Here is a 144,179-nt window from a genome sequence, read left to right as displayed (position 1 = left end):
GTACAATTAAAGTGTTAACGGTGTCGCTCAGCGTGTGAAGATGAAGGAGTATACTTGACTGTTGTCCTGCCAGAGCGGCCAGGGACCCATGAATAGGCTGGACCTGTTCCCTGAGATCATGCACCGCAGCCGCAGCCCTCTCTAGTTGGTGACTGTGATCCTTGGTCAACTCGATCTGATTAGCTAGTGCTGTTCTGACTCTCTCTGTGTCGGCTGGGGTCGTCATTTTGGTTGGATCGTAATGTTATGGTTTGACACCGACCCCAAATGCTAACGACACAAAGAGAGTTGTTTCAGAGTTGCCAAAAACTAGGGCTTGCTTTATTTCACAAAATAGCAGCAATAACTTGGTTGAGAACAAACAAAGACTGGGATACAAGCATAGACGAATGTTGCTGCTCTGCAGCTTCTCCCGGGATGGTTCGTCCGAGGATTAGACTGTGACGTCAGAGCCGCTCTGCAGATTCCTCTCGGCAGCTCCCCGAGGTGGTGACAGAGAGGGAGAGAGAGAGCGGGTTAGCTCAGAGTACAGTTGGGAACAGAGCAGGTGACAGGAGAAGTGACTTGTCCCAAAACAGATAATCCAGTGACAGAATCTTCGGTGTAAATACACACTGTGAGCAACGTCCCAACAACAATCCACGTGATAGAATCTTCGGTGCTAATACACACAGTGAGCGAAGTCCCAATAATAATCCAAGTGATAATATCTTCGGTGTGAATACACACAGTGAGCGAAGTCCCAATAATAATCCAAGTGATAATATCTTCGGTGTGAACACACACAGTGAGCGATGTTCAAGCAAATATTATCCAAAATGAACAATCCAAAATACAGGCACAGGGTGAGTGACAGTCTGACAAAAAGCAGGATCTCTTCAGTGTTTAACACACACGAAAAACGATAGGGTCAAAGACAGTCTTGCCAAACTCACCCAGGCGCTGTGCGTAAAGAGAGCAGGATCAAACAGGGCGAGCGCGTCGCCACGGGGAACGGGTTGTCCAAGCGGAATACTTCTTGAATATCCTGGGAGGCAAAGCACAGGGAAAAACAGCAGGCAAGGAAGGAACAGCAAATGCTGATAATATATCAAAACGATCCAACAACACTTGATGGGGAATCGGGGTATATATAATCAGAGGAATGCTTAATGACAAGCTGTGACAGCTGCGGGATGAGATTGACAAGCGTGTGGTTGGGGAAGCACCAATCAAACGGCGTCTACGGGAAGAAGCGTGTGAATAGGAGAATGCAATTGATTAACAGAAAACTAAAGGAACAGAGCGAGTAGGCTTAAAGGAACAGAGCGAGTAGGTGAGCAGCGGACAAAACCTCACAAAAGAACTAAGGGCTAAGGGACTAAAAAGAAAGTTCTACTTTACTTGCGCCATATATATATGCGCTGTGAACAAATAGTACCATTCGTATTTCGCCAGACGTATTCCTACGCGGAACCGGGCTAGTAACGACATGTTCGTCGGCACGATTGAACTTGAACCAAGGGGCTTGGCTGCTGGCGCCAAGTTCTTGTCCAATGAGAGAATGAAACTATTATGGGCTGTTAGTAGACTAAAGGGATATTCAGTGTATATGTACAAGGAATATACAAGGGATATCAAACGATATACAAATACTATTAAATATATATCCATAAATAAATATATATATTCGGTTTAATCTGATCCTTCACAACACAAACCGTTTGTAAATTCGTCAATATTTCAGCGAGTTATGATAGTGGTGCGGCATAGTTAACCTATTGTTCAATTTGTGATAAAAGCACCAAATTTGTATTTTATTTTTTTATTATTTTTTAAACAAACACATAAACAAACATGACAACACACGATAAGATATACAAGCATTAATTGTCAGGGCACATCCAATGAGATCACATTTTAGTTAATTGTCTTATATAAGATATACCCCTAATACCTGTTATCTAAAAAACCTACACACATATGCTCCAGCTCGAACCCCCCCCTCCCGGACCCCACCTTGAGAAGTACCTCCACTATCCCTCGCACCTAACCAGACACTACCATTATAAGCTAGCTTTTATTCTCTCCACCACTTCTAACCACATTGACATTTTGGATTCATTGAGACCCAGAATTCTTGCTGTAGATATTTCTTGATAAATCACATCGAGATATGTAAGAAACCAAACTTTACGGCACATTTTTTCCGGTTGAAACCAGCGTGATGCGATCAGCTTTTTAGCTGCTGTGATACCCGATAAAACCAATCTCTTTAGCTGTGGATTCACTGCAAACTCAAAAACATCATTCAATAGTAATACCGCGGGGTGTACAGGTATATTCCAAGATACGAGTTTTGATAATTGTTGGGTCACATCTTTCCAGAATGCCTTAACTGGTGGGCAGTCCCAATACATGTGCATAAATGTCCCTTCGTCCCCATTTGTACATTGGGAGCATTTGGAGTCTTGTTTAAGCCCCATTCGGCACAGTCTTATAGGAGTCAAGTATGTCCTGTGAATATAGTTAAGATTGATTTGTTGATGATCCGGGTTCCTTGATGTAAGTCGGACATTTGCCCAGGCTCCTTGCCAATCAAAGTCATTTTCCAGGTCTGGTATATCCCTCCTCCAGACAGAGTCTAGTTGGAGGGTTTCATACGAGGACGTTAGTAATTGATGATAAAATTCTGAAACAAAACCTCTCGATGTCTCTCTTTCGTAGAAGAATTTGTGGTATCTGTGGTGTTCAATTGGTCTGTCTAATGGAACACCGTGAGACTTCAAACATAGCTGTAACTGTTTGTAAAAAAGCCATGTGGACTTGGTGAGATTACATTTTTTGCGTATTTCTTTATCACTACAAAAACCCTGTTTGTTAAAAACATCCCCTAATGAGTGTATGCCTTGCTCTTCCCATATAGGGAATCTTATAGGTCGTTTTTCAATTAAGAGTGCATTGTTATTGAATAAGGGAGTATGATTGTGCCATTTATGTGGGTTAGGATTTTTTTTTTGTGATTCACGCCATATCCGGATCGCATGAGTAATTATGGGGCCAAATTTTCGTTCACAGTGCTTGATTGGTAGTTTAGTGTATGCTATGTCCTTCAGTCTATGTGGGGCTACTATGTTTTCTTCTAATTTTCTCCAGGATACTAATGCTTGGGGGTCAAACCATGTTGTCAATGGTCTTAATGTGTACGCCTTAAAATATTGGAAAAAATCTGGAAATGCCATGCCACCATCTGCTTTATTTCTCTGTGCGGTGGATCTTTTTATACGTGGTGGTTTGTTATTCCAAATAAATTTGTATGTGGAGGAGTGTAATCTTTTCTAGTAACCCTCTGGAGGGGGTAACGGTAGCATTGAACTGAAGAAGTTGATTCTAGGTAGTACATCCATCTTAACTATTGATATCCGTGCTTGTACTGTGTTTTTAAGTTTTGCCCATCTATCAAGGTCGTCTTTGATTTTGTTTTGGATTTTTGTGTAATTGTGCTTCACCGTTTGTCTTATGGTGGGGAATATTTCCACTCCCAAGCATCTGAAATGTTTTACCATCGGTATCTCTCCTGGGAGGGTTATATCTTTTTTTGAAGGGGTGTTAAGTGGAAGGAAAGCCGACTTCGGCCAATTTATCTTAAATCCCGATAAATCACCAAAGTCCTCAATCAACTTGAGCAGATGAGGCAATGTGGTGTTGGGGTTTTGCATGAACAATATTACGTCGTCCGCATATAAACAAATTTTTTGTTGTGTGCCCTTGATTACGATTGGTTCTATGGATTGGGATTGTCTTATATATTGTGCTAAAGGCTCTAATGATAGATTGAATAGTCCGGGACTAAGAGGACAACCCTGTCTGGCAGAGCGTGATACCGGAAAGATTTTGGAGATGATTGTGCCTGTTGTAATCATGGCCGATGGGTCTTTGTATAATACTTTAATCATATCAATGAATCCTTTTCCTAACCCCATCCTTTCTAATACTGCCCATAGATACGACCATTCCAGCCTGTCAAAGGCTTTCATAGCATCCAGGGATAGCATCGCCTTAGGTATGGTGTCATCCTTGTCGGCATCTAGTACGTGCAGTATTCGTCTTATGTTATCAGTGATCAGGCGGCCTCTTATGAAGCCAGTTTGGTCCGGGTGAACTAAAGACGTCATATGCTTTTGTAATCTGATGGCTAATACCTTAGGCTTAGAGTACAGTTTGATATCGGTTCCGAGGAGGCTTAAAGGTCTATAACTACCGCACTCGTTGGGGTCTTTGTCTTTTTTAAGGAGGACTGTTATGAGTGCAATATTGTCATTCTTATGGAAGTTCCCCTCCTTGACTGAGTATAAGATCATATTTAGTAATAAGGGACCAATTATGTCCCAACAAGAAAGGTACATTTCTGATGAGAAACCGTCTCTTCCAGGAGCCTTACCACTTTTCATTGCGGTTATGGCCTTCTTGAGTTCCTCTAGTGTGATCGGTGTTTCTTTTTTTTTTTTTTTTGGTCTTTTTCCCCCTCCATTTTCCTCAGATTTTCTCCCATCCCAATGTTAGTCGTATGCCAATTCCCAGTCCCTTCCTGGTCGCTGCGCTTTACCCCCCACAGTCAGATCATTTGGGAGAGTGGAGGCTACCACGTGCTTCCTCCGACACACGTCCAGCCAATCACCGCTTCTTTTCACCTGGCAGCGCGGATTCTCATTGAGAGGGCGTAGCGTGTGGGAGGACCACACTATCCCCCTCACGTCCAATCCGCGCTTAGCAGGCGCCCCGACCGAACTGTAGGAGTCGCTGTTTACAACGACCCGGACCCACCCCGCCAGCTTCTCCCACCCTCTGATACAGCCAATTGTATCAGTGCAGACGGCCAGCCAAGCTGGTGACAACCCCGGAGCTGTGAGCTGGATTCGAACAGGCGAACCAAGCTCACAGCTCCGGGGCTGGTGACGAACGCAATCTCCGCTCGACCACCTAACCGCCGCGTGATCGGTGTTTCTAACTGTTTAGCGTCATCCTCTGAAAGTTTAGGGAGAATAATTTGATTAAGATATGTGTCCATTTTGTTTTGATCAAAGGTTGTTTCTGATTTATATAAGTCGGAGTAGAATTCTTTGAATGTATCGTTTATTTTTACAGGATCTGTTACAAGTACTTGTTGTGCTCTAATGGTAGTTATATCTGCAAATTTTGCATTAATTCTTAATCGCATGGCTAATAGGTGACTAGGTTTGGAACCATGGGAGTACTGCTGTTGTCTTGTGCTGCGTATTTGTATTTCCGATTGTTGTCTGTATATGGCATTGATCTCTATTTTTAGTACGTTAACTTGATTCTCTAGTCGAGTTGAGTTGTTGTATTTTAGAGAATTAAATAACGTTGAGTAAAGCGTTTCCAGCTCAGCCAGTTTTGTGCATTGATTCTTGCGCATTTTGGAGGAAAAGCTATCCGTGAAATCTTTGATCATTCCCTTTACCGACATCCATAATATTCTGGGGTCTTGCACCGAGTTTGCATTCTCCCGTTGGAATACTATAAGAGCTTCTTTGAGTTGTGTAATGAATTCCTTGTTATTAAGCAGCAACGTGTTAAATCGCCATCTTGGGGCTCGGGAGGATAGTATACCAAATGTACCTTTAAGGAGTAAATAACAGTGATCTGATAGTGCGTTGGGTATCATTTCCACTTCATAATTATCAAATAGTCTCTGTGATGCAAAAACATAATCTATTCTGGATAATGTATTATGTCTTGCAGATCGACAAGAGTACTTTCGGGTCGTGGGATTAAGTAACCGCCATAAGTCATTTACACCTGTAATCTTCGGCCAATCCTTTAATGCCTTCGATGAATTCTTTTGTTCGCTGGAAAAGGCGAGGTAAGATTTGTCCATCCTTGGGTTCCAGATGGCATTAAAATCCGGACCTATTATAAATGAGTAATCGGGAATGTCTAACATTGCATTGGTTAGTGTAGTGAAGAAATCTTCTTCGTACAAATTTGGGGCGTATACCGCTACCAACGCTATTTTCCTGTTCTTATGTTCAATCTTAGCTATAGTTATCCGACCTTCTACATCAGACCATACTCCCTTTAGTACAATATTCAACTTACGTTTAACGACTATGGCTACACCCCGAGTTCTCGTACCAATAGAAGAGTGACTAATATTATGGTATGTGTTGTCCGCTAATTTATCTATGAATTATCTAGAATGTGCGTTTCGCTTAGCAGAGCAATGTCCACATGTTCTTTTTTCATCAGTGTGAGCACGCTTTTGCGTTTGAGTTGGTTATTTATTCCCCCGGTGTTCCATATCATTATATTCAAACTAGCCATAATCTATACATGTTGTAGTGTAATTTTTGGTAATGCTTCTAGAGTGCGAGGCAATAATAGATATACATCCCACTAGTGAGGTCCCGTTGAGAGCCGAGCTTAAAAACATACATATATATACAAATTTGGTACATATTTAGCTTAATATATTTAGAAAAGATATGGATATTGGGGCATTGCAGATTGGCATTTTGGTGACCATGGTAACCATTTCCAAAAATGGCTGCCAGAGATTACTGGCATAGAACACTTTGGCCACCAAAGCTATTGTTTTCCATGTTGTTAACACCACAAATAGTATTTACATCCAACTTAAAGTGAAGAACATGTTTTATTAATATATTTTTTTATAATTGTTATATAAAAAAATTAAATTTAAAAAATCAACAAATATACAACAATTTACAAAACATAATTAAACATTTTCCTTTTTATCCCCCTCACCCACACACAAAATGGTGATGGTGCTATTGCCCGATTAAACTATCGAAGAATGGTTCAACAGGGTTCAACTGGCACATTCTCCATCACAGAAGCAGAGACCTGTACACTGAAGTGCAGCCTTCTTGCACCTGCAGAGCTTTTTGCAACCACTCTTGCAGCCACAAGAGATCAGCTCGTGGCAGGATTGTGATGCTTGTGGCATTGTCGTCCAATGGGGCTCATACATGCGGACAAACTGGAGACACAAATGGCACAAAGCGACACAAGAGGCTTATGGCGGGGACTGAAGACAATAACTACAAAGTCAGCGCCCCCTCAATGGGGAGCGACGACGCCTCCCTCGCGGACAAGCTCAACTCTTTCTACGCTCGGTTTGGTGTAGACAGTGGCGCTGCTAGCTCTCCGGCTAGTGACGTCACTGGCGCGCCGGCTGTTGTGGAGGGGGGGGGGCAACTGCGGGGGGGCGGGGACGCTCTCTCGTTGTCGGAACACAGTGTGAGAAGAGCATTTATGCAGGTGAACACCAGGAAGGCTGCTGGCCCAGATGGTATAACAGGACGCATACTTAAATCCTGTGCCAACCAGCTAGCCCCGGTGTTCACCGCCATATTTAATCAATCCCTGGCGGAGTCAGTGGTCCCTGCCTGCTTCAAGATGTCTTCCATCATCCCTGTACCGAAGAAACCCTCCCCAACATGTCCAAATGACTACAGACCGGTGGCACTCAAGGACCACATTTGTGCCTCCCTCCCCAGTGATATGGACCCTATGCAATTTGCATACAGGATAAACAGGTCCACTGACGACGCGGTCTCCCAGGTACTGCACAGCACCCTCTCTCACCTTGACCGTCAGAAGGGGGGCTATGTGAGACTGTTGTTCATTGACTACAGCTCAGCGTTCAACACCATAGTCCCCACCAGACTGGTGGACAAGCTGATCGAGCTAGGTCTGAGCTCCGCCCTGAGCGCCTGGGTACTGGACTTTCTGAGGGAAAGACCCCAGGCGGTCAGGGTGGGGGGTCAGACCTCCAACACCATCACCCTGAGCATCGGGTCCCCCCAGGGCTGTGTTCTGAGCCCCCTGCTGTACTCACTCTACACACACGATTGTGTGGCCAAGTTCAGCTCCAACTCCATAGTGAAGTTCGCAGACGACACGGTGGTGGTGGGGCTGATCTCGGACAACGACGAGAAGGCCTACCGGGAGGAGGTTGAGGTACTGGAACGCTGGTGCCAGGACAACAGCCTGCTCCTGAACATTGGTAAAACCAAGGAGCTGATCGTGGATTATAGGAGAGGACAGCAGGAGACACACACACCACTGAGGATTAACGGGGCTACCGTGGACAGGGTGAGCAGCTTTAAGTACCTGGGGGTCCACATCTCAGAGGATCTGACATGGTCAACACACATAGACACAGTAGTAAAGAAGGCGAAGCAGCGCCTCTACCACCTGAGACAGTTAAGGAAGTTCAGAGTATCGGGGAAGATACTCCAGTCCTTCTACTCAGGAGCTGTAGAGAGCATCTTGACCGGAAACATCACTGCCTGGTATGGAAACAGCACGGCACAGGACAAGAAGGCCCTACAGAGAGTGGTGCGCTCAGCCGAGCGTACCACGGGTATTGCACTACCTCCCCTGCAGGTTCTATACAACAAGAGGTGCAAATCCAGAGCCTGCAGAATAATGAAAGACCCCCACCACCCCAATAACAGCCTGTTCCAGCTGCTGAGGTCAGGCAGACGCCTGCGAACCCCAGCTACTAGGACAGAGAGGCTTAGGCTCAGCTTCTTCCCCCAGGCCATCAGAGCCTTGAACAATGAACATTGAGTGCCACAGAACACTGAACTATCCACACACAAGCACACATGAGCACACACACGACATGCACGCTGTGCACGCTCACACACTAGCAGCCACTTTAACACTTTAACATGAGCGGGCACACACTCATGCCGCACACACCCACACTTATTGCCAAAAGGAAAGGCCACTTTAAATGAGTATAGCAACAGTAACAGTGTATTGCACTACCAAAGCTACCTAGCATGTCCTATATGCTCTGTAAATAACTATGTACAGATACCGAGATGTCACACCATGTTACCTGTTACCTGTTATTGCACAATATTATATTATATTATGTACTATTATATGTTGTACCACTGTATTGCACATCGTTGCGGGCAAGACCACCCGCATTTCACTGTATACTTGTATGCCGTGACAAATAAAACTCTTGACTTGACTTGACATTCCTTCTGTCTTCACCCACCCCCAGTCAATTGGTGATGGCAGCACAGGGTCTGGAAGCAGTGTCTTCCCCCAGATGTGACCACCCTGGTAGACTGCTCTCTTGACGTGCTCCACCAGAGCAGCTCGGGTAGGCGGGATTTTCTGTGCCAAGCTTTTACATGGAAAAAGTTTCCTTCTTGCCTGGTTCACCTTGGTGCAGGTGCTGGTTCTGTCAAATAGAAGTATGAAAAACCTCTCAATAATGTTCATTGCATCATCTGGGATCTCCTTTGGTCCATTTGCCAGCATCAGTAGTGCATCTGTCAGGTCCGGCAGTGACTTCCATGTTGACCATGCTGCTTTCTTTCCGTGTCCAGCAAAACTGGATACAGTGTCACAGCCTGTCAAAGCATGGAACATTGGAAGGGCACATGACATCTCTGGTCCGAGGCACGCAGCTATTTGGTTGGCTGCCAAGTAGTGAAAGGTCTTGCCAGTTCCGAATGCTAGCCACAGTTCACCTCCAGCTGGTAGTTGTGTTATGGCAAACACAGCCAAGACCACAACATCAGTGTCAACAGTGCGAATAAGCAATTGGTGGTGGCCATGCAGTGCAGCGTGTGATACATGCAGTAGCATACGACTATCTGCTTCTTCATGGCTGCATGGGGCCAGGGTGTGGAGATCCTGCAGTGGTTGTGTGCTGAGCACCCCCATCCCATCAGTGAGGACAACCTCCTTGTCTTCCTCACTGAATACCTGAAGGAGGACCTTGGATAGGAAGCTGAATAGTTCTGTCTTGTTACTGTCAACCTGCAGAAAGTTCTGCCAGTTTCCTGGTATGGCAGCCTTCCCTACCACACGTCTCCTTACACCCTTTCCACGCTTGGCTCTTGCTGTGCCTTTCAGGGAGTCATCCTTGTAAGTATCCCAGACAAGGTCAACACGTGACACAGCTGAGAATAGATATATGGGATGAAAACCTGCTGTGCATATTCATCAAATGTCTTGGCACCTGCTGGCTTCATCATCTAAATCATGGCAGCTCCATCAAGAACTACACAGGTAGCATCAGGGGCTTTAGTCTGAGCTGGAGACGGGTCCTCCAGGCATTTCAGAAGGTCACTCTTTGTCCCAAGTCATAATCTTCCTCCATCAGAGAGTGCTGGTGGCCATGATGGTTCTCATGCTGGAAGAAGTCTTCCAGGTTTCCATCTCTTGTTTGACAGCTAATGTAGAGTCGTGAAAACAACTCAACATCACTTTTCATTGATGTCAGCTGCTGCTTCTCCTTACTTGTCGTCTTTCGCGTTGAGCCAACAAACCGTTTCAACTGGTTGCGGTGGATTGTGTCATCAATGGGTTTTGTTCTCTCCACAAGACATTCCTTTGTGAATGCTTGGAACTGTTGTTGGCCAATCTTCTGTGCGTTCTTAACAGTCCCCACTGCAGATGGATCTGCAATCTCTTTGCTGTAAAGGACAAGCAGGACTTCACTCTCCTCTTCGAATGGGTTGCCCAGTTCTTCCATTACATTGATGAGCGAGCAGACATCTTTTCTAAATGCTTTCTGCACACTTGCTGTCTGATCATGGTGGAGCACCCCATCTTGTCTTCCCATGAGCTGGTGAGCATCTTCAAAGTCCTCAATCAGCGCTGCAACCTCAGGGCCAGCTACCATCCACCGTCAGAGGGCACTAGGGTTGTCTGTAAGACCTACCACCCCTTCATCACTCTTGATGCAAGCATTATTTTGCTCATGTGCTTGATCAATGGGGATTGGTCTTCTGAATGGTGAAATTACCAATATTAAATTCTCTACCAACATCTAGGTGTCTTTTTGGTAGTTCAGTCATGTCACGAAGATGAACTGGGATCCAGCGGGCATAGTTCATATGGTCCAGAGCAAAGAACCAGGGGATGAGTTCTGTCAGAGCATCGAGGTACATGCTGAAGGACTGCCGCAGGGATCTCACATAGACCAATACACAAGGCTCCAATGCCATGACTATTACCCAGTACTGGAATTGAGGGCAGCTCTCCCTCCTTGAGCACCATTCATCAAACCCCAAAGGCACATCTTCTGTATCTGTATTACGGTTATTGTAGGCCCGATACTGCAGGACATATAGTGCAGCCACAGTGACTTGGTGGGCACGTCTGGTGCGAGCAACATGTGCTGCACGCAAGGAGTCAGCGGTGCCTGCTTTTGTGATCTCTGCTTGTACCAGTGCTTCAACCCAGCCACTGCCTTTCAACCAATCACCCAGGGTCTTCAGAGCTGCCATCTCTATATGCAGGCCGCCAAACATCACAACAAATTAGTCTTCCCCATACATCTCTGGCCACTTCCACTGGATCTGCTTGGCAATAGCATACAGGGGTTGATCAAATGTTACTACTGGTGTCTGCCCAGAATTCAGATGTTGAACTGCATTTCTGACTACGTCCATGGAGTGTTTGATCATTGCCACTGTGTGGGCACTCTCGTGGAACACTTGCAAGACTCTTCTGCACATTTTCTAGCCAGCAGTACTCTTCCTTGATGTTATGGTCTGAGTTTTCCCTGCTCAGAGATGCCACAGTGCTAGGTGGTACAGGTGCCTTTGTGGTCCTACGGACAACCGGTGGGACTTCTGTGTAGTAGCTTGGCAAATGGCCTACTGTCTTTTGGCTTCCACACCCTCCAACAATCACGATGCTGCAGTCAACTCCTTGACCTTCAAATGTAGGGTGTTGAAGGAGTGAAATACCTGTGCCATGAAAGGACTCCTTTGAGGTAGTTGAGCTAGGGTTATGGTCAATATTATCAACTGCAGCTATTTGTATAGACGTAAAAATGTAGAATACAGCGCTACTCACAATAATCAGCAATACAGTGAAACACGAAAATCTATATTCTAAATATAATATTCTTATCTTGTATTCATTCACAACTTGTCAGAAACAGAAGAAAGTAACCTACCTGTAGCTCCTCCGTAAACAGACTAGGAAAAAGGTGGGCGACGAAAGTCTTTCTCTGGTCTGCATCCCCTTAACAATTGTGTGTATTGAGCTGTACTGTATTGTACCCATTCTGCAATCTGTTAATAAAGTTTTCAATCAATCAATCAATCAATCGACATAGCATGTGTCCAGCTGGAAATAGCAGCAACAAGGCAAGGGTGACCCTAAACAATGGTATAGGGGCACAGCGCCACCGTGCCAATGCACCAGCGCCACCATGTGGTAAAAAATATAATAATAATATATAAAAATATTATTGTAAATTTAAAATTTGTTTTGCAATGTAAGCTTGGGGCCAGCCTATACCTCATACACTGTACTTAAATAAATAACATTTGCACTTTAGTATGCTATAATATTGAATTTATGTCTTTAAGTTGCAGCCTGCTACCAGAAATGTTTTACTGATTCACGCCACTATATATTAATATAATGAAATTAATTTAAAAAAAAATTGTAAATGTGAGTATTTTATTTGGTTCTTAGGGTTAGTGGGATTTAGATTATATCCGTTATTGCATGCAAATCCAATGGGATAAGAAAGTTTGACTAAGCGCTGGTGGCCATTTTGAAAAATGCCTGCCACAGCCACCAGGGTACTAGTTTGTAACGCCCCAATATCCAGTTTTGTTCCCAGTATATCTATCAACACATCTGCCAAATTTGGTGCTTTTATCACAAAATTAACAATTGGTTTGATATGTTGAGCTATGCCGCCCCACTATGAGTATTTTTGTTTGTGCAGCTCACTCACTCTCACTCAAGGCTGACTCGAGCAAGATGGCGGCGGTTCAGTGACGCTGATGACTCCACCTTAATTAAGCTATCTAGTGTTCTATATATATCTATGAACCAATCAAAATGCTGACTTCAGCGACGCTGCAAAAGTGGGGGGAGATATATCAATAGGCGATATCTGGGCGGCTACGTGGCGTAGTGGGCAAGGCGCTCGCCACAAAATCTGGAGACGCTGGGCTCGCCTGTTCGAGCCCAGCGCTCCACATTTGCTTTCAGTTTAGCTGGTCGTCCGTACTAATACACATTGGCCGTATTAGGGGGTGGGAAACTGATGGGTGGGGATCGGGCGTTGTGGACAGCGACTCCCACAGGTCGGTTGGTGCGCCTGCGCAGTAGAATCAGGAAGTGTCTGGGGCAGCGTGAGCCTCCCACGTGTTACTCCTCGCCACTGAGAGATCGAGCTGCGCAGGTGAAAAGATGCGACTGCTGTTACCTCAAGTACCGGAGGGGACTTGTGCTATGTATGACTTAGTCCACATTGCAGCCGGCTTGTGGGAGGCAAGAAACAGCGTTCGTGACAGGGGAGGGTTGAATTGGATGATACGAAATTGGGATGGGAGAAAATATAGAAAATGGGAGAAAAAGTGGATTAAAAAAAAAATCAATAGGGGATATCTGCAGAGCCGCAAGCCCAACGTCAAACATGATTGAAATTGATTGATTGAAAAGTTTATTAACAGATTGCAGAATGGGTACAGTACAGTACAGCTCAATACATACAATTGTTAAGAGGATGCAGACCTGAGAAAGACTTTCGTCTTGTTTCCATCAGGGTCCCCCATTTTCAATTCATCATATGACACACACGACATACAGATAGACAGTACTGCTACATCTATACATTTATGACATACCAGATTTGCAAATACAGTACTGTTTGTGATACTAAAAAAATCCAGAAAAAGAGTGTATATACATTTGACATAGAAACTGTGCATTGGAGGAGGTTGGGTAGGTGGGGTGGGGCTGTACATTGGAGGTGGGGGGGGGGGGGGGGGGTTGGGTAGTGTCCTGTAAGGGTTTGGCCCGTGTTGCTACACGGACACATTGGTATGTTGCACGTTAGTTCCTGACTGACCTAGAATTAAAGAGTCAACGTGATCACATCTCTCCGTCTATTATTATTATCTGTGAACTAAAGGTATATAAGGTTTACACAACATGGTGTCAGAAGTGGGATCACTTAGTAAGAAGACGAACTATACAAAATACAAATAAAAAAGAGAGACAACGACGAAATGGGAGATGAAGCAGCCCCGTTGCCGTCGCTGCCACAGTTGGCTCCGCCAGGCAGGTTCGACTTCAATAACATTAACGAATGGCCGAGATGCAGTGTTCGAATTATGAGGGGACCAATGGGGGCTCAGCCCCCATAGCTATAGTCTGAGCCCCCATAGCTCAAACACCCTACAACCACCACTATTGTCCACAAGCTCCCCCGGCAAAACACCCGCAAGGACAAAGGCACACAAAGAGGAGAGAACCACCCCAAATCGGGCACTCATGCCGGCCAACAAGCGACCTGCGTCTATGCCTTCTACATCGGGCATTCATGCTGGCTACCAGGCTAAGCTGCGTTAGCTTCTAACGGTGTACACAATATGTACAACGACACAATGATAAGCTGCGTTAGCTTCTAACGGTGTTGTAGCTAAGGGGCTACACAACCCTGACTGTATTGAGATATGTTAGATTAAACCACTACTAAAGAATATGTTAATGGCCAGACAGTATAAGGGTGACCAAACGTCCTCTTTTGGCCGGACATGTCCTCTTTTCACGCCCTGTCCGGGCCGTCCGGGGGGGGTTTATAAATGCATGAAAATGTCCGGCTTTCACGGACCGTTTGCATATACTTAAATTGACTGGCGCATTGCACAGAATACTACGGTAATCTGTTGCGTGTGTGACGTAATCCCTGAGAAGCTTTGTGGGCGGCTCTACAACTACACTCACACACAAACAGAGGAAGAAGGGACAGAGTGGAGCGCAGCTCACATTCACAATGCCAAAGAATGTACTTTTACAGATGAACTGCAGAAGAAATTCCAAATGTACCTACCCGTCGGAACAAATGGGAGGCGAAGTTCACTAGTGCGCGCACTAAATCCGAAGCCAATGTGTTATAGCGCCCCACTCGACTCGATTGATGTCGCACATGAAGCTGTGGTGTTTCTACAGACAGGAGTAACCACGGAGCAGTGACAATATTCCGAATCATAATAGTACTTTGACTGGAAGATGGGTGGCATGCAAACAAAATGAATCGAGGTTAAATACACCAAATGAGACAGCAGAAACCATTGCATAATATCTCATTGAAACATGGCAAAAAAAACGATTTGTCTGAAAAAGATATTTTCTATTTCATATATTTTGTTATTTATTTTTGTCCAGTAAGACTTGAAAAGAGAGCTATTATTTTGTTACAGGTTGATTTTTAAGTAATTATTGTGCCATTGAGATGTCAGATAATTCTAGGCATAATCATCAAGCATGCTGATTGTTAACTTTGGTTTGGTGTGTCTTTGGTTATAGAGAGATAGTGTTGTGTTATATACAGTAAAATAATATAAATATTAATTGTATATCCATAGAGAGGAGGCATACTTTAAATATATTAAAACAATAATGCATCTTTGAGTAAACGTTGAGTATCGGCATGCGTTGCTCATGGGACGAGGTGCAACCAGTCTGTGAGCAGAAGCACGCACATGCACGGATGTGCACACGCGTGCACACAGGAATGCGCTGCACCCGACTGATGCGCAAACTCGCTAAGTACTACTTTGCATAACAATATGGCCGGTCGTCAGGTGTGTTCAAATACGTTCTCAGATACATTCACACAAAACTTGTGAATGAAATGTGTTACATTCCATTCGTAGAGGCAATTAGGCACTGTCTTGAGTCTGTGCTATGCGAGGGAACATCTATGCGCATGCGCGGGAGCGCGCGCGCTGCGTCATTAAAACATAGTGCAACCAGTCCCATGAGCAACGCATGCCTGAGTATCATTAAGTATCTCGAGGCTGGGGGGGCATGTCCTCTTTTTTGGAAATCAAAATATGGTCACCCTAGAAGTTGATGAAATATGACACGTATCATGTAATTTTATAAGCGGAGACATTCTCCCATCACTACACTATATAAAGCTGGTTTTACGTCTCTCTCTCAGACAAGAGGACCACTCACAGATCAGTGACCTGCAGGCTGACCCCTGGTACATGGTACCGTTCCTCTCACACAAGCACACACACACGAACCCACACACACACATCCACACCCTCAAAGCACATACACACACCTACACACACACACATACCCTGGTACTGACCGGCATTTAGATAAGGCCGGATCACATAAATTACCGGGATGTCACAAGCCGGTGAAATACACTGGGTCATTCAGTGGTCACGAAGACCAGTCTCCATTAAATCACAGATCTTTATCTTAGACCCACACACGCACCTACTTACACGTTAACGTGCGATACATGCACTCATGCACGCCGGACATACAGGCTGCCCAATACACAAGACACACAACGTGCACTGAGGAGAAGACACCACATACACACTGAACTATGGGATCGCTAATAAAGATCACCCCCAGAGCCAAGGGGGGACTTCACTTCACTTCACTTCACTTGACTGCACTTCGACTTTTTCTGCTTTGACTTGGACTGGACACAGACTGGAACGGAGGAGACATGCTGGACTGAGACAATGACTTGACTTTTATAATTTCCTTTAATATACTCAACCGGCCGGTTGTAACAATCTAGATTTCAAATTGTACCTTGCTATATTCACCTTGTATAAATACTTTGCTTATTCACTTTTATATTACATTGCTTGTTAAACTTTTTATAATAAATACCTTCAAAAGTGTTTCATCTCTTATATCTTTAAGTATCTTTTACAACTTTCATGTTTGAGTCTAAAACGTGACAATTTGGCGTTCCTGGTGGGCATTCAATCAGACTTACCGACCTAGCTATTTACGGACGATATTGACTGGAAGACATCCACTCAGACAGAGGATCCACTTTCAAAGGTAAGCAGATAAGCCTGTTACGCAAAAGTCGAAATCTGCATAGTTAAAACAGCCGTTATGAGTGGATGCATTCTCAATTATTGTCTTGTAAATAGGTGGCTAAAAATAAAAGTAAAACCCATTGAATTGTGTTGTTGAAATGGATATTTGCAAGGTGCAATTTATAACTAGAACTTTTTTATTTAATTTTTTTTTCCCCACTCACCACTCTCTTTTTTTTTTTTTCCTTCTCTACACTAGGCTAGAACCAACCCATTTATTTAAGTTAAGGGTAATCAGTTATTGAGTATAGACATAAAGTGGATTGCAGGTCTGAAATGCGGGAGAATTACGCCCATATTACGATTAAAGGAGCGATCGGCCTTTTCTTAGTCCTGGGATAGTGTCTCATTTGCATCAGTCGACTGCAATCCAAGTCTTCAAGAGATGTGCTCGATGAAAAGCAGTGTGTTTTATATTCTGTCCTTTTTTCCCCCCTCTGCTGTTGTTGTTGTTGTTTGTGTTGAATGGTAAGTCCTTCTCTGAAAGGCAATAAGTACTGTCATAGGTTAGAATGACCCATTTTATTTAAGTTAGGGTTGTTTGTTTAAGTTAGAGCCACAGTGTACAGGGGCTTGAGTATGGCCGGAGTGGTTGAGTAGACAAACCATGGGATTGTGTAGGGCTGAAGTGCGTTGGAATTACGAATGGGTTACGGTTAAGGTTGATCGGCCTTAATTAGTCCTGTTTAGTCTCCTGATTGCGTCAGCCAGCTGCAATCCTGGCCACGAAATAAGCTTAAGTCAATTGAAAAAGTTATGAGCTACGGTGAACCCATGAATGTGGTTAGCGTTTGATTTATGTTATACCGATGTTTCATTTCTGTATTTTAATGTTGAATATTGTATTGTACAGGCTTCTTAAATTTTGAGTGTTGAGTAGTAGGGAATGGTATATTATATTGAAATTAGTGTACTGGTGGTAGGGGGGCCATGTCCTGCTCTGCGAGGAGGGGTACTGGTTCAGCGGACTTTTGAACCTTCGAAGCGGCCGCGCGAGGGAGCAGGTCTGTGGAACCAGAAACGATTGAACCCTCTTCGCATTGCAGTTTCAGACTATGCATTGACGATTAGATGGATGTATCTAGTTCATTAACGATAGGCGGGTGTTATGTTATATTATATTGTTATGTTATGCTATATGAGCAGTTGTAGGAGCGGGTATTATATTATTGTATTGTGCTATGATAGGAGTATAATTTTGGTTGGATACAGAGGCGTGCACCACGCGCATATTCACAGGAATATTATACACTCGATATCTGCGTTATTACCACACTTATAGATGCTGTTGAACCAGCAAGCTTTATCTTTTCTAATACGAGTTGACCGTATTGCGGGGTACAGCCGCGCTGATCATCATTCTATGATACATTCTGACATTCTAATTGAATATATGATAGCGGGTTGTATATGCAAAATGGACAATGGAACACTGGAACTGGAAATCTTTAAAGGCACATATGGACTATGCATTTACAGCTATTCGCTTTCAATGCAAACCCGCGAGTGTCTGAGGGCGTTTTCTGCTCCCATCCGCTGCGTCCTAAATCAGGGTTTTCACGTATTGCATATGCATGAATAAACGTATTATTGATAAACGCAAAGCACAAAGACCATAGAGTATGATATGCCTGGTGGGACGATACAGATATAATTTTCATCGTTCATTCGTTTGGCTCTGGCAAACGTAACCTTCCATGGAATAAAATATATACCAAAGACATGAAAATTGCTTTAATTCCGGGCTTATATATAGTTACACGCACGGTGTGCGGACTGCGTGACATACATAGGGGGGAGAAGGACTTTCGTCTTGTTTGCATCAGGGTCCCCCGTTTTCAATTAGTCATAATCAACCAGTTGTTGTTGTTATTATTATTATTTCTTTGGTCCGAGGCGCGGGGACTGTTAGTGCCGCTTGCGGTACGTAACGTTGCGGGAGACGCACATAGTTCACACAGGACTGCGTTGATGGAGAGACGCACGTATTGGTGTATAGGGCAGGCACGCAACAGGGAGCCGCTGCGGGCTGTTCATTCGTTGTTTTCTTTTGCGCTCGGTTCAGCCGACATCCTCGTCTTCTTACCCGTCCAGGGGAAGAACGATATGCGCCGGGCGCGTTGTCAGGATGGGGGGTGTGTGACATTGACAAGCGGTCACTGCACTAATCATTGAACGTTATGTTACTGGGATTGGGATAAGGATGCTGCGATTATTATAAATTAAGAGGACCAGAGGTGTTTTGTGTTTTTTTTCATTTGATAAATAGGTGAAGTTTTGGTTTGTGCTTGCAGCGCCGCCACGCTCCGATGCGAGACAAAGCATGCGTTTCGCTATCTATATAACGGCGGATTAGTGAGCGACCATGAATCATAAATTTTAGTAATTTGACCCATTATTTGATTTTATTAGTCTTCCTGGGGTCCACCAGGAACAGTAATTATTATTGCAATTCTTTGTTTTTTGGAGGCAGTACCAGACGCATATTGCATGATGATGATATCGGGTTGAATGAAATTACGTGCGTGAACGGTGGCGGAGTAACAAAAGTGGACAGGTGAATGAATGAGTGAATGGGAACTTTATTTGACGGATTACAGAAGGGGTACAACACGGTACGGCTCAATACGTACAGTTGTTGGGGGGATGCAGACCTGTGAAAGGCGTTTGTCTTGTTTCCATCAGGGTCTCCCACATATTTTGTATGCTTTGTAATAACAGTATGGCCTGTGTTCTTTGTGTGGTTCTGCTAAAAAAGACACAATGTAAACCTTTCTTTGTTTACTTTCAATGAAACCATAAAGCAGCCCCCAGAAGACCGATACGATTTGATAAGGGACTTAAAAATGTCCAGCGCCTGTAATATTCGTTTTACATCATAACCATAAGATCTGTTTTGTGTCGTCACCCGAGTGAGGAGACGGGGTCTGGGCTAGAACGCTAATACATTCCACGTTTGGTCCTATGAAAGTAGATAGAAGGCGTGACTGGATATCTGAGCGATTGGTATGGATGTTTACAATCATAGTGAATATCGTCCTTGCATTGCTCCCAAATCATGGACAATCTAGTCAATATAATCATGGACATAGTATATAGGCCTATAGCCTCTGCGGTCACATTGATTGGTTAGCGCGTTTTATTGTTGGAAGTACATCTAACGCAATGAACCCATATTCCCCACGGGGACAGTACAGGTGTTATTATTCTTGACGAAAATTGTAATTTAGATTTGGCTATTGTCCCTGTGATGGGAACTCAACGTGTATATACACTCGTAAAATCGAATGGTTGTTAGTCAACATCCAGCGGACGTTGCTGTTTTGGTGGAACTTGTTTTTAGTGGGTCTTGAGTGTCTCGGTATATATTTTCTTTGCAACTTTGATTCACTGATAAAACGATTTAATCACGTCATCGCAACAGGACGCGAGCATGCGTGTATGGGGTTCAAGCATGTTGATATTTGTTCCACTTGCACGTATTCTAAGTGGCTCTGTCGTCAGATGTCTGGATTCTAAATGCGACTGTTGCCTTATGATGCCTCGTGAGGTGGAAGGACAGGAAGGGTTTGCCGTATAGGATAGGTATGTGAAAGTTGTATTTTAGTCATAAGTCTTCTGAGGACGGAAGTAATTACGGCAGTATGGTTTCTTTGTTGACAGATGTGAAGCTCGTCTGATTGCTGTCACTGTGGCGAGCTGTAGAAGGTCCTATAGTCATATGCGCGCGCGTGTGTGTTTACCGTTTGAATAATTAGGCATAATTCTAATGAGAAATTAATCCTTGTATACTACTTATTCATTACTTAATTTATATTAATGAATGTATTGTATGTTCGGTCTGTCTCTGATGCTGAAGGCAGGTCTGTCTTCTAAGAGCGGTTTTGATCTCCATATAAGACTGGATATGTTTATAGCAAAAAAAAAAAAAAAAAAAAACACACAGATCGGAGTTGCAAACAACTTTTAAAGAAGCATAGAGGATAATGGGAACACATATTAGGCCTGTATACATTATGCACCCATACATATTATATACGTTAGGGAGTATTTTTAAAGTGAATCTACTATACAGCGGAGGTTTTGAGGCAGTTTTTTCCAAGGGGTTAATGCTCTACAACTAAAAGATCCCCTTAAGAGCGTTGGTTTTAGGACCTGGCAATTCGATCTGCCCACTACTGGGACCTTGAGTGTAATACTCATGCACAGTTTTGCACAATCGGTTCATGTATAGGGAACAGGGGTTTTACTGCTCAGGACCAATTTAAGCAGCAAGGCCAAGAGAGGCGGGCATGCATATACGGCTCACATTGGACCTTGGTCAGCGGCCCATAGTACCAACCGTGCTGCCCAGTTCGGGGCAGCCTGGAGTTTACAGAGGTCACCGCTTCTATCTGACATGAGTACCTCTCCTGGGAATACCGATTGCTCTTCCCATTTTTAAGAAAAATAAAGACGATAATTAAAATACTGAGATTAAGACAGAGTGCTGTCCAGCTTCACTCCAAAGAGATTAGTACTTTCGACTTGTTGAACTGCAGAATTACACGAGTTTAAATTAATCTTTGGATTAGGGAGGGGGTGGGCACCCCGAACCTCTAGTCCAAAACAGGCGGCAGTGGGCTCGCAAGAGTCTGGGCGCACGTTAAACACATTCTATAGTGCTGGGGAGAAACTGAAGGCCCTCGTGCGTAACGAGGTATGAAATAACATACCACTGTGGCACCGCCTAGTCGGCCCAGGAAACGTCGCACGTAAGTTGGTGTGGGCACTGGGTGGTACGTGGGCGACAGTCCACACCTAGGAGCAGGGCGGTGCACCGTAGGGGGCACAGCTCCTGCCATGAACAGGCAAGGCTGGCGAAAACGGTCAATATTTCCATGCCCAGAGCAAGCGGGGTGGGGACAAGACCGTCGGTTTCTAAACTGAGTGGCTGATAGGTACTACGGACAGTCAGCTGCTTGGGGTCCTGACTTGATGACGGACTATGAGGTCGCTATCGACTGGGTCGCCAGCCGGTCAGGAGAGCGTTATGACCCCTGCTTATAGTCACAGATAGCGGGACAGGGACCGTGAGTGACTGGACAGTATGGGCATAAATGCACTTGGCTCAATGTACAGTCAGGCCACGGTAACCTTACTAGCCGATACAGGGTTAGTAGGCGAGCTGTGCTTCTGTGATCAGTGTTTTTGAAAAGAAAATGCTGGGAAGCAGAGGGATGAGGGGTGTCAATTCAGAGGAATCTGAATTGTCTCTCCTAAGATTGGAAAGGGACCCAGCCTTAAACTGCACCTGAAGGTAAAATAAGGGGACTTCTTCTGTTCATGTGAGGAGACCTTAGCCTGGAAGTGGAGGCCTGTATCCTTGGTTGGGTGAGAGGGGGTCCAGTGTAGGTGGCAATGCGGCCCTGAAAAAGCCGGTTTCCCCACACGTGGTATCTCCTGATCCTGGAGGGGAGAGGTGCATCTAAGTAGGGCAAGGAGTGCATCCGAACGGGAGGAGGGTACTCTTAACTGGAAGGAGGTTAAAAGGGTCAAAGCGACTTGCAGAGTCCTGGTTTCACCCCCCCCCCCCCCTTCTCTCTCTCTCTCTCTCTCTCTCTCTCTCTCTCTCTCTCTCTCTCTCTCTCTCTCTCTCTCTCTCTCTCTCTCTCTCTCTCTTTCTCTTCCTCTCTCTCTCCCTTCTCAAACTCAGCACAGAGGACACAGCTGTCCCGGGTGGGAAGAGGAAGCTGAGACATTTTTAGCTAGCTGCTCCTGTTTTCTGGGAGAAGTTAAGAGTGGCTATGGAGATTCCCCTGGGCGTTCCGATGGCTCCTGGTAGCAGTGCCGAAGGGACTAATCGACGCCTGCACCCGTTGGCCGTACACCCCACGGCCCCACTGGGGGCTATAGGCCTTACGTCTAGGTCAGGCATTATAGCTCAGCTACAGTCAATGGGCGCGGAGAGATTTGTGTCAATATCAATCCGTGACCTAGCTTTCTTTAAAGAAGGAATGTTGCGAAATAGGGCAGGAGAAGGAAGGGTGATTTCGTTTCCCCCCCTCAATCCCCGTTAATCTATCTTGTGTTCCCTCTCTCTTAGGCCTAACTTAAGGGGGAGTGGGTGTAGACTGGATTTGGCTGAGATTGAGGGTAGAAAGGGAGGGAGCCGCCACTATTTCGTATTTGCCTAAATACGATACTAAGTGCATGTCTGTCTGTGGGTGCATGGTTCTGCGTTTATGATTCCAACTAAAACATTAACTAATTTTGTTTGTCATGGTTTATTGGGGGGTGCATGGGGTACATGTGTGTCCTGGAGTATGGGTGTGATGCGTATGCTTGGTTCGATTACTGCATGTTTCTATGATTATGGTGGGAGACTGGATGGTGTTGCGTGTTTCTTTTTCTCCCCTTTTCCTGCTCTCCTTTAGGGAGGCCGTGACCCATCAATCATGCTGGTGTATACCCCTGGTCTGTAAAATGCTGTATAACTCAGTAGAATACTGTATACTCATTAGAATATATATACTCGGTAGAATACTGTATACTCATTAGAATGTATATACTCATTGGAATACTGTATGCTCGGTAGACTACTGTATGCTCAATAGGTTAGACCAGCGTTGTGGACGCTGTTATTGTCTTGTCTTTTATAAATGTTTTTTTTGTCCCACGATTTGTGTCAGGATAGATCAATCAATCAATCTACAAGCCCTGACGCACACGCTGATGATCTCGCTAGCACACGCCCTTACGCTGGCGCGCACGATCACGACACACACACACACATACATACACACACGCACACACACGTTGTCTGTACGCACACACAACCTAATACGAACACAGGCACACACACACACACGCACTCTATACACACACGTACACTGGCACATGAACACACAGACTCTGATACACACCGTTTCGCTCTCTCTCCCTATTTGGTCCTTATTTTACGTTGTTTTAATTTTTTGGGTGTGGATTTTGTATTTTTTCTTTTTACTCTTTTTGGGTTTTGAGTCTGGTTCATTTTAAGTTTGCCGTTTTATTGTAATCTCTGTCTGGATGTCGTTTTAATGTGTTGGATTGATTGGTAATGTTGGCGGGGAGGGCCGCTGTTCTATTCTTCTCTCTCTCTCTCTGTGACTCTGGGACGGGCAGCGGACTTGATCCCACACGGACCCAATACTCAGCCATGGATATCCTCAGTCAAGGGGGGACGGGCCATGGTGGGACGGGCCATGGTGGGACGGGCCATGGTGACTGTGGTGACAGCTGGACCACACTGACAGCATGGAGGAGAGGAGGTGGAGTATGAGACATTGGGACTCTAAGTGGTGACGTTACATCCCCCGACGGCTCTGTGGTCGAGGTCCTGCTGGGCCTGGCGACCTGGGGTCATGGGCTAGCACGGAGCAGTGGTACAGAGGACCCCCCGCTGTGAAGCCATGGAGCGGTTTGGGCGAATACGGGTCTGTCTTTGTCGGATATGTTTGTGTCGCTGACCATAGTGCTCTTATCATCCTGAAGGGTGGTTGCTGCTGCACTTACCGAGGACAGGGACTCGGCCGTTGGGATGGACGCTCACTGAGGTTGACAGGGGACGTGTGCCGCTGCTACATCTCTCTGTATCCTCCTGGACAGGCGTCTGTATCCTCCTAGAAAGTCATCTCTCAGTATTCTACCAAGAGCCATGGCAGTCCCCACCGCGGTGCTATCTCTCCTCCCCTCTTCTACTCCTCCTCCCCCGTTTGTCCCCCACTGACTGTGCAGGATGTGGGGCTGTCCGTGACTGTGCAGGAAGTGGAGCTGTCCAATGCCACGTATTACCAGGTCGTGATATCCAGATATGGGAGGAAGCTGTGACTGGTCTCTCCTCACCGGATGACACCGGGGGGAGAAGCCTCATATTATAGGACTCTGTCTCCTACTCTCTCATCTCTCTGTCCCTCTCTTGACCGCACCAAATTCTCTCTCTCTCCTCTGGGCCCCCACATGTATGTGGTCACACTCCACAAGTCCAACGAGGTGTCACACTCCGCAAGCCCAACAAGGTTACGTATAGGTCTGATGTATTAGTGTTGGTCATCCCATACGCGCCGGAGAAGGAGCCTCATGTCATAGGCCTCTAGCCTTTTCTATCTCCTATTCTACTCTCTCTCTCATCTCTCTATACCGCACCAATTCATCTCTCTCCTCTGGGCCCCCCATTGTATGTGGTCACACTCCACAAGGTTGCGTACAAGTCTGATATGTAGAGCTGTGATCCGTCGCGGACGTCGGGCGGCGGTGAAGTTTCGTTTTTCTTTTGTATTTTTCTGTTTTTGAGGGGGCCTTTTGGCGCCCTACGCCCTGGTTTGGGTTAATACACTGTTATGTTTTGTTATACACTGTTATGTTTTGTTATACACTGTTATGTTTTATTATGCACTGTTTTGATATCCACTATTATGTTTTATTATACTCTGTTGTGTTTTGTTATACACTGTTGTGTTATTATTATGCACTGTTATGTTTTATTGTGCACTGTTATTGTACGCTGTTATGTTATGTTTGACAAACTCACAGTGAGTCGGATGTGCTGTGAGCTGCGCCAAGGGCCGTTACCATAATAGCGGGACTATGGGACGATGTGTGCCTTTTATCCTCCAGTTATGTCATGGTATTTAAGCATGTTATTATTCATGTGTTCTTTATTGGCCGTACATTCTGGGCCGTTTGTCTCGGGAGGTTTTTTGGCCACATGCAGGACTCTGTTTGATGAAAACAGTAGAGAGGTTGATGATTGTGCCATTTCTCTATTGACTCTTGTGGGTCGGCCGGTTGGGTGTATTTTTTATTATGTGGTTGTTTGTTGGTAATTTTGCTTGAGGTCCCCCTTCTATTTCATTTTCTCCCTACCTGTGGGTAGGGAGAGGGGGGACTGATGAAATATGACACGTATCATGTAATTTTATAAGCGGAGACATTCTCCCATCACTACACTATATAAAGCTGGTTTTACGTCTCTCTCTCAGACAAGAGGACCACTCACAGATCAGTGACCTGCAGGCTGACCCCTGGTACATGGTACCGTTCCTCTCACACAAGCACACACACACGAACCCACACACACACATCCACACCCTCAAAGCACATACACACACCTACACACACACACATACCCTGGTACTGACCGGCATTTAGATAAGGCCGGATCACATAAATTACCGGGATGTCACAAGCCGGTGAAATACACTGGGTCATTCAGTGGTCACGAAGACCAGTCTCCATTAAATCACAGATCTTTATCTTAGACCCACACACGCACCTACTTACACGTTAACGTGCGATACATGCACTCATGCACGCCGGACATACAGGCTGCCCAATACACAAGACACACAACGTGCACTGAGGAGAAGACACCACATACACACTGAACTATGGGATCGCTAATAAAGATCACCCCCAGAGCCAAGGGGGGACTTCACTTCACTTCACTTCACTTGACTGCACTTCGACTTTTTCTGCTTTGACTTGGACTGGACACAGACTGGAACGGAGGAGACATGCTGGACTGAGACAATGACTTGACTTTTATAATTTCCTTTAATATACTCAACCGGCCGGTTGTAACAATCTAGATTTCAAATTGTACCTTGCTATATTCACCTTGTATAAATACTTTGCTTATTCACTTTTATATTACATTGCTTGTTAAACTTTTTATAATAAATACCTTCAAAAGTGTTTCATCTCTTATATCTTTAAGTATCTTTTACAACTTTCATGTTTGAGTCTAAAACGTGACAAAGTACACAAAATGGCGGACACTCTATTAACGGCGCGGGGACAGGGATACAAGTAGAACAAGCATTTTAATAGTCATAGCAACATATAGTATATATCACGGTTCTCTTTTAATAATAGAATGTCAGTGCAACAAAGTCATCGGTAACGATAGTTCCTATACTACGGATACTCGACCGGTGGAGCTCTGAATGGAGTGAGACGAAGCGAGGCGGCACAGGGAAAGGCAAGATGGTGGCTGGAGACGGTGGTTCTCTCTAGAGCTCCGGCTCCAGAGAAACTGTAGACTGGTGGGATAATCCTGTCGTCGCTGGGAGAAGGGGTCTCGTACGGAACCGGTCCTTGTATTCCTAGCGCCCGATGGCAGGGTTAATAGCTATTAATACAAAAGCCTGTTGGCATAGATGATAGCTAGTTATCTCCGTCTGTACTGGAAGCTAACCCGCAGGCGGTCTCCAATGAGTAGTTATGTCCAGAACGTCGCTGGGTTTAACTATAAGTCTCTCCACGTTACTTCGCTTACACAAGTCACTATACTGTGCCAATAATGGCTCGACAATATTATAGTGGTATCTAATTAGCCATACGGCTCTCTATAACGATACACTGCTCTCGGTCTGTGTACAACTGCACCAGACGTCTTCTCTCTCGCTCTGTTAGTTTTTCTGTTAATGCTGCTGCTGCACGTCTTCTCCCCAACACACTCTATCTTAGTTCCCTGTGGACTCCGCCTGTTCACCTGTACAGATCAATGCGCTCTCTCGATTGTCCGGGCATGTCTGAACATGTTCTGAAACATGTCTAGAGGGGGCGCGTGCCTGGCGCCTACGGCGTTAAGAATGGGACATATACAATAAGGCGAATGATAAGTACTGTTAGGCAAACAGATGACGTAAAGATATATATCTTATATATATAAACAATATATAAGTTATACAAAATAATAAACGCAGACTTTCAGTGTTAATCTGGACCTTCAGAACAGGTGTACACAATATGTACAACGACACAATGATTTACATTATTGCATATGGTAACATGGTTGTGGCTTTTACAAATAGTGGTTAGCTTTAGAGATGGATGGCTATGATCACGGAGCAATAGTGCTGTTAGGTGAAACAGATAGAGCTTCATTCATCACTCGGCTAGTAGTAGCAAGGCTCTCTGGCTGCCGCTAGCTGGTGTGTGACTCTCCGGCGTAAGCGGGGTAAGGGGGGCGTGCTAGCGTAGGGTCACGTGGGCTTAGTGGCCAATCAGGCCAACCCCGGAAATCAAATCCGTTGCGGAAGTGGTACACGCGGTTGGGTAGGGGGGACACACTGTACATTGGAATACTGACATACATTTGACATAGAAACTGTACATTGGAGGAGGTTGGGTAGGTGGGGTGGGGTTGGGTGGGGCTGTACATTGGAGGTGGTGGGGGGGGGGGGGGGGGGGTAGGGGGGGGGCACTGTACATTGGAATACTGACAAAGCCATGCTTGGTCTTTATTGTACAACTGGGTTAGGACATTTGTAGGGGCCAGTTTCGAATTGCAGTCTCCCGTAGGTGTTCTTTGAGAGTGTTTTTGAAAGTGGGTAGTGATTCACATTCCTTTACAGCTTTGGGTAGGGCGTTCCACATTGATGTGGCATAATTGCGAAACGTGTTTAGTCCCTTGTTTGAGCCGAATCTGGGTTTTACATGATTTGTTGAGCTTCCTCTGGTGTTGTGATCGTGGTATTCACTGACCTTTGGGAAGTATTTTGACATGTACATGGGTACCTTGGTCGTGTAGTGTATCTTGTAGACCAGGCCCATTGCAAGTTGCTGTACTCTGTCGTCTACTCTAAGCCATCCTAGGTTGTCAAAGTGGGCAGGGGTGAGGTGGGTTCTGGGGTTCAGGTCAAGTAGTAGTCTGACCAGTTTGTTTTGTGATGTTTGTAATTTTGCTTTAAGCGCCTTTGAGGTGCTTTGGTACCATGAGGTGCACGCATAGTCGTAGTACCCTTGAATGAGTGCTCCTGCCAGAGTCTTCAGGGTATTCTTGTTTACCAGAGAGGAGATCCGGTACAAGAATCTAGTTCGTTGGTTGACTTTTTTTATTACATTGGATGCCATTTTGTCACAGGAAAGATTTGCCTCTAGGATGGAACCCAGGTAGGTAATTTCGTCTTTCCTTGTGACAATATTGTCACCCACTGTAACTGAGAAGCTGTCGGTCTTGCTGAGTTTGTTATTTGAACCGAAGAGAATGGACTCTGTTTTGCCCATGTGTAATGATAGTTTGTTATCAGCGAGCCATATGCAGATTTTGCCTAGTTCCGTGCTGAGGGTTTTTTCAACCTGCAACTTGTTCTTGTCAGAGACCAGCAGGGCTGAGTCGTCCGCAAACAGGAACAAGTTGCAGTCACAGGCTGACGACATGTCATTTGCATAAATTAGGAAGAGTAGCGGTCCTAGTATGCTTCCTTGTGGAACACCACAGCTCACTGTGAGGGGGGGGATAGAGTACCGTTTACCTCTACCATCTGTTCTCTCCCCTCCAGGTAGGATTGCATCCAGCTCACTGATAAGCTATCAAAACCAATTGCTTTTAGCTTGTCCATCAGAATGGAGTGATTGACAGTGTCGAAGGCCTTTTGTAGGTCCAGCATGACCATGCCTCAGTATTTGCCCGCGTCCACCTCTTGTTTGATGTGGTCGTTCAAATAGAGGAGGCATGTGTCAGTGGAGTGGGACGTTCTGAAGCCAGATTGGAATTCGTAGATTAGATTTTTTTCCGCCAGGTACTTTTCGACCTGTTCGTAGACTATTTTCTCCATGACTTTCGAGATGGAGGTAAGAATAGAAACAGGGCGGTAGTTGCCTGGGTCTAATTTGCTGCCCTTTTTGTGCAGAGGGGTCACTCTCGCAATTTTGAAGTCCTTGGGGACGTGTCCCTGTTTTATAGAGAGGTTTATTATGTGTGTGATGACTGGGGTGATGGCGGCTGCTGCGTCTCTGAGGAATTTGGAGGGGATGTTGTCATGGCCAGTGGCCTTGTTAGGTTGGAGGGCGCTAAATTTTTTGAGTACCTCATCGGTTGTTACCATCTCAAGTTTGAAGTCATCTTTGTGGACCCCTAGGTTTTTGTAGTATTCTACTATGTGTTCTACCCCATAATGCCCTGAGTGGGAGGGTAGTTTGTTTACCAGTGTTGTGGCTATGTTTGTGAAGAAGATGTTTAAGTAATTGGCTACATCCAGCTTGTCTGTGATGAGCGTGTTGTCCGTCTTTATGTTTATGTTTGAGAATCTGGTTTTAAGTTTTTTACTGCAGCCTAGTTGATTATTGAGTAATTTCCAAAGTTCGCAGGGTTTGTTTTTGTTTTCCTCAGTTTTGTCGTTGATGAAATTTCTTTTTGCGGTTCTGATCATGGTGTTTACGTCATTTCTTAGTCTGTTTCTTTGAATTTTTAGTTCAACCACGTGGGCTTGGAGTTCACTGTTTGAGCTTTTGGAAAGCTTTGTCTGACTTTTATGAAGTTCAGAGCATTTTTTGTCTCTGGTTTTCATAGCGTCCAGTATTTCAGTGTGCATCCATGGCTCAGCGCGATTTTTAACCCTGGTGGTTCTTATGGGTGCCATGTTGTTGAGTATTACTGTGAATTTGGTTTTGAATCCAAGCCATGTTTCTTCAACCTGTGTACCACTGAGCTCATCTGACCAGTCCAAGCTCCCCAGTTCTTGGTTAAAGGCCTCGCTAGAGTAAGTTTTGAGGTCTCTAGATGTGACTGTTTTGTGACAGCCGGCCTTCTGTTTTAGCTTTTTGCGGGTACAGAAAATCATATAATGATCACTTAACCCGCATGCTATCACCCCTTTATTGGAGATCATGGACTTGTCAGAGGTCAAAATGAGGTCAATGGTGGTTTGTGTCGAATCACATACCCTTGTGGGTTGGGTGATCAGCTGGCTGAAACCGTGCAGATCAGAAAATCTACTGAAGGCCTTGAAGACGGGTGCTGCTTTACGCAGCATATCCGTGTTCCAGTCCCCAATAAGAATTTTTTTCTACCCCCTCCACCCCAGCTAAACACCCATCAAGTGTGTCATAAAAGCCACTCTGTTCTGGCGGTCTATAGATTGTGCCTACTAGTACTGGTTTCGCCCTGTCTAATAAGATTTCAATCCAAACAGTTTCAATTTCATCATGGTTAAGGTCAGTACGGTTGATGAGGCCCCGAGCATGGTGTTTTGGGAAGGCAGATTGGCGTAAAATGTAATGATTTGTGTGAAGCTGGGCTGCAGGACTTTAATGTGGTGGGTGCGGTGGATGAGTGTGCGGACAGGCTGTGCAGTGTATTGTTGGGGGCTGCTGTGCAGGCCACTCCCGTAAAGTCAGGCAGGGGTGGTAGGAAATCGGTTCCGTGGTGGTCGGAGGACTGTTCCAGTGCTGTTAGGGAGAGAAATCGGGCCTTTAAGGTGGTGAGGAATACTCAGACCCTGCAGGTGGTCATAGAGTATCAGAGGAAGAGGGCAGTGGTGGTGAGGAGGGTTATAAAGCAGGCCAAGCGGGCGGCGTGGCGTCGATTTTGCTCCACGTTCGGTATGAGACTCAGTTGAACGATGTGTGGAAAATTCTGAAGAAGATGAGAGGGGGGGGGGGGGGGGGGGTTCACTGCGTCAGATCCCTGTTTTGATTGATGGTGATGTTGTGGCCAAATCAGATAATGAGAGGGGAAGTGCTCGCTCGCTGGCTGATGTTCATAATGGGGTGAGTTTAAGTGCTGAGTGTTTGCAGCGTCGGAGGGAGATTTTAAGTGCAAACAAGGGGTTGTGGGATAGGAAAGAGATGTGTGGGAGTATAATACTGGATATGTACTCCGCAGGGTAGTGTCGTAAGTCCTCTCTTGTTTAATATAATGATTAATGATGTATTTGCGACTGTGGATAGGGATGTGGAAGTGGCGCTTTACGCTGATGGGGCAATCTGGAGGCGGGGGCGGAACCTGTCGCATGTCATTAGGAAGGTCCAGGGGCCTATCTTGGTGGTGGAGGAGTGGTCGAAGGAGTGGGGTCTCCGTTTTTCCGTGGCGAAGACCAAATGTGTGCATTTTTCAAAGAGGCGTGTATGGCTGGTGATAGGGGGCTGTTTTTGTATGGTCAGCCAGTTGATAGGGTAGGGGTTTTTAAGTATCTGGGGCTGTGATTTGACTCGAGGCTAACGTGGAGTGTGCATGTCGGCCAGGTTGTGGATAAATGTAAGCGGGTGCTTAACACTTTGATTGCAGACGACGCAAATTGTCGTTTTAGTTTTTCATTAGCGATCTGAATTCATATTTCATCAACCGAGTCTCCCGTTGGTACAGCACACACTCATGTCGCACACACGCACACTTATGGCCAAAGGAAATGACACTTTAAATTAGAATAACAGGAACAGTGTATTGCACTACCAAAGCTAACTAGCATGTCCCACATGCTCTGTAAATAACTATGTACAGATACCGAGATGTCACTCCATGTTACCTGCTACCTGTTACTGCACAATGTTGTTTTCTTCTTTTGATTCTATTATATGTACCACTGTATTGCACATCGTTGCGGGCAAGACCACCCGCATTTCATTGTATACCTGTATGCCGTGACAATTAAAACTCTTGACTTGACAGCCCCTCTAGGAGCTCCGATGAGAAAATACCGCCCCCTATCGTCTATCCCTGTGTAACTGCAGGCCATTCGATTATACTGGTGGATGTGTGTGGGGGGAGCAGTGTTAATTTTGTTGACTAAATTGATGACAAAAGATGTTCGTCAACGAAGGTTTTTTTCATGACAACAACGAGACGTGACGTCACGTTATTGAATACCATGTGACGCTAACGAGACTAAATAGTTTATTAAATATCGTTGACCACAACTGACAACACAAAAATTTAATTTACAAAAACCAGGACGAAATTTCTCTTCATGTATGTTGATATTGTTGACTAAAACAAGACGAGACAAACTAATTATAACTTTTCTTAATGCCCTCGTCCCGACAGAACAGTGTGACGGCTGACGGGAGCTCTGTGTTATTAGCATTAGCTGAAGCTATTTGAAAAGCTAGTTTTAGCTGAACGTTACCTTGGCTAAAGTTGGGACTATTCATAATCCAGCTGCAGACCTGCAAGCAAAGTACAGCAAGTTGGCAAAGGAGTATTCCAAAGGTAAATCACTTTGTCCCCAGTAACGTTACATTGTTTGTATTTCCATCTAGATCGCGTTAGCTAGTGGCTAAGCTAGCTCACGCTAATGTGGCTAACTGCACACAATTAATGACATAATGCAGACAGCCATACCGGTGACAATGTTTAGCTTTTAGTGCCAAATGATAAGAGTCTGAGGCGGAGTCTCAAAAGAGAATGTTGAATATTTATTTGCATTAAAAATCACAACAGTGCCTCTGCTAGGAGCTAACTGAACGGGAGCCGACTGGATAGGAAGTGCGCAACAACGTTTAACGTCCGTGTGGAACCAATGTGCCAACAACCTTTCCGTGGGTGAAGCATAGTTGAGCATAGTTGTCATTTAATGATACTAATACTAATCTATACAATCACCTGTTGTTGAATAAATACCATTACTTTCTAGTTATTACTAAAAAAAACAGTATATATAAAACAGTAGCTGTAAAAAAGAAAAGAAAAAAAGTTTTATAATTTATATAATATAATATATATATTTTTTATGTATGCACTGGTATCCGATCAGTATAACCAGACCTAGACCACCTCTAACTCTAACCCCTAACCAGACCTAGACCACCTCTAACTTTAACCCCTAAGTTAGGGTTGTGACTTAGAGGTGGTCTAGGTCCGGATAGGGGTTAAGAGTTGGTCTAGCCCTTTACATCCATCTATCTAAATAATAATAATAAATTATAATGAATGCTTAACTACCCCTAAGTTACTCTAACCAGACCTAGACCACCTCTAACTCTAACCACTAACCAGACCTCTTCCATGTGGCACTTTAACACTGACCTCAGAATGTGATTTTATATAATGTTTTTATGCAAGCAGATTGCAATCAGTGTGTACTACTACTAGTACTACTGTGTGTTCTGTTTACTTAGTTTACAGTATCCTGTTATAGAATAAACCGCTGCCAGACACAGCAGAGAGAGAGAGGACAGACATGACAGAGAGGACAGACACAGCAGAGAGAGGACAGACATGGCAGAGAGAAAGGAAAGACACCGCAAACAGAAGACAGACAGAGTTCAGCGTCGTCTCTCTGGTCAGAAACAACGTCACCACATCCGTAATGCTCTCTTAGATGCATACATAGGACTATGTCTATACCAACATATACTGTAGGTGCAACAATACATTGGACCATGTCTACACCAACATATACTGTAGGAGCAACAATACATTGGACCATGTCTACACCAACATATACTGTAGGAGCAACAATACATTGGGACCATGTCTACACCAACATATACTGTAGGTGCAACAATACATTGGACCATGTCTACACCAACATATACTGTAGGAGCAACAATACATTGGACCATGTCTACACCAACATATACTGTAGGAGCAACAATACATTGGACCATGTCTACACCAACATATACTTCCTGTGTATCACTTGTGCCGCCGACTCAGATTCCCCTAGGTTAAAAAATAAATACGCAATTTAAATCAGAAAATGTTCCATGTTGACTATTTCTGACTTCTGACAAGTTTCTTTCCATTAACTAAAAATAGACAAAAATGTCATCCGTTTTCGTCGACTAAATCTAGACTAAAACAAAAAAGACAAAATTGAGACAAAAACTGACTAAGACTAAAATGCTCAGACATTTAGTTGACTAAAACTGACTAAACGAAAAATAAATGAAGATGACTAAATATGATGAAAACGAAAAAGGAGCACTTGACACATGACTAAGACTAAAACTAAAATGAAAATAGCTGCCAAAATTAACACTGGGGGGGGAGCCTACTGGTTCCACTATGCTGGCGAGCCGTCTGATCTAGAGGGAAGTGATCGCGAGATGGAAATATGGAATATATATTTACAGCAGCCAATAATCAATCAATAAACGTGATCGATATTTGGAATGGCGATCAGGAATTGGAATAATCTTTTTGGAGAACATCTGATCTAAGGTAAGGAGTCTATGTTACCAGTCTTGGGGTAATCGGAGCTGTCTTCACTGAGATAACAGCGTGTCCCGTAAGTGTATATGTGTGTGTGTGTGATGTTGAGGAAACGAGGTAATCGATTTCTCAGCTCGCTTCTATAGCGTGCATAAGTACACATATGCTAGCGATAATCTAGCGTTTATTTGAAAACTATTCATAAATAGGCTGACAAATGTGGTTGGGCCGACCATAGTGGTGCCTCAGGTCCCACCGTGGCTGTTTCTGACACCTGAGGTGGATTCATGGCTGATGGAGAATAGGAATGGAGCAGGGATTGGTAATGTTGCTGTGTGGGTGGATGATTATGTTGGTCGGCAGTTCTGGGAGTTTCTCCCTGTGTTCATGGATGGTGCCAAGGATCCGGTGACATGTCGTGTGGGGCGGGCGTGTATGTGCCAGTGTTTGGGGTCAGGTTGTCCAAGAGGTTGACTGATAACCTGTCTGTTTATACTGCAGAGATGGTGGCCATAATCCTGGCCTTGCAGTGGGGTGAAGACGAAGGTTAGGCCGGACAGGGTGGTCGTGTGCTCGGACTCTGTGTCTGCCCTGGAGGGTTTGTCCGCCCCTGTGTCGTGTAGGGAGGACCTGGTTACAGAAGGTTTATAGGCTCGATAGGATGGGTGTTAGGGTCAGGTTTTGTTGGGTACCGGGCTACCGGCAAATGTGGGGGTGAGGGGAAATGAAGTGGCTGATGGATTGTCGAAACGGGCGCTTGGGATGGTGGGGGTGGAGCTAGTTGTGCCGTTTGGTAAAGGGGAGGCGAAAGCCGCAACTGCGGTGGAGTAGCAAAGGCAGTGGGATAGGGAGGTGAGTGTGCGGCATGTTGTGTGGGCCAGATTGCGGTTGGGGCACTCGGGGCGGCTCAATTCCTCGTTATTTAGGGTGGGGAGGCATGAGACCGGGGGTTGTCCTTTTTGTGGGGAGCTGGAAACAGTTGAACATGTGCTGCTTCATTGTGCTCGGTATGAGAGGGAGAGGGGGGTCTTGTGGGGTCGGGTGAGGGAGAGGGGGGGGTGCAGATTTTTATTTTTTTTATCCACTTTTTCTCCCATTTTCTATATTTTCTCCCATCCCAATTTCGTATCATCCAATTCAACCCTCCCCTGTCACGGACGCTGTTTCTTGCCTCCCACAAGCCGGCTGCAATGTGGACTAAGTCATACATAGCACAAGTCCCCTCCGGTACTTGAGGTAACAGCAGTCGCATCTTTTCACCTGCGCAGCTCGATCTCTCAGTGGCGAGGAGTAACGCGTGGGAGGCTCACGCTGCCCCCGACGCTTCCTGATTCTACTGTGCAGGCGCACCAACCGACCTGTAGGAGTCGCTGTCCACAACGCCCGATCCCCACCCATCAGTTTCCCACCCCCTAATACGGCCAATGTGTATTAGTATGAACGACCAGCTAAACTGAAAGCAATGTGGAGCTCGCCTGTTCGAGCCCAGCGTCTCCGCATTCGTGGCGAGCGCCTTGCCCACTACGCCACGTAGCCGCCCTAGGGGGGGTGCAGATTTTACGTTGGGTGGATTGTTGAGGGATGAGGTGGGCAGTAAAGGGGTGCAGGATTTTCGTTTTGGGGTTTGTGTTTTCAATTGGTTTGGGGGATAGGATTTGAATTTTATTTAATTTCTTTTGTTTGTGTTTAGGTTTTATTTGTATTTTTATTAGGTTTGTATAGGGTGGTGATGTTAGGGTTGGGTATTTTGTTTGGTTTGTTCTGGGTTTGTTGGTTTTTCTTTATCGTTTTTTTTCTTTGCCTTGAACTTATTTGCTCCAGTTGCTTGGTTGTACAGTAGGTGGCGGTATGCATCTTTCTGTAGTTGCGACCCGCCATTAACTCCGAAGAAGAAGAACACAGGAAGTTGGTAACAGGAAGTCAACCTTTGACCTATTTAGTCAGGAACTAAACCATAGATAACTAAACGCACATGGCACAGAGAACCGAGCCAGCTGTGTTCATTATGACTGTTTCAACAATCTGTCCACATCGTGTGCCATTCAAAGCATCTTTGGTATGTAAACTCATCATATCTCTATATTCAATTGCAGTTAATTATTTGTTGTAAAAGTTTTGTTTTCTGAAGTGTGATGTAAAAACTAAAGGCTACCAAGCTAGTCTCTTGATTTCATTGATGGTTATTAGAAAATGTAATGCATTGCGTCTATTCTGCATCGAACATTGTACATAATATACTGAACACTGACTTTTTTTTTTTTACTTCTACTTTACATGCTATATGTTATTTTATTTCATACTTATCTTGTCTTGCACAGTCTCTGGAGCGTAACAGTAAGAAGCATTTTGTATAAAAGTATTCTGTACTTAACTATTAAAGAAACTTGAAACTTGAACATATATAAAAACAGGTAATTTAATTAATGATAGTGTTTCAGTGCATGTACTAGGCGTTTGATTAGGCGTATTTGTGAATGAAAGGTGTTAAACTTGGCGCATGGACAGAATAGAGGAAAAGCCCAGGTATAAATGGGTTTCCAATCCGTTTTTAGTTAGTGTGATATACATTTTAGCTATAGGTTAGTCTTCTAATGTTTTATATGTGTTTTGTGTCATTGTCGTGTTTTTGTTGTGGCCTTATGGCCTAACAGCCCTGGGACCAAGGGTCTTATTCTCATGTCCTCGTGTTTTTAATCCATCAACAAAATCAATGAATCGAATCAAATAAAACACGTACTGCAAAGTTAATATTCAGTACATGTATCGAGGTGTAATGAACCTTTGTTGGGGGGCTTGAGTTAACGTAAAGATTCTGTAGCACATGATGCTGGACACGTGTTATAATCTTTATATATTTTATATGCAGGAGTCGGACACGTGTTATAATCTTTATATATTTTATATGCAGGACACGTGTCTATAATCTTTATATATTATATATTTTATATGCAGGACACGTGTCTATAATCTATATATTTTATATGCAGGACACGTATAATCTTTATATATATTTTATATGCAGGACACGTGTCTATAATCTTTATATATTTTATATGCAGGACACTTAAGATCCATTAAGATGTACAGTATGAAATCTGCAGTGGACTTGCTGCATTTATTCGGTCTAGTTTACTTAATTCATGGACTGGTCAGTTTTTGCTCCATGTATCCTGCTTGGAGCTCAATGCTACAGTGATGATATCTCCAACTCTTACTGAATCAGCCTTTGAAGAAGATCCCACTTTACCAGATTCTGAGTAGCATGAAGGAGTTTAACATTATTCTGTGTCAGGCAGGACACCAAACACGACCAGGCCTTGTGGCGGTTGCCCACGTTCTTTGAAATATGCTGTACTTTGGCACTGAATCTGAAGAAATTCAGACGTGGCCCCATTTAACAAGTTAAACCTGTATCCACAGACGTGCCGCCAAGCCTTTTCTGCAAGACTCCAACCAATCTGCTTTGACGGTGAGTAACCCCCTCTGTTTTATAAGGGCACTTCACCACAGAGCTGGTTATTTTTGTGCACATAATCTCACGCATCCAAAACTCTTTGCACACATTAATTTAGTTTGGCTGTGAAGGGTAAATTGAGTTTTGAATGTGGCCACCAGTGATGTCATCGGGGACATTGAATCCTTTTGTTTTAATTACAGCTCCATGAAATTATGGCAATAATTATAAGAAACTGCTACCGTTCATTGAGCTGTCATTAACCAACAATTAATTGTCCCCGATGGCATCACTGGTGGCCATATTCAACTAATTTACTCAATAACTGTCCAACTAAATAATGGTGTGCAGAACTTAAACATTTGAATGTGAAGGGCGGCTACGTGGCGTAGTGGGCAAGGCGCCCGCCACGAATGCGGAGACGCTGGGCTCTCCTGTTCGAGCCCAGCGCTCCACATTGCTTTCAGTTTAGCTGGTCGTTCATACTAATACACATTGGCCGTATTAGGGGGTGGGAAACTGATGGGTGGGGATCGGGCGTTGTGGACAGCGACTCCCACAGGTCGGTTGGTGCGCCTGCGCAGTAGAATCAGGAAGTGTCGGGGGCAGCGTGAGCCTCCCACGCGTTACTCCTCGCCACAGAGATCGAGCTGCGCAGGTGAAAAGATGCGACTGCTGTTACCTCAAGTACCGGAGGGGACTCGTGCTATGTATGACTTAGTCCACATTGCAGCCGGCTTGTGGGAGGCAAGAAACAGCGTCCGTGACAGGGGAGGGTTGAATTGGATGATACGAAATTGGGATGGGAGAAAATGGGAGAAAAAGTGGATCAAAAAAAACATTTGAATGTGAAGTATTTGCAAAAGTCTGCATTGGTGAAGTGCCCCAAATGACTAGGGTTCAGGATGATAATCATCAAAGTAAGACGAGCATGTGCCTGATTTCAGTGATGCTAACCTTGAATCTGACATGGATCCTTTTTAAGTTAAATTAACATGCAGCCTGCATTTTTATTTAATTTTATGCTAACGTGGAATTCTCTTTGTAGGTGGGGTTGTACTCATCGAGGTGCAACTATGACGAGGTTCCAACAGTAACTGGCAGTTTGTCTGGAAGATTCATGATGTAAGTACAGACTTTGATCCAAGAGTTGTTAAAATATTTAGTTTTAAAAATGATGATTTAACTCTTGACAAGCATATGCCTGAATTTATTGATGTCAACCTTGAGTCTGATAACTAACGGCAAACCAACCAAATCAAGTGACTCTACTAAAACATGATATTGACCTGACTCGTTTTCCTTGTAGATGGATGACCCATGGTGATGACTGAAGTATACTGATGGCTGTAACGTAGGTACGCTTTGTCTACCAGCGGTTTGCTTTTAATCCCAGTTCTCAGAAGTGTATTGCAGATCCTGTGGAACGCCTGTAGCAAGGTGTTTCCAAGTGCATTGTTTGACGGGATGAAATGGGGAAACCGAAAATGTCCAGTTGGACTGTCCTCAACCACATCGAGACGGCTGACATTTTGGACTTTGTTAAAAAAAAAACAGACTCCTTCTTGTAGCTAAGGGGCTACACAACCCTGACTGTATTTAAATAATGAGCTTGACAAATACTAAATGATTAATTAACCAATATTAAATGTACTCAAAATGGCGGACACTCATTAACTGGGAGGGGGGACGGTGGTACCAAATTGAATTATTACATTTAATGTGTAACATAAAAACATGCATGTAACATATCACATTAATATCCTGGGGCTAATCAAATTTACATGCAACCAGTATCCTTTTTCTTTTTTTAATACTCTTTCTCCGCCTGATTTTCTATTTTTCTCCCCATCCCAATTTAGTCGTTATGCCAATTCTAGCCCCTCCCCTCCCTGGTTGTTGTGCGCATGTTCCTCCTCCTGGTCGGTACAAGGGAACCCTGAAGTCTACCACACGCTTCCTGTGGAGACAGCCAGTGGCTCTCTTTTCACCTGGCAGCGAGGACTCTCATTGGTGAAGTGTAACGCGTGGGAGTCACACTGCCATCACCATTTCCTGCCTTTCGCTGAGCAGGCGCCCAGACCTGACCTGTAGGCTTCGCTGTCCACAACGCCAGATTACCACCCTCGACTTCCCTCCCGCTAACTCAGCCAAAAGAGTTAGTATGATGATCGGCCCAAGCCGTGGGCAATGCTGACTCCGGGAGTCGAGACCGCAGCCTCTTGCATTGGTGACGAGCGCAATCTCCGCTATGCCATCCGACCGCATGCAACCAGTATCCTAATTATTATTATACAATTTATATCACAATGTCCGAATGAATTATGAGTCCTAAGCTAATGGTACCAGGTGGTTGGAGCTCTGAATGGGGGGTGGAGTGGATGATAATGGTACCAGGTGGTTGGAGCTCTGAATGGGGGGTGGAGTGGATGATAATGGTACCAGGTGGTTGGAGCTCTGAATGGGGGGGTGGAGTGGATGATAATGGTACCAGGTGGTTGGAGCTCTGAATGGGGGGTGGAGTGGATGATAATGGTACCAGGTGGTTGGAGCTCTGAATGGGGGGGTGGAGTGGATGATGAATTCTGAGTCCTAAGCTAATGGTACCAGGTGGTTGGAGCTCTGAATGGGGGGGTGGAGTGGATGATAATGGTACCAGGTGGTTGGAGCTCTGAATGGGGGGTGGAGTGGACGAGTCCTAAGCTAATGGTACCAGGTGGTTGGAGCTCTGAATGGGGGGGTGGAGTGGATGATAATGGTACCAGGTGGTTGGAGCTCTGAATGGGGGGGTGGAGTGGATGATAATGGTACCAGGTGGTTGGAGCTCTGAATGAGGGGTGGAGTCCTAAGCTAATGGTACCAGGTGGTTGGAGCTCTGAATGGGGGGGTGGAGTGGATGATAATGGTACCAGGTGGTTGGAGCTCTGAATGGGGGGTGGAGTGGATGATAATGGTACCAGGTGGTTGGAGCTCTGAATGGGGGGGTGGAGTGGATGATAATGGTACCAGGTGGTTGGAGCTCTGAATGGGGGGGTGGAGTGGATGATGAATTGTCCGGAGGAGAAAGATGAGGGCGGAGACGATGATCTCTGGAGTAAACTCCAGAGGTTGATGTAGACGTAACCGTGGAAGACCGTCGGGGAGTCACTGGATAGAGGGCGTCTCGTATGGACCGGGTTCCCACAGTCCAAAACGCCAGAGCTTCGGGTAACTGTTCGATAGCTAGTTAACCCTTTTTGCTAGGGCTAACCAGCACAACGCTGAATTCGGCCGCAACCGAACTCAGCCTAACATCTCTGGTGTCTCCGTTATTTTCTGCACGTTGGCAGATCGATGTTTAGACCACATCTGTTGCCGCAGTCAAACCTGATATGATGATTTGCTAGTCCGTGTTTCACCTGATCCTCATGATTACACTTAACTACGCTGATGGGTTTGACTGGATTCACACATTAAGCCAAAGTTGTGAAGTTATTATAACCGACTAAAATCAAGTCTTCTCTTTTTTTAGGGATGGGCAGTCTTGATTTGATCAAGTGTAATATGGTAAGAATTTATTGACTTATTTATGGTTTAACTTCAGGCTATATTTGACCCCCTCTGTTGCTTGGTGTGTCACATTGCTGGTTTTCGCCAGTCCTGGCTGCGTGTAGCTTAATCCCAGCGGAAGAGTGCAAGAGCGCTTCCGCATTTTGCCCTGATTGGCCGCGGTAACGCCCTCCAAATGCGCATTTTCTTTCCCCCCGCTCAGACGCCGAAATGGAATGCATGTAGTACATTGTAACAACGCAGCATTTCCGCGTACATTGCAACGTAACAACGCAGCTGTCAACTGTACTTTACATATTATGGAATACATGTATATTATCGCGACGCGAGCAACGCCATAATGTTATTTCCCTGTACATTGTTACGATAACACAACGCAGCTGTCAACTTTACTTTGTAACATTGTTTTTTCGGTCATTCATAAAATTGATTGAATGAAATTGATTGAATGAAAATAACAGATTGCAGAATGGGTACAATACAGTACGGCTCAATACACACAATTGTTAAGGGGATGCAGACCAGAGAGACTTTCGTCTTGTTTACATCAGGGTCCCCCATTTTCAATTCATCAGGACATATATGACATACAGATAAACTGACAGCCCTAATTACAACCTTTATTTAATGGTTAATATTTTGATAAAAGGTAATTTACTATATTTGTATGGCATTTACACTTAAAGTAGAAAAACAAAAATAATAGTGAATTTCCTGTGAAAACATTTTACGTTACACACACAAATGCTACATTATGACAATTTTTACAAAGTATATTTAGATTCAAAGACTATTTTAATAGCTTTCTTTGAATACACGGTTTCTCTCCTGTGACGTACAAATGTTCAACAAAACCGCCAACATTGACTCAGCTAGACCTTTGTTATATCTGCAGCGCTAACAGAAATAAAAACAACCCAGGCCTATCTTAAAGTGTAGCTTGGCTTAGAGGATAATGTCTTGTATGAACTACCAGTAATATAAATCATATTAACAACAAAAATGTGTTACGTTTATGTCAATTGATTTTCAAAAAGGAAAATGTACTCTGTCGTCTACTCTACGCTATCCTAGGTTGTCAAAGTGGGCAGGGGTGAGGTGGGTTCTAGACCCATGTTACTGACCAGACACTCTATATCAGTGATGTCTGTTTACTGCAGAGTGGCAGCGCTAACAGAAATAAAAACAACCCAGGCCTATCTTAAAGTGCAGCTTGGCTTAGAGGATAATGTCTTGTATGAACTACTCAATCAATCATGTACTTCGGCGCGGCTGAATAACAGTAGCAGTGATCGCCTGCTGCGTCCATCGCGTGTATGTGTGCTAATATGGCGCGTTAGCGTTAATATGTGATTAATATGAACCAAAGCGTCGAACCAAGCGGGGATCTCATGCGCATGCGCGCGAGCACCTGGGCGAAGGAAAAGGAAATGCGCATTACCGTACTGGCGTATGGCGAAGATTGCGGAAGCGCTCTTGCACTCTTCCGCTGGGATTAAGCTACACGCGTCCTGGCTGCATAATGTAGCATTGATGATGATGACTTTATTTCAGACTCGAGGTCCATATTCATGCATTATTAGCGTTCCGTCAATTTGATTTGGAGTCTGACGGAATTGGCTACCTGGTATAATATGATTTGTAGATGCGTAGGGCATTTTGACCATTCTAACCAATCAAACGTGAGCTTGACGCGCACACACGCTGCTCACAGTGCCCTCCCCCTCACAGACCTGTCTTGTCACAGACCCGTATCATTTGCACCGAAGATAGCAAGCGTGCAGGTCCTCTTTTAACACCACTGAAGCATTAAACAATGGCCCAGTAAACTATTCACTTTAGTTTACTACACGAGGCGTTTTCTAACGTTATCTAGCTGATGGCTCATAACATAATTGAAATTCGTTTTTGAAGCTGTGGCTAACGTTAGCTAGCTACCGATCTTCGGGTGGCTAACGTTACTGTAACTGTAGCTTGCTAATACGGGCTGTCCTGGCTGGCTGACTTTTATTTCGCAATGGAGTGGAGCTAACTAACTGTACAAATCGATGTGATTGGCTGAGATTGTATTTTGTACGGTTGGCTGCCTGGCTGTTGTGGATTTGGTTAGCCAGCTAGCAGCTAACATCAACTTAACGTCAACACTCTGTTGACACTCTGAGCGAGTTTGCCGACAGCAATGTAACAAACAATATGGTCCGTGCGGAACCATTATCCCCAACACAGTTATTAGCTAACGTCAGCATAATAACGTTAATGGAAGGAGTAAGCTGGCCACTAAAAAGAAAACGGTGTTCTCAGACGAAAAGGATGAGCGGCACCACCCAACAAAAGAAAGTGTCGAGAGGAATGGAAGTTTGAAGATAGCAGTATTTCAAGAGACTGGCTAGGCTACAGTATGATGCGGGGGCTGTTAACGTGTTCCGCAACTATGTCAAAAAGAAAAACGGAAACAACACATTTGTCATTGTCGTGTTACTTCACAGTACAAATATGTGAGTCCTCTGTGTGGTTGTGAGTATCCTTTATTAAGCTGCGGTTTCATTTTCGTATCATTGTCATACGCGTTTCGCCGCGACGTCCTGCGCCTCGAGTCACACTTTCGTTTTTTGTTTGTTTTTGTCACCTGAGCACACTGATGTAGTACACTGCCAAAGCAGTAGGTGGCAGTAGGTGGCGAACATGAAGGCAATTTCAACCAATCAGAACTTGAATGTGCCAATACACAGCTCCAGCAAAGAAAATATCAATTCAACACAATATCAACACAATTTAGCGTTTCAGCCGTACCCACAAAAAACGCCAAAAAACGCATTTCTGTGTAATAGGGACATGAAACTTATTCAAAAACTTATAAAAAAACGCCACAAATACACTAGTCTAACCATGGCCTTAGCTTAACTCCGTAGCAACATCACACAGGTGTATCTGTAGACTATCTCCTCCCCACTGTATATTCTCTCCCCACCGTATGTATCTTTTTTCTCCCACCCACCCTAATGTACAGTCTCCTCCCCATCATAATGTATATAATCTCTGTTAGGATCTATGGGTAACAGTACTCTATATTTGCATATCGTATATGTCACAAATGTAATATTACTATACCTGCAATCCTATATATCCTATATAACCTATATATCTGTTAAATATTGATTGATTGTTATAACAGATTGCAGAATGGGTACAGTACAGCTCAATACACACTTGTTAAGGGGTTGCAGACCAGAGAGACTTTCCTCTTGTTTACATCAGGGTCCCCCATTTTCAATTAATCATAACATATATGACATACAGATAGATAATACTGCTACATCTATACATTTATGACATACCAGATTTACAAATACAGTATTGTTTGTGAAATACAATAGAGTCTAAAAAAGAGAGTATATACATTTGATGAAGAAACTGTACATTGGAGGAGGTTGGGTGGAGGGGGGGTGGACTGTACATTGGAGGTGGTTGGGGGGGGTGGGGGGGTAACTGTACATTGGATTATCGACGAAACCGAAACAAGTAGGCTCCCTTAAAACGCCAACGCTATTAAAAAGAAATACAGTGGAGGTTAAAATAAGAATATGACTTGGCCTGAAAAATCAGTCGGGAGATTTTTTTTTGCTTTAATCGCTGAGTATGTTACTCCAGGCACTTCTTTTTTGGCGATACAACACCGTTTCCAACTGGTAATTCACCAACGTTACCATTACAGCGTTGTAGCAAAAACAACTCTCCTTATACTTTTATTTTCCAACTAACTATCTTTTTCTCCGTTCAATACGTGGTGAGTGGCTCGCGCTGTATACAAAACTAACGGTAACTTTTTCTCTGATCCAATGGGTGCGCGTTCTATGCAGCACGCGATACAAGGAGCATATATGGGCGAACAATAAAACACTATCGGGTCAACAGTAAATATATATCTTACAAATACAATCTTACAAATAAAACAATATTTTTTCTCTTGAAGCCAATCGTGTTACGCCTAGTTCTATTACTGGCTAAGCTTGACGACTCTTTCGAAGTTGGTTAAGGTTAGAGTTTGGAATCAGGGCTGGTGGTCTATCGCCCTGCTCTAAACTAAACTCTAACCGTAACCAACTTCGAAGAGTCGCCAAGCTTAACCAGTGATGGAACTAGGCATAACGCGATTGGCTTTGAGAGAAACGTCGCGGAACCCGAACGCGGAAGTGAAAGTCTGTTAGGGAAAATATACACGCGTACAGGTGCACCAACCGATCTGTAGGAGTCGCTGTCCACATTGTCCGATCCCCACCCACCGGCTTTCCCACCCCCTAATACTGCCAATTGTATTAGTATGAACTACCAGCCAAGCCGGAAGCAACGCAGAGAGCTGGGCTCGAACCCAGCATCTCCTGCGTTAGTGGCGAGCGCCTTGCCCACTGCGCCACTTAGCCGCCCTAGCCTGTAACATCTTTTCACCTGCCAGCGCGGACTCTCAGTGGTGAGGTGTAATTGTAACGCATGAGAGGCTCACACTACCCCCGCTACTTCCTGTCTCTGCTGTGCAGGCGTCCCCCAACCGACCTGTAGGAGTCACTGTCCACAACGTCCAGATCAGGGTTTCCGTTAGAAAAAATTGTTGCCGGTCTCCGTGACCTGCAAGATTTCAACTACCGGACAAATGAGATTAATTCCGGTCATAGTTTATTGAGCTTTAAAACAATTGAGATAGGCAGGCTATATAAAGAATGTCATCCTCAAGGCATGTAGATTTATAATATTATTACTTAAAACTAGGCTACTTTTGCGTATACAGTCATTAATATATTCCAAATAAAATAAGTCCCTCGATACTCCGTCTCCGTGCTGCTGCTGACTTGAAATAAAATAGACCGCGTATGTGGCAGTCGGTCCGACACTAAAGTCTGTTATAATCACATTTTTATGAGCTAACGAATTCCGTTATATTGGACATTTGTATTAATTATATCAAGCGAAGAACTGAGAAAGCAGAGACACGGCAACATTATCGTGGTTTGCGTGACTACTCTCTCCACCTCAATGTCACGCGGTCGAAAAGGGCGCTTGTCTATTGGACAGTGGAAATGTGTGTGTGGCTGCGATCCTGTGTGCGCGCGTGTGTGTGTGTCTGTGTGTGTACTGCGGAGCCCAGATCAGCGGAGCCGAGTTTTGACATGGCATTGATCCATTGTTCTATTGAAGCACATTATTACCACCATCCTCTCGCTAAACAACTTGTAGACCACGGTGTTTTTATGAGTGCCCACAAGTAGCCGTTTTAATAATATAATAAGCCGCGCGCCTCGGTAATAATAATAAGCCGCGTTTTTTCTTCCTTCTTCCCAAGATGCACAGACATAGATAGATAGAGAGAGAGATAGATAGATAGATAGATAGATAGAGAGATTAGATGCAGTGTGCTTGTTTTGCAGTCAGTGCTGCGAGCAGTGGTAATAATAATCACTTCCTATATTTGGTTCGCGTTTGGTCCGATGAAGCGAACCGAGACCTACGTTTTTAAAGCTCTCGCTGACAACGTCGTTGTCATTATTAGAAGCAACGAGGAAACAAATGTAATGATCGTTTCGTTCATCGCATAGGCTATTTAATTTTAGCCTATTTTAATACAATTCAAATAATCAAATTGTGCTTAGACTCAGGGAATTATTTTCACCGGACATTAAGACCGGAGAAATTAAATATGTCGGACTTCAAGAGATTTTGCCGGACAAATACCGGTAATTACCGGCTAACGGAAACGCTGGTCCAGATTACCACCCATCGACTTCCACCCTCTAACTCTGCCAATTGAGTTAGTATGACGGCTGGCCCAGGCCCGAGTCTCTTGCATTGGTGACGAGCGCAATCTCCGCTGCGCCACCCAGCTGCCCTCCTTCAGAACACTTCTGAAATGAAGTGTGTGGAGTTTCAGAAATAAATGTTAAATTCCATGTGGACATATGGTTCACCGCAGTCACTCGTTCCATCCACTACAGTGCAGTTACAATGATGATGAACTTAGCTCACTTTGAACCAATGTGAAACGACAACAAACACCTGAGTAACTGCATCCAATCTGCTTAAGCATTAAGATACCTAGTGCCAGATGTGTATAATAGGTGTGTATATCTTTTCTTCATTTGCGAAGTCTGAAGAGGCGGTGGTTGATTTCTTTTTTGTTTGTTTCCAGGCCTTGCTGTTTCTCCAGGCGATTCCATTGTAAGTTTAGTCTTTGATGAATTACAAACTGATTCTTATTTGAAAAGTAATTTGTCTTTTTTGCAAACTTAAGAACTAGTGCTGTATTGGTAAAGTAACTAATTGCGTGTGCATTCAACATGGTTGAAGTAAGCCTAGTTACACATTGCTTACATAATCCACCAGACTAGTATTTCATAACCATCCAATTGAATATATAAACTGTTTTCAGGACTCTGTAATTTCAGATTACTGTTAAAATTATAGACTCACTGCAGTGGCTCGGAATGATGAGAATTTTCACAGACCTGTTCTGAATGACAGTGAATGGACTTTATTTTTCTGATGCGAGACACTTGCAAAAAAGACTTTGTCGAACCAACGTTTGTAGTGAAATGCTTCTCCTGTCCTTGCTATCGCCATGCTGGCAGAACACTGTGTTGCAACATTTAAATGCCTCTTATGTCTCCTAAAACATTGATTTATTAATGTAGTGGTTGACTCTTGTATCTTTCAGGCCTTGCTATTTGTCACTTCCAGGCAATTACGTGGTAAGTTTCTTTTGTGTATTGTAGAATATAATTTATTAAAGTGCGTGATATTCTTATTTGGAATCTAATTTGTCAGAAATTTCATGTTGAGAATCTTTCATATCTGATATTTTGGAAAGTTATTCAATCTTGTGTTTGAAACGCATGCTGAATCTGAACTAGTGTCCCTCTTCGACAGCTGCGGTGGTGATGCTCTATTGTACCAACCTGGTGGTTCGATGGCCGTAGTGGAACATGCAGGTGAGGACTTCTATTTGGTTTCACCATACTGGTCCACATGCATGGTTTTTGAAAGGGGCATGTCATCCATGATGTAGCTGAACTGGTCTTGTTCTGGCAACTATCTACCTGAGCTGAATTCAAAATTCAAGCTCATTAACTTGAGACTAGATTTAGCTATGATTTCCCCCTTAAATCCTCTGGTGTAATGATGAGATACTTTTGGAATCTCGTTCGTCTGAACTGCTGTTGAGAAATGGAATTTCTGACATCGGAGGTCTCGTATAACTCTTGGAGCTAAAGTCTTTGGTGAGACCTGACCACGTTGTCTGTGTTTAGGTTACCTGCCTGGTGCTTTGGGGTTGAGACCATCGGGCGGTGATTCATGGCTCAAAGGAAGGTGAGTTTGTCTGGGCAATCATTTTGACCTCTCGCCACTTTATTTGCCCCCAGAAGAAATCTTGTGCACATGAGTGAAGCGGAATAAAGTGTGAAGAATTGTTCTTAACCTGTTACGCCCTATTTTCTGAAAATCCGCCTAAAAATACATAAGTAAATGAAGATTGTTCCACTTCTACAAGGTTAATTTGCATGTGCTTGGTATCTAGGGATCTATGGGTCTTGGGTAATGTATTCCCAGTGTCAGGAATATTGTCTGTTACTAGGCTTGAGTAAATTGTGATGAAACAAAGGAGAATATAAATTATGATTTATTTGCATCTTTGACAGTGAATAACACCATGCTAAAAGTGACCAGACATGAAAAACTGCCACTGAGCTCGTTCAGCACCTTCTTGAGATCATGTGTACACATCTAAGCAAATTAATAAAAGGAAGATAATTAAACAGGTTTTGTAGATGCAGTACCGAATTCAGCCATCCGGATACATTTAATAGAATATCGGGCCTATAAATGACCTTATTATAGCCACGTGACTTTTATAGCCAAGTTACAAATCTATGGATCTACTCTTTCCAATTGCAGAGTTCAATTTGGATTTAGTATCACCAGGCGTGCAGCAAGAACCGTGAATGAAATCTACTGTAAATAGTAACTTTTATTTTGAAGACCGGTCCGCCATTTTGAATCTGATTGCAACGCGGATTGTTGCTAAACGTTCACAGAAAGGTAGATAAACTAACTGCGTTCTAATTTATGCCAATAACGTTCACTTTTGTGGTAGATAATCCTGAAAAATAAGAGAAATAAAAAAGCTTTTGCTTGACGGAAGCTGGCATTAGCTGGGTAATGTAGTTTTTGGAAATTGCAATGCTCATTGAGAGCTCTGGATGTCCTCATATGACTACAAACAAAATGGCGTGGCGGTGCTTTTATCATCTATATTTGCTTATTTATGAATATATTTCCTGAACGGATATTTCACTAAACACTAACATATTGGTAAACAAACATATTGCTGAATATACACAGACTGCTGTTTTGACAGGATTAGGGTCTTTACTCTTGGCTACATTTGAAGAAGAAAAAACGCAACATTAATCCATACAGTCTGTAGACATGGATTTATGACGTTTGCACATATTTGAGAATAAATTGCCATGTCACACCTGATTCCTCAATGATGACACCTGCACGTGTCTTACGCCCAGCGCTAACACCAGAACCTGGAAAGGTGAACCCACTGGAGTTGCCAGGGCAATAAGGGGAAAGCCTGTTGGGGTTACCAACAGTCTGAGTGGGAATTTACTAGGCTGTGACACAAAATGGCTGCCCTAGTAGTGGGAATTGCTTGAATGACTACTATAATGACTCTGGATTTTCTTTTCAGACTGTTCCAATCCTTGACGCTTAAAAACCAAGAGTGACCATTTGAGGTTAGTATTGTCAACTTTTGACCACAATTTAAAGGAACACACCAACATTATGCAAATCGTATATAGTAATCTACACCTTAGCCTAGCTTAGCACAATGAATGGATGTGAACCGTACCGGTTAGCCTAGGCATTGTCCAACTAACACCTCTCCTGAAGTTTAAGCTTATTAAATTATCGTACGCACGGTTTACGCACATATCTGTGCATACGCACCATTGATAAATGAGGGCCCTGGCCTTGGCCTCAGGTGTGAGGTGACTAAGGGCCCTTTCTCACTCACTCTATTCGTTTCTATTTCGTTCCGTTCTTCCCGTACCGAGATCTGATCCGAACTTCCCCCCCCCCCCCTCTCCCCCCTCTAGTTTGTGTACACACTTCATTCTGGGTGCGCTCTGGGTTTTGTTTACGGTTTGCGTTTTGAGCTTGTAAGCTTGCCGTAGTCGATGATGTCACGCTCGAAATGTAAACACAGGAAGTGTTCACACGGAGACTGGAGAATGGATGTTGATATAAAGATACAAATAACTAATAAATATGAAGTTATATTTGAACCTCTGTTGTCAAGCCTTGTCAATAAAACCCACCCCCATTTTCTCACGAATGGAACTCTGTTGTAGAGTCCGCTTTTGATCGTTTTGCAGCGTTAACAATAACGCTAAGCTAACGGCTAACGCAACATACTAGTAACTCATCGATTATATTGAATGTCATTGATCTACTGGTCGACCGAAAATGTAAACGGGAATGTCTTAACACGACTGCGGACTCTGGATGTTGATATAAAATGAACAAATTGCCAATAAATATGAAGTTATATTTTATCACGAATGGATGGTGTTGTAGAGTCCGCTTTTGAGCGATCTACTGGTCGACCACGGCCGACTTGTTGGGCACCACTGGTCTAATAGAAATAAATGCATTCGAACAATGTTATAGACATAGCAATGGCAAACAAAATTTATGACGTTATGTCAGCACCAGGCGCCACGCCCGTGAAAAGGTACAAGCTCGCAAAGCCACACCCCCCGTTCTCCCGGGACCGACCCCGAGACCACCTCTGCCAGCTGGTCCCGTTCAGCGGGGGGTGAAACGATTCAGCGCTGTTTCGCACCCCAAAAGTGGTGAGTGAGAACACTGCCCCCCGTGCTCCGGGACGGTGATTCGGTACAAAAGGCTGAGTGTGAAAGCCCCCTTATTGGAATCCTGATGGACGCGTGTAAACTGGTGTTGGAGCAATGACTGAGATACCCCTCTGATCCTCCTCAGAACCACAATTCTGCAACAAACCATTGTAAATCAACGGATTGTCCTGCAGTGCTTCTCATGAGAATCTAATGCACTATAACTAGAATCTGCTGTTGTATGCACGGTGATGCTTTCTAGTCTAAATAATTTAAAATGTCTTCTGTTGGGGCGCCCCAGTGGCGAACCACATAGCGCGCTCAGCCGCGACACGGCCGACCCGGGTTCGATTCCCGAACCAGTCGTTATTTGCCGAATGTCTTCCCCCCCACTCTGTCTCCCATTCCTCCTCTATCTCTTATCTACTGGACTGCCCAGTAGAAATGAAGCGATAAAACGCCAAAAAAAAAATCTTTAAAAAAAAAAATCTTCTCTTGACAGGTGCAGATGGGACGGTCTGTCTTGAGAGTTCCTGTGGTCCCGTTTTAACTGACTGGTATGTGATGTGTTCTCATTCAGAAATATGTCTGTAGTGAACTGTTAAATGCAAACTCGTTAAGCATTTTGTAGCATTTGACACTTGCATTTCTATCCTAGTCCCTAAACAAAATCTTTGAGAAGTGATGAGTTTCTTTTACCGCCCCAGTCTGAAAATTCATGACTGATTGGTGTCTCTGATCAATTGCTTTTTAGCTAGATTTTTGTGCCTGTAAAATGCTACAAACCCATCGATGCTCATACGATCTCTCCTCCTTCCAGAGTCTGGCTGTGGACCACCTGCAGGATTCTAGTCATGGGTCCTTCCCAGTTTCATCAAGATTCAAGAGGTTTATTCATCACATCAATAAACCTGTGGACAAACCGAACTGTCTCCAGAGTTGTGAGGAATGAAAGGTGTTTAACTTACTGCCAAGTTATTCAGTACATGTATCGAGGGCGGTGTAATTAACCTTTGGTGGAGGGCTTGGGTTAGCCTTAAAGATTCTGTTGCACATGAGGGTGGCTACGTGGTGCACTGGGCAAGGCACTCACCACGAATACTGGAGACGCTGGGTTCGCCTGTTTGAGCCCAGCGCTCCACATTGCTTTCAGTTTAGCTGGTCGTCCGTACTAATACACATTGGCAGTATTAGGGGGTGGGAAACTGATGTGTGGGGATCGGGCGTTGTGGACAGCGACTCCTACAGGTCGGTTGGTGCGCCTGCGCAGTAGAATCAGGAAGTGATGGGGGCGGCGCCCCTCCAAAGCACAGACCCCTGACGCTGAAAGATCGCGCCGCGCAGGTGAAAAGATGCGACTGCTGTTACCTCGAGTATCGGAGGGGACTCTTGCTATGTATGACTTAGTCCACATTGCAGCCGGCTTGTGGGAGGCAAGAAACGGCGTTCGAGACAGGGGAGGGTTGAATTGGATGATACGAAATTGGGATGGGAGAAAAAGTGGATTAAAAAAAAATAGATTCTGTTGCACATGCAGGACACGTGTATATAATCTTTCATTGCTAGCTCGTTTTGGCCACATGTGTCTTTAGACTTGAATGATCTATGAATCCATTACGATGTACAGTATGAAATCTGAAGTGGACTTGCTGCATTTATACGGTCTAGTTTACTTCATTCATGGACTCTGGTCAGTTTTGGCTATCCATGTATCCTGCTTGGAGCTCAATGCTACAGTGATGATATCTTGAACTCTTACTGAATCAGCTTTTGAAGATACCACTTTACCAGATTCTGAGTAGCATGAAGGAGTTTAACATTATTCTGTGTCAGGCAGGACACTAAACACGATTAGGCCTTGTGGCGGTTGCCCATGTTACTAGATTAACATGTCAAAAATTGGGGTCTTGGGCTAGAAGTAAAGCACGTTCTTTGATGCGTTGTCAGAAGCTAGGCGTGGTCAGATAGCAGTGGATCTCATCACTGAATTCAACACGGAGCGCACGGGCAGGTACTTCAACACGGAGCAGCACGGGCAGGTACTTCAACACGGAGCATGCACAGGCAGGTACTCGCCGCGAACACAGAGCGCACGCGTGTGATCTGTGAGCGGCTCGAGTCGAGTGTGTAAAAGCACAGCCAGCTCCGCTCCTCTTGCAGAGTCGAGACATGGGAGAGAACGGCAACAAAGATGAGTTTGTGACGTTTAAATTCCTTGAAAGACGGAACGGTTGAGTTAAAATAGTTTTTATTTATATATATTTTTTTATATTTATATAAGTGACGTGAACTTTGGTGTCCAGACACCGTGCCCGCCTACAGAAAAAAAAATGGCTCGCGCCCGGTCCAAGGGACTTTTGACAACAAACACATTTTGAGCGTTGCTGCTGGGGAAACGAAAATGCCAGCTAAAACGCTGTTGACTTGGACGTGCAAACAAAATAATTCAAAAATGTTGGTTTCCCTCGTGTAATCTCGCGCATACCAAAACTCTTTGCACACATTCATTTAGTTTGGCTGTGAAGGGTAAATTGAGTTTTGAATGTGGCCACCAGTGATGTCATCGGGGACATTGAATCCTTTTGTTTTAATTACAGCTCCATGAAATTATGGCAATACCTTGTGTTATAAGAAATTGCTACCGTTCATTGAGCTGTGATTAACGCAACAATTAATTGTCCCCGATGGCATCACTGGTGGCCATATTCAACTAATTTACTCTAACTGTCCAACTAAATAATGGTGTGCAGAACTTAAACATTTGAATGTGAAGTATTTGCAAAAGTCTGCATTGGTGAAGTGCCCTAAATGATGAGGGTTCAGGATGATAATCATCAAATTAAGACGAGCATATGCCTGATTTCAGTGATGCTAACCTTGAATCTGACATGGATCCTTTTTAAGTTAAATTAACATGCAGCCTGCATTTTCATTTAATTTTATGCTAACGTGGAATTCCCTTTGTAGGTGGGGTTGTACTCATCGAAGTGCAACTATGACTAGGTTCCAACAGTAACTGGCAGTTTGCCTGGAAGTCTCATGATGTAAGTACAGACTTTGATGATCCAAGACTTGTTAAAATATTTAGTTCTAAAAATGATGATTTAACTCTTGACAAGCATATGCCTGAATTTATTGATGTCAACCTTGAGTCTGATAACTAACGGCAAACCAACCAAATCAAGTGACTCTACTAAAACATGATATTGACCTGACCCGTTTTCTTTGTAGGTGGATGACCCATGGTGATGACTGAAGTATACTGATGGCTGTAACGTGGGTACGCTTTGTCTACCAGCGGTTTGATTTTAATCCCAGTTCTCCGAAGCGTATTTCAGATCCTGTGGGGATGGGTTCGCAGCCCCTTATGAATGAGCAATATGATGTCGAGGGGCAAGGCGTTTCCAAGTGCTTTGTTTGACTGGATGAAATGGGGAAACCATGGCCTATTGAAATGTCCTGTTGGACTGTCGACCACATCTAGATGGCTGACATTTTGGACTTAGTTAAAAAACGAAGCCTTCTGAAATAAAGTGTCTGTGGAGTTTCAGAAATATATTTTTAATTCCATGTGGACATATGGCTAGTTCACCGCAGTCACTTGTTCCATCCACTACAATGCGGTTACAATGATGATGAACTTAGCTCACTTTGAACCAATGTGAAACGACAACGAACACCTGAGTAACTGCATCCAATTTGCTTAAGCATTAACTCAATGAGCGCCAGAGGGCACTATGTTGGTTAACCCTTTATCTGCCGGAGATTATTCTCATCTTAATCCCTTCTCTGCCAGTACTGTAAGTCTATGGAGATATTCCCCTTCTTTGCAGGGCTATGACTTTTTAAATTGTATTGCTAAATTGACATTACTATGGCCCATTCAACATCAAGTATCTATCGTTTAGGATGTAGCAACGTTCTACTTTTTCATTCACACATTCATACTAAAATATGGTCTAAAGCAGGGCTATTCAACTAAATTGTCAGGGGGCCACATTGTCCACACATTCATACTAAAATATGGTCTAAAGCAGGGCTATTCAACTAAATTGTCAGGGGGCCACATTGTCAGAAACCCAAGGGGCCAGGGGCCGAACTGCCACGGCGCCTCCCCGTGCTATGAATATATGTACACTTGACACAACACGCAACCACATTTTCACAACTTTTATTTAACTACATTGCAAAAGTAGTATACCTTTCAAAAAAAAGTGCTTCATTTATGACTGCAACAACTGCAATATCTCCTTCAACATTTCAATATAAAAATAAAATAAAAAACAAACTAGTGCATGATGTGCATCTGAACATTCTAACATCAACATCACCCACACTAAATATCGAAATGACGATAAACCCGACTTATCTCGGGTCTGGCACTGAATGAGTTAAGAGGCTGTTAGATTCTGATCAATCGGCCAGTATCACGTCTTCTGGTGTTATCATCTCCATCCACTACCCTCTGCGTTGTGTAATTTTATATCGTCATACTGGCTGATAAACCTTATCATTCCCTGTTAGTGCAATCTGCAGCATAAGTATTCTCCACCTTCGTAAGAATTCGACCTTGACAGCATGATACCTTTCTTGGAAGAGCGTTTATTAAATAAACAGAACCTCATAATCAGATGTTATCAAATTGTATTGTCCTTGCTATCGTCCTTCTGCTATTCAGTCCAATAGTGGTCAGGCCTGGTCGTTAGCCAGAACCCTCCTCGTGTTAGCCGAAGCTAATGATGATGTGGCCTCCTTCCACCCCCCCCCCCCCCCTCTCTGATGAGGGGAGGGAGTCTCTTCTGTGTGATCTCAGTCCTAGTCAGATTGTAGTCTGCCCTTACCCAGAACCACTGTTCGATTTATATGATCTCCGTCATAGCAACGATGGCCCGCCCCTCTTCTGGTTGTCATGTGCCGCTGCCATGACAACAGCTTTAACCTTTACATTAAAACGCAGTTTCTACTGTCAAACCCCTCTCCGCTCTGCTCTCTGTGCCTGTTGCCTAGCTTATCTTGTTGATGTTCTAAAGCAGTGGTGCCCAACCCGATCGACGGGTAGATCGCGGGCTGATTTCAAGTAGATCTTGATTAATAATTTTTATTTTGCTAAATCAACTCTTCCTCTCCTTGTTAACTACAACAAGCAATGCCGTTTGTTATTTAAGATGAGGTCGGACTCGGCACTGACAGATTTGTGTTCATTATGTTGCTTTTATAAAGCCTCAAATGACTGCTTACAATATACAATTTTGGCTGGTAGCTCTCGGGCTAGGTGGTAAATAAAAAAGTAGATCTTGGTTCAAAAAAGGTTGGGCACCCCTGTTCTAAAGGAATGTCAACACCCTGCTCGCTGGCAGCTAAACATTCTGCTGGCTCCTGCCTCTGAACCGCTTCTTCTACCACCGTCTGCTAAGACATGCACATCTCTGACCTGGCACCGTTAAATGCTAGTCATCTCCCCCAATATATGCATCACATACATTGAAAAACCACCGATTTCTCTGAAGGTCATGTGCCAGATGTGTAGAATAGTTGTGTATATATTTTTTTCCTTCATTTGCGAAGTCTGAATAGTCGGTGGTTGACTTTTTTTTTTTTTTTTTGTTCGTTTCCAGGCCTTGCTGTTTCTCCAGGCGATTCCATGGTAAGTTTGGTCTTTGATGAATTACAAACTGATTCTTATTTGGAAAGTAATTAGTCTGAAATTCCATCTTCTATATCGTTCATAGCTTTTTTGCAAACTTAAGAACTAGTGCTGTATTGCTAAAGTAACTAATTGCAGTACAGTTAATTCAGTGTGCATTCAACATGGTTGAAGTAAGCCTAGTTACACATTGCTTACATAATCCACCAGACTAGTATTTCATAACCATCCAATTGAATATATAAACTGTTTTCAGGACTCTGTAATTTCAGATTACTGTTAAAATTAGTCTCGCTGCAGTGGCTCGGAATGATGAGAATTTTCACAGACCTGTTCTGAATGACCGTGAATGGACTTTATTTTTCTGACGTGAGACACTTGCAAAAAAGACTTTGTTGAACCAACGTTTGTAGTGAAATGCTTCTCCTGTCCTTGCTATCGCAGTGCTGGCAGAACACTGTTGCAACATTTAAATGCCTCTTATGTCTCCTAAAACATTGATTTATTAATGTAGTGGTTGACTCTTGTATCTTTCAGGCCTTGCTGTTTGTCACTTCCAGGCAATTACGTGGTAAGTTTGTCTTTGACTTATTGTAGAATTTATTCAAGTGCGTGATGATAATCTTATTTGGAATCTCGTTCGTCAGAAATTCCATGTTGAGAATCTTTAATATCTGATATTTTGGAAAGTTATTCAATCTTGTGTTTGAAACGCATGCTGAATCTGAACTAGTGTCCCTCTTCGACAGCTGAGGTGGTGATGCTCTATTGTACCAACCTGGTGGTTCGATGGCCGTAGTGGAACATGCAGGTGAGGACTTCTATTTGGTTTCACCATACTGGTCCACATGCATGGTTTTTGAAAGGGGCATGTCATCCATGATGTAGCTGAACTGGTCTTGTTCTGGCAATCATCTACCTGAGCTGAATTTAGCCTGGACACAATTCAAGCTCATTAACTTGAGACTAGATTTAGCTATTCCGATGATTTCCCCCTTAAATCCTCTGGTGTAATGATGAGATACTTTTGGAATCTCGTTCGTCTGAACTGCTGTTGAGAAATGGAATTTCTGACATCGGAGGTCTCGTATAACTCTTGGAGCTAAAGTCTTTGGTGAGACCTGACCACGTTGTCTGTGTTTAGGTTACCTGCCTGGTGCTTTGGGGTTGAGACCATCGGGCGGTGATTCATGGCTCAAAGGAAGGTGAGTTTGTCTGGGCAATTATTTTTACCTCCACTGTTTATTTGCCCCCCAGAATAAATCTATTTTCAGAAAATCCGCCTAAAAATACATAAGTAAATGGAAGATTGTTCGACTTCTACAAGGCCCATTTGCATGATCTTGGTATCTAGGGACATCCCCAGTGTCAGAAATAGGATGAAACAAAGGAGAATATAAATTATGATTTATTTGCATATTTGACAGTGAATAAAAAGTGCTAAAAATGACCAGACATGGAAAATGACCAGACATGGAAAAACTGCCACTGACCTCATTCAGCACCTTCTTGAGATCAAGTGTACAAAACATCTAAGCAAATTAATAAAGGGAAGATGATTAAAGGGGAACTATCTTATAAATGACCTTTTCCAGTGTTTAGGGTTATTTTCTAGCTATGTGGACTTATAGTAATAGGATCTATGTCTCTAATTCTCGATTTGGCGCATTCTTCCAATTCTCCTCTCACAATAATGTCCCCTCAAGTGAGTCATCTGAAAATTAGCTTATTCGGGACGTCAGATTGTTTGCATTTGCATAATAACACCCACCCCCCTCTAGCTGCCAGCCGAGCGAGAGAACTGTAAACGCTCTCCTTCTCCCGTTCGAGGAAGTCCAACACCGCGCTGCGTGTTTACACAGTTCTTTTTTTTTCTCTCTCTCTCTCTCTCTCTCTCTGGGAGACACGCTGAGTTTTTTTTCTCTCTCTCTGGGAGACACGCTGAGTTTTTTTTCTCTCTCTCTGGGAGACACGCTGAGTTTTTTTTCTCTCTCTGGGAGACTCTCTGGGAGACTCTCTCTCGCTCCTGGCCTGGGAGACTCGCTCTCTCTCTCTCTGGGAGACTTGCGCTCGCTCGCTCTCTCTCTCTCTCTCTCTCTCTCTCTCTCTTGAAAAAAAACGTACAGATGTCTTCAATAGACTCACATGAATTGTGTAAAGTTGCCCAAATAGTGCTAGGAATAGTAAAATAGTTCCCCTTTAAACGGAAGGTTTTGTAGATGCAGTACCGAATTCAGCCATCCGGACACATGCTATTTGAAATATTATTATAGAATATCGGGCCTATAAATTACATTATTATAGCCAAGTTGCACATCTATGGATCTAGTCAAATCTACTCTTTCCAATGGCAGAGTTAAATTTGGATTTAGTATCACCAGGCGTGCAGCAAGAGAAGTGAATGAAATGTACTGTAAATAGTCACTTTAATTTTGAAGACCGGTCCGTATTTTTTAATCGGATTACAATGCGGATTGTTGCTAAACGTTCACAGAAAGGTAGATAAACGACCTGCGTTCTAATTTATGCCAATAACGTTCAGTCTTGTGGTAGATAATCCTGAAAAATAAGAGAAATAAAAAAGCTTTTGCTTGACTGAAGCTGGCATGAGCTGGGTAATGTAGTTTTTGGAAATTTCAATGCTCATTGAGAGCTCTGGATGTCCTCCTCATATGACTACAAACAAAATGGCATTGCGGCGCTTTTATCATCTATATTTGCTTGTTTATGAATACATTTCCTGAACTGATATTTCACTAAACACTAACATATTGGTAAACAACAGTGTCCTCCGGTACAGTACGGGCTGTGCACCGTACGATTGCAACGGTGCAGAACCTTTTTTTGCGGAACTTAAATCCCCCCGGCCCCACGTAATTTATCAACAACAGCTGTGAGCATTATAAAACAAACGTGTGTTTAACCGACTGTGTATTAAAGTGTCAATGCTGTTTGTCATTTTAACAGCAGATACTTTCTTAACTCTTTCAATGCCATGCCTGGTTTTCCGTTTTACCGCTTGAATGCCACCATCGGCGCCAATGTTAACGTTAATATCGCCTAATCTATGTTTTAAATTATGGCTATGTGTCTAATCTGCCCATCGCATTATCCAATACTATTTTCCAGTCAGTGCTGTGAAGGCAGATTCTTTTTTTATCGCGTCGTTTCCGTTTCAGAGCAGTTAGAAAAGCCCCCGTTTTGATAAAAAACAGCTCATTCTGGAGCATTCTATGAAAATCGTCTTTTACTGGAATATTCCACAACGTTGATATTCGTCGGCCTTTTTATGAATCGTTTTCAAATAAACGCTAGATGATCAATATTATACGTGCACGCACGCACATTACGGCCGCGCACTGATAATCGCCCCGTTGATTTCCTCTCGGACTTTTACAATGAAACCGAAAGAAGACATTTCACAAAACAGCTTATAACTTCATCAAACTTACTCCGATTATCCTACCACTGATAACACAGAGTCCTTACCTGACATCAGATGGTATCCAACTGGTATATTCCAATTCCTGATCACCATTCGAAAAAATCGATAAGTGTATGGATCCAACGCGACACAGTAGATCTCTATGATCCGCGGGGATCTGAGGCTCCAGAATGAACTGTGGTATCCCCGGCTGGATCAGTGAACTGGAAAATGTGGAGTACCGGATTTTTTTCCCCAAGTCCATTCCAAAATCACTTATGTCATCTGGGAGACGACAGGGGGCGCTTTTTTCCACAGTGATCGTCGGCGCCCCTCGGCTATACTCGGGTAGGCTCGGGTGATGCAAACAATTTTCAGATCGCAAAAAAAAAAAAAAAAAAAAAAAAAATCCGAGAAATCTCGTGAGTGGCTAGCAACCACCTATAAAAAAACACGAGAAATCTCGTGAGTGGCACTGAAAGAGTTAAATGCCATCCTCCCGACAGAGCAGTGTGACGGGGAGCTCCGATGGGTTCGCTTGCTGGTGTTAGCATTAGCTGAAGAGCTAGTTTTAGCTTAACGTTACCTTGGCTAAAGTTGGGACTATTCATAATCCAGCAATAATGGCTGCAGACCTGCAAGCAAAGTACAGCAAGTTGGCAAAGGAGTATTCCAACGTAAATCACATTTTCACCAGTAAAGTTAGTCTTTCCATCTGCCGGTAGCACCATGCTAGCTAACCTAGCTCACGTTAGCGTCGTCACTGAACCACCTCGCGTACACAATTAATGACATGTTGCGGACAGCCATATCGGTGACCATGTTTAGCTTTTAGTGCCAAATGATAAGAGTCTGAGGCGGAGTCTCAAAAGAGAATGTTGAATATTTATTGTGCAAAAATCACCACATCCTCTCCAACGGAGCCTCGTAGACCGAGTAGGGTATATCTGCAGAGCCACTTGGTAACGAGTGCAACACCGTGTAATGTCCGTGCGGATCGTTGGAGTAGGGTATATCTGCAGTGCTGCAGCCCCATACTCGGTGTATAGATTTGTATTAGTATCATAATCAATCACCTGTTGAATAAATACTAGGGATGTCCGATATTATCGGCCGACCAATATTATCTGCCGATATCGGCAGTAAAATGTGATATCGGAAAATATCGGTATCTGTTTAAAAAAAGAAAAAAACAATAACAATATTTGTTATATATATATCCAGTGAAATTATTAGTTACCTGAAATTATTCAGTTTTTTGGGGGTGGGATACCCTGCATATATCGGTATCGGTTGATATCGGTATCGGAAATTAAGAGTTGGACAATATCGGAATATCGGTATCGGTAAAAAAGCCAATATCGAGCATCCCTAATAAATACCATTACTTTCTAGTTATTACTAAAAAACAGTATATATAAAACAGTAGCTGTATAAAAAAAAAGTGTAATTTATATAATTTAATTAATTTTTTTTAATGTATGCTCTGGTATCGCCCCCCCCCCCACCGTACCGAAAAAAATACCGAACCGTGACTTCAAAACCGAGGTACGTACCGAACCGTGGATTTTGTGTACCGTTACACCCCTACTAGTTAGCCAACGCTAGGTAGGTACTAACGTTGGCTCACGGAACGATAGCTAGTTAGCCAACGCTAGCCAGCACCTGCAAAATCGAATGCCAAACTGATCAGACGTTGATATCAGGAGCTATCAGTAGCTAGCCAGCTAGATAACATTAGACAATGCCTCATGTATTAAACTAAAGTGAATAGTCGACTGGGTCATTTTGTTTAATGCTTCAGTTATGTTGAAAGAGGAGCTCTGAGCTGCTCATGCACTCGACTCTTTCCATATGGGTTTGTTGACGTGGGTCTGTGAGGGGGAGGAGGGGCAAGGCGTGCACTGCTGCAGCAGATTTACGAGTGATCCGACGGTCACAGAGCTGAGGGAGCGCGCCCAGTTGGCTGTAAAAATCCATAGATTAGCCGCACCGTTATATAAGCCGCAGGGTAGAAAAATGGGGGGAAAGCAGCGGTTTATAGTCTGAATTTTATTTGCATGTAGCAACAATTAAGATTTGAAAATAGTTTCAAAATGGTTGCACCCTGATAAAAGTAGTTTACCTCATTGTAAACCGTGTATGTGTTTACAGTCCATGATTTGAGCAATCCGAAGGATTGGCAGAATGCTCAAGAGGCCTGCATGGAATGTTTTATTAATGGATGCCTGTAACTTTTGGAAAGAAAAAGCCTAATGTTCAATAGTGGAGTAGGTAAAACATTGTAAAAGCATGGTATTACTAGGGGTGCACCGAAAATATATCACCGAAACAGAAGCAACCTAACGCGTGTTGTTGTGATGATGTCATCAAAACGTGGATTCATTACATGCGCGCTGTGAGCTTTTCAGTCCTGCGTGATACTCCTCTTGGGACTCTGGAGCAATGCATCTCCTCGGGAGTCGCGCTGTTTCTACAGTATGTAAACTCCGCGCGCAACAAGTCCAATAAATGCGTCTTTAACATACTTTATCCTTATTTACTATATATATCACTTGAGTGATCTAATATGCATATTATTCAGAGCGAGAGGGGGAGGGATTGTTTCTCTCACATTGACTCTGTCTACTGTGCCAAAGTCATCTGGGGACTAGAAAGGTGTGCTCAGTAGAGCACAGATGTCCGCCTCTCTCTCTCTTTCTCTCTCTTTCTCTCTCTGATTGATTGATTGATTGAAAACTTTATTAACAGATTGCAGAATGGGTACAGTACAGCTCAATACACACAATTGTTAAGGGGATGCAGACCAGAGTAAGACTTTCGTCTTGTTTACATCAGGGTCCCCCATTTTCAATTCATCAGGACATATATGACATGCATGACATACAGATAGACAGTACTGCTACATCTATACATTTATGACATACCAGATTTGCAAATACAGTACTGTTTGTGATACAAAAATACCCATAATAGTGATTTATTTAAGTTAAGTTTAGCCATAATCATATTTTTCCATAATCAGGTAGCTGAACAACATTGGTAAAAAAAAATTCTATTCTATGAATCATTTTCGGCCTTTCGGTTTTCGGCCAACTGTTTCCTATTTTCGGTATCTGTTTCGGCCAAGAATTTCCCTTCGGTGCATCCCTAGGTATTACTGTTGTGACGATCGGTAATAAGACTCCGTTATGTCCTATTTCTCACATGGCAACTTTGTACTCTTCCAATGCCATGTACAAAGCAATGGTTGCCATGTTACAGGCAGCCATACTGGAAGTACTAGGCACTTCTTAACTACTATGAAGTAATAACTTGAGGCACCAACTGAATTTGCATATAAATTAAGAGCGGCGGTTCATTTAATGGAATTTTTTTTTAATGAAATTGTTACACTCCTACTGTTCCTCCTGGAAGTGATGAGTTCATTAGTACCGCCCCAGTCTGACAATTCATGACTGATTGGTCTTACCTCTGATTGCAGGAATTATTCAGGCATTAAAGCGTTCCGTCTTGGGACGGATATCCGTCCATTTGATTTGGAGATTCCGTCATTTGATTCGGAGTCGTGACGGATTTTAACCTGAGCCAATCAGAGGTGTCAAATATCATTTTTTCCCCTACCGCGGCCGCACCAAACAGTCATTTGGCTCTGCGGCTCTGCAGATACCCCCTACTCCTTTAACCCGCCTCTGCTGTGCTCAGCACCAATGGGAAGCGGCCATTTTTCGTTTTGAGTTTCTGAAACTCCGCAATTGCTCTCTAGCTCTACTCGAGAGTAAACTGGACTCATCAACATGCGCCAACTTTTCCGAGACAGTAAGTTCATTTGACTTATTCTAGTCTAAAGAAACATATATATTACTATTGCTATTGATAAATCTAGTTAACGTGAATGCCACAAAACGAATGCCTTTTGTTAATCAGAACGTTATTTACGCGACAAGTTCAACCAGTGTGTTGGTGGTGGTGGTGGTGGTGGTGGTGGTGGTGTTGCGTGTGTGAGCTTGCGCCTCCGTGTATGATAAATGTGAATGTTGATAAATCTAGGTAACGTTAATGCCACAAAACGAATGCCTTTGTTAATCAGAACGTTATTTGCGTTATCAATTGTTTTTAAGCTCAATACACGTCTTTCTACCATTTGTCCGGGAGATCTCTGGGTAACAGTACTGTATATTTGCATATCATATATGTCACAAATGTAACATTACTATCTATATACCTGTAGTATGTCATGTATGTCACTATGAATTGAAAATGGGGGACCCTGATGTAAACAAGACGAACGTCTTTCTCTGGTCTGCATCCCCTTAACAATTGTGTGTATTGAGCTGTACTGTATTGTACCCATTCTGCTATCTGTTAAATATTGATTGATTGTCATTAACAGATTGCAGAATGGGTACAATACAGTACAGCTCAATACACACAATTGTTAAGGGGATGCAGACCAGAGAGAGACTTTCGTCTTGTTTACATCAGGGTCCCCCATTTTCAATTCATCATAACATATATGACACACATGACATACAGATAGACAATACTGCTACATCTATACATTTATGACATACCAGATTTACAAATACAGTAGCCTATTGTTTGTGATACAAAAATAGTCTAAAAAGAGTATATACATTTGACGAAGAAACTGTACATTGGAGGTGGGATGGGGGGGTTGTAACTGTACATTGGATTATTGACAACCTTACTTGGTCCCAAGAAGAGGGTCTTGTGTATTAAATAAAGTTTTCATTCATTCATTCACTCTGGATCTTGTAAATCCAGTAGCAATACACACAATTGTTAAGGGGATGCAGGCCAGAGAAAGGCGTTTGTCTTGTTTACATCATCAGGGTCCCCCATTTTCAATTCATAGTGACACTTGATACACATCATACATGACATCATGACATTTATGACATTTATGACATGCATGCCTTACAGGTATATAGTAATAGTACTGTTACATTTGTCACATATACGATATGCAAATATACAGTACTGTTACCCAGAGATCCTAACAGTAAATATATACATATGATGAGGAGGAGACTGTACATTAGGAGGGGGTGGGTGGTAAAAAAAGATATACAAACGGTGGGGAGGAGACTGTCCATTGTTGTTGTACCATAATTGTGAAACATGTTTAGTCCCTTGTTTGTATGATAACAAGCCGTTTAGTTCATGGTTCAAAGTAATGGGAAAAGGGTGCTATCTCGCCATCAATCAGAAGCTAGCCACAAGACTTGCATTCACGCTCTCCAGCACACAGCCTCCCTGCCTGGCACAACAACCACAACAGTAGGGTCTATAGTCACAGTCAGGACAGTAGGCTCTACAAGTAGGCTCCCTTAAAACGCTAACGCTATTTAAAAAAAAAAAAAAAATACAGTGGAGGTTAAAATAAGAATATGACTTGGCCAGAAAAAAAGTTCAGTCAGGAGAATTTTTTTTGCTTTAATCCCTGAATTATTGCATGATGCTCCCATCAGCCATTTTGTTCTACATTAACAGAACTGTTCTCATTCTCCTAGATCTCCTGCTTGAAGTGGACTTCATAGCTGCGGCTCATGGATGACTAGGTGTGTAAATAACTGGTTTTTAAAGTCTTGTTAATGATTTGTTTTTGTATAACAAAACTAGAAGTGATGAGTTTATTTTACCGCCCCAGTCTGAAAATACATGACTGATTGGTGTCTCTGATCAATAGCTTTTTAGCTAGATTTTTGTGCCTCTAAAATGCTACAAACCCCTCGATGCTCATACGATCTCTTCTCCTTCCAGAGTCTGGCTGTGGACCACCTGCAGGATTCTAGTCAAGGGTCCTGCCCAGTTTCTATCAAGATTCAAGACGTTTATTCATCACATCAATAAACCTGTGGACAAACCGACTGTCTCCAGAGTTGTGAGGAATGAAAGGTGTTTAACTTACTGCAAAGTTATTTAGTACATGTATCGAGGGCGGTGTAATTAACCTTTGGCGGGGGGCTTGGGTTAGCCTTAACACTTTGGTTGCCACTTGTTAACATGGTTGAATGCCACCACCCACTTCAATGATAGCGTTGTGAATGCATAATCTCTGTCTTGAATTATGGCTGTCTAATCTGCCCGTCGCTTATCAATGACTTGTTTGCAGTCACATTGTCGAAACGGATTGTTTTTTAATCGGTCACTCAGAGTGCAGCACTAGCGTGAGGCTCGATTGATGAAATATGAATTCAAATCGCTAATAAATAAAAATACGACAAACAAACGCTATATAGCGCTGGTGGCATTCAACAGTCGGCATGAACTAACGACAAAGCGCGTCCGTGGCACTAGAGTGTTAAAGATTCTGTAGCACATGCAGGACACATGTATATAATCTTTCATTGCTAGCTGGTTTTGGCCACATGTGTCTTTAGACATAGATGATCTATGAATCCATTAACACATTGGTTGCCAACAACAAGTTTTCTCGTTATTGGCCGCCATGCTTTGGTTGCCAATAACGAGATTTCGTTACTTAATCGTTATTTCTTTTATTGGCTATCTATTCATTTTTCATCTGTCCAGCCTGACATCATTGGGAATGGCTCTGAGCTCGAATTTACCGTACGGCCGTCACGGTGCGGTACGCACAGCCATACGGAGAATACGCCCCACAACGCCAACACCAGTCGCACATACAGGCACTCGCGAGGTCCGTGCGAGAACAGCGCGCGTGGCCGGGCACACGTCAGACTTCAGAGCGTGCACACGTCAGACTTCAGAGCGTGCACACGTCAGACTTCAGAGCGTGCACACGTCAGACTTCAGAGCGTGCACACGTCAGACTTCAGAGCGTGCACACGTCAGACTTCAGAGCGTGCACACGTCAGACTTCAGAGCGTGCACACGTCAGACTTCAGAGCGTGCACGGAGAGAGGCACAGTTACATTGGAACAGCTGCAGGGTAATTACAATTTTACAGTTTTCTTGTTCGCCCAATAACGTTAACCAAATGAAGCCAATGGAAAGACACACACGCGTCGCCGACACACGCATCAACACAGGTACGCTTTGTCTACAGCGGTTTGCTTTTTTTTTAATCCACTTTTTTTTTTATCCCATTTTCTATATTTTCTCCCATCCCAATTTCGTATCATCCAATTCAACCCTCCCCTGTCACGAACGCTGTTTCTTGCCTCCCACAAGCCGGCTGCAATGTGGACTAAGTCATACATAGCACAAGTCCCCTCCGGTACTTGAGGTAATAGCAGTCGCATCTTTTCACCTGCGCAGCTCGATCTCTCAGTGGCGAGGAGTAACGCGTGGGAGGCTCACGCTGCCCCCGACACTTCCTGATTCTACTGCGCAGGCGCACCAACCGACCTGTAGGAGTCGCTGTCCACAACGCCCGATCCCCACCCATCAGTTTCCCACCCCCTAATACGGCCAATGTGTATTAGTATGAACGACCAGCTAAACTGAAAGCAATGTGGCGAAATGTGGTGAAAGCCCAGCGTCTCTGCATTTGTGGCAAACGCCTTGCCCACTACGCCACTTAGCCGCCTACAGCGGTTTGCTTTTAATCCCAGTTCTTTGAAGCGTATTGCAGATCCTGTGGGGATGGGTTCGCAGCCCCTTATGAATGAGCAATATGATGTCGAGGGGCAAGGCGTTTCCAAATGCTTTGTTTGACGGGATGAAATGGGGAAACCGTGGCCTATTGAAATGTCCTGTTGGACTGTCCTCAACCACTTCTAGATGGCTGACATCTTGGACTTAATTTCAGAAGGCTTCGTTTTTTAACTAAGTGTCTGTGGAGTTTCAGAAATACATTTTAAATTCTATGTGGACGTATGGCTAGTCTACTGCAGTCACTCGTTCCATCCACTACAGTGCAGTTACAATGATGATGAACTTAGCTCACTTTGAACCAATGTGAAACGACAACGAACACCTGAGTAACTGCATCCAATTTGCTTAGTGCCAGATGTGTAGAATAGTTATAGTTGTGTATACATATTCTTTCTTCATTTGCGAAGTCTGAAGAGGCGGTGGTTGACTTTTTCGTTTGTTTCCAGGCCTTGCTGTTTCTCTCCAGGCGGTTCCATGGTAAGTTTGGTCTTTGATTAATTAAACTGATTCTTATTTGGAAAGTAATTTGTCTGAAATTCCATCTTCTATATCGTTCATAGCTTTTTTGCAAACTTAAGAACTAGTGCTGTGTTGGTAAAGTAACTCTAATTGCTGTACAGTTAATTTGTAATGTTATGCATTCAACATGGTTGAAGTTACACACTGCTTACATAATCCACCAGACCAACCAACCAAACAACCATCCAATTGAATATATAAACTGTTTTCAGGACTCTGTAATTTCAGATGACTGTTTAAAATTAGTCTCACTGCAGTGGCTCGGAATGATGAGAATTTTCACAGACCTGTTCTGAATGACAGTGAATGGACTTTATTTTTCTGATGCGAGACACTTGCAAAAAAGACTTTGTCCAACCAACGTTTGTAGTGAAATGCTTCTCCTGTCCTTGCTATCGCAGTGCTGGCAGAACACTGTTGCAACATTTAAATGCCTCTTATGTCTCCTAAAACATTGATTTATTAATGTAGTGTGGTTGACTCTTGTATCTTTCAGGCCTTGCTGTTTGTCACTTCCAGGCAATTCCGTGGTAAGTTTGCGTATTGTAAAATGTATTCAATTGCGTGATATTCTTATTTGGAATCTCGTTCGTCAGAAATTTCATGTTGAGAATCTTTCATATCTGATATTTTGGAAAGTTATTCAATCTTGTGTTTGAAACGCATGCTGAATCTGAACTAGTGTCCCTCTTCGACAGATGAGGTGGTGAATGATGCTCTATTGTACCAACCTGGTGGTTCGATGGCCGTAGTGGAACATGCAGGTGAGGACTTCTATTTGGTTTCACCATACTGGTCCACATGCATGGTTTTTGAAAGGGGCATGTCATCCATGATGTAGCTGAACTGGTCTTGTTCTGGCAATCATCTACCTGAGCTGAATTTAGCCTGGACAAAATTCAAGCTCATTAACTTGAGACTAGATTTAGCTATGATTTCCCCCTTAAATCCTCTGGTGTAATGATGAGATACTTTTGGAATCTCGTTCGTCTGAACTGCTGTTGAGAAATGGAATTTCTGACATCGGAGGTCTCGTATAACTCTTGGAGCTAAAGTCTTTGGTGAGACCTGACCACGTTGTCTGTGTTTAGGTTACCTGCCTGGTGCTTTGGGCTTGAGACCATCGGGCGGTGATGCATGGCTCAAAGGAAGGTGAGTTTGTCTGGTTAATCATTTTGACCTCTCGCCCCCCCCAGAAATCTAGTGCACATGAGTGAAGAGGAATAAAGTGTGAAGAATTGTTCTTAACCTGTTACACCCTAGCCCTATTTTCTGAAAATCCAAAGTAAATGGAAGATTGTTCCACTTCTACAAGGTCCATTTGCATGTTCTAGGGACATCTATGGATCCCAGGGAATGTATTCCCAGTGTCAGAAATATTCTGTTACTAGGCCTGAGTAAATTGTGATGAAACAAAGGAGAATATAAATTATGATTTCTTTGACAGTGATTAACAGCATGATAAAAATGACCAGACATGAAAAACTGCCACTGAGCTCGTTCAGCATCTTCCTGAGATCACGTGTACAAAAAATGTAAGCAAATGAATAAAGGGAAGATAATTAAACGAAAGGTTTTGTAGATGCAGTACTGATTTCTGCCACATGGACACATGCTATTTGAAATATTATTATAGAATATCGGGCCTATAAATTACATTATAGCCAAGTTGCACATCTATGGATCGGGCCAAATCTACTGTTTCAAATGGCATAGTTCAATTTGGATTTAGTATCACCAGGCGTGCAGCAAGAACCATGAATGAAATCTACTGTTTTTTATTTTGAAGACCGGTCCGCCATTTTGAATCGGATTGCAACGCAGATTGTTGCTAAACGTTCACAGAAAGGTAGATAAACTAACTGGGTTCTAATTTATGCCAATAACGTTCAGTTTTGTGGTAGATAATAAAATAAGATAAATAAAAAAGCTTTTGCTTGACTGAAGGCAAGCTGGCATGATCTGGGTAATGTCGTTTTTCGAAATGTCAATGCTCATTGAGCGCTCTGCATGTCCTCCTCATGACTACAAACAACATGGCGTGGCAGAGCTTTTACCGTCTATTCGCTTGTTTATGAATATATTTCCTGAACTGATATTTCACTAAACACTTTAATCTATTGGTAAACAAACGTATTGCTGAAAATATACACCGACTGCTGTTTTGACAGGATTAGGGTCTTTACTCTTGGCTACATTTGAAGAAAAATATACGCAATATTAATCCATACGGTCTGTAGACATGGATTTATGACGCGTCATCTGCGGTCTGCCGACGGACCACTCGGGCTAAAGAGGTTAATATATTGCGGTCCACACTAAGTTGAGAAAATTTTGCACATATTTGAGAAGATATTGCCATGTCACACCTGATTCCTCAATGATGACACCTGCACGTGTCTTACGCCCAGCGCTAACACCAGAACCTGAAAAGGTGGACCCACTGGAGTTGCCAGGGCAACAAGGGGAAAGCCTGTTGGGGTTACCAACCGTCTGAGTGGGAATTGACTAGGTTGTGACACAAAATGGCTGCCCTAGTAGTGGGAATAGCTTGAATGACTACTATAATGATTTTGGATTTTCTTTTCAGACTGTTCCAATCCTTGACGCTTAAAAACCAAGAGTGACCATTTGAGGTTAGTATTGTCAACTTTTGACCACAATTTAAAGGAACACACCAACATTATGGGAATGTATATAATAATCTGGCTGCACCTTAGCCTAGCTTAGCACAATGAATGGATGTGAACCGTACCGTTAGCCTAGGCATTGTCCAACTAACGCCTCTCCTGAAGTTTACGCTAGGCTAACCCTTACGGTTTGCTTCTTTGTGCTAAGCTAAGCTTGCAGCTGGAATCTGGATAGCTTTCTACTGAACATGCAGAAGGGAAACTGGTATCCATCTTGTGTCTTTGGAGAAGACTAACATGTTTATGGGCAGGGCTTCTCAAGGCTGATGGCTGAAGGCCTCATAAGGGAAGTTCTACCTTTCCTGCTGACTTGTCGTACAGAACTTGTAACTCTTTTACATCAGCTAAAATGTAGATGATGCTGGGATGCTGGAAGTGATGACCATCCCATTCAGTCGTGGAGTATCGTCTCCTCCTTAGCCAGTGTAAACCACCCTCTTCTATTGGCCCAGTATGTCACTGAGAACCCTGAACTTCAGGTGTAAGGTGACTATTGGAATCCTGAGAAAAGAGGGTACTGGTGGTTGGGCAATGACTGAATCTTACTCTGATCCCATCCCAGTGTTGTTACCAAGCCCCCACCCCCTCAAACCAGAATCCACATTGGATCCTAAACACCAGGGACTGGATGTTTTGTCTCCCTGTAGATCCTTCTGAGTGGTGGCTTTGAGCCTCTCCCGGCTGAAGTGAAGCACCAAGATGGTGGATATGAGCTGAGATCCAAGATGCTGTGTGGCCTTGTTGGAGGATGTCTTCCAACAACTTGAGGTGACCCTGAAAGCTTACTGGCTTATGTTGGTAGTACTTGGTACTAATACATATTTTTTTGTATCTTTTTCTATTTTTCTTCCATCCCAATTTAGCTGTGCCAATTCTCCCCTCCCCTGTCTTGAACGTTGCTCGCATATGCACCCCACTGGCCTGTTGTAGGGAGGATAGAAGCCTTGCATCACATATCCCCTCCGATACATGTGGAGGCAGCCTGTCGCATCTTTTCACCTGCCAGCGCGGACCCTCATTTGGCGAGGTGTAACGTGTCAGAGGCTCACACTACCCCCGCTATTTTCCTGTCTCTGCTGTGCAGGCGTCCCCCAACCGACCTGTAGGAGTCGCTGTCCACAACGTCCAGATTACCACCCATCGACTTCCACCCGCTAACTCTGCCAATTGAGTTAGTATGACGGCCGGCCCAAACCGGAGGCAACGCAGACAGCCGGAGTCGAACCCGGTGTCTCTTGCGTTGGTGACAAGCGCAATGTCCGCTGCGCCACCCAGCCGCCCTACTTGGTACTAATTATGTACCTGCTGCCTTGTGTTTGTACTAAGAGTGGAACGGTTCACAAAATCCACGGTTAGGTTCGTATCACAGTTTAAGGTTCAGTATACGTTTTTTTTATTTATAAAAAATATATGTAACACTCCAAAAATACCATACATCAGCATAAAAATCCAACTTTTCACTTATTCTCAAGGACGTAGTCATGCAAAAACTGAAAGAATGAGGCATCAGACACATTATTTTGACAGTGACCGGTTAGAGCTAGGAGAGATGTTGGTACAGCAAGAGGGGCATTGCTGATTTAAACATGCTTCTCATTTATTTGGTAAAAAAATAAAGGTTTATAGCGGTTTGCCTTAAATAATGTTTGGCACACAGATCAAACTGACTGAAAAATATAGGCAACATTTGTCAAAGTATTAACTTTGCTTTGCATATGCTCAACCAGCACTAGACTTTCTTATCAAAAAGGAAAAGTGTTATTTAAAATAAAAAAATCGTGTGTACTAAATTATATATTTACTTTTTAATTGCATGAAACATTCTGAAGTATTCTCTTATGCCGCTTTTCACTGCATGGTACCTAATCAACTCGACTCTCTTTTGCTTTTTGAGCGTCTTAGTAGCCGTATTTGAAGTGACGTCACACAAGGAAGTCAACAGTAACACTGTTGGAACCTGGAGAAGCCCTGAAGATATAATATAAACCAACAGCCAATAAATGTGAAGTTATCTTTGAACCTCTGTCTGCCTCGTCAATATACCCCCCCCCCCCCCACTTCCCCACTAATGGAACTGGTGTCGTGGAATCACTTCGCTGTGAGTGTTTCTATGGTTAGCTTGCGGCTAACGTTAGGTAGCTTAGCTCGCTGCAAAATTTGTTTTTGTATTTTTTTTCTTTTATACATGCATACAGACAGTAACACAGGACCCATTTCAACCCCTTCCCTTCCATAATAATTTAAATTGACATTCATGTACACATACTACAATAACAAACAAATACAGTAAATGAATTATAAGAAATCATAAAAATAAAAAACCCTCTTCGTCTTCTCTACCCTCATCTGCTTTCCCCCCTTCCTATCCCTAACCAGCGCGCAGCTAACTTAGTTACTGCCTCTGCATCCCAATAACCGAACAATACACACATGCCCCTAACCGTGGATGTCGTACCGAACAGTGCACGGTTCCAATGCGTACCGTTCCACCCCTAGTTTGTACTCATGACTATAACCTGCTCAGAACAGATTTGAGATTAAATAGAATTTCTAAAACGGGACCCGTTGAGCAACATTCTGCGACGTATCTTCAAGCAGTCTTCATCCAATGGTAAATTTATATAAATGGGCAACATGGTTATTCTTTCGAACAATATTGACAAACTGCGTTGTGAATCTTAATTATGATTATTCATCCCTAATGGGCAATGGCTGTTGCCTTGTATTTATTATCTATTTGGTTACTTTTAAGAATAAAATGTATGCTTTTCTGGTGTTAAAAAGCGACTGCACACAGTGCAAGGTGCCCCACTTCGACATGCTGCCTGGGAGAAGCGGGAATCGAACGGTTAATCTCTGGTTTACCAGACGACTGCTCTACCTCCCGAGCCACTGTTGCCCCCTAGTGCGATGCAGGAGATGATGCCCATGTCGTCATGGGGAATCTTTCCTCCACTACAGTTATCCGACCTTACTGCTCCTGTTGGTCCAGTATGTTGCTGAGAACGCTGGCCTGTGCCTCAGGTGTGAGGTGACTTATTGGAATCCTGATGGACGCGTGTAAACTGGTGTTGGAGCAATGACTGAGATACCCCTCTGATCCTCCTCAGAACCGCAATTCTGCAACAAACTATTGTAAATCAACGGATTGTCCTGCAGTGCTTCTCATGAGAATCTAATGCACTATAACTAGAATCTGCTGTTGTATGCACGGTGATGCTTTCTAGTCTAAATAATTTTAAATGTCTTCTGTTGACACGTGCAGATGGGACGGTCTGTCTTGAGAGTTCCTGTGGTCCCGTTTTAACTGACTGGTATGTGATGGGTTCTCATTCAGAAATATGTCGGTAGTGAACTGTTGAATGCAAACTCGTTAAGCATTTTGTAGCATTGGACACTATTAATATTTCACATTTCTATCTTTGAGAAGTGATGAGTTTCTATTACCGCCCCAGTCTGAAAATACATGACTGATTGGTGTCTCTGATCCAAGACTACTAATTAATGGCACATTGTTTGACCATTACATTGTACTAAGAGAAATCTCTTTCAGGTCTTGTGATTCTGCTGGTCTTTGGCCTCCAACAGCTGACAAACTGGGGAAACGGCAAGGTGTGTTTTTGATAATGCTTCTTGTAAAATATTAAGTTGGGAAAGGTTAAACTCGTTTGCCAATTTGCTTCAATGTTTGCTTGTATTAAATTGACTGATGTAGCGGTTTGAGAATTTTTTAATAAATGTTACACTCCTGTTCTTCCTCCTGGAAGTGATGAGTTAATTAGTACCGCCCCAGTCTGACAATTCATGACTGATTGGTCTAACCTCTGATCACAGGAATTATTGCATGATGCTCCCATCAGCCATTTGTTCTACATTAACACATTCGGGGCCAGACCCGAGAAAAGTCGGGTTAACTCGCCATGCTCTGGGCGCCAAACCCGAGAAGTACGGAGAAGCGATTTTCAGACGCCGCTTCTGTTCGTGCATGATGACACATATAATATCGATAATCTAGCGTCTATTTGAAAAATGTATGAACAAATGATCTGTTTCGTGCATGTTGACTTGAAGCAACTCACTGACGATCAACGTGTTATTTAGATCCAATGCTATTATATTTTAAGCACTCGCAACTTGTGACGAGACTCGTCTTCAATGGACTGGGATGTTAACGTCTCACCAACTTTTGTTTTCCTAGATGTCATTTACAAGCTTGAACGACCATGAAGGGATGTGCTGTGTGTCTACTTGGTGCTTTTCAAGGTGAGTGTTCATGTTAATCGAGTAACTCTGATGAAGAACCATATTAAGTTCAGTGGAACAAGGTTTTCAAACGTTGTCTAAAGATGGTAAGTTAGTGTTGTGTTCATTCATAGTTAAAGACTGTAGTGGTTTAGTAGTTTGTGATATATCACACTCCCAAGTGATTTAGATTAACTTGACAACTGCAAATGCATGGTCGTCAAACTTTAAAACTGACTTATGTGGTTCTTCACTGAAAGGGTTACATTTTTCGTTCCTCAAACCTTTAGTCTGTGATGTAAACATGAAATAGGAAGAGTCTGATGCAACACTGACGATTCTGTAACTTCTGAGGCTTCAAACCTGCACTGGCTTCTATGTGAATCATATGATCGCCTTCATAACGTTCTCTATCTGTTTGTTTCTTACAGTTGGGATTCAGCCTGAGGAAGTTGTCTGAAGGTGACGTCTCCAGAGAAGTTGTCTGAAGGTGACGTCTTCAGAGAAGTTGTCTGAAGGTGACGTCTCCAGAGAAGTTGTCTGAAGGTGACGTCTCCAGAGGAGTTGTCTGAAGGTGACGTCTCCAGAGAAGTTGTCTGAAGGTGACGTCTCCAGAGGAGTTGTCTGAAGGTGACGTCTCCAGAGGAGTTGTCTGAAGGTGACGTCTCCAGAGGAGTTGTCTGAAGGTGACGTCTCCAGAGGTGGGTTTAACGAGCACTGACCCTCTTGTGAATTGCAGCAGTCATTGTGCTGATGAAACCTAAACTGAAATGCTGGAATTACCGTCAGATTGTTAGTGGTGACTCTCGGTTTTCTGAACATGACCTGGTCTTGTCCTCGTCTTCAGTGAAATGGATTGTGCTGTTTCTCATCAACCTCTTCCATCTTGTTTTTCAGAGTTGCTGAATGCAAGCAGTCGGCTGTAGAACAACCTGTGGCCAGAATAAGATGCACTCTATTGCAACTTGGTAATTATTAGCCCATCCTAGTCTCGCCATCTGTAGCTTAAACTCTTTCTCTGCCATCAAATACTGTGCTGATGAAACCTAAACTGAAATGCTGGAATTACCGTCCGATTGTTAGTGGTGACTCTCGGTTTTCTGAACATGACCTGGTTGTGACCAGACTGTATCGTCTTCAATGGACTGGGATGTTAACGTCTCACCAACTTCCATCGGTTTGTTTTCCTAGATGTCATTTACAAGCCTGAGCTGCCATAGAAGGATGTGCTGTTTGTCTACTTGGTGCTTTTCAAGGTGAGTGTTCATGTTGGCTGTTAGTTTCTCAAACCTTTCGTCTGTGATGAGAACCTGGTATAGGAAGTGCCGTCCGATGCGACAACTGACGAGTTTGTTTCAACCAATTCTTCTGAGGCTTCAAACCTGCACTGGCTTCTGTGTGAATCATATGATCATCTTCATAACGTTCCGTTTGTTTCTTACAGTTGGGATTCAGCCTGAGGAAGTTGTCTGAAGGTGACGTCTCCAGAGAAGTTGTCTGAAGGTGACGTCTCCAGAGAAGTTGTCTGAAGGTGACGTCTCCAGAGGAGTTGTCTGAAGGTGACGTCTCCAGAGGAGTTGTCTGAAGGTGACGTCTCCAGAGGTGGGTTTAACGAGCACTGACCCTCTTGTGAATTGCAGCAGTCATTGTGCTGATGAAACCTAAACTGAAATGCTGGAATTACCGTCAGATTGTTAGTGGTGACTCTCGGTTTTCTGAATATGACCTGGTTGTGACCAGACTGTATCGTCTTCAATGGACTGGGATGTTAACGTCTCCAACTTTTGTTTTCCTAGATGTCATTTACAAGCCTGAGCTGCCATAGAAGGATGCTCTGTTTGGCTACTTGGTGCTTTTCAAGGTGAGTGTTCATGTAAATTGAGTAACCATGTAAAATAAAGAACCATATCAAGTTCATTGGAACAAGGTTTTCAAACGTCTAAAAGATGTGTTTTCATTCATAGTTAACCTCTTAAGCCCTAGCCATATTTTCTGAAAATCCACCTAAAAATAAAGTAAATGGAAGATTGCTCCACTTCTATTACCGGTAGTTCCATTTGCATGTTCTTGGTATTTAGGGACATCTCGGAGAATGTGTTCCCAGTGTCGGAGATATTCTGTTACTAAATTGCAATGAACCAAAGGAGAATATAAATATTCTTTACCAGACATGAAAAATTGCCACTGAGCTCATTCAACACCTTCTTGAGATCACATGTACAAAAAATCTAAGCAAATTAATAAAGGGCAGATGATTTTAACGGGAAGTTTTGTAGATGCAGTACTGAATTCTGCCATCCGGACACATGCAATTTGAATATAGAATATCAGGCCTATAAATGACCTCATGGCCAAGTCGCACGTCTATGGATCGGGCCAAATGGCAAGAGTTCAATCTGGATTTAGTATCACCAGGCGTGCAGCAAAAACCGTCAATGAATTATCTGCTTTTTTATAATGTAAATTTCTCTTTCATCAGATTTCTTTTTTGCTAAAACGTTCACAAAGGTAGAGAACTGCGTTCTAGATTATGGCAACGTTCAGATTTGTTCAACCCTTGAGATATGATCCTGAAAATAAAGGGGGGCAGGCGACTGAAAAAGAAGTCTGATGATTGACGGGGGCTGGCGTGAGCTGTGAAGTCTAGTTCTTTATTCGAAAGCCCTGGGTCTCTTCTCTCAAAAGACTACACTCAAGTTAGCTTGCGCCAAATCCTCGTATCTAGGTGCCTTTTCCCCACTCCATGCCCTGAGATTTCTAAACTCATATTTCACTAATAACGGTTAAAATCATTTGTAAACATAGTGCTGAAAATCAAATTGACTGGGTTAGTCTTACATTTTGGGGGGGGGGACGGGGGACGCAACATTAATTCATACATTCTGTAGAGATGGATTTATGGCGTGATATCAATCTCCTACCGGTCCCTGAGCGCTCTGGCTTAACCTCTTAAGCCCGGAGCCCTATTTTCTGAAAATCTGCCTAAAATACAGTAAATGGAAGATTGCTCCACTTCTACAAGGTCCATTAGCATGTTCTTGGTATCTATGGACATCAGTGAATGTATTCCCAGTGTCAGAAATATTGTGTATATTACTAGGCTTGCTTAGATTGTGATAACCCCCCCCCCCCCCCTGTCACTGGGCAAGGCGGTGTCCTTTCATGACACTGAACCCTATATCTGTCAGGGGAAGAGAGACGAGCCATATATTCATCCCAGCCATCTCAGTTTTGTGAGGAAAAAGGCTGTTTCATAATATGGGCACATGTTGAATAATAGGCTGTTCTTGGCATCTTTTGGTTAACATCTTTCTCTGACTGCATTTCTAAGGTGGTCTTTTTGGGCTCTCAATCTTCTCGCCAACATTACACTAACATTATATTTCTTGGCTGCTCGACAGTTGTTTGATGACTCTGCTTCGTTGACCACGATCTTAAGCTTGATGGGCCCGGTACAGGGCCGAGATTCATATCGCCCCATAAATCATCATACAAAAACTATTTTTTTTTATGAAACAAAGGAGAATATGAATTATGGTTTTTCTTTGCATCTTTGACAGTGAATAACACCATGCTAAAAATGACCAGACATAAGAAACTGCCACTGAGCTCGTTCAGTACCTTCTTGAGATCACATGTAGAAAAAATCTAAGGAAATGAATAAAGGGCAGATGATAAACGTGAGGTTTTGTAGATGCAGTACTGAATTCTGCCATCCGGACACATGCTATTTGAAATATGATTATAGAATATCAGGCCTATAAATGACCTTATTATGGCCAAGTCACACATCTATGGATCAGGCCAAATTTTCTCTTTCCAATGGCAGAGTTCAATCTGGATTTAGTATCACCAGGTATCACCGCCATTTTACATCAGATTGCAACGCGTTTTATAGTTCACAGAAAGGTAGAGGAACTAACTGCGTTCTGATAACGTTCAAGTTTGTTCCACCCGTGAGATATGATCATGGAAAAAAAGCTTGATTTTGATTGACAGGGGCTGGCGTGAGCTGGGAAGTGTAGTTTTTTGGAACTTCGAAAGCCCTGGGTCTCTTCTCATAACGTTATCTATATCCGTTTGTTTCTTACAGTTGGGATTCAGCCTGAGAAGTTGTCTGAAGGTGACGTCTCCAGAGAAGTTGTCTGAAGGTGACGTCTCCAGAGAAGTTGTCTGAAGGTCACGTCTCCAGAGAAGTTGTCTGAAGGTGACGTCTCCAGAGAAGTTGTCTGAAGGTCACGTCTCCAGAGAAGTTGTCTGAAGGTGACGTCTCCAGAGAAGTTGTCTGAAGGTGACGTCTCCAGAGAAGTTGTCTGAAGGCGACGTCTCCAGAGGAGTTGTCTGAAGGTGACGTCTCCAGAGAAGTTGTCTGAAGGTGACGTCTCCAGAGAAGTTGTCTGAATGTGACGTCTCCAGAGAAGTTGTCTGAAGGTGACGTCTCCAGAGAAGTTGTCTGAAGGTGACTTCTCCAGAGGAGTTGTCTGAAGGTGACGTCTCCAGAGAAGTTGTCTGAAGGTGACGTCTCCAGAGGAGTTGTCTGAAGGTGACGTCTCCAGAGGAGTTGTCTGAAGGTGACGTCTCCAGAGGAGTTGTCTGAAGGTGACGTCTCCAGAGGAGTTGTCTGAAGGTGACGTCTCCAGAGGTGGGTTTAACGAGCACTGACCCTCTTGTGAATTGCAGCAGTCATTGTGCTGATGAAATCCAAACTGAAATGCTGGAATTACCGTCAGATTGTTAGTGGTGACTCTCGGTTTTCTGAACATGACCTGGTTGTGACCAGACTGTATCGTCTTCAATGGACTGGGATGTTAACGTCTCACCAACTTCCATCTTGTTTTGTTTTCCTAGATGTCATTTACAAGCCTGAGCTGCCATAGAAGGATGCTCTGTTTGGCTACTTGGTGCTTTTCAAGGTGAGTGTTCATGTTAGCTGTTAGTTTCTCAAACCTTTCGTCTGTGATGAGAACCTGGTATAGGAAGTGCCGTCCGATGCGACAACTGACGAGTTTGTTTCAACCAATTCTTCTGAGGCTTCAAACCTGCACTGGCTGATGCATCATGTGGTATCGTCTGACAGCAATATGTGCGCGCACTGATATTCGGCTAATTGACATTTCCTGTGAAAAAAAGAAAAAATCCTCTTCGTCCCGTTTGTGTCCCGGCAATGATTTCTGTTCGTCCCAAATCAATATTTGATCGTCCCCGGGACGACGGGACATCGTTAGTCTCGAGCCCTGCTACTCTCTCTCCATCTCTCTCCCCCAAAAGTTATCTGCCTGTGCAGACTGTGGGTGACTGTCACTCAAAGCCTGATTTCGGTGATGCTAACCTTGAATCTGACATTTAATTTAAGTTTATGCTAACGTGGAATTCTCTTTCTAGGTGGGGTTGTACTCGTGGTGTGACTATGACGAGGTTCCAACAGTAACTGGCATTTTGCCTGGAAGTCTCATGTAAGTACAGACTTTGATGATCCAAGACTTGTTAAAATATTTAGTTCTAAAAATGATGATTTAACTCTTGACAAGCATATGCCTGAATTTATTGATGTCAACCTTGAGTCTGATAACTAACGGCAAACCAACCAAATCAAGTGACTCTACTAAAACATGATATTGACCTGACCCGTTTTCCTTGTAGATGGATGACCCTTGGTGATGACTGAAGTATACTGGTGGCTGTAACGTAGGTACGCTTTGTCTACCAGCGGTTTGCTTTTAATCCCAGTTCTCAAGCGTATTTCAGATCCTGTGGGGATGGGTTCGCAGCCCCTTATGAATGAGCAATATGATGTCGAGGGGCAAGGCGTTTCCAAGTGCTTTGTTTGACTGGATGAAATGGGGAAACCATGGCCTATTGAAATGTCCTGTTGGACTGTCGACCACATCTAGATGGCTGACATTTTGGACTTAGTTAAAAAACGAAGCCTTCTGAAATAAAGTGTCTGTGGAGTTAGAGCTGCCGCGATTACCGCGGTATCGCTGTTACATCACGCCCACCGCTGAGTTTAGCTGAATACCGCATCACCGCTGTTTTTTATAATAATACTCTCAACCAAAGCAATGCAACGTAACAATTTTGATTGACAGTCGATTCTACCAAATACGTCACACCGCTTTCACCCGCCTCTTCTGTTACCACCAATTGGCAAGCGCATATTCGTTTTTTACTTCCTGGATGTCAGCCATTGATTTGGACGAGATCAGATCTCACAACAAGGCTAATAACGTTAGCTCCCCGCCGGAGTGGACTACCAGCAGGAGTACAGGAGTACTAAACGAGGCATAATGATTTTACTCCCAACGAATGTTATAATAAAAGCCCAACAGACCGCAGAATGGGCACAACTCGGCACGCTCTGAGTAATGCTTGCCTTGCTATGGTCCGGTAAATACGCTGATGTTATTGAACGTGTAACTACCGTACTTTTCGGACTATAAGCCGCGGCTTTTCCCCCCATTTTTCGACCCTGCGGCTTATATAACGGTGCGGCTTATATGTGGACAAAACCCGAAAATCGAAATATTGCTTTTTTTACTGCATTGAAATGTTATTTATCTGTTCCCTTATTTACTTAATACAACTTGTAAATGAGTTAATTCGTGTTATTTGTCCGACAGTATTGTGTCCCAATGGGAGTCATTCTCTGTAGAGGTGGGAGTCATTCTCTGTAGAGGTGGGAACTTAAAGCTCAATATAAGAGACCATGCACCACCACCCACAGAATCGAGAGAGCAATCAATCTGTCAATCCTTTCCGTGTCCGGGCCGGGTGAGGTTTCCCGTGTTGAGTCAAATTAAGCCGCAGGCTCCACTCCTTACATATGGTAATTAAACATTAAAACACATGCGGCTTATAGTCCAGTGCGGCTTATATATGTACACATCAGTCAATTTAGCTGCTGCGGCTTATAGTCGGGTGCGGCTTATAGTGCGAAAAGTACGGTATATAACGTTAATGCCACAAAACGAATGCCTTTGTTAATCATAAGTAGTAACTTTATAATAAGAAGAAGAAGAAAGGGGGGGGGGGGTAACCGCCGGGCGCTACCACCCCTGCCCGCGACACCGAGTGAACGGCGCACGACCAGAGCAGGGTTCCCACGGTACCTGGAAAACATGGAATTAATTTTTTCATTTTCCAGGTATGGAAAAGTCATGGAAACTGAGCAAAAGTGAACACTTACATGGACATTTAAACAGTTGTCCTGGAAAATGTTATTGGATGATGTGTAAAATAGTAATCAAATGAAACTATTGAGCACATAATTAAGATGAGTTTATAAGAACCCTTTACATGTGAACAGCTTTTAGAGCATGCTCTTGGCATCATATCTGGTATATTGGAATTGATGCAGGCAACCTGGTGATATGGACTTTAAAAGTATAGTTTCGGATTGGTGGACTTCCGGAATAATAACCGAGAACCGTTACTCGCGATCTCAATAGAACGGTCAAATACATGCATTTCCCAGCCAACACAGGAGCCTTGACATCTACAGTGAAACTTCTTATGCAAGTAGCTGTGTTTTAACTGTGTGGTAAACCTGGGTGTATCAACGTTAGTTAGTAAGCAGTGCAATCTTGCTAGCTAGCAGCTTACACTAGAATTGTTTAGGTAATTTTTACCTTGCTTTTAAAATACTAGAACTATGTTTGATCCCCTTATGTACTATTTCACTCATTGACTTTTCCTAAAACCTTATTATTCACCACATTTAGGGGAGTTTGTTTTGAATTTGGATTCATTAATGATGGTTAGCAAGCACATGCAGTACAATCTTGCTAGCCAACATTCAGCTTGCTAACTAACTAGCTAGTGTTGGCTAGCTTGCATTGCTAGCTAACTACCAATACATTTTCACATTAGGCTGTGACATTACTTCTATACTAGTTGACATGACCAGTCTAGTCTTGTTCTACTTTGAACTATTTTGTGATTTTTCATTTTTTTTGTTAAATAAATGATACTAATAATAGGAACATTTGGGGTGAGACATTTTTGAAAAATCATTGATCATGACCATTCAGATCTTCAGACTGTATAGAGGAGGAAGAGGAGTGGGGAGGGGGAGGAGCCAGGAAAGCACAGAAGGAAAGAGGGAGGAGGAAGAGGAGGATAAGAGAGTAGAGGATGACGGAGGAGAAGAGTGGAAAGGAGTTAAGAAGAGTAGGAAGAGAAGACAGGAGCGGACACGAGAGGAGGTGTGGAGAGAAGAGGACAGGATGAGAGAGAGGAGTGGAAGAGAGAACATATAATAAGGAAATAAATAATAACACTATTTATGAAATAAATATACAGTACCTACAGACCACCTAGCTCTAGCTCTGTACTATTTAAAAGCACAGTGCAGGACACTCAAAGGTTATCGCACCTCAGAGATGGCAGTGGACATGTATGACAGGACAAAGGCCATATGTAATGGCCTTTGGATTGAGGAACATACTACCAGCCAAAGGGGGAAGCAGAAAAGGATGGACGAGTATGTAGTTGAGTCATCTTGTGGCACAAGCGCAGACCTCAGCTCAGGAGATCAGCTGAGACAGACTGTTCTATCCAGTCCTTGACAGAATGCTGCAAGAGCTTGAGAGCAGGTTCTCATGAGTTGGAGAACAACTTATGAGAGGCATACAGGCATGTTATCCAGCCTCAGACCAGTTTCTCTCAGTGGAATTGCTGCAACCCCTCGCCACACATTACAATATCCAACTACTGCCAGAGGAGATCACAGTTGCAAAGTGTTTCCTGGCCAGGACAGGCAGAGATGCAGTCCCTACTATCCAAAGTGTCTTTCCCTCCTGGATGATGATAATAATAATAATAATAATAATAATAATAATAATAATAATAATAATGCATTTTATTTATAAGGCTCTTTTCAGGACACTAAAAAAAAAGTCCACAAATCGGTGAATGAAAAATTTATAGGATCAAATGAAAACTACTACTTACTAAAAATGGATGTTTAAAAGTACTAAAAACCCAAAAATATCAAACACTAACCAACATTCAGCACCGACAATGGGGATGCTGCCATCTTGAACAAAAAAAATCTTTATTTTTATTCATTTTTTTTTTTTAAAGCTCCGGGGCTCTAGGGGGCCGGGCCAAATGTGGAGGCAGGCCGGATCAGGCCCGCGGGCCGTAGTTTGGGGACCACTGATCTACAGCTTGTTGCATTATTTCATGCATTGATATTATCAATAAGACATAATCTCTTTTTTTTTATCCACTTTTTCTCACATTTTCTATATTTTCTCCCATCCCAATTTCGTATCATCCAATTCAACCCTCCCCTGTCACGAACGCTGTTTCTTGCCTCCCACAAGCCGGCTGCAATGTGGACTAAGTCATACATAGCACAAGTCCCCTCCGGTACTTGAGGTAACAGCAGTCTCATCTTTTCACCTGCGCAGCTCGATCTCTCAGTGGCGAGGAGTAACGCGTGGGAGGCTCACGCTGCCCCCGACACTTCCTGATTCTACTGCGCAGGCGCACCAACCGACCTGTAGGAGTCGCTGTCCACAACGCCCGATCCCCACCCATCAGTTTCCCACCCCCTAATACGGCCAATGTGTATTAGTACGGACGACCAGCTAAACTGAAAGCAAATGTGGAGCGCTGGGCTCAAACTGACGAGCCCAGCGTCTCCAGCATTTCGTGGCGAGTGCCTTGCCCACTACGCCACGTAGCCGCTAATAAGACATAATCTCTAAGCATTTACAATATAGGCTTGACTGGAACATCTTTTAAATCAAGTAAGTAGTCGGGTGTCCTAGGGGGTTGTGTGTGTGAGGGGAGCGGGGCGCGGATGGGGGCGGAAAGCTTCAGGGGCCTATAGATCATCACTTAATATGGTACCTGGAAAATCAGGAGGTAGCATGGAAAATGTTTTCAAGGCAAGCGTGGGAACCCTGCAGAGGGGAGACTTCGAATCCGTGTTTCACTTTCAATAACGAATGCGTCCTTGCCGAATCCCAAACAATATTCATGCTGAAGTCATCCTCTAAAGATATACATTTAGACTAGAGGCAGGTTATATGCTACTATTCGCTCTGCCTCGAGCCTCCGACTCCCATCTCTCGGCACTACAAGACTACTAAAAAAACAAAATGCATTCAACATTTTTATTTGTTTTTTTGGTAATCGCGGCGGTAGGAAATATTTAGCAAATTTGTGCGGTAAGGAAAACATCAATACCGCGGCAGCCCTATGGAGTTTCAGAAATACATTTTAAATTCTATGTGGACGTATGGCTAGTCTACTGCAGTCACTCGTTCCATCCACTACAGTGCAGTTACAATGATGATGAACTTAGCTCACTTTGAACCAATGTGAAACGACAACGAACACCTGAGTAACTGCATCCAATTTGCTTAAGCATTAAGAGACAGAGTGCCAGATGTGTACAATAGGTGTGTATATTTGTTTCTTTCATTTGCAAAGTCTAAAGAGGTGGTGGTTGACTTTATTTTTTGACAGGCCTTGCTGTTTCTCTCCAGGCGATTCCATGGTAAGTTTGGTCTTTGAATTACAAACATTCTTATTTGGAAAGTAATTTGTCTGAAATTGCATCTTCTATATTGTGCATAGCTTTTTTGCCAACTTGAAGAACTAGGGCTTATCAAAATAAATGGTTTGGTTCCGGTTAGGGATGTCCCGATCACGTTTTTTTGCTCCCGATCCAATCCTGATCATGTGATTTTGAGGGGGGGAAATGTACTTTTTTTTAATTCAACAAACATGACCATGTTCACGTCTTAAACTCATACTGAGGCCTTAGTTTTGGTTTTAAAATGCATATCATCATTAATTTATTTATTGTCACACAGAGCAGAAGAATTTTGTCAAAACAAACCAATAGTATCCAGCTGCAGAACGGCAGACCAGCCACACGCATTTCCTTTGATTTAATGATTTATGTCAAGGATTGCAATGCCTCGCTTGAATGAAGTTAACTTTTCACCTGGATAACGTCAACATTCAGGGTGAATGTAATGTGAGAAATTGGGATAAAAAATATATATATATATTTTTTTTTTTGAGTGTGTGGCTGGTCTGCCGTTCTGCAGCTGGATACTATTGGTTTGTTTTGGCAAAATTCTTCTGCTCTGTGTGACAATAAATAAATGAATGATGATATGCAATTTAAAACAAACTAAGGCCTCAGTATGAGTTTAAGACGTGAACATGGTCATGTTTGGTGAATAATTTATTTTTTTTAATTTTTTTCGATCCCGATCTTCGGAAAATCACGTGATCGGCCCCGATCATGTGATCGGATCGGCCCCGATCATGTGATCGGATCGGGACATCCCTAGTTCCGGTTGCCGACCGACCCTGCCGATTTTTTTATCCACTTTTTCTCCCATTTCTTCTATTTTCTCCCATCCCAATTTCGTATCATCCAATTCAACCCTCCCCTGTCACGGACGCTGTTTCTTGCCTCCCACAAGCCGGCTGCAATGTGGACTAAGTCATACATAGCACAAGTCCCCTCCGGTACTTGAGGTAACAGCAGTCGCATCGTTTCACCTGCGCAGCTCGATCTCTCAGTGGCGAGGAGTAACGCGTGGGAGGCTCACGCTGCCCCCGACACTTCCTGATTCTACTGCGCAGGCGCACCAACCGACCTATAGGAGTCGCTGTCTACAACGCCCGATCCCCACCCATCAGTTTCCCACCCCCTAATACGGCCAATGTGTATTAGTACGGACGACCAGCTAAACTGAAAGCAAATGTGGAGCGCTGGGCTCGAACAGGCAAGCCCAGCGTCTCCAGATTTCGTGGCGAGCGCCTTGCCCACTACGCCACGTAGCCGCCCCCGACCCTGCCGATTTAGGTGCGACCCAATTTATTTTAGGAGTTAAAAAAAGATATATATATATTTTTACAATAAAGTTTCATAAAAATCTTAGTCAAACCTTTAGTATTATGGATATTAAACATGCTGGCAGATTACATGCATCCATGTTGTCGTGAACATTTTAAATAAAGAAATTCCCTATCCATAGTCGCCGTGAGAAAAATGTAATTAAATAAATTCCCTACCTACCCATGGCTGACAACCAACTGGAACCAAACAATTTATTTTGTTAGGCCTAGTGCTGTGTTGGTAAAGTAACTCTAATTGCTGTACAGTTAATTTGCAGTGTTATGCATTCAACATGGTTGAAGTTACACACTGCTTACATAATCCACCAGACCAACCAACCAACCATTCAATTGAATATATAAACTGTTTTCAGGACTCTGTAATTTCAGATGACTGTTAAAATAGACTACAGGTGGCTCGGAATGATGAGAATTTTCACAGACCTGTTCTGAATGACAGTGAATGGACTTTATTTTTCTGACGCGAGACACTTGCAAAAAAGAGTTTGTTGAACCAACTTTTGTAGTGAAATGCTTCTCCTGTCCTTGCTATCGCAGTGCTGGCAGAACACTGTGTTGCAACATTTAAATGCCTCTTATGTCTCCTAAAACATTGATTTATTAATGTAGTGGTTGACTCTTGTATCTTTCAGGCCTTGCTGTTTGTCACTTCCAGGCAATTCCGTGGTAAGTTTGTCTTTTGCGTATTGTAGAATTTATTCAAGTGCGTGATGATATTCTTATTTGGAATCTCGTTCGTCAGAAATTCCATGTTGAGAATCTTTCATATCTGATATTTTGGAAAGTTGTTCAATCTTGTGTTTGAAACGCATGCTGAATCTGAACTAGTGTCCCTCTTCGACAGCTGAGGTGGTGATGCTCTATTGTACCAACCTGGTGGTTCGATGGCCGTAGTGGAACATGCAGGTGAGGACTTCTATTTGGTTTCACCATACTGGTCCACATGCATGGTTTTTGAAAGGGGCATGTCATCCATGATGTAGCTGAACTGGTCTTGTTCTGGCAATCATCTACCTGAGCTGAATTTAGCCTGGACACAATTCAATCTCATTAACTTGAGACTAGATTTAGCTATTCAGATGAGTTCCCCCTTAAATCCTCTGGTGTAATGATGAGATACTTTTGGAATCTCGTTCGTCTGAACTGCTGTTGAGAAATGGAATTTCTGACATCGGAGGTCTCGTATAACTCTTGGAGCTAAAGTCTTTGGTGAGACCTGACCACGTTGTCTGTGTTTAGGTTACCTGCCTGGTGCTTTGGGGTTGAGACCATCGGGCGGTGATGCATGGCTCAAAGGAAGGTGAGTTTGTCTGGTTAATCATTTTGACCTCTCGCCACTGTTTATTCCCCCCCCAGAAATCTAGTGCACATGAGTGAAGAGGAATAAAGTGTGAAGAATTGTTCTTAACCTGTTACACCCTAGCCCTATTTTCTGAAAATCCAAAGTAAATGGAAGATTGTTCCACTTCTACAAGGTCCATTTGCATGTTCTAGGGACATCTATGGATCCCAGGGAATGTATTCCCAGTGTCAGAAATATTCTGTTACTAGGCCTGAGTAAATTGTGATAAAACAAAGGAGAATATAAATTATGATTTCTTTGACAGTGAATAACAGCATGATAAAAATGACCAGACATGAAAAACTGCCACTGAGCTCGTTCAGCATCTTCCTGAGATCACGTGTACAAAAAATGTAAGCAAATGAATAAAGGGAAGATAATTAAACGAAAGGTTTTGTAGATGCAGTACTGATTTCTGCCACATGGACACATGCAATTTGAAATATTATTATAGAATATCGGGCCTATAAATTACATTATAGCCAAGTTGCACATCTATGGATCGGGCCAAATCTACTGTTTCAAATGGCATAGTTCAATTTGGATTTAGTATCACCAGGCATGCAGCAAGAACCATGAATGAAATCTACTGTTTTTTATTTTGAAGACCGGTCCGCCATTTTGAATCGGATTGCAACGCAGATTGTTGCTAAACGTTCACAGAAAGGTAGATAAACTAACTGGGTTCTAATTTATGCCAATAACGTTCAGTTTTGTGGTAGATGATAAAATAAGATAAATAAAAAAGCTTTTGCTTGACTGAAGCTGGCATGATCTGGGTAATGTCGTTTTTCGAAATGTCAATGCTCATTGAGCGCTCTGCATGTCCTCCTCATGACTACAAACAACATGGCGTGGCAGAGCTTTTACCGTCTATTCGCTTGTTTATGAATATATTTCCTGAACTGATATTTCACTAAACACTTTAATCTATTGGTAAACAAACGTATTGCTGAAAATATACACTGACTGCTGTTTTGACAGGATTAGGGTCTTTACTCTTGGCTACATTTGAAGAAAAATATACGCAATATTAATCCATACGGTCTGTAGACATGACGTGTCATCTGCGGTCTGCCGACGGACCACTCGGGCTAAAGAGGTTAATATATTGCGGTCCACACTAAGTTGAGACAATTTTGCACATATTTGAGAATAAATTGCCATGTCACACCTGATTCCTCAATGATGACACCTGCACGTGTCTTACGCCCAGCGCTAACACCAGAACCTGAAAAGGTGGACCCACTGGAGTTGCCAGGGCAACAAGGGGAAAGCCTGTTGGGGTTACCAACAGTCTGAGTGGGAATTTACTAGGCTGTGACACAAAATGGCTGCCCTAGTAGTGGGAATAGCTTGAATGACTACTATAATGACTTTGGATTTTCTTTTCAGACTGTTCCAATCCTTGACGCTTAAAAACCAAGAGTGACCATTTGAGGTTAGTATTGTCAACTTTTGACCACAATTTAAAGGAACACACCAACATTATGGGAATGTATATAATATTCTGGCTGCACCTTAGCCTAGCTTAGCACAATGAATGGATGTGAACCGTACCATTAGCCTAGGCATTGTCCAACTAACGCCTCTCCTGAAGTTTACGCTAGGCTAACCCTTACGGTTTGCTTCTTTGTGCTAAGCTAAGCTTGCAGCTGGAATCTGGATAGCTTTCTACTGAACACACGGAAGGGAAACTGGTATCCATCTTGTGTCTCTGGAGAAGACTAACGTGTTGCTTATGGGCAGGGCTTCTCAAGGTTGATGGCTGAAGGCCTCATAAGGGAAGTTCTACCTTTCCTGCTGACTTGTCGTACAGAACTTGTAACTCTTTTACGTCAGCTAAAATGTAGATGATGCTGGGATGCTGGAAGTGATTAAGCATCTACTGGTCAGTCGTGGAGTATCGTCTCCTCCTTAGCCAGTCTAGGAACCCTCTTCTATTGGCCCAGTATGTCACTGAGAACCCTGAACTTCAGGTGTAAGGTGACTATTGGAATCCTGAGAAAAGAGGGTACTGGTGGTTGGGCAATGACTGAATCTTAGGCAGAGGTTACACCTTTCGTATCATCTTCGTATTGTTTTCTTATGCGTATCGCCGCGACGTCGTGCGCCTGAGTCACACTTTTGTTTTTTTTTCGTTTTTGTCAGCCAAGCACACTGATGTAGTACACTGCCAAAGCAGTAGGTGGCAGTAGGTGGCAAACATGAAGGCAATTTCAACCAATCAGAACGAATGTGCCAATACACTTCCTGGTGGAAGCTCCAGCAAAGAAATGTCAATAAGGCAGGCGCCTATGCCGCGCCACCATCTTGCTTGCTCACTCAATGCAGCAATTCTTTTTTCAGCAAAGCCTAATAAAAGTGCAATAAACAAAACGGATACATTCACTGTGTTCTGCCTGTCATTTGTTGATGAAACAAAACTAACATCAACACAAGTGACCACCAAGAGCAGATAGTTTAGTCTAAAAACGATCGGTAGCATTGTTAGCTGCATGCTAACGTCAATGGAGTATGCCATTATAACAATATAGCATTGTGGCTAGAAGCTAACGTTAGCTCACGCTACTTAGCCAGCACGAAACTGATGATATCGCGAGCTATCAGTAGTTAGATAACATTAGAGACAACGCTGTGTGTATTAAACAAAGGTGAATAGATGACTGGGCCATTTTGTTTAATGCTTGTTAAGTTGAAAGAGGAACTCTGAGCTAACGGGGTCTGAATCCTGATAGCTCACGTTAGCCAGTTCATGCAATCGGTAATGCTAGCAGAATGAATGGATGTAAACTTTATTTAACATATTGCATATGGGTACAATACAATACGGCTCAATACAAACAATTGTTAAGGGAATGCAGACTGTTGTAGCTTGGACTGGGGTCCTTATAACAATAACTTGACAACACATGGTAGCTGAAGCTATTTGGGACACGGAGCTCTGTCCCAAACACACACACTGTACACAGGAAGGGCACGCAGATGGTATCTACTGCGCATGGGCGTTTTCGCAACAACTGCTCCGTGCTGACTACACGCTGTATTCCTGGCGTTTTTTTTGCGTATCTCCAAACGCAAACACAATTTTGCGTTTCAGCCGTATCCACAAAAAAACGCCAAAAAACGCGTTTCTGTGTAGATAGGACATGATACGTCGTCAAAAACGTATAAAAAAACGCCAGGAATACACTAGTCTAACCTCAGCCTTACTCTGATCCCATCCCAGTGTTGTTAAAGCCCCCACCCCCTCAAACCAGAATCCACATTGGATCCTAAACACCATGGACTGGATGTTTTGTCTCCCTGTAGATCCTTCGGAGTGGTGGCTTTGAGCCTCTCCCGGCTGAAGTGAAGCACCAAGCTGGTGGTTATGAGCTGAGATCCAAGATGCTGTGTGGCCTTGTTAGAGGATGTCTTCCAACAACTTGAGGTGACCCTGAAAGCTTACTGGCTTATGTTGGTAGTACTTGGTACTAATACATATTTTTTTGTATCTTTTTCTATTTTTCTTCCATCCCAATTTAGCTGTGCCAATTCTCCCCTCCCCTGTCTTGAACGTTGCTCGCATATGCACCCCACTGGCCTGTTGTAGGGAGGATAGAAGCCTTGCATCACATATCCCCTCCGATACATGTGGAGGCAGCCTGTCACATCTTTTCACCTGCCAGCGCGGACCCTCATTTGGCGAGGTGTAACGTGTCAGAGGCTCACACTACCCCCGCCATTTTCCTGTCTCTGCTGTGCAGGCGTCCTCCAACCGACCTGTAGGAGTCGCTGTCCACAACGTCCAGATTACCACCCATCGACTTCCACCCGCTAACTCTGCCAATTGAGTTAGTATGACGGCAGGCCCAAGCCGGAGGCAATGCTGACAGCCGGAGTCGAACCCGGTGTCTCTTGCGTTGGTGACAAGCGCAATGTCCGCTGCGCCACCCAGCCGCCCTACTTAGTACAAACACAAGGCAGCAGGTACATAATTAGTACCAAGAGTGGAACGGTTCACAAAATCCACGGTTGGGTTCGTATCACAGTTTTAGGTTCAGTATACGTTTTTTTTTTTTATTTATAAAAAATATATGTAACACTCCAAAAATACCATACATCAGCATAAAAATCCAACTTTTCACTTATTCTCAAGGACGTAGTCATGCAAAAACTTAAAGAATGAGGCAGTTTGACATCAGACACATTATTTTGACAGTGACCGGTTAGAGCTAGGAGAGATGTTGGTACAGCAAGAGGGGAGGCATTGCGGATTGCTTCTCATTTATTTGGTAAAAAAATAAAGGTTTATAGCGGTTTGCCTTAAATAATGTTTGGCACACAGATCGAACTGACTGAAAAATATAGGCAACATTTGTCAAAGTATTAACTTGGTGCAAACAAACAAAATAATTAAACCTTTCTATTTTTGTGGCCACATTATAGACAAAGGCTATCAACAGTATGCATATGCTCAACCAGCACTAGACTTTCTTATCAAAAAGGAAAAGTCTGTTATTTAAAATAAAAAAATCGTGTGTACTAAATTATATATTTACTTTTTAATTGCATGAAACATTATGAAGTATTCTCTTATGCCGCTTTTCACTTCATGGTACCTAATCAACTCGACTCTCTTTTGCTTTTTGAGCGTCTTAGTAGCCGTATTTGAAGTGACGTCACACAAGGAAGTCAACAGTAACACTGTTGGAACCTGGAGAAGCCCTGAAGATATAATATAAACCAACAGCCAATAAATGTGAAGTTATCTTTGAACCTCTGTCTGCCTCGTCAATATACCCCCCCCCCTTCCCCACTAATGGAACTGGTGTCGTGGAATCACTTCGCTGTGAGTGTTTCTATGGTTAGCTTGCGGCTAACGTTAGGTAGCTTAGCTCGCTGCAAAATGTTTTTTTGTATTTTTTTTCTTTTATACATACATGCATACATGCATACATACATACATACATACAGACAGTAACACAGGACCCATTTCAACCCCCTCCCTTCCATAATAATTTAAATTGACATTCATGTACACATACTACAATAACAAACAAATACAGTTAAATGAATTATAAGAAATCATAAAAATAAAAAACCCTCTTCGTCTTCTCTACCCTCATCTGCTTTCCCCCCCTTCCTATCCCTAACCAGCGCGCAGCTAACTTAGTTACTGCCTCTGCATCCCAATAACCGAACAATACACACATGCCCCTAACCGTGGATGTCGTACCGAACAGTGCACGGTTCGAATGCGTACCGTTCCACCCCTAGTTTGTACTCATGACTATAACCTGCTCGGAACAGATTTGAGATTAAATAGAATTTCTAAAACTGGACCCGTTGAGCAACATTCTGCGACGTATCTTCAAGCAGTCTTCATCCAATGGTAAATTTATATAAATGGGCAACATGGTTATTCTTTCGAACAATATTGACAAACTGCGTTGTGAATCTTAATTATGATTTCATCCCTAATGGGCAATGGCTGTTGCCTTGTATTTATTTTCTATTGGGTTACTTTTAACACTTTGGTTGCCATGGGTTAAATTCATGATATACCATAGGTTGCCGGCTATATTTGTCTATGGAGAAGTACCCCTTCTTTGCATGGCTATAACTTTTTAAATTCTATTGCTACATTGCCATTATTAGGGCCCATTCAAAGTCCTATATGTATTGTTCATTGTTTAGCAACGTTAAACTTTTTCATTCACATATTCATAGTAAAGGGTCTAATGTATAAGTATGTTTTCATCTCTTTCTGCAGCTTTCTCCAGAACGTGATCTATAGCCCCAAATGCATTATATTGATGATGAAATAGTTTTATGGCAATCAGCGCAATATAAAAACGTCCAACTAGACGTACTTCTAGAAGTTACTACACGTCATCTGATGTTGACCGGATGGGCGAGGGGGCGTTTATAATTCCGTGGGCAGCGTTATACCAATCATCTAATGTGGGTCAAATATTGATAATAGCAGTTAGTATCGAAGACGGTAACTTTACACGCTAAAACTCACCCCAGTCTCCGCGCGCCGTTGGGCGATCATCGTAGAGTAGAAATTTTATCATTATGGGATCTAGATTTACCCGGTCCATTTCCAGCTTGTATAATGGTATATACGTCCAAATCATGTTGTTTATCGAGTTATTGGCAATCGATCGCTATGTAGTGTGTCGAGATCGAGTCCCGGAACCTATAGCTAGTGCCCGGAAGTAATACTGCCGACCAGAACAATCTCCGTAGCACTTCCTGTTAAGCGATTGCGCCGATCGGCCACCAGATGGCGCTCCTGAACCGCCAGAGAGCTCAGTGGGTCCTGCTGGTGGATCTCAGGCCAGCGGAGGGGAAATATGAATCCGATCGCAGATTTTTGAAATATTGATATAAGGACGCTGTAAAGCGTCCTCCGGCAACTTGAGCATGGCCGGGAATGACGCTGTAAAGCGTTTTTAGGCAGTCAAAGTGTTAAGAATAAAATGTATGCTTTTCTGGTGTTAAAAAGCGACTGCACAGTGCAAGGTGCCCCACTTCGACATGCTGCCTGGGAGAAGCGGTAATCGAACCGTGAATCTCTGGTTTACCAGACGACTGCTCTACCTCCCGAGCCACTGTTGCCCCCTAGTGGGATGCAGGAGATGATGCCCATGTCGTCATGGGGAATCTTTCCTCCACTACAGTTATCAGACCTTACTGCTCCTGTTGGTCCAGTATGTTGCTGAGAACGCTGGCCTGTGCCTCAGGTGTGAGGTGACTTATTGGAATCCTGATGGACGCGTGTAAACTGGTGTTGGAGCAATGACTGAGATACCCCTCTGATCCTCCTCAGAACCACAATTCTGCAACAAACTATTGTAAATCAACGGATTGTCCTGCAGTGCTTCTCATGAGAATCTAATGCACTATAACTAGAATCTGCTGTTGTATGCACGGTGATGCTTTCTAGTCTAAATAATTTTAAATGTCTTCTGTTGACACGTGCAGATGGGACGGTCTGTCTTGAGAGTTCCTGTGGTCCCGTTTTAACTGACTGGTATGTGATGTGTTCTCATTCAGAAATATGTGGTAGTGAACTGTTAAATGCAAACCCGTTAAGCATTTTGTAGCATTGGACACTATTAATATTTCACATTTCTATCTTTGAGAAGTGATGAGTTTCTATTACCGCCCCAGTCTGAAAATACATGACTGATTGGTGTCTCTGATCCAAGACTACTAATTAATGGCACATTGTTTGACCATTACATTGTACTAAGAGAAATCTCTTTCAGGTCTTGTGATTCTGCTGGTCTTTGGCCTCCAACAGCTGACAAACTGGGGAAACGGCAAGGTGTGTTTTTGATAATGCTTCTTGTAAAATATTAAGTTGGGAAAGGTTAAACTCGTTTGCCAATTTGCTTCAATGTTTGCTTGTATTAAATTGACTGATGTAGCGGTTTGAGAATTTTTTAATAAATGTTACACTCCTGTTCTTCCTCCTGGAAGTGATGAGTTAATTAGTACCGCCCCAGTCTGACAATTCATGACTGATTGGTCTAACCTCTGATCACAGGAATTATTGCATGATGCTCCCATCAGCCATTTGTTCTACATTAACACATTCGGGGCCAGACCCGAGAAAAGTCGGGTTAACTCGCCATGCTCTGGGCGCCAAACCCGAGAAGTACGGAGAAGCGATTTTCAGACGCCGCTTCTGTTCGTGCATGATGACACATATAATATCGATAATCTAGCGTCTATTTGAAAAATGTATGAACAAATGATCTGTTTCGTGCATGTTGACTTGAAGCAACTCACTGACGATCAACGTGTTATTTAGATCCAATGCTATTATATTTTAAGCACTCGCAACTTGTGACGAGACTCGTCTTCAATGGACTGGGATGTTAACGTCTCACCAACTTTTGTTTTCCTAGATGTCATTTACAAGCTTGAACGACCATGAAGGGATGTGCTGTGTGTCTACTTGGTGCTTTTCAAGGTGAGTGTTCATGTTAATCGAGTAACTCTGATGAAGAACCATATTAAGTTCAGTGGAACAAGGTTTTCAAACGTTGTCTAAAGATGGTAAGTTAGTGTTGTGTTCATTCATAGTTAAAGACTGTAGTGGTTTAGTAGTTTGTGATTTATCACACTCCCAAGTGATTTAGATGAACTTGACAACTGCAAATGCATGGTCGTCAAACTTTAAAACTGACTTATGTGGTTCTTCACTGAAAGGGTTACATTTTTCGTTCCTCAAACCTTTAGTCTGTGATGTAAACATGAAATAGGAAGAGTCTGATGCAACACTGACGATTCTGTAACTTCTGAGGCTTCAAACCTGCACTGGCTTCTATGTGAATCATATGATCACCTTCATAACGTTCGTTTTGTTTCTTACAGTTGGGATTCAGCCTGAGGAAGTTGTCTGAAGGTGACGTCTCCAGAGAAGTTGTCTGAAGGTGACGTCTCCAGAGAAGTTGTCTGAAGGTGACGTCTCCAGAGAAGTTGTCTGAAGGTGGCGTCTCCAGAGAAGTTGTCTGAAGGTGACGTCTCCAGAGAAGTTGTCTGAAGGTGGCGTCTCCAGAGAAGTTGTCTGAAGGTGACGTCTCCAGAGGAGTTGTCTGAAGGTGGCGTCTCCAGAGGTGGGTTTAATGAGCACTGAACCTCTTGTGAATTGCAGCAGTCATTGTGCTGATGAAACCTAAACTGAAATGCTGGAATTACCGTCAGATTGTTAGTGGTGACTCTCGGTTTTCTGAACATGACCTGGTCTTGTCCTCGTCTTCATTGAAATGGATTGTGCTGTTTCTCATCAACCTCTTCCATCTTGTTTTTCAGATTTGCTGAATGCAAGCAGTCGGCTGTAGAAGAACCTGTGGCCAGAATAAGATGCACTCTATTACAACTTGGTAATTATTAGCCCATCCTAGTCTCGCCATCTGTAGCTTAAACTCTTTCTCTGCCATCAAATACTGTGCTGATGAAATCCAAACTGAAATGCTGGAATTACCGGCAGATTGTTAGTGGTGACTCTCGGTTTTCTGAACATGACCTGGTTGTGACAAGACTATCGTCTTCAATGGACTGGGATGTTAACATCTCACCAACTTCCATCTTGTTTTGTTTTCCTAGATGTCATTTACAAGCCTGAGCTGCCATAGAAGGATGCTCTGTTTGGCTACTTGGTGCTTTTCAAGGTGAGTGTTCATGTTAGCTGTTAGTTTCTCAAACCTTTCGTCTGTGATGAGAACCTGGTATAGGAAGTGCCGTCCGATGCGACAACTGACGAGTTTGTTTCAACCAATTCTTCTGAGGCTTCAAACCTGCACTGGCTTCTGTGTGAATCATATGATCATCTTCATAACGTTCGTTTTGTTTCTTACAGTTGGGATTCAGCCTGAGGAAGTTGTCTGAAGGTGACGTCTCCAGAGAAGTTGTCTGAAGGTGACGTCTCCAGAGGAGTTGTCTGAAGGTGACGTCTCCAGAGGAGTTGTCTGAAGGTGACGTCTCCAGAGAAGTTGTCTGAAGGTGACGTCTCCAGAGAAGTTGTCTGAAGGTGACGTCTCCAGAGGTGGGTTTAACGAGCACTGAACCTCTTGTGAATTGCAGCAGTCATTGTGCTGATGAAACCTAAACTGAAATGCTGGAATTACCGTCAGATTGTTAGTGGTGACTCTCGGTTTTCTGAACATGACCTGGTTGTGACCAGACTGTATCGTCTTCAATGGACTGGGATGTTAACATCTCACCAACTTCCATCTTGTTTTGTTTTCCTAGATGTCATTTACAAGCCTGAGCTGCCATAGAAGGATGCTCTGTTTGGCTACTTGGTGCTTTTCAAGGTGAGTGTTCATGTTAGCTGTTAGTTTCTCAAACCTTTCGTCTGTGATGAGAACCTGGTATAGGAAGTGCCGTCCGATGCGACAACTGACGAGTTTGTTTCAACCAATTCTTCTGAGGCTTCAAACCTGCACTGGCTTCTGTGTGAATCATATGATCATCTTCATAACGTTCGTTTTGTTTCTTACAGTTGGGATTCAGCCTGAGGAAGTTGTCTGAAGGTGACGTCTCCAGAGGAGTTGTCTGAAGGTGACGTCTCCAGAGGAGTTGTCTGAAGGTGACGTCTCCAGAGAAGTTGTCTGAAGGTGACGTCTCCAGAGAAGTTGTCTGAAGGTGACGTCTCCAGAGGTGGGTTTAACGAGCACTGAACCTCTTGTGAATTGCAGCAGTCATTGTGCTGATGAAACCTAAACTGAAATGCTGGAATTACCGTCAGATTGTTAGTGGTGACTCTCGGTTTTCTGAACATGACCTGGTTGTGACCAGACTGTATCGTCTTCAATGGACTGGGATGTTAACGTCTCCAACTTTTGTTTTCCTAGATGTCATTTACAAGCCTGAGCTGCCATAGAAGGATGCTCTGTTTGGCTACTTGGTGCTTTTCAAGGTGAGTGTTCATGTAAATTGAGTAACCATGTAAAATAAAGAACCATATCAAGTTCATTGGAACAAGGTTTTCAAACGTCTAAAAGATGTGTTTTCATTCATAGTTAACCTCTTAAGCCCTAGCCATATTTTCTGAAAATCCACCTAAAAATAAAGTAAATGGAAGATTGCTCCACTTCTATTACCGGTAGTTCCATTTGCATGTTCTTGGTATTTAGGGACATCTCGGAGAATGTGTTCCCAGTGTCGGAGATATTCTGTTACTAAATTGCAATGAACCAAAGGAGAATATAAATATTCTTTACCAGACATGAAAAATTGCCACTGAGCTCATTCAACACCTTCTTGAGATCACATGTACAAAAAATCTAAGCAAATTAATAAAGGGCAGATGATTTTAACGGGAAGTTTTGTAGATGCAGTACTGAATTCTGCCATCCGGACACATGCAATTTGAATATAGCATATCAGGCCTATAAATGACCTCATGGCCAAGTCGCACGTCTATGGATCGGGCCAAATGGCAAGAGTTCAATCTGGATTTAGTATCACCAGGCGTGCAGCAAAAACCGTCAATGAATTATCTGCTTTTTTATAATGTAAATTTCTCTTTCATCAGATTTCTTTTTTGCTAAAACTTTCACAAAGGTAGAGAACTGCGTTCTAGATTATGGCAACGTTCAGATTTGTTCAACCCTTGAGATATGATCCTGAAAATAAAGGGGGGCAGGCGACTGAAAAAGAAGTCCGATGATTGACGGGGGCTGGCGTGAGCTGTGAAGTCTAGTTCTTTATTCGAAAGCCCTGGGTCTCTTCTCTCAAAAGACTACACTCAAGTTAGCTTGCGCCAAATCCTCGTATCTAGGTGCCTTTTCCCCACTCCATGCCCTGAGATTTCTAAACTCATATTTCACTAATAACGGTTAAAATCATTTGTAAACATAGTGCTGAAAATCAAATTGACTGGGTTAGTCTTACATTTTGGGGGGGGGGGGGAGACGCAACATTAATTCATACATTCTGTAGAGATGGATTTATGGCGTGATATCGATCTCCTACCGGTCCCTGACCGCTCTGGCTTAACCTCTTAAGCCCGGAGCCCTATTTTCTGAAAATCTGCCTAAAATACAGTAAATGGGAGATTGCTCCACTTCTACAAGGTCCATTTGCATATTCTTGGTATCTAGGGACATCTATGGACCTCAGTGAATGTATTCCCAGTGTCAGAAATATTGTCTATTACTAGGCTTGCTTAAATTGTGATGAAACCCCCCCTGTCACTGGGCAAGGCGGTGTCCTTTCATGACACTGAACCCTATATCTGGCAGGGGAAGAGAGACTAGTCCATATATTCATCCCAGCCATCTCAGTTTTGTGAGGAAAAAGGCTGTTTCATAATATGGGCACATGTTGAATAATAGGCTGTTCTTGGCATCTTTTGGTTAACATCTTTCTCTGACTGCATTTCTAAGGTGGTCTTTTTGGGCTCTCAATCTTCTCGCCAACATTACACTAACATTATATTTCTTGGCTGCTCGACAGTTGTTTGATGACTGCTTCGTTGACCACGATCTTAAGCTCGATGGGCCCGGTACAGGGCCGAGATTCATATCGCCCCGTAAATCATCATACAAAAACTATTTTTTTTTAATGAAACAAAGGAGAATATGAATGATGGTTTTTCTTTGCATCTTTGACAGTGAATAACACCATGCTAAAAATGACCAGACATAAGAAACTGCCACTGAGCTCGTTCAGTACCTTCTTGAGATCACATGTAGAAAAAAATCTAAGGAAATGGGAAGATTAAACGGAAGGTTTTGTAGATACAGTACTGAATTCTGCCATCCGGACCCATGTAATTTCAAATATTATTATAGAATATGAGGCCTATAAATTACCTTATTATAGCCAACTTGCACACTGTGGATCTAGTGTTGTAACCTATCGTTGTGTCTTCAGGGGTTGGAGGTCGTGGGAGAGGACGGGATGCTGTCGCTAACAGATTCTCCTCCCAGGGAATGGGGTGAGTTTACTGTTTACTGTCTGTCCTCTGGATGAGCTCTGTAGTACGGGTGTAATGGAACCTAGTCTATCAATATATATATATAAACGTTAACCCCGTCACCGCTGCTACTAAACCGTCTCAGAGGAAACACTCGTAGTTGTACGTTGAGATAATGATGGTTACAAGCACATATCTGAACTTACATTTGTGGAGCAAATATATTTTTTCTGAATCTCATGTTAATCAGACTTTTCTGTTAATTTATATTAGTGGTTCTGATAATAACCACAATACTCCTTCTCCGCTCTCCCCATCCCTCTGTTCTGTCACCATCCTTCTGTCACCATCCTTCCTCCTATTTCCTCCTCAGGACGCCTGGGATCCGGATGGTATCAACGAGGCTGAGGGAACAAGAGGGGCTGAGGGAACTGGTGAGAGCCATGTTATTGGTATTTACTTCTCTGGTCAGACCCAGTGGAGAGCTGGCTTGGTTAGAGTTCTGTTCAGACCCAGTGGGGAGCTGGCTTGGTTATCGTTCTGTTCAGACCCAGTAGAGAGCTGGCTTGGTTAGTGTTCTGTTCAGACCCAGTAGAGAGCTGGCTTGGTTAGCGTTCTGTTCAGACCCAGTAGAGAGCTGGCTTGGTTAGCGTTCTGTTCAGACCCAGTAGAGAGCTGGCTTGGTTAGTGTTCTGTTCAGACCCAGTGGAGAGCTGGCTTGGTTAGTGTTCTGTTCAGACCCAGTGGAGAGCTGGCTTGGTTAGTGTTCTGTTCAGACCCAGTGGAGAGCTGGCTTGGTTAGCGTTCTGTTCAGACCCAGTGGAGAGCTGGCTTGGTTAGTGTTCTGTTCAGACCCAGTGGAGAGCTGGCTTGGTTAGCGTTCTGTTCAGACCCAGTGGAGAGCTGGCTTGGTTAGTGTTCTGTTCAGACCCAGTGGAGAGCTGGCTTGGTTAGCGTTCTGTTCAGACCCAGTGGAGAGCTGGCTTGGTTAGCGTTCTGTTCAGACCCACTAGAGAGCTGGCTTGGTTAGCGTTCTGTTCAGACCCAGTAGAGAGCTGGCTTGGTTAGCGTTCTGTTCAGACCCAGTAGAGAGCTGGCTTGGTTAGCGTTCCACCAACACCTTAAATGTCCAGATATCAGCTGAGCGGAAGTGTCGATGATGAGTTGTGTTTAGGTTGAGATCTGATCATGTGATGTAACTCGAACACTCTGAGACACACTGACCCATCACTTGGATTATATTATATATTATACGTATTGATGATGATATACATTATAAATGCTGTTGTGACATGGTTATGATGATTATACTTTAATACGTTTGATAAAAAAAAACGATACTTTTGTCAAACAGTCTGGAGAGATTGATTTATGACGCAATGTCATTTTGGGACCGGTCCCGTCGGGTGGAAGAGGTTAAACAAACACTTGCCTTATTAACACTCTAGACACTTTAATCTATTTATTAAAGAAATGTGCACTACATTCATACCTCATTTGCATCTTACCTTAACGTTCTGTACCTCACTGTCTGCATTTGTATCTGGTGTATATTGATCTTTTACTTACTTTAAAAAAATAAAAATAAAAAATGTACTGTATGAAGCACACTCGGGGGCTTATACAGAACCAAACATTTCACCGTAAAGTACATGTATTTTATTGTGACAACTATTAAACAACTTGCCCGGGAGGAGCGGGAACCGAACCGGGAATCTCTGGATTACCAGATGACTGCTCTACCTCCAGAGCCATTTTCGCCCCCTAGTGGGATGCAGGAGATGATGCCCATGTCGTCATGGGGAATCTTTCCTCCACTAGTTATTTGACCTTACTGCTCGTGTTGGTCCAGTATGTTGCTGAGAACGCTGGCCTGTGCCTCAGGTGTGAGGTGACTTATTGGAATCCTGATGGATGTGTGGATTTTTTTGCACATAATCTCACGCATCCCAAAACCCTTTGCACACATTCATTTAGTTTGGCTTTTTTGGGTTTTGTAAATTGAGTTTTGAATGTGGCCACCAGTGATGTCATCGGGGACATTGAATCCTTTTGTTTAGTTAATTACAGCTCCATGAAATGATGGCAATACCTTGTGTTATAGGGAACCGCTACAGTTAATTTAGCTGTGATTAACACGACAATTAATTGTCCCTGATGACATCACTGATGGGCGGTGCCCATATTCAACTAAATAAAGGGGTACAGAACTTTAAAGGGGAACTATCTTATAAATGGCCTTTTCCAATGTTTAGCATTGCTAGTTTCTAGCAATGTGCGGTTGTACCAACACTATGTGGCAAATTCTATTTTTGGCGCATTCCTCCAGGTCAGATGAAACAAGCTCCTCCCCCACTGAACAAAGTCATTCTGATTTGACTCGCTCGCTGACGTGAATAGGTATTGATCTGCCACTGCCCGCCCACGATCAACTGATACGTTTATATCAGCAGCGAGTGGAAATAATGCGGACGCGGTTTCCCCGTCACTGACACTTCCCCAAAAGAGAGAGGGGGGGAGGGAGACAGACAGGCTCTCATACTGTGTGACTCGTCTCAGAGAGAGGGGGGGAGGGAGACAGACAGGCTCTCGTACTGTGTGACTCGTCTCAGAGAGAGGGGGGGAGGGAGACAGACAGGCTCTCGTACTGTGTGACTCGTCTCGGAGCGATCAGAGGGGGGGAGGGAGACAGACGGGCTCTCGTACTGTGTGACTCGTCTCAGAGCGATCTCGCCTCTGTCCCAGCATTTACAGTCGTGAGTCGAGCCGCTCACACGCGCGCTCTCGGAGCGATCTCTCCTATCTGTCTCTCTCCCTCTATCTCTCGCTCGCTCGTTCTCTCGCTCTTTCTTGTATCGGCACTCACGGCAACCTGTTGCAAAATATCATAGCGCACGCTCCCATGCGTATTCCGATCCGTGTAGTAATATTCACAGGGTATATATTGTCATTTGAAACAAGTTACCAATGCATTGTCCCGTGGGATTATGTCGTCGTCGTCCCCCCCCCCGCGGTGAAATTAATTAGTCCCTCTCTCAGGGATGCCCCGATCACGTTTTTTGCCACCGATCGTCTTGAGCCATATCGGCCGATACCGATGGCTTTTGATAATTTTTTTTTTAATTTATTTATATTGTATATATATTTTTGTAAAATATATATATTATATAATTGGACTTGTAGTTGTATTATCTGCGAGACAACGCCACCACGCAACGAGTCAAAATGCTCGCTATCTGCACAACAGCTCCACTGTCTGTGTGTACTCGAGTAGCCTCCAGCTACGGCCAGGATTCTCTGGCGCTGCAGCTGGACCCTTGGTATAAATCACACTCGGCGTGCCCTCAGCTCGAATACGCATCCAATCAATGTTATAAGACATTGATATCAGGAGCTATCTGTAGCTACTGCTAGCCGGCTAGATAACGTTAAGACAACGCCTCAGTGAACTACCGTACTTTTCGCACTATAAGCCGCACCTGACTATAAGCCGCAGCAGCTAAATTGAATGATGTGTACATATATAAGCCGCACTGGACTATAAGCTGCAGGTGTTTTAATGTTTAATTACCATATGTAATTAGCATTGGGACACAATACTGTCGGACAAATAACAATAATTAACTCATTTACAAGTTGTATTAAGTTTAGCAAATAAGGGAACAGATAATAACATTTCAATGCAGTCAAAAAAGCAATATTTTGATTTTTACATTTTCGGGTTTGGTCACGTCGAGTCACATATAAGCCGCACCGTTATATAAGCTGCAGGGTCGAAAAATGGGGGGGAAAAAGCCGCGGCTTATAGTCCGAAAAGTACGGTATTTAGTTTAGAGCCAACGTGAGCTACCGAGTCAACGGAGGTAACTTATCATGCACTCGACTATTGCTGGAGCATTTGTTTATCAGCAGCTATCAGTAGCTAGCCAGCTAGATAACGTTAGACAACGCCTCATGTAGTCACTGGGTCATTTAGTTTAAACGGTAACGTTAGCTCGGTAGGTAGCCAACGTTAGCTCACGTCGCATGCACCCAGACTATAGCAGACTGCGAGGCATAGCCTCTTGTTTACACGAGTGCGGGAGGGGCTGGAGAGGAGGAGTCCGTACGCTGCAGGCAGCTGTGTGTCTGAGAGAGAAGTCTGCAGTGAGATCTCCGCTAAGAATTGAATCATGTTTTTCGATCGGTTTTGACGATCGGCGAAAATAAAGCATTATCACCGATCTCATATTTATACTGAATCGGCCGATACCGATTGCTGGCTGATGGATCGGGGCATCCCTACTCTCTCTCTCTCCATCTCTCTGCCCCAAAAGTTATCTGCCAGTGCAGACTGTGGGTGACTGTCACTCAAAGCCTGATTTCAGTGATGCTGCTAACCTTGAATCTGACATTTAATTTAAGTTTATGCTAACGTGGAATTCTCTTTGTAGGTGGGGTTGTACTCGTGGTGTGACTATGACGAGGTTCCAACAGTAACTGGCATTTTGCCTGGAAGTCTCATGTAAGTACAGACTTTGATTATCCAAGACTTGTTGAAATATTTATCAAGTGACTCTACTAAAACATGATATTGACCTGACTCGTTTTCCTTGTAGATGGATGACCCATGGTGATGACTGAAGTATACTGATGGCTGTAACGTAGGTACGCTTTGTCTACCAGCGGTTTGCTTTTAATCCCAGTTCTCAGAAGCGTATTGCAGATCCTGTGGGGATGGTTTCGCAGCCCCTTATGAATGAGCAATATGATGTTGAGGGGCAAGGCGTTTCCAAGTGCTTTGTTTGACTGGATGAAATGGGGAAACCGTGGCCTATTAAAATGTCCTGTTTGACTGTAAAAAACGAAGCCTTCTGAAATAAAGTGTCTGTGGAGTTAGAGCTGCCGCGATTACCGCGGTATCGCTGTTACATCACGCCCACCGCAGAGTAGCTGAATACCGCATCACTGCTGTTTTTTATAATAATACTCTCAACCAAAGCAATGCAACGTAACAATTTTGATTGACAGTCGATTCTACCAAATACGTCACACCGCTTTCACCCGCCTCTTCTGTTACCACCAATTGGCAAGCGCATATTCGTTTTTTACTTCCTGGATGTCAGCCATTGATTTGGACGAGATCAGATCTCACAACAAGGCTAATAACGTTAGCTCCCCGCCGGAGTGGACTACCAGCAGGAGTACAGGAGTACTAAACGAGGCATAATGATTTTACTCCAACGAATGTTATAATAAAAGCCCTTCGTTCTATACACTTGTCTGATTGAAAACTTTATTAACAGACCGCAGAATGGGCACAACTCGGCACGCTCTGAGTAATGCTTGCCTTGCTATGGTCCGGTAAATACGCTGATGTTATTGAACGTGTAACTATATAACGTTAATGCCACAAAATGAATGCCTTTGTTAATCATAAGTAGTAACTTTATAATAAGAAGAAGAAGAAAGGGGGGGGGGTAACCGCCGGGCGCTACCACCCCTGCCCGCGACACCGAGTGAACGGTGCACGACCAGAGCAGGGTTCCCACGGTACCTGGAAAACATGGAATTAATTTTTTCATTTTCCAGGTATGGAAAAGTCATGGAAACTGAGCAAAAGTGAACACTTACATGGACATTTAAACAGTTGTCCTGGAAAATGTTATTGGATGATGTGTAAAATAGTAATCAAATGAAACTATTGAGCACATAATTAAGATGAGTTTATAAGAACCCTTTACATGTGAACAGCTTTTAGAGCATGCTCTTGGCATCATATCTGGTATATTGGAATTGATGCAGGCAACCTGGTGATATGGACTTTAAAAGTATAGTTTCGGATTGGTGGACTTCCGGAATAATAACCGAGAACCGTTACTCGCGATCTCAATAGAACGGTCAAATACATGCATTTCCCAGCCAACACAGGAGCCTTGACATCTACAGTGAAACTTCTTATGCAAGTAGCTGTGTTTTAACTGTGTGGTAAACCTGGGTGTATCAACGTTAGTTAGTAAGCAGTGCAATCTTGCTAGCTAGCAGCTTACACTAGAATTGTTTAGGTAATTTTTACCTTGCTTTTAAAATACTAGAACTATGTTTGATCCCCATATGTACTATTTCACTAATTGACTTTTCCTAAAACCGTATTATTCACCACATTTAGGGGAGTTTGTTTTGAATTTGGATTCATTAATGATGGTTAGCAAACACATGCAGTACAATCTTGCTAGCCAACATTCAGCTTGCTAACTAACTAGCTAGTGTTGGCTAGCTTGCATTGCTAGCTATCTACCAATACATTTTCACATTAGGCTGTGACATTACTTCTATACTAGTTGACATGACCAGTCTAGTCTTGTTCTACTTTTAACTATTTTGTGATTTTTCATTTTTTTCGTTAAATAAATGATACTAATAATAGGAACATTTGGGGTGAGACATTTTTGAAAAATCATTGATTATGACCATTCAGATCTTCAGACTGTAGAGAGGAGGAAGAGGAGTGGGGAGGGGGAGGAGCCAGGAAGGCACAGAAGGAAAGAGGGAGGAGGAAGAGAAGAGGAGGATAAGAGAGTAGAGGATGACTGAGGAGAAGAGTGGAGAGGAGTTAAGAAGAGTAGGAAGAGAAGACAGGAGCGGACACGAGAGGAGGTGTGGAGAGAAGAGGACAGGATGAGAGAGGAGTGGAAGAGAGAACATATAATAAGGAAATAAATAATAACACTATTTATGAAATAAATATACAGTACCTACAGACCACCTAGCTCTAGCTCTGTACTATTTAAAAGCACAGTGCAGGACACTCAAAGGTTATCGCACCTCAGAGATCATGGCAGTGGACATGTATGACAGGACAAAGGCCATATGTAATGGCCTTTGGATTGAGGAACATACTACCAGCCAAAGGAGGAAGCAGAAAAGGATGGACGAGTATGTAGTTGAGTCATCTTGTGGCACAAGCGCAGACCTCAGCTCAGGAGATCAGCTGAGACAGAGACTGTTCTATCCAGTCCTCGACAGAATGCTGCAAGAGCTTGAGAGCAGGTTCTCATGAGTTGGAGAACAACTTATGAGAGGCATACAGGCATGTTATCCAGCCTCAGACCAGTTTCTCTCAGTGGAATTGCTGCAACCCCTCGCCACACATTATTTTACAATATCCATGACTACTGCCAGAGGAGATCAGTTGCAAAGTGTTTCCTGGCCAGGACAGGCAGAGATGCAGTCCCTACTATCCAAAGTGTCTTTCCCTCCTGGATGATAATAATAATAATAATAATAATAATGCATTTTATTTATAAGGCTCTTTTCAGGACACTAAAAAAAAAGTCCACAAATCGGTGAATGAAAAATGTATAGGATCAAATGAAAACTACTACTTACTAAAAAAAACACTAACCAACATTCAGCACCGACAATGGGGATGCTGCCATCTTAAACAAAAAAAATCTTTATTTCTATTCATTTTTTTTAAAGCTCCGGGGCTCTAGGGGGCCGGGCCAAATGTGGAGGCAGGCCGGATCAGGCCTGCGGGCCGTAGTTTGGGGACCACTGATCTACAGCTTGTTGCATTATTTCATGCATTGATATTATCAATAAGACATAATCTCTTTTTTATTATCCACTTTTTCTCCCATTTTCTATATTTTCTCCCATCCCAATTTCGTATCATCCAATTCAACCCTCCCCTGTCACGGACGCTGTTTCTTGCCTCCCACAAGCCGGCTGCAATGTGGACTAAGTCATACATAGCACAAGTCCCCTCCGGTACTTGAGGTAACAGCAGTCGCATCTTTTCACCTGCGCAGCTCGATCTCTCAGTGGCGAGGAGTAACGCGTGGGAGGCTCACGCTGCCCCCGACACTTCCTGATTCTACTGCGCAGGCGCACCAACCGACCTGTAGGAGTCGCTGTCCACAACGCCCGATCCCCACCCATCAGTTTCCCTCCCCGTAATACGGCCAATGTGTATTAGTACGGACGACCAGCTAAACTGAAAGCAAATGTGGAGCGCTGGGCTCAAACTGACGAGCCCAGCGTCTCCAGCATTTCGTGGCGAGTGCCTTGCCCACTACGCCATGTAGTCGCTAATAAGACATAATCTCTAAGCATTTACAATATAGGCTTGACTGGCACATCTTTTAAATCAAGTAAGTAGTCAGGTGTCCTAGGGGGTTGTGTGTGAGGGGAGGGGGGGCGGAAAGCTTCAGGGGCCTATAGATCATCACTTAATATGGTACCTGGAAAATCAGGAGGTAGCATGGAAAATGTTTTCAAGGCAAGCGTGGGAACCCTGCAGAGGGGAGACTTCGAATCCGTGTTTCACTTTCAATAACGAATGCGTGCTTGCCGAATCCCAAACAATATTCATGCTGCAAAGTCATCCTCTAAAGATATACATTTAGACTAGAGGCAGGTTATATGCTACTATTCGCTCTGCTTCGAGCCACCGTCTCCGACTCCCATCTCTTGGCACTACAAGACTACTAAAAAAACAAAATGCATTCAACATTTTTATTTGTTTTTTTGGTAATCGCGGCGGTAGGAAATATTTAGCAAATTTGTGCGGTAAGGAAAACATCAATACCGCGGCAGCCCTATGGAGTTTCAGAAATACATTTTAAATTCTATGTGGACGTATGGCTCGTCTACTGCAGTCACTCGTTCCATCCACTACAGTGCAGTTACAATGATGATGAACTTAGCTCACTTTGAACCAATGTGAAACGACAACGAACACCTGAGTAACTGCATCCAATTTGCTTAAGCATTAAGAGACAGAGTGCCAGATGTGTACAATAGGTGTGTATATTTGTTTCTTTCATTTGCAAAGTCTAAAGAGGTGGTGGTTGACTTTATTTTTTTCCAGGCCTTGCTGTTTCTCTCCAGGCGATTCCATGGTAAGTTTGGTCTTTGAATTACAAACATTCTTATTTGGAAAGTAATTTGTCTGAAATTGCATCTTCTATATTGTGCATAGCTTTTTTGCCAACTTGAAGAACTAGGGCTTATCAAAATAAATGGTTTGGTTCCGGTTAGGGATGTCCCGATCACGTTTTTTTGCTCCCGATCCAATCCTGATCATGTGATTTTGAGGGGGGGGAATGTACTTTTTTTTAATTCAACAAACATGACCATGTTCACGTCTTAAACTCATACTGAGGCCTTAGTTTTGGTTTTAAAATGCATATCATCATTAATTTATTTATTGTCACACAGAGCAGAAGAATTTTGTCAAAACAAACCAATAGTATCCAGCATCAGAACGGCAGACCAGCCACACTCAGACCCAAACGCATTTCCTTTTTTTTTTTTTTGATCCACTTTTTCTCCCATTTTTCTATATTTTCTCCCATCCCAATTTCGTATCATCCAATTCAACCCTCCCCTGTCACGAACGCTGTTTCTTGCCTCCCACAAGCCGGCTGCAATGTGGACTAAGTCATACATAGCACAAGTCCCCTCCGGTACTTGAGGTAACAGCAGTCGCATCTTTTCACCTGCGCAGCTCGACCTCTCAGTGTCGAGGAGTAACGCGTGGGAGGCTCACGCTGCCCCCGACACTTCCTGATTCTACTGCGCAGGCGCACCAACCGACTTGTAGGAGTCGCTTGTTCACAACGTTCGATCCCCACCCTTCAGTTTTCCCTCCCCGTAATACGGCCAATGTGTATTACTGCGGACGACCAGCCAAACTGAAAAACAATGTGGAGAGCTGGATTCGAACACGCGAATCCTAGCGTCTCCACACTGGTGGCGAGTGCCTTAGACCACTACACCACCTAGCCGCCTCCACCCAAACGCATTTCCTTTGATTTAATATCAATCAAATGATTTATGTCAAGGATTGCAATGCCTCGCTTGAATCAAGTTAACTTTTCACCTGGATAACGTCAACATTCAGGGTGAATGTAATGTGAGAAATTGGGATAAAAAATATATATATATTTTTTTTCTTTTTTTTTTGTCACTGTGGCTGGTCTGCCGTTCTGCAGCTGGATACTATTGGTTTGTTTTGGCAAAATTCTTCTGCTCTGTGTGACAATAAATAAATGAATGATGATATGCAATTTAAAACCAAAACTAAGGCCTCAGTATGAGTTTAAGACGTGAACATGGTCATGTTTGTTGAATAATTAAATTTTATTTTTATTTTTTTCCGATCCCGATCTTCGGAAAATCACGTGATCGGCCCCGATCATGTGATCGGATCGGGACATCCCTAGTTCCGGTTGCCGACCGACCCTGCCGATTTTTTTATCCACTTTTTTTCCCATTTCTTCTATATTTTCTCCCATCCCAATTTCGTATCATCCAATTCAACCCTCCCCTGTCACGAACGCTGTTTCTTGCCTCCCACAAGCCGGCTGCAATGTGGACTAAGTCATACATAGCACAAGTCCCCTCCGGTACTTGAGGTAACAGCAGTCGCATCTTTTCACCTGCGCAGCTCGATCTCTCAGTGGCGAGGAGTAACGCGTGGGAGGCTCACGCTGCCCCCGACACTTCCTGATTCTACTGCGCAGGCGCACCAACCGACCTGTAGGAGTCGCTGTCCACAACGCCCGATCCCCACCCATCAGTTTCCCCACCCCCTAATACGGCCAATGTGTATTAGTACGGACGACCAGCTAAACTGAAAGCAAATGTGGAGCGCTGGGCTCGAACAGGCGAGCCCAGCGTCTCCAGATTTCGTGGCGAGCGCCTTGCCCACTACGCCACGTAGCCGCCCCCGACCCTGCCGATTTAGGTGCGACCCAATTTATTTTAGGAGTTAAAAAAAGATATATATATATTAAGGCTGTCAAATATATCGCGTTAATATCGCGTTAACTCCCGATTCTATTAATGCCACTAATTTTTTTAACTCAAGATTAACTAAAAAAAAAAAAAAGAAAAAATGTTTTACTAGACTTCACTCGGGTGTATTATTGATGCTCTCATTGATACTATGTTTGTTTCTGAAGTGTGTGTGTGTGTGTGAGATATAGAGAGAGAGGGGGGTGAGAGAGATGAGGAAGGGGCAAAAGAGAAAAAGAGTTGGGAGAGTGTGTGAGGGAGAGAGGGGGGTGTGTGAATGTAACAAGTTCCTAACGTTTTCTTTCCCCTATTATTTCATGCACACTTTATTCATTGTTTTAAATTATTATTTTCTTTTAAGTTATTTTGTGCAACACTGTTTTGAATTTGATGCAAATTTGCAATGCATGAGGGTCATCCTTTTGTGTTAAATGGCTGCATAAAGCAAGCATTTGTTGACTCGCATGTTGATAAGAGTATTAAAACTTGGAACTTGAAAAAAAAATGCGATTAATTTGTGATTAATCGCGAGTTAACTATGGACAATCATGCGATTAATCGAGTTAAATATTTTAATCGTTTGACAGCACTAATATATATATATATATTTTTACAATAAAGTTTCATAAAAATCTTAGTCAAACCTTTAGTATTATGGATATTAAACATGCTGGCAGATTACATGCATCCATGTTGTCGTGAACATTTTAAATAAAGAAATTCCCTATCCATAGTCGCCGTGGGAAAAATGTAATTAAATAAATTCCCTACCTACCCATGGCTGACAACCAACTGGAACCAAACAATTTATTTTGTTAGGCCTAGTGCTGTGTTGGTAAAGTAACTCTAATTGCTGTACAGTTAATTTGCAGTGTTATGCATTCAACATGGTTGAAGTTACACACTGCTTACATAATCCACCAGACTAACCAACCAACCATCCAATTGAATATATAAACTGTTTTCAGGACTCTGTAATTTCAGATGACTGTTAAAATAGACTACAGGTGGCTCGGAATGATGAGAATTTTCACAGACCTGTTCTGAATGACAGTGAATGGACTTTATTTTTCTGACGCGAGACACTTGCAAAAAAGAGTTTGTTGAACCAACTTTTGTAGTGAAATGCTTCTCCTGTCCTTGCTATCGCAGTGCTGGCAGAACACTGTGTTGCAACATTTAAATGCCTCTTATGTCTCCTAAAACATTGATTTATTAATTTAGTGGTTGACTCTTGTATCTTTCAGGCCTTGCTGTTTGTCACTTCCAGGCAATTCCGTGGTAAGTTTGTCTTTGACGTATTGTAGAATTTATTCAAGTGCGTGATGATATTCTTATTTGGAATCTCGTTCGTCAGAAATTCCATGTTGAGAATCTTTCATATCTGATATTTTGGAAAGTTGTTCAATCTTGTGTTTGAAACGCATGCTGAATCTGAACTAGTGTCCTTCTTCGACAGCTGAGGTGGTGATGCTCTATTGTACCAACCTGGTGGTTCGATGGCCGTAGTGGAACATGCAGGTGAGGACTTCTATTTGGTTTCACCATACTGGTCCACATGCATGGTTTTTGAAAGGGGCATGTCATCCATGATGTAGCTGAACTGGTCTTGTTCTGGCAATCATCTACCTGAGCTGAATTTAGCCTGGACAAAATTCAAGCTCATTAACTTGAGACTAGATTTAGCTATTCAGATGATTTCCCCCTTAAATCCTCTGGTGTAATGATGAGATACTTTTGGAATCTCGTTCGTCTGAACTGCTGTTGAGAAATGGAATTTCTGACATCGGAGGTCTCGTATAACTCTTGGAGCTAAAGTCTTTGGTGAGACCTGACCACGTTGTCTGTGTTTAGGTTACCTGCCTGGTGCTTTGGGGTTGAGACCATCGGGCGGTGATGCATGGCTCAAAGGAAGGTGAGTTTGTCTGGTTAATCATTTTGACCTCTCGCCACTGTTTATTCCCCCCCCCCCCCAGAAATCTAGTGCACATGAGTGAAGAGGAATAAAGTGTGAAGAATTGTTCTTAACCTGTTACGCCCTAGCCCTATTTTCTGAAAATCCAAAGTAAATGGAAGATTGTTCCACTTCTACAAGGTCCATTTGCATGTTCTAGGGACATCTATGGATCCCAGGGAATGTATTCCCAGTGTCAGAAATATTCTGTTACTAGGCCTGAGTAAATTGTGATGAAACAAAGGAGAATATAAATTATGATTTCTTTGACAGTGAATAACGGCATGATAAAAATGACCAGACATGAAAAACTGCCACTGAGCTCGTTCAGCATCTTCCTGAGATCACGTGTACAAAAAATGTAAGCAAATGAATAAAGGGAAGATAATTAAACGAAAGGTTTTGTAGATGCAGTACTGATTTCTGCCACATGGACACATGCAATTTGAAATATTATTAGTTGAGCTTATAGGACTAGATATTACAATCCCTTAGATAATCAGCACTTTTTTGAATGGGGTAGTGGTAAAAGCTTCACTGGGGTCTTCAGGTGGGCACCCTCCTTCATTGGTGTTTCGTTGACAGGCCCACGACACCTCCGAAGGGCTCAACGGCAACACCTGGCGTCCCAGGTGTGCCCCCCTCTGCTTTTACCCCTCGATGCTCTTCTTTCAGCTCCAAAGAAGGTTGCAAGTGACTTGGTTCCCTGATGTGCTTGAATTACTTTCAGCCGGTGTACTGATGCTCGGTGGACTGTGGGTTAAATCCTGCCGCTGAGCTTCACTCGCCTGACTTGACCTTTCTCTCAGAAGATAATGGTCAATGCGAGATCCCGGCCTCACTTTCTTCAAGCACTTCATCCTGCCTTGATGTATTCGTAGGCCTCTGATGGATGTTACCTTGGACCAGCCACAGCTACATACTCTGTGCTCCTGTCCTTCAGTTGATGTGCCGATTATCTGGTTCGTCGTCGTTCCAGAGTCAGTTACCGGGTGGTCAGCCGATGAGTCATCTTCCGCCCCCGCTCTCGCAGACTCTAGGGGTGTTTTTCTCTTTAGACTTTTCGTAGCAATGAGGGGTGGCTTTTGTGCACTTAATTAAGCGACGGAGCCTGCCATCATGGATAGCTAGTCCATGACAGCCCCATTGGGGTCTTTCCTTCCTGTCAGCTGTCTTTCCAAGCCGTCACATGGTCTTTCCCTTGTTGTCAGCTGCACTTTCACAGCAGTCACTGGATTTCTCCAGTTTATCAGTTGAGCTTATAGGACTAGATATTACAATCCCTTAGATAATCAGCACTTTTTTGAATGGGGTAGTGGTAAAAGCTTCACTGGGGTCTTCAGGTGGGCACCCTCCTTCATTGGTGTTTCGTTGACAGGCCCACGACACCTCCGAAGGGCTCAACGGCAACACCTGGCGTCCCAGGTGTGCCCCCCTCTGCTTTTACCCCTCGATGCTCTTCTTTCAGCTCCAAAGAAGGTTGCAAGTGACTTGGTTCCCTGATGTGCTTGAATTACTTTCAGCCGGTGTACTGATGCTCGGTGGACTGTGGGTTAAATCCTGCCGCTGAGCTTCACTCGCCTGACTTGACCTTTCTCTCAGAAGATAATGGTCAATGCGAGATCCCGGCCTCACTTTCTTCAAGCACTTCATCCGGCCTTGATGTATTCGTAGGCCTCTGATGGATGTTACCTTGGACCAGCCACAGCTACATACTCTGTGCTCCTGTCCTTCAGTTGATGTGCCGATTATCTGGTTCGTCGTCGTTCCAGAGTCAGTTACCGGGTGGTCAGCCGATGAGTCATCTTCCGCCCCCGCTCTCGCAGACTCTAGGGGTGTTTTTCTCTTTAGACTTTTCGTAGCAATGAGGGGTGGCTTTTGTGCACTTAATTAAGCGACGGAGCCTGCCATCATGGATAGCTAGTCCATGACAGCCCCGTTGGGGTCTTTCCTTCCTGTCAGCTGTCTTTCCAAGCCGTCACATGGTCTTTCCCTTGTTGTCGGGCCTATAAATTACATTATAGCCAAGTTGCACATCTATGGATCGGGCCAAATCTACTGTTTCAAATGGCATAGTTCAATTTGGATTTAGTATCACCAGGCGTGCAGCAAGAACCATGAATGAAATCTACTGTTTTTTATTTTGAAGACCGGTCCGCCATTTTGAATCGGATTGCAACGCAGATTGTTGCTAAACGTTCACAGAAAGGTAGATAAACTAACTGGGTTCTAATTTATGCCAATAACGTTCAGTTTTGTGGTAGATAATAAAATAAGATAAATAAAAAAGCTTTTGCTTGACTGAAGCTGGCATGATCTGGGTAATGTCGTTTTTCCGAAATGTCAATGCTCATTGAGCGCTCTGCATGTCCTCATGACTACAAACAACATGGCGTGGCAGAGCTTTTACCGTCTATTCGCTTGTTTATGAATATATTTCCTGAACTGATATTTCACTAAACACTTTAATCTATTGGTAAACAAACGTATTGCTGAAAATATACACTGACTGCTGTTTTGACAGGATTAGGGTCTTTACTCTTGGCTACATTTGAAGAAAAATATACGCAATATTAATCCATACGGTCTGTAGACATGGATTTATGACGCGTCATCTGCGGTCTGCCGACGGACTACTCTGGCTAAAGAGGTTAATATATTGCGGTCCACACTAAATTGAGACAATTTTGCACATATTTGAGAAGATATTGCCATGTCACACCTGATTCCTCAATGATGACACCTGCACGTGTCTTACGCCCAGCGCTAACACCAGAACCTGAAAAGGTGAACCCACTGGAGTTGCCAGGGCAACAAGGGGAAAGCCTGTTGGGGTTACCAACAGTCTTGAGTGGGAATTTACTAGGCTGTGGTTGTGACACAAAATGGCTGCCCTAGTAGTGGGAATTGCTTGAATGACTACTATAATGACTTTGGATTTTCTTTTCTCAGACTGTTCCAATCCTTGACGCTTAAAAACCAAGAGTGACCATTTGAGGTTAGTATTGTCAACTTTTGACCACAATTTAAAGGAACACACCAACATTATGGGAATGTATATAATAATCTGGCTGCACCTTAGCCTAGCTTAGCACAATGAATGGATGTGAACCGTACCGTTAGCCTAGGCATTGTCCAACTAACGCCTCTCCTGAAGTTTACGCTAGGCTAACCCTTACGGTTTGCTTCTTTGTGCTAAGCTAAGCTTGCAGCTGGAATCTGGATAGCTTTCTACTGAACACACGGAAGGGAAACTGGTATCCATCTTGTGTCTTTGGAGAAGACTAACGTGTTGTTTATGGGCCGGGCTTCTCAAGGTTGATGGCTGAAGGCCTCATAAGGGAAGTTGTACCTTTCCTGCTGACTTGTCGTACAGAACTTGTAACTATTTTATGTAGGCTAAAATGTAGATGATGCTGGGATGCTGGAAGTGATTAACATCCTACCTCAGTCGTGGAGTATCGTCTCCTCCTTAGCCAGGGGCAAACCCTCTTCTATTGGCCCAGTATGTCACTGAGAACCCTGAACTTCAGGTGTAAGGCGACTATTGGAATCCTGAGAAAAGAGGGTACTGGTGGTTGGGCAATGACTGAACCTTCCTCTGAACCCATCCCAGTGTTGTTAAAGCCCCCACCCCCTCAAACCAGAATCCACACTGGATCCTAAACACCATGGACTGGATGTTTTGTCTCCCTGTAGATCCTTCTGAGTGGTGGCTTTGAGCCTCTCCCGGCTGAAGTGAAGCACCAAGATGGTGGTTATGAGCTGAGATCCAAGATGCTGTGTGGCCTTGTTGGAGGATGTCTTCCAACAACTTGAGGTGACCCTGAAAGCTTACTGGCTTATGTTGGTAGTACTTGGTACTAATACATATTTTTTTGTATCTTTTTCTATTTTTCTTCCATCCCAATTTAGCTGTGCCAATTCTCCCCTCCCCTGTCTTGAACGTTGCTCGCATATGCACCCCACTGGCCTGTTGTAGGGAGGATAGAAGCCTTGCATCACATATCCCCTCCGATACATGTGGAGGCAGCCTGTCACATCTTTTCACCTGCCAGTGCGGACTCATTGGCGAGGTGTAACGTGTGGGAGGCTCACACTACCCCTGCCATTTTCCTGTCTCTGTTGTGCAGGCGTCCCCCAACCGACCTGTAGGAGTCGCTGTCCACAACGTCCAGATTACCACCCATCGACTTCCACCCGCTAACTCTGCCAATTGAGTTAGTATGACGGCCGGCCCAAACTGGAGGCAACGCAGACAGCCGGAGTCGAACCCGCTGTCTCTTGCGTTGGTGACGAGCACAATGTCCGCTGCGCCACCCAGCCGCCCTACTTGGTACTAATTATGTACCTGCTGCCTTGTGTTTGTACTAAGAGTGGAACGGTTCACAAAATCCACGGTTAGGTTCGTATCACAGTTTTAGGTTCAGTATACGTTGTTTTTTTTATTTATAAAAAATATATGTAACACTCCAAAAATACCATACATCAGCATAAAAATCCAACTTTTCACTTATTCTCAAGGACGTAGTCATGCAAAAACTGAAAGAATGGGGCAGTTTGACATCAGACACATTATTTTGACAGTGACCGGTTAGAGCTAGGAGAGATTTTGGTACAACAAGAGGGGAGGCATTGCGGATTTAAACATGCTTCTCATTTATTTGGTAAAAAAAATAAAGGTTTATAGCGGTTTGCCTTAAATAATGTTTGGCACACAGATCGAACTGACTGAAAAATATAGGCAACATTTGTCAAAGTATTAACTTGGTGCAAAAAAACAAAATAATTAAACCTTTCTATTTTTGTGGCCACATTATAGACAAAGGCTATCAACAGTATGCATATGCTCAACCAGCACTAGACTTTCTTATCAAAAAGGAAAAGTCTGTTATTTAAAATAAAAAAATCGTGTGTACTAAATTATATATTTACTTTTTAATTGCATGAAACATTATGAAGTATTCTCTTATGCCGCTTTTCACTGCATGGTACCTAATCAACTCGACTCTCTTTTGCTTTTTGAGCGTCTTAGTAGCCGTATTTGAAGTGACGTCACACGAGGAAGTCAACAGTAACACTGTTGGAACCTGGAGAAGCCCTGAAGATATAATATAAACCAACAGCCAATAAATGTGAAGTTATCTTTGAACCTCTGTCTGCCTCGTCAATATACCCCCCCCCCCCCTTCCCCACTAATGGAACTGGTGTCGTGGAATCACTTCGCTGTGAGTGTTTCTATGGTTAGCTTGCGGCTAACGTTAGGTAGCTTAGCTCGCTGCAATTTTTTTTTTTTTTTTTCTTCTTCTTTTATACATACATACAGACAGACAGACAGACAGACAGACAGACAGACAGACAGACAGACAGTAACACAGGACCCATTTCAACCCCCTCCCTTCCATAATAATTTAAATTGACATTCATGTACCGTACTTTTCGCACTGTAAGCCGCACCTGACTATAAGCCGCAGCAGCTAAATTGAATGATGTGTACATATATAAGCCGCACTGGACTATAAGCTGCAGGTGTTTTAATGTTTAATTACCATATGTAATTAGCATTGGGACACAATACTGTCGGACAAATAACAAGAATTAACTCATTTACAAGTTGTATTAAGTTTAGCAAATAAGGGAACAGATAAATAACATTTTAATGCAGTCAAAAAAGCAATATTTAGATTTTTACATTTTCGGGTTTGGTCACGTCAAGTCACATATAAGCCGCACCGTTATATAAGCCGCAGGGTCGAAAAATGGGGGGAAAAGCCGCGGCTTATAGTCCGAAAAGTACGGTACACATACTACAATAACAAACAAATACAGTTAAATGAATTATAAGAAATCATAAAAATAAAAAACCCTCTTCGTCTTCTCTACCCTCATCTGCTTTCCCCCCCTTCCTATCCCTAACCAGCGCGCGGCTAACTTAGTTACTGCCTCTGCATCCCAATAACCGAACAATACACACATGCCCCTAACCGTGGAGGTCGTACCGAACAGTGCACGGTTCGAATGCGTACCGTTTCACCCCTAGTTTGTACTCATGACTATAACCTGCTCAGAACAGATTTGAGATTAAATAGAATTTCTAAAACGGGACCCGTTGAGCAACATTCTGCGACGTATCTTCAAGCAGTCTTCATCCAATGGTAAATTTATATAAATGGGCAACATGGTTATTCTTTCGAACAATATTGACAAACTGCGTTGTGAATCTTAATTATGATGATTCATCCCTAATGGGCAATGGCTGTTGCCTTGTATTTATTTTCTATTGGGTTACTTTTAAGAATAAAATGTATGCTTTTCTGGTGTTAAAAAGCGACTGCACACAGTGCAAGGTGCCCCACTTCGACATGCTGCCTGGGAGAAGCGGGAATCGAACCGTGAATCTCTGGTTTACCAGACGACTGCTCTACCTCCCGAGCCACTGTTGCCCCCTAGTGGGATGCAGGAGATGATGCCCATGTCGTCATGGGGAATCTTTCCTCCACTACAGTTATCTGACCTTACTGCTCCTGTTGGTCCAGTATGTTGCTGAGAACGCTGGCCTGTGCCTCAGGTGTCAGGTGACTTATTGGAATCCTGATGGACGCGTGTAAACTGGTGTTGGAGCAATGACTGAGATACCCCTCTGATCCTCCTCAGAACCGCAATTCTGCAACAAACTATTGTAAATCAACGGATTGTCCTGCAGTGCTTCTCATGAGAATCTAATGCACTATAACTAGAATCTGCTGTTATATGCACGGTGATGCTTTCTAGTCTAAATAATTTAAAATGTCTTCTGTTGACAGGTGCAGATGGGACGGTCTGTCTTGAGAGTTCCTGTGGTCCCGTTTTAACTGACTGGTATGTGATGTGTTCTCATTCAGAAATATGTCGGTAGTGAACTGTTAAATGCAAACTCGTTAAGCATTTTGTAGCATTGGACACTATTAATATTTCACATTTCTATCTTTGAGAAGTGATGAGTTTCTATTACCGCCCCAGTCTGAAAATTCATGACTGATTGGTGTCTCTGATCCAAGACTACTAATTAATGGCACATTGTTTGACCATTACATTGTACTAAGAGAAATCTCTTTCAGGTCTTGTGATTCTGCTGGTCTTTGGCCTCCAACAGCTGACAAACTGGGGAAAACGACAAGGTGTGTTTTTGATGGTGCTTCTTGTCTTCTGTTGACTTATTGCGAAGGGTGTGAAAATTGAGCCACAATGTTTTTAAGTCGGTGAAAGGTTAAACTTGTATTGGAACTTTCGTTGGCTTCAATGTTCGCTTGTATTAAATTGAGGGCAGAACATTTTTATGCAAGGATGGGAAAATCTGTACCTCATTAAATTGTAGAGGGAGGGGAAAGTAGTTTACCTTAAATTGTAAACAGTGTGTTCAGTCCACCCCCCCCCCCCCCCCCATGATTTGATCAATTGGAAAGGATTGGCAGAATGCTCAAGAGGCCTGCATGGAATGTGTTATTTATGGTTGCCTGTAACTTTTGAAAAGAAAATGCCTAATGTTCAATTGTAGAGTAGGTAAAAGCATGATATTACTGTTGTGACGCGATCGGTAATAAGACTCAGTTATGTCATATTTCTCACGTGGCAACTTTGTACTCTTCCAATGCCATGTACAAAGCAATGGCCATGTTACAGGCAGCCATACCACTACCATAAAGTAATAACTTGAGGCTCAACTGAATTTGCAAATAAATGAAAAGCAGCGGTTCATTTAATGAACTATTTTTTTATGAAATTGTTACACCTACTGTTTTTCCTCCTGGAAGTGATGAGTTCATTAGTACCGCCCCAGTCTGACAATTCATGACTGATTGGTCTTACCTCTGATTGCAGGAATTATTGCATGATGCTCCCTTCAGCCATTTTGTTCTACATTAACAGAACTCTTCTCATTCTCCTAGATCTCCTGCTTGAAGTGGACTTCATAGCTGTGGCTCATGGATGACTAGGTGTGTAAATAACTGGTTTTTAAACTTTGTCTCATTGTGTTAATGAATTTTGTTTTTGTTTAACAAACTAGAAGTGATGAGTTTATTTTACCGCCCCAGTCTGAAAATACATGACTGATTGGTGTCTCTGATCAATAGCTTTTTAGCTTGATCTTTGTGCCTCTAAAATGCTACAAACCCCTCAATGCTCTATGATCTCTCCTCCTTCCAGAGTCTGGCTGTGGACCACCTGCAGGGCCGCAGGATTCTAGTCATGGGTCCTGCCCAGTTTCTATCCCACAGTCTCCTGATTTTTATAAATAAAATGTGAAACACTACTCTTGAGCTTGTTGTTTTCTTACCTTGGACTAGGTGCATAATGTTTGTTGAGCGAAGTAGCTCAAATTATATTTGGAATGCATTTGAGCAGTTTCTGAATGGAGATTGGAATTTGATTTGAACAGACTGCAAAATGGTGGGTAAACTGACTGGGGAGTGGGATTTTAAAATCAACCACATTAGCGCAGTCAATTTAGTTCAGGAGCCCAACTCTATATTTAAATGATTGAATGCCCTAAATGCCAAGTATGTTTACTCTGTATATTTCTCACAAATAACTTGTGCTTAAACTGGGTCTTTAAAAGCTTGCCCTCTCCCCACCTACTGTAGACCGTTGTGGAGTTCTGAACAAGTTAGAAAATTACAGTAACATTTACTGTTAACTGTAGGGTCAAGTTGTCTTATAGGTGTGTGCGCTTTGTGTGGCACCTAATAACCTGTAGAGGGGGACATTGTCTGTGTGGCACCTAATAACCTGTAGAGGGGGACGTTGTCTGTGTGGCACCTAATAACCTGTAGAGGGGGACATTGTCTCATTCACTAGACTGGTTGCTGCAAGGTCTGGGCCCTCATTCATCAACGTGGACGTAGAATATGTTCTATTTCCACACGTAAGCACGGAATGTAGAACTAGTGTACGCACAGGGAAGTCGGGATTCATCACACGGTGCGTACGCAGGCTCTACGCTCCTCCGTAGAACTTTGTTCTACCGTCAATGCTCGTGCATGATTATCCATATATGGTCATGAAAGTGAGGAAACACCCCCCATGGGATGTGAAATAATGGACTGACCCGAGCGGAACCCTGAGAAACTCCACGGAGAATTCACTGCTGTCGAACCAAGAAGACACTATCGCGTATTATGGGATAAATAAAAGGCGGATTTGTAAACGGTGATGTCAGATATCAACGGCTCCCTAAGACCATTGCTGCAATTCTGCCTGGACAGCTCAAAATACTAATAAAGACCGTTCGTTGACCACTGTTTGGCGTTGGTTGTGTCATTATAACCGTGCTGTAATATGAATGCCTTTATTAGTTGTGTTCGATTGGCTATATGATTTTTAGATGCATCTATTTTGTTGTCGGCTAATAAAGACCGCGCTGGAATATGACTGCCTTTTCCCGTGTTGTTTGATTAATACCCAGGGATTAAAGTTCTCCTCAATTTGATTCCAAATCGCGATGGATCTCCCGTCAATTTTCTACCTGCTGCATATGATTTCTAGAATCTAGAGGCATACTACAATCCATTTTGATGTCAGTATTGGGTAGCCTACATAAACAATAATACGAGAGCTATACAAGAACAATGAATCTTACTGCCATGTATGATACAGATACGCCATGTGTAGCCTGCCTATATGTGATCAATACAAACATGAACTTGAATTCCATCATGTCTGTGTGCGGGTCACTGCGGGAACTCACAAGGCTGTTGTCACAATGTAAATAAGAACGTGCACTGAAAAGTTACAGTATGTAGTTGGTTGATCATTTGTATGACAGTCAGTAAACCCTTGCAAAAAGTATCCGTTTTATTTAATGAATTGAAAACATTCAGCATCGCCTTCCTCCCGGCATCCAACAATAACATGTATCAGGCAAATGCGCATCGCAACATTGACTGAGTGGAATCCCTTTCTATTCACATAACTGCATTTGTGATGGAGCTTTGACAGCTACAGTCTATTGCTGATCCATCTCCAATATCACGATGGACCGTGCCGCGGTGGCAAAGACCCGAGGGTGGAGAGGATCTTGAATGAATTCCATCATCATATATATATATGTTGTGTCTGTCCACTATGTTTGTTACTTTGTTATTCCCCCCCCTATCTATGTAAAGCGACCTTGGGTCTCTTGAAAGGCGCTATATAAAATGAAGCTATTATTATTATTATTGTTATTATTATTATTATTATCACATCTGAGCGGGAGCTCACAAATAGACTGTTAGTCTCAGTGAAGTTTCAACGGAGGTCATCTATTCTAACCAACAAATTGAAGTAGAAAGCATTTCGTGACCAATCTTATTTGGAAACATGACACAAAATAATTTGCTTTTTATTTGAAACAATATCTAATCGCGTTTGGAGGTTGGTGTTTTGCGTCTGCCCCCCCCGTGCCAAACAAGCAGGCCAACCTCTTGTTCGCGTGTGAGCCCGTTATAATTACACTACTGTCGCTATCTTACAATGAACTATAATGAATTACGGGTCATACAGAAGTTGAACACTAATGCACGGAAGCTTATTTCCGCCTTGAAACTAATGCAGGACTGAGTGCTTATGCGTAGTAACGATATTCTACCACTGGGCGTCAGCTAAGTGTGGTCTGACCTGTGCGTACTGCGTAGATGTAAGCACGGAGTCAAGTTCAAATCGAAATTGATGAATCCCACTCTTTGCTTAGAAATGATCGTACGCACAGGGTAAGCACAGATCTGTGCGTAGAACACGTTGATGAATGAGGGCCCTGGTGTTTTCCTACATTCAGTGGCTGAATTCCAGTGTTGACATTTGTGGACTTCACTGAAACATGTTGGAGAAGTGGAGGATCTCACTTGTCAGATGAGACGAGGACAATCATGGAGAGTTTATGCCTCAGTATTGAACGCACACCTCGAGAGCATTGTGCACGTGTGGTCCTTCACAACTTCCTGACCACCAGCAATGCAGAGGTAGAGACCGGGACATCTGCTACATCCCAGACTACTGTTGGTCGCGTCAACACTGCTTCAGGGGTCGTGGAGCTCACTGGAGATGCAGCACTGCTTCAGGGGTCGTGGAGCACACTGGAGATGCAGCGCTGCTTCAGGAGGCGTGGAGCACACTGGAGATGCAGCACTGCTTCAGGAGGCGTGGAGCACACTGGAGATGCAGCGCTGCTTCAGGGGTCGTGGAGCTCACTGGAGATGCAGCGCTGCTTCAGGAGGCGTGGAGCACACTGGAGATGCAGCGCTGCTTCAGGGGTCGTGGAGCACACTGGAGATGCAGCGCTGCTTCAGGGGTGGTGGAGCACACTGGAGATGCAGCGCTGCTTCAGGGGTCGTGGAGCACACTGGAGATGCAGCGCTGCGTCAGGAGGCGTGGAGCACACTGGAGATGCAGCGCTGCTTCAGGGGTCGTGGAGCACACTGGAGATGCAGCGCTGCTTCAGGGGTCGTGGAGCACACTGGAGATGCAGCGCTGCTTCAGGGGTCGTGGAGCAGCACACTGGAGATGCAGCGCTGCTTCAGGAGGCGTGGAGCACACTGGAGATGCAGCGCTGCTTCAGGAGGCGTGGAGCTCACTGGAGATGCAGCGCTGCTTCAGGGGTCGTGGAGCACACTGGAGATGCAGCACTGCTGCTTCAGGAGGCGTGGAGCACACTGGAGATGCAGCACTGCTTCAGGAGGCGTGGAGCACACTGGAGATGCAGCGCTGCTTCAGGAGGCGTGGAGCACACTGGAGATGCAGCGCTGCTTCAGGAGGCGTGGAGCACACTGGAGATGCAGCGCTGCTTCAGGAGGCGTGGAGCACACTGGAGATGCAGCGCTGCTTCAGGAGGCGTGGAGCACACTGGAGATGCAGCGCTGCTTCAGGGGTCGTGGAGCACACTGGAGATGCAGCGCTGCTTCAGGAGGCGTGGAGCACACTGGAGATGCAGCACTGCTGCTTCAGGGGTCGTGGAGCACACTGGAGATGCAGCACTGCTGCTTCAGGGGTCGTGGAGCACACTGGAGATGATGCAGCGCTGCTTCAGGGGTCGTGGAGCACACTGGAGATGCAGCGCTGCTTCAGGGGTCGTGGATCACACTGGAGATGCAGCGCTGCTTCAGGAGGCATGGAGCACACTGGAGATGCAGCGCTGCTTCAGGAGGCGTGGAGCACACTGGAGATGCAGCACTGCTTCAGGGGTCGTGGAGCACACTGGAGATGCAGCACTGCTTCAGGGGTCGTGGAGCACACTGGAGATGCAGCGCTGCTGCTTCAGGGGTCGTGGAGCACACTGGAGATGCAGCGCTGCTTCAAGGGTCGTGGAGCACACTGGAGATGCAGCGCTGCTTCAGGAGGCGTGGAGCACACTGGAGATGCAGCGCTGCTTCAGGGGTCGTGGAGCACACTAGAGATGCAGCTCTGCTTCAGGAGGCGTGGAGCACACTGGAGATGCAGCGCTGCAGGATGTTGCCAGTCTCTCCAAGGCTAGATCAACAATGGCTGCCCTTGCTGTCCGTTATGTCTTCCAAGACATTCTTCTGCAAGCCCACTGGCAGTGGGTATATATAAGGAGAGGTCGCCTGAATCAAAACCCATAAAGGACTTTAAGCAAATAGCCTACTTTGAGCATGATTGAAAATGACAAACGAGTGTAAACCTGGTCTTGTCTGCTCACAATACTCGACAACCTTCAACGTGGAGAGAGCAGAATAGTAATTCAACTTTGAGAGAGCAGAATAGTAATTCAACTTGAAAAGCGGAATAGTAATTCAACTTGGAGAGAGCAGAATAGTAATTCAACGTGGAGAGGGGCGGATACGTGGCATAGTGGACAAGGCGCTCGCCACGAAATGCTGGAGACGCTGGGCTCGTCAGTTCGAGCCCAGCGCTCGACATTTGCTTTCAGTTTAGCTGTTCGTCCGTACCATAGATATATATAGAACACTAGATAGCTTGCCCGCGCTGCCGGCCAATGGAGAGCGACGTCACTGAACCGCCGCCATCTTGCGCAGGTCAGCCTTGAGTGAGAGTGAGAGCTGCACAGACAAAAATACTCATAACTCGCTGAAATATTGACTGATTTACAAACCGTTTGGTTTATTACAAGCATTATGAACACTATGATCGCCATGAACGAGTTTACACGTCATTCCTAGCCATGCTCATTCTGCCGAAGACGCCGTAACTCGTCTTTGATGTCAATATTTCAAAAATCTCATCAAAATCATATTTCCTTTCCGGAGCACTGAGACACACTGCAAACCTCCACTCAACTCTCTAGCGGTTCAAGAGCGCCATCTGGTGGCCGATCGCCAACCGGAAATTAACCTTTGAACCGGTAGTGCTCATCCATATGTGGTCCGGGCACTCGCTATCGTTAGAGAGACTCTGTCTTGATACAGTGAACATCGATCGGTGCAAATAACTCGAAAAAACAACATGATTTGGACGTATATACTATTATACAACCTGGAAATGGATCGGGCATTTCTACATCCCATAATAGAAAAAATTCTGTTCCACGCTCATCTGCCAGTGGCGCGAGGAAGCTACGGTAAGATTCAGCGTTATATTCTAACGTGTTCGATATAAACTGCTATGATGAACATATGACCCATCTAACGCTGCCCACGGAATTATAAACGATCCCCCGCCCATCCGGTCATCAGATGATGCGTAGAAACTTCTAGAAGCACATCCAGTTGACATTTTTTATCTCGCACAGATTCCTACCAAACTGTATTTGATCATCAATATAATGCATTTAGGGCTATAAATCACGTTCTGAAGAAAGCTGCAGAAAACGATAAAAACATACTTATACTTTAGACCATATTTTAGTATGAATATGTGAATGAAAAAGTTTAACGTTGCTACACCCTGAACAATGGATATAGGACATTGAATGGGCCATAATAATGGCAATTTAGCAATAGAATTAAAAAATGTATAGCCCTGCAAAGAAGGGGAACTTCTCCATAGACAAATGGAGCTGGCGAGGGATGGTAAATTATGAATTTAACCCATGGTGATTAAAGTGTTAACGTGGCTATGATTTAAGCGGTTTGTAAAAAAAAAAGGCGGTTTGTAAAAAAAAAAACATCTTTAAATTATTTTTTATAATTATGCAGTATCATAACTACATCTTTGATGTTTATAGCAAACCAACCCGTTTGTAAATCCGTCAATATTTCAGCGAGTTATGAGTATTTTTGTCTGTGCAGCTCACTCACTCTCACTCAAGGCTGACCTGCGCAAGATGGCGGCGGTTCAGTGACGCTGGTGACTCCGCCTTAAGCTATCTAGTGTTCTATAGATATCTATGGTCCGTACTAATACACATTGGCCGTATTAGGGGGTGGGAAACTGATGGGTGGGGATCGGGCGTTGTGGACAGCGACTCCTACAGGTCGGTTGGTGCGCCTGCGCAGTAGAATCAGGAAGTGTCCGGGGCAGCGTGAGCCTCCCACGCGTTACTCCTCGCCACTGAGAGATCGAGCTGCGCAGGTGAAAAGATGCGACTGCTGTTACCTCAAGTACCGGAGGGGACTTGTGCTCTGTATGACTTAGTCCACATTGCAGCCGGCTTGTGGGAGGCAAGAAACGGCGTCCGTGACAGGGGAGGGTTGAATTGGATGATACGAAATTGGGATGGGAGAAAATATAGAAAATGGGAGAAAAAAAGTGGATAAAAAAAAAAGTAATTCAACGTGGAGAGCAGAATAGTAATTCAATGTGGAGAGAGCAGAATAGTAATCAACTGGGAGACAGCAGAATAGTCATCCTCATCCTCACTACTAACTAGTGAACAATATATTGGTGGTATTCTAAATATATGGAATTTTTATACCCTGTACACCTATGTATGTATTAATGTGAAGAGAGAGACGATAGGGGGCGGTATCTTCCCAATTAAGCTCAGAGAGACTCTGCAGCACTAACCCGAGGCTCGATGAATTCAAATCGCCAATAAAAAAAAAAGACAAACAACCGCTATATAGCGTCGGGGGCACTCAAAGGTCGGCATGAACTAACGACAAAATGCGTCCGTGGCACTCAATGTGTTAATCAAGGATGAAGACTATTTCATCATACATGACTCATCATATCTTTTTGCTCACTGATGGGGTCCCATGTTGTGCAGTAGGTGCCCTTTTTTTCTTTTCGCCCCTGCCCTTCAAACAGCCAGAGTCCGCCACTGCTCCACAGCTACAGAACACACACAGCTTCGCAAACATAGTGAAACACCGCAGAAATGACTATTTTAAGCTGGCCATCTAGCGGTAGAGATGGATAAAACGGCTGGCGCAGAAAGTGTTAAGGCAGTAAAAGAAAAAGAAAACAAAAGGAAAATATTTTATTTATTATTATTTTTTTAATAGAATAGAGTAGAATAGAATAGCAATACATTTTTACATATACCTGAAATTCATCCTCTGCATTTAACCATCCCAACCAGTAAGAGCCCCGGGCAGCCATCCCAGCCACAGTGCACAGTATGCATGTGTTTATGGTGTGGAGAACTCCACACAGCAAGGCCTTCAGCCGGGATTCAAACCCGGGACCTTCTTGCTGTGAAGCAACATGTGAAGCCACCGTGCCATTTTCTTAAGACTAGTTGGAGACGGGAAATTAAACGTTCTATTTATCAACTAGTTTTGGCTAGATTCTGAATTTAATGGGTCGCTCTCAGTGCTTCTTTAAGAACAAGCTGTAGAAGTCAGCCGGCTCCTCTCCGCTCGTAGCCCTCATCTCGGCCTCCTGGCAGAAGTCTGGAGGCAGGAGCCTCTGCGGGTCTGTAATCCCAATGATGTTGTCGAAAAAGCTGTCGGGGAAATGAAGATGACTTGAATTCAAAATAAATCCTTCCCATTATGTTAAGCAGGAGATAATTCATCAGAACATTGGGTCTACTGGCTTTATCTTTCTGATTAGTTGAATACCGTTGAATTGTAATCATTGGGTCTCATTCCTGAACGGATTTACGACCAAAAATGTCCTCTTAGGCAGACTTATTAGGGCTGGTAGCGCGATTTAAGAGTGCTGAGGAGCACACTTATAATTGATTGACTAATTGAAAATGTTATTAACTTGACAGACTGTGTTCTCATAGTGATTCCTTCATGTCAATGCTACAGGCCTCCTTGGAATTAATTACTTAATCATAATTAAAATAAATATGACAATATTTGTACGATAAGAAATTACGCATTTGATGTCGGAAAAATAAATAATATGGATTCATCTGATCACAGGGCAGCTGGATTAACCATATCTGAACCAGCTATTTTGGACAAATGTATAATTACTTTAATTACTCAGATATTCAAAACACAATTATGCAATTGTGAAATGATTGAAAATAATTATTTAATGCCTTCTGTGGAATTTGTATTTCTTATTTGTTACATATCTGTTTTAATGATTAATTATATACATTTGAAAGAATGCAGGTCAACATGCAATACATCCCATTGATTGGTATACAATGGGACAGACCTTTGTTTGATATAGCTATAAACCTGCATTTGTTCGAATATATCATTAATCAATTAAACTGATATTGAAATACACTATATAGCCTATACACCAACACTGAAATGACAGTGGATAAATAAATAAGAACTAAAGCTAATCGTGTGGAAATAGACTGCATTAATATTCCATAAGTCTTGTGTGAGCCAGTATAGCCTACGTGTCTAATGAATGAACAGTATATAGGCTTATATTATTCGAATTACTTGTTTCATTAGGATTTAGTAGATACTATATATATATGCTCTGCCCTATGTACAGTATAAGTACAGTCTGTACTTATACTGTACGTAGGGCAGAGCATATATATAGTATCTACTAAATCCTAATGAAACAAGTCATTAATGGAATAATAAGCCTATACTGCGTTCATTCATTACGCATGTAGGGTATACAGTACTGCGTGTGTGTGTATGTGTGCGCGCGCTGCGGCAGGTGCCCGAGCTGTACTATATATGACAATACAATTAATCTAATCTAATTTCGATGGGTCGCAAAACGCTTCCGCATCCATTTTCCCACGGCTGCATCATTAGTTGCCTTATAAGGAGCTCTGGAGGCGCTGTTTTGTATGCAAATGACCTGAACGGGGACGCGCATTCGCGTTTCAGACTGGTGCCATTCCCCAACGCAGATATCACAGGTGCGAACGTTTGAGGCACTTAAGACATATTACCAGCGTGTTGAGGACTCAGAGTGAACTTGTCATTGATTCTGTCTCAGTCTTCCAAGAGAACTCTTTGGAAAATATTGGGGAATGAGACCCATTGTCTACTTGTTGATAATGGTGTTATTGCTTTGGTAGTCTTTATTATTATTTTGTATTGTTATTATTATTTATTATTATTATTTATTTTTAAACAGCTGTAATACTCATATCTAGCGCCTTTTGATAAAGGATATGTGGCAAGATCGGTGCCCCTGTACTTTAAACATCTGATCTGATGTTGATAACTAGGGTGGTGGAGGTGATGTTGGTGTTCATGAATATGTTGATGTTGCTGTCATCTACAACCACTAACATATTCTAGTATAGTCACATTGTTGTTACATTATTTATGGTGGTGCTGTGCGCTCCCTTTATTCTGTACTGCCTTGAGAAGTATATGCTTCTTTTTCTATTGTCCTGTCTGTCCTACATGTATGGTGGCACTCAGTTTCCCCTTGCGAGATTCTTGGGCACATATTCCAAGTGAAATCAGTGAGATGATGAAATTAATCTCAGGGCCTCTGGTGGTTCGAGCATTTTCCCAGTATGCCCAGGTGGTAATCCGGGCATGCATACTGTACCTTGTCAAAATCCATCCATAGTCCTCAGTGTGATACATTGTGGTGACAGGAATGCATCCAAACTCAGTGACGGTCATCATATAGTTTGTGACTGGAGAGACAAAGAGATTGCAAAGACATGTGTTGGATAGACATACATCCCAACAATGATGAACGTAATGTCTCATAAAGAATAGTTACAATGCAGAGCATTATGTGAAGTATAATTTGAACAAAAGACAAACATGTGCACAGAAATGGTCAGGGACATTACCACCAGCCCTAAAGACCGGCAGGTTTAATGCCACCCCAGAGGAGGACAGACAGGAAACCAATTGTTAAAAATAGGTGATTAGATCACAAGCCTATCTTGAGGGCCCTGAGAATAGTTGACATGATTCCTCCTGAGTCAGGAGAGCTGTCTTTAGAAGACAGGAATTTGAGAACTGGGTTAAAACCAATCTAATGGATAGATAAGAAGGTACAAGTAAGTTTAAGACTATAAAGATACAGATTGATCCGTTAAAAGCTTAGTTATATTATAAAACATTATGAACCAAAGATTAGAAATTAGATCAAGATAATTAGTGTTCTATAAAGCTAAAAACTAAGTTAAAGATTACTTTAGAGAATAGAAATACAACCAGTATGATTAACAATCAAAGCATGGCAAAGTATTGGTAGCTGGTAAACTAGGAAACAACTCATGCTCTATTTTCTGTTCAAGGAGAGGGCCGCTAGAACTTCCATATAAGGGGACGAAATGCTTAAGATAGTTCCTAGATGTAAATAGTATCATGTCCCTTTAAAGATCCAAAATGGCCGAGATCACGTTAAGCCAATAGAAAACAGTGACGCCCCTAGCTATCGTCACCAGGACGATGCGGGAAAAAGGGGCAGAGATTTGTCTATCTACAGACGCTGGGGAGACGATCAAAAGGAGAGAAGACAAAACGAGCGCTCCCAGCTCTGAGCCAGGGGATCACGTAAGACCAGGGTTGCCTTGCCAACCAGCACAAACAAAGGACGGGCCTCGTGTTGCCGAGACGACCTGAGACAACAAAAAAGGAGAAGACGTTCTGAGCGGCACCAGCCGATCAGATACATGAACCGACAGCCAAACCGAAGACGATGATTATAGATATAGAAAGTAAATCCAGTACTTGTTTGATTCATTTAGTTTGTGTTTATTGGAATGGAATAAACACAGCTGCTTTATTCAAAACATCTCGTCCGTCCGTGCTTCCTTCCTGCAACCGAACCAAATTGAAATGCAACAAATGCAGAGAGAAGGGTAATTTCCACTATACGATCAGAGATACGATAGACATTAATGTATGATTACTTCACCACTCCAGAGGAGGACAGACGTCACCACTAGCCATAGAGACCAGCAGGTTTAATGCCACCTAGAGGACAGACATCACCACTAGCCATAGAGACCAGCAGGTTTAATGCCACTCCAGAGGAGGACAGACATCAGCAGGTTTAATGCCACCTAGAGGAGGACAGACATCACCACTAGTCCTAGAGACCAGCAGGTTTAATGCCACCTAGAGGACAGACATCACCACTAGCCCTAGAGACCAGCAGGTTTAATGCCACCTAGAGGACAGACATCACCACTAGTCCTAGAGACCAGCAGGTTTAATGCCACCTAGAGGACAGACATCACCACTAGCCCTAGAGACCAGCAGGTTTAATGCCACCTAGAGGACAGACATCACCACTAGTCCTAGAGACCAGCAGGTTTAATGCCACCTAGAGGACAGACATCACCACTAGAGACCAGCAGGTCTAATGCCACCTAGAGGACAGACATCACCACTAGTCCTAGAGACCAGCAGGTCTAATGCCACCTAGAGGACAGACATCACCACTAGCCCTAGAGACCAGCAGGTTTAATGCCACTCCAGAGGAGGACAGACATCACCACTAGTCCTAGAGACCAGCAGGTCTAATGCCACCTAGAGGACAGACATCACCACTAGTCCTAGAGACCAGCAGGTTTAATGCCACCTAGATGAGGACAGACATCACCACTAGTCCTAGAGACCAGCAGGTCTAATGCCACCTAGAGGACAGACATCACCACTAGTCCTAGAGACCAGCAGGTTTAATGCCACCTAGAGGAGGACAGACATCACCACTAGCCCTAGAGACCAGCAGGTTTAATGCCACCTAGAGGACAGACATCACCACTAGTCCTAGAGACCAGCAGGTTTAATGCCACCCAGAGGACAGACATCACCACTAGCCCTAGAGACCAGCAGGTTTAATGCCACCCAGAGGACAGACATCACCACTAGTCCTAGAGACCAGCAGGTTTAATGCCACCTAGAGGACAGACATCACCACTAGTCCTAGAGACCAGCAGGTTTAATGCCACCTGGAGGAGGACAGACATCACCACTAGCCCTAGAGACCAGCAGGTTTAATGCCACCTAGAGGACAGACATCACCACTAGTCCTAGAGACCAGCAGGTTTAATGCCACCTAGAGGACAGACATCACCACTAGCCCTAGAGACCAGCAGGTTTAATGCCACTCCAGAGGAGGACAGACATCACCACTAGCCCTAGAGACCAGCTGGTTTAATGCCACCTAGAGGACAGACATCACCACTAGTCCTAGAGACCAGCAGGTTTAATGCCACCTAGAGGACAGACATCACCACTAGCCATAGAGACCAGCAGGTTTAATGCCACCTAGAGGACAGACATCACCACTAGTCCTAGAGACCAGCAGGTTTAATGCCACCTAGAGGACAGACATCACCACTAGTCCTAGAGACCAGCAGGTTTAATGCCACCTAGAGGACAGACATCACCACTAGTCCTAGAGACCAGCAGGTTTAATGCCACCTAGAGGAGGACACATCACCACTAGTCCTAGAGACCAGCAGGTTTAATGCCACCTAGAGGAGGACAGACATCACCACTAGTCCTAGAGACCAGCAGGTTTAATGCCACCTAGAGGAGGACAGACATCACCACTAGTCCTAGAGACCAGCAGGTTTAATGCCACCTAGAGGAGGACAGACATCACCACTAGTCCTAGAGACCAGCAGGTCTAATGCCACTCCAGAGGAGGACAGACATCACCACTAGCCCTAGAGACCAGCAGGTTTAATGCTACTCCAGAGGAGGACAGACTTTGTTTGGTGTGTGAGCTACTGTAGGTGAAATTGAGAATAAGTTGCACCTGTCCTCCTCTCACCTGTCCTCCTCTCACCTGTTCTCCTCTCACCTGTTGAATGAATGAATGAATGAATGAATGAATGAATGAATGAATGAATGGATGACTTTATTTGACAATATAAAAAATAAACATGTGACAGAAGAGCACAGTCAGGATATACTGCCAAGGATGAAACACAAAAAAGCTCAGAGCTTATTTCCATTGTGGTCCTTGTAGGGGGGTGGGGGAGTGTGATGCTTAATACATGCATCATACAAAACGTGACATCACAACACATCACATATACCATTTATATACATAACAGACTCATACAACATGCAAGGGTGCCTTAAGCTAAGTGTCTAGGTCAAGTATAGTCCCTTTTGAGCCATGTCTTCAGGCTGGACTTGAATCTAACGGCATTGTCTACGATTTTCAGGTCACTGGGCAGACTGTTCCAATAGATAGCTGCTGAATACAGAAATGACTCCTTCCCCATACAGCTCCTGAATCTGACTGGCACAAAGTCAGTTGAGCTGCGCCTAGTTTGGTATGCATGGGTGTCTCTGATTCGGTTGAAGTAATTGTTAAAGTACACTGGCACTACCCCATGCACTATTCTGTGAACTAGGCACATCCCTATCTGGTTTACTCTGTCTTCCACCTTAAGCCATCTCATGATCTCAAAGTGAGCTGGGTCAAGGTGGGTTCGGGCAGGTAGCCTTAGTATTACCCTGATTAGCTTGTTTTGTGATGTCTGTAGTTTTATTTTCTGACTTTTGGGGGCACTGTTGTACCAGGAGCCACACGCATAGTCATAGTGACACTGTATGAGAGCTCCAGCAAGAATCTTGATCGCTGACTGATCTAAAAAATGTGAGATTCTGGCTAGGTATCTAGTCCTGTTATTGATCTTTGTAAGTGCTTGGTGAGCCATGCTTTCCCCTGATAAGCTGTTTTCCAGGACGCAACCAAGATATTTCACAGATGTTTTGTCTGTGAGAACAGTATCTCCTATTCTAATGTTAAAACCTGGCGATTTTCTGAGCCTGACCTTTGACCCGAATAGAATGGACTCAGTCTTCCCCACATGGAGGGACAGCTTGTTGTGGCCTAGCCAGTCGCTAACCTTCTCTAGTTCTGCACTCAATGTCTGCTCAACTACTTGTTTGTCTTTGTGAGACACTAGTAAGGCGGAGTCATCCGCGTATAAAAAAAGGTCACATGAGCAAGCTGCTTTCAGGTCATTAATATACAGGAGAAAGAGGAGCGGACCCAAAACACTCCCTTGCGGGACCCCGCACTCTACTGTCCGAGGACTGGAGAGTACTCCGTTTATATCACCACCTGTTGTCTCCCTGTTATGTAGGAACCAATCAATTTCTGAGCTGCCTTATTAAAGCCTAGGGCCCTAAGCTTCATTAACAGGATGTTGTGAGGTCTAACATTACCATTCCACAGAACTTTCCCTCATCTACCTCTTTCCGGATGTAATCTGTGAGGAACAGCAAGCGGGTGTCTGTGGAGTGGGACCTCCTGAAACCAGATTGGTATTTGTACATGTTGTTAGTGGAGAAATAACTGTCTATTTGCTCATAAACAAGCCTCTCAATGGTTTTTGATAGAACGCCCAGGATGGAAATGGGTCTGTAGTTACCCGGTTCCAATTTGTTTACCTTTTTGTGGAGAGGAATAACTCTTCCCGATTTCATTTCGCTTGGAAATGTTCCTGTGTCAATGGCTAGGTTGGTAATGTGAGCTACATATGGGGCAATGATTTCTGCAACATCCTGCAAAAATTTACCACGGATGTTGTCTAATCCAGTAGCCCTTGAGGTGTCAAGTTTTTTAAGCTTTTCCTGGACCTCCATCTCAGTCACTTTCCTAAAGGAAAAAGCATTTGCTTTAACCCCCTGATCTAGGTAGAATTTTTGGACTTCACTCTCTATGTTGTTGCCGGGTTTAGCTGGTATCTTTTCAGATATAGTTTTTGCAATGGATGTAAAATAGCTATTCAGACAGTCTGCCACCTCTGATTTGTCTGCTGAAATTTTGTCTACAATTTCTAAACTGATATTGCCCGATTTAGTCTTTAATTTCTTACTGTATCCTACCTCTTTAAGTGTCCTCCAGAGTTTCCTTGAGTTGTTCCTATACTCTGTTATTTTTTCATTGAAAAAACCCTTCTTTGCCCCTTTAATCAAACTATTTACATAGTTTTTGTGTTTCTTTAAATCTAGGAAAGCCTGTTCTGTCCTGGATTTCTTAAATTGTTTAAAAAGATTGTTCCTTATTTTAATAGCTTTTAAAATGTCATCATTAATCCATGGCTGTGTCCTCTGCTTTATCCTGACCATCTTCCTGGGTGCTAATATGTCAACCACTTTAAGACATGTTGTTTTAAAACCATCCCATGCTTTTTCAACCTCTTTGCAGTGCATTACATGAGACCAGTCCACACCCCTTAAACCATCCAGGAGCAGTTCCTTGCTGTAATTTTTTAAAGATCTAATTTTTATGTTGTTGTGACCCTCAAAATGACCCCTCTGTACCTTTCTGGTACAGAAAATTGCAAGGTGATCACTGAGTGCATAATCAACAACTCCGCTGTTTGTCATCCTTTGTTTATCAGAGACCAGTATTAAGTCGATTATGGTCTGAGAAAGGGAGGTAACTCTGGTAGGTTCAGTGATGAGCTGGTGCAGGTCAAACAATTTACTATAGTTCAGAAGGGACTTTAATCCAGAGCTCTTTTTAAGTAAATCAGTGTTGAAATCTCCCATGACAACAACTTCAGATTTCTCTAAATCAGTGCACTTGGAGCATATCTCCTCTAGATCATCATAAAAATTGCCCTGGTCTGGTGGCCTGTAACAGACTCCAAAAATAATTGGTTTGCTTTTGGGTAACAGAATATCAAGCCACAGCGCTTCTACCGCGTTGTGTTCAAGATCTGATTTAATATTAAAACTAATGTCAGACCTAATATAAGCACACACACCTCCTCCGTTTCGGTTTCGATCTTTCCTTACAATTATATAGTTCTCAATCTCAATTTCGGAGTCGCTTATTGAACTGTCAAGCCAAGTTTCACTGAAACATATTACTCCTACCTTGCAACTACTAAATAGTAGCCGAAGTTCGTCTATTTTGGGGAGGAGGCTTCTGATGTTTAGATGGAAAAAATGTAGTCCTCTTTTTGCGTATAGTTTATCCAAGTTTGGTAGTGTCTCGTCTTCTCCGTGGATATTCGCTTCAGGTCTCCGCTGCTCTACCGGCGTTCGTTCCGGCCCCGTGGCTTCTTCGCCCGAGTTCGCAATTACGTGCTCAGATCTCGCGGTTCTAGGAAGGCCGTCGTCAGGTCTCCGCTGCTCCACCTGCGTTGATCCCGGGGCTGCAACACCTCAACCCGCAATTTCGTGCAACGCTCCCCTCTCGTCTTCAGGAAGAATGTTTTCACCATTCCTGACTCCATCAGCGCCGTCTGGCTTGGGCTCAGGTCCCGTCGTGGCTCCCGGGAAGCAGAAATAAGGATGGGGGTTAGGCTGGCAAATATCAACATCTGGAGCTGCACCGCTGATTTCCATACATACCTGGGAAACAGGTACGTTGCATCTGTAGCTGTTGTTGCTGTCGCCGTTCTGCGTGGTGTTTATACTGTCCGAGATCGGACCAGGACATTGGTGAATGTCTCCAGACATAAGCAAACCAAGCGTAATAATCAAATAGTCACGGTCGATTGTTCTCCTCTCACCTGTTCTCCTCTCACCTGTTCTACTCTCACCTGTCCCATTAACCGGCAGGCTTCCAGCCCACGAGTTGACGAGCAGTCCCTGCCCCGGTCCGGAGGAGCTGCCCACGATGACCTGTCCCAGGAGGGAGGCACCTTTTGGGATCGCCATGGGCTGGAAGTCAGTCTTCAGTGCCTGCTTCCTGCACTTCCGGTTCGGCTCATCGATGTGATACATCACGCCCTGAACAAAAATTTATTATTTCTCGTAAGATTGTTTGTTGCTCATATTGATGTACTTGCTTTAGATTGGAATGACTGTACAACGACTCTCATTGTTTAGATAACCTATTAGAGCTGTCCCGAAGCCTGTTTTTGGGATTCGAACATTGGCAGGTTTTTTTGAACGGACGTTCGAACCATAGTCATGCAAAAAATGTGCCCCTAAATAATTTCTCTGGTTCAGTACTGTCGAGTCTTGACTTTACGCACATAGCGCACATTTACGCATATAACGTAGAACACATGCACATATTTCTGTGGTCAAAAATGGTTATTAAAAGTAGTAGTACCTACTTACTGGTCAAACAAAAAATAAAAAAAGATTTAACGAACGTAACGAACGCCAATGTAACGAAGGAAGGTCCGAGCCTTCGAACGTTTGGGCTCAGCCCTATAACCTATCATGCGCGGTGACAGTGGCTCGGGAGGTAGAACCATTGTCTGGTAATCTGGATGTTCACGGTTCGATTCCCGCTTTGTCCTTGAGCAAGACACTATAAACCCCTAATTGCTCCCGATGAGCAGGTTGGCACCTTGCAGGGTTACCTCCGCTGTCGGTGTGTGAATGGGGGAAATGTGAGGAACAAATTGTAAATGCACCATTTACCATGTATTCTGCTACACATCACTATACTGATTATGTTCATCTTAACAGGCACCCAGAAAAGTGGCCATTTTTATTACTTGAATTTGAGGACTGCATATTTTTCTTGCAAAGCTTAGATTTATACTTTATACTTATAGCACATGGGCCTGGTCTCTTTTGAAAGCTAACATTCTGAAGTTACTAATAAAAAAAAAGGGAAATCACGTTTAGTGCTAATGAAATAGAGTAACAGAGGTCTGAACTTGAGTTGAACTTGAACTTGTGTACTAACATTTTTCTGTAGTGGTTGCAATATTCCAGCATAAGCTGGAAAACATTGCGGTTCCATAGCCTGAAGTCTTATGTAGTACAGAACCAAATTGGCAGTTCTGGAGCGTCTGGAGTCCGGGGTGGTCATCTGACGCGCGGTGCGAAAAAAGGACGCTCGCCTGACATATCGTCATGCAACTCGAGAACCGAGGCACGGATTTGGTGGAGTGGTAGTGTACGGCAACGGCAACAAATAGATTTTTCGAACAGTATATTATGTTCGGCACTTTTGTGCATTCCGCGCACGGGCATGACGGCCGACGCCAGTACCACACCTGTTAACGTTAAAGGCCCATATCATTATTGCCTTGATAAAAAAAATCAAGGCGCCCTTTTTTTAATTTTTTTACAATCTTTTTCCATTAATAATATATATATATATATTTTACTATTTATAATGTTACTGTGAAATCCCTTTGATTTAGAGAGACTACACAACTTTTAAAATGCTTCCTATCTATGATGTGTGGTGTGTGGTGTGTGATGATGTGTGTCACCTGTCTGTACAGCAGAAGAACATCAACGGAGAATGTCTTGTTCTCATAAGTTCCTGTCTCTCCGATGCGTATCCGCTGACCCAGGGCATCATACATGTACTTGGCGTAGGCCCAAAACTTTTCATTCTGGGTGCTCTGTGAGGAAAATAGTGCCATATGACTTAACCTTGACTTACCATTATTGTTGTCATTATTATTGTGAAAATAATATATTTTCACAACTGAAGAAACAAAACCAGGGACCTCGGAGGAACGCTGGTTGAAGCCAGAATGCTAGCTTTAGAACAGGGGTTCTCAAACTTTTTTATACCATGACCCCATTTTATTTAGGATTTTTTTTGGGGACCCCACACTGTATCATAATGTAACATAATTTTTTTTATTATTGATTGATTTATTTTTTTTTTGTCAATGCGCATGACCCCACTTTGGGTCGTGACCCGTAGTTTGAGAACCGCTGCTTTAGAAGTCACTCTTTCACTGTTGTTTACAATGGCAGGGCACATGCTTTTTTATTTTTTTTTATCTACTTTTTCTCCCCATTTTTCTATTTTTCTCCCGTCCCCAATTCCGTATTGTCCAATTCTACCCTCCCCTGTCTCGAACGTTGTTAGGCCATGCCTCCCACAAGCCGGCTGCAATGTGGACGAAGCCTTGCATCACGTGTCCCCTCCGGTACTCGAGGAGGCAGCCGTCGCATCTTTTCACCTGCGCAGCGCGATCTCTCAGCGGCGAGGGTCTGCGTGGGAGGGACACGCCGCCCTCGTCGCTTCCTGATTCTACTGCGCAGGCGCACCAACCGACCTGTAGGAGTCGCTGTCCACTACATCCGATCCCCACCCACCAGCTTCCCACCCCCTAATACTGCCAATTGTATTAGTATGAACAACCAGCCAAGCTGGTAGCAACGCAGAGAGCTGGGCTCGAACCCAGCATCTCCTGCGTTGGTGGCGAGCGCCTTGCCCACTGCGCCACCTAGCCGCCCGGTACATGCTTTTTGTTAAAGGAACATGCCAACATTATGGGAAATGCGCTTATCCTCTTCTCTAGAGTCAGACAAGAACATTAATTTATGCTAAGCTAGGCTAGTTTTCAGCTGGATAGATTTCTACTGAACGCACAGATGAAATTGGTATCTATCTTCTTGTCTGAGAGAAGACCTCTATTGTCTAGAGAAGACGGTAAGCACATTTCCCATAATGTGCTGTGCCCTGCCATTGTAAACTGTGAAAGAGTAATTTCTAAAGCTAGCTTTCTAGCTTCCCATAATGTTGCCGTGTTCATTTAAAAACATATTTATCAGGGCGGCTGGGTGGCGCAGCGGACTAAGCGCTTGTCACCAACGCGAGAGACACTGGTATCGAATCCGGCTGTCAGCGTTGCCTCCGGCTTGGCCGGCCGTCATACTGGCTCAATTGGCAGAGTCAGCGGGAGGGAAGCCGGTGGGGTGGTATTCTGGTCGTTGTAAACAGTGACTCCTACAGGTCGGTCAGGGCACCTGCACAGCGAGGGAGGGAGATGGTGAGGGTAGTGTGACCTCCCACACATTACACCTCACCAATGAGTCCGCGCTGGCAGGTGAAAAGATGCTGCTGGCTGTCTCCTATGTCTCGGAGGAAGCATCTGATAGACTTCAGGGCTCCCTAGACGACCAGTGGGGGGCACATGCGAGCAACAACCAGGAAGGGGAAGGGGGAATTGGCATAACGACTAAATTGGGATGGGAGAAAAACACAGAAAAACAGGAGGAGAAAAAGTGGATAAAAAAAAAACATATTTATCATTCAAAGAAGCATCTTTTGGGCTCATGTTTGGTTTACAGTGTCTCAAAATTATGTTGTTTTGATTAGGGCCTTCAATATGAATGCGTTAATTCAGGCAACTAATTGTAACAAGAACACATAAAGCACATTTCCTGTAAGCCACCACTAGGGGCAGAGAGGCTAATTGTGAGTGAGTGAGTTACTGCATGAATGAGTGAATTAATTAGTGACATTGCCGGCTATATAGATGTTATTCACATCTAAAATGCCCCTTACTCTTATTTGCGCTACACATTCAGTGCACCTTTATGATGATTGATTTTGGTGACCCCATTCCTCTAGCGCCACCATCAGGCCAAACTTTCATATCCTACTTGTGAAGGTTATAACTAAAATAGCTTTCATTCAAATCTTTTCAGAGGATGAACTTTCAGAGCCTCTTGAACTTGATTTTGGTTACCTCATGACATTTGCTCTAGCACCACCATCAGGCCAAACCTTCAATTTTAGAATTAATGTATCTCAAATAACATTAGTTAAAATCTTCTCTCATTTGCCGTGCACATTCATTACCCCTAAAGGAAGACACCTATTGATTTTGGTGACCCCATGATGACCTTTCCTCTAGCACCACCATCACTTTCAATTTTCAAATTAGTTTATTTCCTGATCCATCGTCTTCTCCAGAGTCAGACAATAAGATAGATGCCAATTGTCTCTCTGTGCATTCAGTAAGCTATCGCAGCTTAGCACAAATTAATGGAAGTGGATACGGACCACTAGCCTAGCTTAAAACTCCGGGAGAAGCGTTCTTCTCTACGCTATAGCTGGTCCGTATGATCCGCTTCCATTTATTTGTGCATTTACTTGCAGCCGGATAGCTTTCTACTGAACACACAGCGGAAACAGGCATCTATCTTCTTGTCTGACTCTGGAGAAGATGGTAAGCGCATTTCCCTTAATGCCAGTGTGTTCCTTTAACTCAGACATCATACTTTTACTTTTAAAAGCAAACACTTACCACAGAAAGGGCTCCGGTCATGAGAAGTGGACTTGCTGTGTGAGGGAGGGAGAGGTGGTTTGTGTTAATCCATTATTTACATTACTTATCTCCCCTGGTCATTTACAGCAGATAATCTGTGCTAAATGAGAAACCCATACCATCTATGAGCAAAGAAAATAGAGCCAGTCAAGTAGTATTGAACACAGTTGATCTGAGGTGCAAAACAAAGCAGTACAAACAAATCAATATCCCTAAAATGAAGAAAAGACTAAATAATATTCTTCTGTACACAACACATTAGTCTACTTACTGCATGGGTGAGGTTTCTGAGCCAGGCAGCCCACTGCCAATAGACACATCAACACTACAAGGGTCATCATGCTCTCTCTCTCTCTCTGACAGCAACAAACACACTGCTGTAGGAGAGGGTAGTCATGGCCTTATAAACACAGAGGCTCCAGATCCAAGGAAGCGTCCAGGTTTTCTTTCCAACTTCACCACCTGACCATTTACAACCCTCAGCCTCGGGCTACCTTCAGACTGCAGGGGTGTGACGGCCACACCATTTGCCGCACATAGGCACTAATGTCGGTAACCACTACACTCCCTCACTACACTCCCTTTCTTTTCATTTTGTCCTTATGCATTGTTTAACATCCATAATACCCATACAAAATCAAATAATGACACCACACATTATTATTGTTTCATATACCATACTTCCATCTTTATTTGCATTATGATATATTACAA

The 144,179-nt window shown here is 43.5% G+C and overlaps 2 protein-coding genes and 1 long non-coding RNA gene across 7 annotated transcripts; 2 read left to right on the top strand and 1 right to left on the bottom strand.

The window, feature by feature from the left end:
- Window positions 1-36,777: 36,777 nt before the first annotated feature.
- On the top strand, window positions 36,778-76,408 carry LOC311238070 (uncharacterized protein). 4 transcript variants are annotated; one of them, XM_084326039.1, is made up of 30 exons: window positions 36,778-36,868; window positions 38,233-38,281; window positions 39,315-39,391; window positions 39,576-39,620; window positions 41,778-41,812; window positions 47,991-48,019; window positions 48,516-48,549; window positions 48,728-48,789; window positions 49,108-49,168; window positions 50,559-50,604; window positions 52,229-52,283; window positions 52,547-52,681; window positions 54,694-54,770; window positions 54,958-55,006; window positions 57,342-57,370; window positions 57,908-57,941; window positions 58,120-58,181; window positions 58,515-58,575; window positions 66,332-66,379; window positions 66,582-66,716; window positions 68,846-68,876; window positions 69,415-69,448; window positions 69,617-69,682; window positions 70,010-70,070; window positions 71,509-71,554; window positions 72,256-72,376; window positions 74,874-74,922; window positions 75,162-75,220; window positions 75,807-75,871; window positions 76,282-76,408. In XM_084326039.1, the coding sequence occupies exons 19-25, from the start codon at window positions 66,372-66,374 to the stop codon at window positions 71,543-71,545; spliced, it is 372 nt and encodes a 123-aa protein (XP_084182165.1). In that variant the 5' UTR covers window positions 36,778-36,868; window positions 38,233-38,281; window positions 39,315-39,391; window positions 39,576-39,620; window positions 41,778-41,812; window positions 47,991-48,019; window positions 48,516-48,549; window positions 48,728-48,789; window positions 49,108-49,168; window positions 50,559-50,604; window positions 52,229-52,283; window positions 52,547-52,681; window positions 54,694-54,770; window positions 54,958-55,006; window positions 57,342-57,370; window positions 57,908-57,941; window positions 58,120-58,181; window positions 58,515-58,575; window positions 66,332-66,371; the 3' UTR covers window positions 71,546-71,554; window positions 72,256-72,376; window positions 74,874-74,922; window positions 75,162-75,220; window positions 75,807-75,871; window positions 76,282-76,408. The 4 variants fall into 4 exon arrangements, with proteins under 4 accessions (XP_084182165.1, XP_084182167.1, XP_084182164.1 ...); XM_084326041.1 differs by having other exon boundaries at window positions 39,576-39,624; window positions 69,671-69,682; XM_084326038.1 differs by having other exon boundaries at window positions 39,576-39,624.
- A 3,860-nt stretch (window positions 76,409-80,268) lies between these two features.
- Window positions 80,269-97,969, top strand: LOC311232228. Its single transcript, XR_014619933.1, has 15 exons — window positions 80,269-80,492; window positions 80,699-80,763; window positions 81,233-81,303; window positions 81,491-81,539; window positions 86,333-86,363; window positions 88,378-88,411; window positions 88,590-88,651; window positions 88,985-89,045; window positions 90,483-90,528; window positions 92,400-92,520; window positions 96,066-96,114; window positions 96,353-96,411; window positions 96,998-97,062; window positions 97,467-97,708; window positions 97,905-97,969. It is a non-coding gene; the product is annotated as an uncharacterized lncRNA (long non-coding RNA).
- Window positions 97,970-129,679: 31,710 nt separating this feature from the next.
- On the bottom strand, window positions 129,680-143,830 carry epdl1 (ependymin-like 1). 2 transcript variants are annotated; one of them, XM_084318872.1, is made up of 6 exons: window positions 143,737-143,830; window positions 143,445-143,479; window positions 140,661-140,795; window positions 139,005-139,209; window positions 132,077-132,167; window positions 129,680-130,076 (listed from the first exon to the last, which is right to left on the bottom strand). In XM_084318872.1, the coding sequence occupies exons 1-6, from the start codon at window positions 143,804-143,806 to the stop codon at window positions 129,941-129,943; spliced, it is 672 nt and encodes a 223-aa protein (XP_084174998.1). In that variant the 5' UTR covers window positions 143,807-143,830; the 3' UTR covers window positions 129,680-129,940. The 2 variants fall into 2 exon arrangements, with proteins under 2 accessions (XP_084174998.1, XP_084174999.1); XM_084318873.1 differs by having other exon boundaries at window positions 139,020-139,209.
- Between the last annotated feature and the right edge of the window lie 349 nt (window positions 143,831-144,179).

This window comes from Notolepis coatsorum (genome assembly GCF_963971535.1).
Source record: "Notolepis coatsorum genome assembly, chromosome: 1".
Lineage (NCBI taxonomy): Eukaryota > Metazoa > Chordata > Actinopteri > Aulopiformes > Paralepididae > Notolepis > Notolepis coatsorum.
Note: the sequence above shows the minus strand (reverse complement) of the source record. Positions and strands in the feature narration are given on the sequence as shown.

Coding starts and splice junctions, on each gene's coding strand:
- LOC311238070 (XM_084326039.1), top strand. Junction 68,877..69,414: donor TCTCTCCAGGCGGTTCCATG/GTAAGTTTGGTC, acceptor TGTATCTTTCAG/GCCTTGCTGTTTGTCACTTC. Junction 69,449..69,616: donor CACTTCCAGGCAATTCCGTG/GTAAGTTTGCGT, acceptor CCTCTTCGACAG/ATGAGGTGGTGAATGATGCT.
- epdl1 (XM_084318872.1), bottom strand. CDS start 143,806: ATGATGACCCTTGTAGTGTTGATGTGTCTATTGGCAGTGGGCTGCCTG. Junction 143,480..143,736: donor TCAGAAACCTCACCCATGCA/GTAAGTAGACTA, acceptor TCCCTCACACAG/CAAGTCCACTTCTCATGACC. Junction 132,168..139,004: donor GACAGGTGAGAGTAGAACAG/GTGAGAGGAGAA, acceptor TTGTCTCTCCAG/TCACAAACTATATGATGACC.